The sequence below is a fragment of the Colletotrichum graminicola genome (assembly GCF_000149035.1).
Source record: "Colletotrichum graminicola M1.001 genomic scaffold supercont1.2, whole genome shotgun sequence".
Lineage (NCBI taxonomy): Eukaryota > Fungi > Ascomycota > Sordariomycetes > Glomerellales > Glomerellaceae > Colletotrichum > Colletotrichum graminicola.
The window spans coordinates 159,573-270,186 of NW_007361006.1; the positions used below are offsets into that span (position 1 = coordinate 159,573).

Below are 110,614 nucleotides of genomic sequence, written 5' to 3' on the forward strand. Positions count from 1 at the left end.
AGGTAAACCGCGTCTGCGCAAGCGGAATCGGCAACCCCGGTTAGCTCGCGGCCTTTATTCCCGGGTTTCCCAACTCCAAGGGATGTTGTGTATCGCCCAGGCGTTCAACAGATGTCGGTCAGCATACACGGATCTGGTGAACATTTACGTGGCAGAAACCGTCCAAATAGTATTTTGTAAGTTTTCTTCAATAGCAGCTGTGGTCCGAAGAGCTCACCTGCAGCGTGAACTTACGCTACTTGGACTCGAACGATTGGCTGTGCTTAAGAGGTAAACTCAACCGGACAGTTAGCCCCCCTGTCCTCCCGAGGATTACCTGGGCAGCCAGGCAGGCAGCCAGTTCAGCCGGTCAGCGGACTCTAAGGGTCCAAAAGGGGACTTGTCCACCGTTACTTCGGGACAAGCCCCGTATCAATACGTACTAGGTATGGCAATGCCAGAACGAGTACTCCGTATTAATAAGAGTCAAAAAGCCTCTAGTGATTGATTGTATCTGTTAACGGACCCCGCGGTTTGCATGCTGCGACGGCGTCTTGACGTATAACTGCCCTCATTAAGGGCTCTTGGCCGCAGAGAGGATGAAGACGGTCCTGTACGCGCTGTCAGCGGGGCACATGCGCGGCTCCGAGCTGTCCCGTTGAACGGCTGGCGGGCTCTACTCAGCCGCTATCTTGGTCTGCCAGTCTTGTTACGATACGTCACCGCCAACAACTGGGCTGAGCACCACCGCAACCTTGCAACTCGTCCCGTCCCTCCCTGGATACTTGACAACTTGGCGGTGCTCTCGCCCCCAGGCTTGTCTTGCCCGCAAGCATGGCTCCCCTCGCATGGCATTTGTTGTTCCTCCTTGCTGGACCGCACTAAGCACTCTGTTCGCAATTGCCCAGACGTAGCCGAGATCCCGATCAAAAAGAGGATCTGAGTGGCGCCCCATGACCACAACCGCAGTATATTATCGACCGACTGTTTCCTCCTATCGGTGCCAGTTCCTGAGTCTCACTCAGCCTCTTTTATTCTTCTTTCTATTCCTCTTGGAAAAATATATCCAGAACTTGCCATCATCCCCGGAGACGTGGTAAACCATATGTGCTTACTTACTCCCACACTATATTTTATGGCTCTTTCCCTTCACATGCCCATGTCGTTTGACTCCATCCAGTCATCCACCACACTACTACTCTCATCATCTGGACGAACCCAACACCGCTACCGCTGATAATAAGCACGCCGTCGACACGTCCAAACTGAGGAAACAACAACAACTGGACCCGGCAACGACGGCAACCGGCACGGCGGCTCTATCACATGGTTGTTTGAAACATTCAAACGAAACCCTGGGAAAAGAGTATAAAACAAAAGATACAAAAAAAAAAAAACCGTGCCCAATGCCTGCGTCCATCAGCTCCCGGGCCAGGTCCCTGTCCCTACTCTTTCATCATAACCAGGTGGACCCCGCAATAACACCGGCAGCCATGACGAAACCCAACCGCCACGAGCTCGACAACCTGCCAGTTCCTGCTGAGCAACCTTACACTGGCGGCGCCGCAGTCTCCTCTGCTACTGCTACTGCTGCTGCTGCTCATGCGCCTGGACCCCAAAAGTCCCCTCTTCTTCACTACCACGTTCCCTGCGCCGCCAACGTTATTACCCCGCCGGCCAGTCCCCCCGTGCCGCCAAGTTCGCTCCAAGAGGACGATTCCCACTCCAACTTTTCCGCGACCGCCGTGACTGGCACAGCTGCAGCAACCCGCCCCTCCAGTGACGACACATGCTCGCTGGCGCAGTCGCAAACCAGCACCGCGTACAGTTCGCGCAGGGAATACATGGACAGCCTGGTGCCGCCGTCGCACGACGAGTTTGAAAAGATTGCTGAAGTGCAGCGCGCCCGCGAAGAGGAATTCAAGAAGAACAAGTCCAAACTGCGTTCCATGCAGACCCAACACCTCCACGACCACTTCCACACTCCCCGGCACTCCCAGGACGGCCATAAAGACGCCGCCGCCGCCGCCGCCGCCGCCGCCGCCGCCGTCGGGGACGAGGCACAATCCCAACCACAGTCGCAGTCACAGCCGGGGGCTGGAGGGCGCGAGAGGAGTGACAGCGACGCCATTAGTAGGGCTGCGGCGCTGATCCAACGGAACTACCGCGGGTACCGCGTGCGGCGAGAGATGCAGGGCCTGAGCCTCGACCCCTCGACGAGATGGGTATCGGCCATCGACGAGCTGCAGTTCCGCGAGCTCAACCGCCCGCGCGCAAAGAGCTCCGCCAGCGCGGCAGGGTTGGCCGCCGGCAACAGCGACCAGCACAGCGTGCTCTCGAGGGACTCGGAGGGGGGCATGAGCCGCCCGGCGACGGCGCGGGAGAACTGGAAGAAGGCGGCGACCATCGCGCGGCGCGCGGGCCACGACGACCTCGAGTCCGACTCGGACTCGTCCGCATCGTCGTCGGACCCCGAGGAGACGCCCGAGCACCGGGATGAGAAGAGGAGGCGCCGCGACGAGGCCGTCGCGCGGCGGAAGAAGGACTCCAAGATGATGGGGCTGCAGTACTTCCTCGAGATGGTCGACCTCAAGCACCGGTACGGCAGCAACCTGCGCGTGTACCACGAGGAGTGGAAGAAGACGGACACGAACGAGAACTTCTTCTACTGGCTCGACCACGGCGGCGGACGCAACGTCGAGATGGAGGCGTGCCCGCGCGACCGCCTTGAGAGGGAGCAGGTGCGGTACCTGTCGCGCGAGGAGAGACAGTACTACCTGGTACAGGTGGACGACGAGGGGCGGCTGTGCTGGGCCAAGAACGGCGCGCGCATCGACACGACCGAGGCGTACAAGGACAGCATCCACGGCATTGTGCCCGCCGACGACCCGACGCCCGCCTGGTCGCAGAACAAGCTGCCACCGCCTCCCGACTCGGGCAACCACAACGACGACGGCAACGACGATGAAGACGACGACAGCCGGTCCGAGTCCTCGGTGGAGTCGGCGCTGGAGGCGGACCGCGCGGCCAAGTACGCGACGCCGGAGCTCGACGGCGCGACGGGGGTGCGCAAGGTGTCGCACATCTCGGCGGCGACCGTCTTCAACAAGCTGCTGCGCAAGTCGGTCAAGAAGAACACGTGGATCTTCGTGGCGGACACTAGCTTCCGGCTGTACGTGGGGATCAAGTCGTCGGGGGCGTTCCAGCACTCGAGCTTCCTGCAGGGCAGCCGCATCTCGTCGGCCGGGCTCATCAAGATCAAGGACGGGCGGCTGTCGAGCCTGTCGCCGCTGAGCGGGCACTACCGGCCGCCGGCGTCCAACTTCCGCGCCTTCGTGCGGAACCTCAAGGACGCCGGCGTCGACACGTCGCACGTGAGCATCTCCAAGTCGTACGCCGTGCTGGTCGGGCTCGAGGTGTACGTCAAGACGCGCCAGAAGGGCAAGCGGACGCTGGAGAGGGCCACACGCAAGAAGGACAAGATCGTGTCGCCCGAGGCGGCCCGCCGCCGCGAGGAGGCCGAGCGGGACAAGTCCGAGAGCGCGGCGCGGGAGCGCGAGGTGCTCGAGAGGGAGGCCGAGGAGCGCGAGGAGATCGAGCGGCGGCCCGGCTCATGCGGAAACTGAACCTCGCGCCGCAGGTGCCGGCGGGCCAGAGGGGGTCCGAGGGGGGGCCGGCGTTGGAGCCGCTGGCGGAGGAGAGGACGCCGGAGACGGCGGCCACCAGCGGGGGACCCGGGGCTTAGACAATCCCAAGGTGTTGCCGATGAGTGGTGGTTTTTTTTTTTTTTTTGGTTTTTTTTTTTACTGCGACAGTTTGTTATACCCCCTTCTTCCTTTCCACCTTTCCCCCGCTTTGGACGTTTTTATTTTACTTATTAACACTGCACTCGCTGGGCCGGCTGGCTGGCAGGGTTTCATCACTTTTTATTCTTATTATTTGTAAACAGAAGCCTTCGTCCCGAGCGTGTAGAAACGGGGGGGATAAAAGGTAAATTGCAATGTCTAATGAAATGCTCAAGAGAAGACGGTGGCGATATGAACCACCCCCTTTCCCCCTTCCCCAAGCAAGTCTCGTGCCCCCCCTGGCGGTCCTATTTGTCGGGCCCTGTCGTGTCCTGCCCGCGTTGCTGCTGTCTACGAAAGGTCAGTTCGCGCTCTCGGGCCTGCGTCTTGTAGAGCATGGCACCTCCCGGGAAAAGAAAGTCAGCTAGGAGGGGGTTCCTAGGACGTTTGTGATGTCGTAGCTGGCATCGCGAGAAGCGCCACCATTCGGCACCGCAAGGACAGAACCGGAGGTGGCTTCCTGTCCGATATCGGGCCCTCCACGGCGGTGACAGAAACGGCTTGCCTCCGTCGGGAGGACGAGGATAGACGCACATGGACGCAATCAGGACGGGTGATGCCCTCCCCTAAAGGTAGGGGGCTATGAACTATATATGCCATGGGTGCTGATATTCCATTGAGAGATAGCAACGTGATTCACTGTTTACCTTGGTGCCTGGGCGCCTTTCAGCGCGAGTTCTTCATCTTAGGCCACCAGACTATGCAGGTCCCATCGGGAACAACCTTCGTTACCTCAAGGGACCCGGGCTCATCGCAGGTACACCATGAGAAGACGGTACCATTGAACTGCGCGCCAGTCTACTCCAAAAAGGGGAAGAAAAGGAGACGCCCGAGTATCTGCAGCTCCGAGTTCGAGATGCATACACACAATTCCAGGTTTGCATGCCGCATTTCTCCCGACTTCAGCAAGGAAAGGATAGCAAGCCGACGAGGACGGGTTTTGGGGTGCGTGAACTAGTACATCGAGACGTCGACGGGACAGCAGGCAACCTGGATGACAACGCGGCCGGGATAGTATTCGGAAGCTCCTGGTGGCGACGAAGCAGTGGCCGTTGTCATGGTTTCGTATGGAGACGGCGTGGTCGAAGGGGTTGTCGAGGCCCTGGCGGCGCTTGTTGAAGACGCGCTGAGAGAGGGTGCGAGGTTGAAGAAGTGGCGTCTCGAAGCGTGCTGGTCCAAGGTACGGTGGGACGTGGGTCAAGGACGCAGGGGTCGAGGAGGATGTCGAGGTTGCCCGATCGGCAGGTACCAAGACAGAGCCGGAGACTTGGGTTGCCGACATCTCAAGCGAAGAAGCCCGGGTCGTCGCCTCCGGCAGCAACATTTCCCGTGACAGTCATGGTGTTCTCTCACTGGTGCGCAGCTTCAAGCAATGCAGAACGCGCTGCCGAGCATCGCTCCCATGTTGTAGTTGGGGCTTTAGTCTCGTGGGCTTGGCTGGTCCGAGACTCACCACTTTGACCAACTTGACGTTGGAGTAAAGTTGACTCAGGGTCGTCTGGCATGCCGTCTGCAATCCTTGGACTATCTGACGATACGTTTTGACCGGGGGCCCTGTACCCAATCTGAACTTCTGACCGTCTCTATATTGTAGTTTGCTGGATGAATCCTCTGATCTTAGGACGACCGTTGCCACCGTGATTCTTCACCGTTACCGTAAATTCCACTCTTTGCTGCCCCTCTTCCAAGTCTCTCTTGTATGGCGCGAGCTCCCACTGAACGGCCTTGTGTGAATCGTCCCGGGGCGAGAGGCTGTGATTGCGCACTCGTGTAATGTCTGTACGAAGGCGACGGCAACCCACGGGTGTGATGTGTGATCCAATATGCTAACCCAGCCAGTGGCCCCGGAATTGTAAGCCTCCATACAAGGGTCTAGTAGGTGTTACGAGAGTTCACAGTCGCACACTCGTCAGGATCGAACCGCCGGCTACGAAGATACGAGAGGATTCGGCTCTCCTGGCGAATCATCCCAGTACAGCTGGGATCGTTGCCTACCAGGAGCGCTCTCGTCATCCCGTTTTGCTCCAATATTCGTCACTCATGTCCCAAACAACTTCCCTTTCCGAGGAGTCTCTGCAGCTGACAGCACTGCGAGAGAACACCCACGGACGTACACTGAGAAGTCAATGAAGAAGTTGGGGGGAAAAAAACCCCCCAGGCTCCGGATTCGTCACCGTAGGTGGCAATAGAGATGCCCATGTCGAGAAACCAAAGCCAGCTGCCGGCCAAGAATTGTCTGGCAAATCTCAATCTTCTTTTTGGCTTGTAGTCAGTCGCATCGGGTTTAGGTGCTGTTCGGGGGACCCGACAGATATCAACCGTGTCAATGTCCGCCTCAAGTTGTGTGATTAGCAAGGATCGAAACCAAGCAGTCAGTCGACTTGCTTGGGCTGTCGTCTCGCCGCCAGGCACCGGCTGATCAAACCGCAAGCCCGACGGTTGCGGATGTGCGATGTGTACCAGGGTGGCAGTGGTCAAGTTGGTTTCGAGCGTCAGAATACTCAACGTACCAATCCGGTTCAAGAAAGGGACAGAAGAAACGCGGCGGGAGGACGGTGATAGACGGCGAGTTGCGCCCCAGAGTCATCAACTTCATGTCGTTGAGCCCGCCGGCTTTCTGGTCGCGCCCCTGGCGGGGAAAAGGTACACTCGGGACGCGACGCTTCAAGGGACGACATGACTCCCAAAGGGGATTAACCCCCTATACAGATTCCATGCCAGCTTGGCGGTGTGCTATAATAGTCGAGGCTAGCTGTTGTTGAGTTCCGCTCCGTTAATGCGTTGACATGGACGGCACTGGATTCAGGGGGCGGCAGCGTCGGCAGCTGGCCATGTAGGACGACGCCTCCTGCTTCGTTTGTCTTGGGAGGGAAGAAAGGGAGGAAAGACGAGGTACATGATATCCCACCAACGTTAGCCGAAACTGGATGTACCACGGCGCGCACATACCCATTCCCCCCGGCAGGCAGCGCAACTAAGTCACTGCCCACCTCGCAGCAGCCACTGTTTTCAGCAAAGGCAGGCATTCCCCGTGGGCGGATGCAAACACTGGTCAGGCACCTTGCTGACCAGGAGAGTGAAAGACGCGACCAGTAAGGCACAGTGCATCTGGTCCTTCAGTGGCCTGGACAGAGAGAACACGAGCTGACGGTGGCGCCTTCCCCCCCCCCAAAATGCCGCCAGAAGGCCACTTCCCGCATCGCATCAACGACGACGACACCGTGACAGACACTGCGACCGAGAACAAGACGGCGGAGACTGCGAGGGGGGCAAAAAAAAATAAAAAATCCTCAATCGACACCATCAATCGCCCTCGCTACGATCCGACGGGACAACAATGAATGGCTATTCAATCTTCGCCAATGGCCTCCGTCACGCGCTCCACCAGGAGGGCGACGAACACTGAAGGCCTCGTCCAGCAGCAGCTTCACCCGGTGCCCATCCCACGCCCCCATCACCATCCCGTCCAGGCCTTCGCTACCAACACGAACACGGCGACGCGCGCCGCCAATAGCCCCCAAAACGTCAACACCTACCATCATTCCATACCCGGTCGCACCAAGCGCCAGCTCGACTCGCCCGACAACCTCGTCGATTTCAATCACCAGAAACCCAAGCGACCGAGGACCAGCATCGAGATCCTCATTAGGCCTGCCCCGTCGCCCGCGAGACCTGCCGACGCCAACGCGACCACCCCCAACGTCACCGCGACTCCGCAACCGACCACCACGACAACGCCTCGACCGCCCGGCCCCCTAACAAAGACTACGCCCAAATCAGCACCCCAACACGTCGCGACAGTGCATCCCCCCAATCCCACCCCGCTTCCCGCCAGCAACGATGCTTCTCACTTGACCAAACACCAAGAAAAGGTCATCAACGGTATTAAACACGAGCTGGACCGCCTGCAGCCCCGCCAGGTAGATACCCACACAAAGGAGGGGGGTCGCAAACTACGATCCCAGGAGGCCACTCGCTTCAAGAGCGAACTGTCGGCCTACTTCTCCGAGTACGATGAGGTCATTGGGAATGAGCCCAAGGAACAGCGTATGTGCTGCCCTCTCCTTCTCCTTCTCCTTTTTTTCTTTTCTTTTTTCTTTTGCTTTCTTGCTGGTCTCGCCCGCAACCTCGCCTCGTTCGCTTGCTGACACCTTTCCTTTCAGAACTCTTCACTATAGATACCCCGATAGTCATTTTTGACTCGAACCCCATACGCCACCAGTCAGTCGCCTGGCATCGACATCTGGGCACCTCCGCAGAATCCAAAGCCATACATGATGGCCCAGCAAGTTTGCCAGAGGGGCACCAGGTGCCAGTGCGTGGCTACGGCGATGCTTTGTTTGACGAGCTCGTCGATGCCCAGCGCATAGATTTTGATTTCCTGGGCATCTCCCATAAAAGAGAACCCGTCGAGGATCCTCTCCCCGATGCAACCTTTGTTTCAGCCCACAAGAGGGCGGAAAGACTGGAAAAGTCCATCCGCAACACGGAAAGGGGCCGGGCCCAGCATGAAAAGGACCAGATTGCCCGCCTGCTCGACGGCCTTCAAGGCCACGACTGGTTGCGAGTCATGGGTGTCAGTGGTGTGACGGAGACGAGGAAGAAGCAGTTCGAGCCGGCGCGGCAGCATTTTGTCAAAGGCTGTCAGGCGATTCTCGACAAGTTCCGTCAGTGGAGCCTGGAAGAAAAACGTCGCAAGGCCGAGAAAGACCGCGCTGTGGCCGAGAAGGCAGAGGCGGAAGACTCATCCGAGGACCGGTCACCTATGGAGTCCGCAAGCGGCGAGGAAGCTGCTCAGGAAGATGGGCGTAGTGGCGATATCAGTGACGGGGACCCTCCGGGCTCTGATGATGATGACGACGACGACGACGACGACGGTGACAGTGACGACGATGGCGACTCAGTGACCCAACAGCTTCGCGAAGAAGCCAAAGCAAAGTCGGGCGCGTCGAGGAACAGCAGGAAGCGCCTGCGAGTCACACCACAACCTCGGCCCCCGCCAAAGCCTGAACCCCCAAGGGAGTTCAAGTCGTTCTTCAAGAAGAGGTACGAAAGGGACGCCGCCTTGCATCGGCACAGGCGTACCGGCCGCAAGGTGGTGGCGTGGGGACACCCTGTACCAGAGATGCCCGAGGCGGATTTCAATCTTCCTGAAGAGTTTCGCGACGAGGAGACGCTGAGAGTGCATGCGAGGAAGAAGCGTCGTGATCGCCGAGGTCGGCACTGAGGAGTTTTGCTCAACTACCGGCTATGTGTTTGAGATACCTGGATTGTCCTGCGGCGGCATCTTGCACTGCATCGGCTTGGCGTGATGCTGTTATTTGTACCATTATCATATGTAGACTGCTGGGTGGCATGGCTAAAGAACAAGCGTTTGATTTTGTTCCAACTAAGAAAACGAAACTCATCAACGGCATGAGGCTGGCTGATGTAGTCCTGGAAGTTGTGCCAATCAGTGTAGGTGGGACGGGCTTTGCCGAGAAACGTCAATCTGGAGTCGTCGTCAGTCCTTCAAAGTGCGGTTCGGTGCATGATAACGGTTAGCTTGGGCATGGGAAGGAGCTTTGTGAGCTCAACCAAGAGTCGCGCCTTCCTTGCTGGTGAATTCCGTTGGCTTACGTAACATGGGTCCAACCAGACCCGCCCAACAGGCAGGCGCCGCAAGAGCCAAGGTGGGCTCGGGCAGCTCCATCTCCAGTCGCGGGCGAACGAGCCGTGGGACGCGCTGACCTTGGGAGGCCTGAACCGTACCAGCTGCTGTCGACCCTCAGTTTTTGTGTTTGGTCGCAGCAGAAACTTCGCTCGGCTTCGCACCACTCACCTCGTCGCCAGTCGGAGAAAAGACATATTTTTAATATTTTGAGAAGCTGCCTATCGGTCTTTTCCCCCGAGCACAAACAATCCCGACCGGCGCCTTCCACGACCGAATCCCAGCCTCGCGACCATCGACTACGACAGGATGGTTGAGACCCTTGACGAATCCCGCACCTGAGAAACTCGCGCCGGCGCACCTTCCTCGATCGTACCCGCCGACCTCACACTCGCCGAAAAGGCCTTGAAAGACTCGAGCGACTCTGTCTTGTCGCTTGACGTCGGTCCGCGACGCAACCCTCCCGAGCGCAAACTAAGCAAACATGAGCGCCATCGAGGCCGCTGCGGCGGCGGCCGCCGCTGTCGACGAAGTCATCGCCAGTGATTCCGAGGATGACCTACCTCCTCTGAAAGATGAGCCGCCCTACCCTTACTTTGTCCTCAAGCAAGATGTCGAGATCGAGGTGAACTTCCGATCGAAGCGGATCCAAGGGAAGTCCCATATCACGTTTGGCTTGGTGTCCGGCGCCCTCTCCCAGCTCGACGAGCTCGCCATTGATGCGCGGCAATCCGAAATCGATGTCAACAACATCACCATCATCGCCCTAAAAGATCAGATACCCGTCGGCCCGACGAAACAAGTTTCAGCCACGTACACGGATCCGTATAAGCTACTGGATTACCCCGAATACTACAACTGGAACGCTTCACATCACGACCTACGAAAGATCCGGATGCGCCCTCTCATGCACACCCGACGGAACGACGTGCCCGCCGAGAATAGAGAACTCGTTGGCTGTACGCCCGTCGACGGCGCTTTACGGGTCAATCTCCGAGAAGCGAAGAAGAGCAAGGACACCAAGGAAGTCAAGGAAGAACCGGCGGCATCAGGAGCAGGTGTGGCCAAACGACCGCTGCTCAAGATACGTGTCTCGAGCGTTCTGCCGAATGAAGCCGTAGAAAGCGAGCTGGCGGGCTCACGAGAGTTCCGAGTCACAATACCCTTCAAGACTAAACTTGTTAGGGATGGTTTCCAGTTCGTTGGTGTCGATCCTGGCGACCTCAGATATCCACACGCCTTTACCCGGCATTCGATCGAACCGGGGACGGCGTCGTGCATCTTCCCGTGCATCGACGACCCTGGCCAACTCCCGACCTGGACGATGGCTGTCAAGGTTCCTCGAACGCTAGGCGATGCGCTCTGGCAGCCTTTGGCCACGCAAAGAGCAAACGGCAACGCAAACAATCAGCGGGACCGCGGGCTCGCAAATCAGTCCAGGGCCGACAGAGACTTCGCCCTGACCGAGGAAGACAAGCTCCTGGAGATGACGGTGGTGTGCTCTGGGAGCCTCTCGGACGAGATTGTGGACCCGGAAGACGAACGGAAGAAAATTATGACCTTTGACCTCGACAAGCGGGTCGCAGTCCAGAAGATCGGCTTCGCAGTCGGTCCTTTTGAGCATGTTGACCTCTTCTCGGACTTCCGCACGGAAGAGAACGACGAGAAACTAGGCGGAAGCGCTCTCAAGATTCATGGTTACTGCCTCCCGGGAAGAGCCGCCGAGGTCCAGAACACCTGCGCGGCGCTAGCTGCCGCCGCCGACTTCTTCACACTCACGTTTGCCCGGTTCCCCTTTGAAAGCTACAAGCTGTGCTTCCTCGACGACATGGCCGAAGATACCGTGGCTTTGCAATCGCTCTCCTTCGTCAGCACTCGTCTGTTGTTCCCCGAGGACGTGATTGACCCGGAAGTCGACGTCACAAGGCAGCTGGTGTACAGCTTGGCGTCGCAATGGAGCGGAATCAACCTTTTCCCCAACACTAGGAGAGATCTCTGGGTCGTTATCGGCATTGCTTACTACATGACTGATCTCTTCTTGAAAAAGCTGTGTGGCAACAACGACTACAGGTTCCGCATGAAGACAATGTCCGATAAGCTGGTGACGGTGGATATCAAGCGGCCTTCACTGCACGAACTCGGTCACATCCTGCACCTCGGAGATTTCGAAATGGAATTCATGGCACTCAAGGCGCCTCTGGTGCTCTTCATTTTGGATAAGCGCCTGATGAAGGCACCTGCCCAGACCAATCTCACCCGCATCATCTCGCGAATCCTTTATAAGGCAAACATTGGGGAGAAACAGAGCGAGTGGATCATCAACACAGAGTCCTTCCAGAGGGTCTGTGAAAAGAACGCTAGAAATAAGCTTGAGGCGTTCTGGGCTCAGTGGGTATATGGTTCTGGGTGCCCGAGGTTCGATGTTTTCCAGCGGTTTAATAAGAAGCGACTGTGCGTTGAGATGACGATTCGGCAAGTCCAGGACAAGGCTCTGAGCGAGGCGGAAGTTCTGAAAAAGACCGAATTCCTCCGCGCGATCAAAGAGAAGGCCAACGGCGTCCATGTCGATGCAGCGATGGGTCTCTTTACAGGGCCCATGACGATCAGAATCCACGAAGCCGACGGCACGCCCTACGAACACATAGTAGAAATTCGCGAGGACGCTGCCAAGGCGGCCAAGTTCGAGATTCCGTATAACACCAAGTACAAGCGACTCAAGCGGAAGAGGAGGGCAACGGAGAAGCTAAGCGCGCAGTCTGCTGCGGACCCTGACAACAACGAAGAGGCGCTCTTGTACTGTCTGGGAGACGTTCTGACGAGCCCGGAAGACATGAGAAAATGGGAGTTCTCCGAGTGGGAGCCTGACATCGAAAAGGCCATGGACCAAGAGTCTTACGAGTGGATCCGGATGGATGCCGATTTCGAGTGGGCCTGCGAAATGAAGACGAACCTCCAGAGCTACATGTACGTGTCCCAGCTCCAGCAAGATAGGGACGTCGTGGCACAGCAGGACTCGATGCTGTATCTGAAGAAGAGTCCTCCCCATCCGCTCGTTTCGACCTTCCTCACGAGAACCCTCGTCGATCGCCGGTACTTCCACGGTGTCAGAACCATGGCCGCCGATATGCTGTATCATCACGCCACGGAAAAGGTCGCCATGGCAGGCATGACCCATCTTATGAGGGCTTTCACGGAGCTCTTCTGCTACCCGGACTCTGCGACGCCTCGGCCGAACGACTTCTCGGACAAGAAGCAGTATCTTGTGCAAAGCGCACTCCCCATGGCCATCGCCAAGGTCCGGGACTCCAACGGCAAATGCCCCGAGCCGGCCCGGCGGCTGCTTCTGAACCAGGTCCAATTCAACAACAACGCTAACAACCCGTACTCGGACCACTTCTACGTCGCGAAGCTCCTGGAGGCCCTGGCCCACAGCCTGATCCCGGAGAAACGACGGGACGCAGGTGATTCCATGGATCTGGACACATCAGCTGAGGAGAGCAGCTTCCTAGAAGAGGCCATTGTCGAGATCGACCGCTTCCGGAGGATGGATGAGTGGGCCAACTCCTACCAAAACATCTGGACCACTACTGCCCTCGAATGTAGACGGAAGCTCATGAAGGCGGGCGTGATTCCCAAAAGCGCGTTGGACTTTATACAGTACCTACAGGACGATACATGCGATCTCGTGCGAGTCAAGGCGTTTGAGGCTCTCGTGGATCTCGGTTACATGATGGAATTGCCCATCTTCCGCCTGATCGTCTCTGTGATGAGCACCGACAGGTCCCCGTTTGTGCGAGACAAGCTCCTGAAGATTTTCTGCACGGGTTTGGCAAGCCTTGCCTTTGGCGAGCAATCCCGGGCGAAGCCTGCCCCTGTGGCCGCCAATAGCGGGGAGCTCACCATTGTTAATAACACCGAGGGTGAGACGCAAGAGCGGCGCAAGCAATTCGCCAGGAAGCAAGACATTAATGTTGCGCTTGCGGCCCTGCGAGCGGAGATGGAGGAGCAATACGCAGAGCAAGAGCGGCTTATGATGAAGGCAATCTGGAAGGCTCTTGATTCCAGGGTGATTGGCCGGGCTGAGAAGATCATGCTTATTGAGCTGTGCGGCGCCATGTTCGATGCTGCTGACCGGTGGACGGTTACGATGAAATATCCCAAACGGTGGAGAGTCAGCCGTCCCGTTCAGCGTCACCCAGGCAGGGCAAGTATACCGCCGTCCGATTTGTCCTACTTTTGCTAACGCTTCTGCCAGAACATGATCCACTTCAAGTCTTTTTACAAGACGGCAATCGAACCCCCTCAGAAGGTCAAGGAGAAGGAGCCCGAACCGCCAGTTCGACCGCCCGAACCCAAGCGTCTGATTGTGAACATGAAGAGTGGCGCCGCCAAACCCATCAAACAAGCACCCCCCGCCCCACGGCCTGTCTCTGCTGCCCCTCGCCCTTCCCCGGCCCCGGCTGTGCAATCCCCAGCCCCTTCTGCGGCACCGTCGCCGGTTCCGCGAGAGGCAGACTCCATCGTGGCCCACTCGGTCGCCAAGTCGTCCACACCAAAGCCATCCACTGGAAAGCCTTTCTCATCCGCACCCAAGCCGCTGACCACGAAGCCTACCGTCACCAAGCCAAGCGTTTCGAAGCCCGGAGTGGTAAAGCCTGGAGTATCGAAGCCTGTTATGTCCTCGGTGTCTTCGTCGCTACATCAAAGCGCACGCTCGACCCCTCAGGCGACTCCCGAGCCAAGCAGCAGCAGCAGTAGCACCAACAAGTTGCAGAAGAGACCTCGACCTGACAAGGTCCCGGGAGTGGACGACGCGTCGCCTGTTCTCAAGAAACCGAAGTTGAGTATTCGACCCGACGGCACAGTTGTGAAGAAACGGAGGATGTTCAGGTTTAAGCACCCCAATCTCCGGCAGATTCTCAAGAAGGCCGGCGTCAAGAACATGGGCCCCGTCCGAGACCCGTCCCTGCTGAAGAACCGCAAGCCCGGGTATCCGCTGAGCGCTCGCGCGTCTCCGGCCGGATCACCAGCTCCTACGCCGTCCGAGAGCATCAATGCGAAGCCCGCTCGGAAGCCTCTGCCCGGTGGTCCCTCGGCGGCTAGCCCTTCGCCGGGTCCGGCATCACTGCCACCCAAGCCTCCGCCGCAGGCATCTCCGCCGTCCGCCGAGGGTCAAGCCCCCAAGAAGGTCAAGCTCGTCATCAAAAAGCCGTCTTCTTCGCAGCCAAAATGAGCAGAACTCGCGATGCCCTCCGTGAAGACGTAGTGGGAGACCACGGATTGAAGACAGGGCGGTGTTCAAGTCACAAAGCCATTTTATTAAGGGGTCTCACAGATTGGTCTTTTTTTCTTTTCTTCTTTTCGTTCGATGCTTACCATCTTGTCTCCGAGACATGGCGGCATCAACCATCCACCAGGCGTTTTTATTGGTTTGAGAGATCACGAGAGGAGGCATCCGTTGGCAGCGGATATAAATCACTATCAACAGCAGGCTTCTTCTGGCATTCAAGGAGGGTAGAGAAACAAAATCAATAGGGGAAAAAAAGGGAAAGGGGCGGGTTGCGAGAGCGAGCGGAAGAAGCGCGACAAGGAGTCTAGAAAAGACGGCCGTCAAAGAGCGACTTCTGTGCAGGATTGTAAGAGAGAAAAGCCAGCCAGCCATTTTTTAGCCCAAGCAAGAGAAACCCCCAATCGTAATGATACCTTGGACCCGAGCGGGCCCAGTGCGGTGCATCATCATCGCCTTGCTCGAGCCTCGTATATTAATATCCCGCCGGTTTTTATCAGAAGCCACCTGTCCCCCCTTGTCTTGTCTGCTCACTGGGACCTGGGTACGTACCCAAGACGGGTCCCTCGTGGGGGAAGGGGGGTTTCTCACTGGTAACACGATAATGCCAGAATAGACATGAAACAAGACATCACGGCGGGAGAAACACGGTACAGATGCTATGATGCCCTCATACTTGACACGATACACGATGAATCAAATGTCTTTCTGAATGAGACTGACAGTTAGTTGCCCATCTGGGGGGGCTGCTGTGTGGAGAAAAGAAACAGGCCGGTCTCCCATACTTACACACCACTTTTCCGACCTTTCCATTAGTATAAACCATGTTGTATTGCTACAATATACCTGAAAAAAGCATACATTACGCCAAATATACTCTATTAAGTTGTTGAACCGGGGGGTGGGGCGCAAGGTTGTCCTCGAAAAAGCGCCGGTCGGCGAAACGTCCGGATGGGGGGGACAAGTGTCCGTGGCTCTCGGCTCCGCGCCAACTGCCGAGCCGGGAGGGAGTTTGTCCGTGACATGGCCCTGGCCAGCAGTTTGTTCGACAGTGTTGGGCGGTTGATTCATGTAAGCAAAACGTGGTAAAAACAAGGGACTTAATGATGTAATTTTGTTTTCATTGCTTCCTCTCTGTTTCGTATGGTTGTACATGCTCTACGCTTTAGCAAACCTCCTCACCCGTCTCTATGGTAAAGTTGCCTTGACGATGTTCTACAAAAAAAAAGAAAAAAAGAAAGAAAAAAAGAGAGAGAGCCGCATCAATGAGAAACAAAGAGGCAAGGGAAGAAAAAGAAAAAAAGAAAGAGATCAAAGTGGAACAAGTCAACTGACGGCCCGAATTGTGTGGTAATGATGTCTCCCAGATTTCCGTGGTGAAACCCGTTTCCTGGACCCGAACCGGAAACCCAAAACCCGCTCCCTGGATTCAAGAATGTGGACAGCGGTTTATCCACTCCACTCCGTCTTTACCCAGTCCATAACGCCAAGTCTTTTGGTGATTGCAAAGCAGTCGCGACAAATAAGGAGAAAACCTCGCCTGTTTGGTTGATGGCAATGAAGAAAAGCCCGATCCTAATCAAGATGTACGCGTGCTCCTGGAAAATGAGACATTAAAGGAGGAGCCGCTCGCCAAAGTTGGCATTAGTGCGAGTGCGAGTGACCGTTGCCATGATCATGGCTGTGGTCATGGTCGTGGCCGTGGCCGTCGTGGCTGTGGACGGACTGGCTGCCAAGGCTACCGGCAACCGTCGACTCGGAGCAGCAGCCGCCGGCCGCGCAGTTGTCGACGCACTCCAGCAGGCAGGTCTGCTTCGGTGAGCCGACAGAGCCGTTGCCGTCGTATTGGACCATCTGCTCCTCCTCGTGGTGGTGCTCGTCGTCTCCGCAGAACTCGGGCTGGATGGTGGCCGCGTGAATGCCGTAAGCGTGGAGGCACTTGCGGGCGCGCTTGGCGAGCTCCATGTACTTCTCGCCGCCCTCGGCGGAGATTGGGAAATTGACGTGAACGTGCAGGGAGGCGACGATTTTGGTGTCGGACAACTGCCAGATGTGGACGTGGTGGCAGCTGAGGACGCCGGGCAGGTTCTGGATATCCTCGCGGACCTCCTGGAGGTCGATGTTGTCGGGGGTGGCCTGGAGGAGAACCTTGGAGGTCGCCTTGGTAAGGGGGATGGCGGACTTGAGAATGATGAGTGTGATGAACAGCGAGACGGCAGGGTCGGCGTAGAAGCGGCCGGGCCAGTTGGTCAGCCAGATGATGAGGGCAGTAACAATGACACCAACGTTGCCGAGAGCGTCACCGATGACGTGGAGGACCATGGCGTTCATGCCCATATCGGCGTGGTTGTGGCCGTGGCCGCCAGACACCTTCTTGCGCTCCTTGTTGTGGTTGTGCTCGTGGTGAAGGCTGGACTCGCGTCTCGGGCGCTTGGCGGCGGCGCGACCGCGGTGGCCGCCATCGATCATGTAGGTTTGCTTGTTATCATTGGACTTGAGCAGAGGGGACTCCTCGTTAGGCTCGCCATCCTCGACAACAGTCTCGTCGACCTCGCTCTCGCTGGCCGACTCCAGATTGTCGGGCTGGGACCGGCTGGCGTCGATGATCTCCTGTCGGAAGCTCGAAGGGTGGATGCTGATATCCTCAATGCTAGTGAGGCGCGAGTGGTGGCGGGAGCTGGTTCTGCGGCGGTCATGACTCTTGGAGGTGGAGGAGGCATGGCTTGGGGCGCGACCGGAAGGATCAGAGTCTCGCTCAAACCTTATGCGACGAGACGTGTCGGGACCGGCGGTGGCTCTAGCGACGATGGCCTCGGGGTAGAGGTCGCCAACGTTGCCGCTGTCGTTGTTGGCGGCGGCGCCCGCCAAGTTGGCGCGGCCTTCCTCGGCAGCGTGTTCGTCGGAGTGGGCGTGGGCATGTTCGCCGTGGTCGTGGGAGTGATCGTCACCGTGGGAGTGGCCGTGACCGCCGAGGACGAAGAAGCCGACGAGGTTCGAGGCGAGACCGAAGGAACCAACGATAAGAATCAGCTGGGGGTTGTCGATCTGGGGAGGGTCGAAGAATCGGCTAATGGCCTCGAGGATGATGGAAACGCAGAGGGCAATCAGGAAGACGGCGTTGAAGAAGGCGCCGAGGATCTCGGCTCGCAGCCACTGGACGAGGAAGTCAGCCCGCGTCAAATTTGGCCAAGGGGGCAGGGAGGGAAGGTGTGACGTACTCCGTACGAATACTTGTCGGTGGTTGCCTTACTGGCCACAGAGACGGCCCAGAGTCCGACACACAGGGAAATGATGTCGTTGAGCTACGTCGGTTAGCAATGCGTCGTCGCACACCACAACGACGACAGAGCAGGACGTACCATGTGGAAGGCGTCCGCAGTAAGGGCTAGCGACTTGACAAGCAAACCGACAATCAGCTCGACGAGGAAGAAGACGACATCGATGGCCAGCATGATGCTGATACGCGTCGACTTTGACCACGCCATGACGGGCGATTGCCGACGTTGGTCGCGGGACGACGGATAAGAAAAGAAAAAAGAAAGAAAAAAAAAGTGAATCCTGTGTATGAATGAGGTCGAGCCAGTGAGCAATTGTGGTGAAAGTCAGAGTCGCTGTCACCCTGTGAGGTGAGGATGCGCAGGTCGGGGTGGGAATGGGCGGAGGGAAGAAGGGAGGGGGGGGCGGAAGAGGAGAGAGAGAGAGAGAGATGCGCGGAGGGGCGTTGTCGGAATGACGATTATTTTTGTATGTATCCGTATCCGTACCGTTGCATGGCAAAGACTAAGTTTTTTTTGGCCAAAGGTCAGCGGGTCGAGGGGACGGAGAAGGACTGATTGATTGTGGCGCTATGCTCCTGGGACGGAGGAGGAAGGGGCGATGATTAATTGCCGATCATCGGTTGTCAAGCAAACGAACGGCAGCGCGTCTTTTCTTTCCAGCTTTACAGAGAGAGCCAGACCTAGGTACTTTATCTATAGTACTGATACTTGTGCTTGTTGTTTGACGATGCCGAGTGCCACTATAAGTATCCGTACCGGAGGTTTTTTTTCTTCTTCTTCTTTTCTTTTCTTTTTCTTATTCGGCAGAGCTGGAACAACAACAGTCGCACACTTTTGGAGGCCGACGGGGAAGGAAAAACAAGAGATGAAAAGATGAAAACAAAAAGATGGGAACACGGCCGGACGCAAAGACCGCACGATGCGCAGTGACAGCAACGGCAGTTTTGCAACATGTTGCCGCATGTTGCAGGGTTGCAGAGTTGCAATGTTGCAGTGTTGAAGTGTCAGTACAGGTTGGCCACTGTATCATGTAGTACTAAACATGGTCTTCTTTTTCCTTTTCTCTCTCCCTCTTCTCGTTCCGCTTCCCTTGCTTGCCACTCACTAGGTAGATGCTACCTACTGTTCGTCAACGTTGGTTGGATCATATCCCTATCCCTATGCATGTCTTGCTGGCGGAGAATAGTGTTGCATGTGCTAGCTGCTCCCAGCACGCAAAAAAAAAGTAAGAAAGAACTAGGTAGGGGGAGGCGAACAGGAACAGCAACAGGGAGTTGACAGGCCAAAGAGCTTTTGGATGGCGTGGTCTTTCCTCGACGATGCGCAGGGAGTCCTTTTTTCCCCCCTGTGGCAGCAACGCGCGTTGAGAGAGAACAAAGTGCACCTACCTCCTCTGCAGCTTTTACTTTCCCTGACAAACGCAAGGCACCCGAGGATCCATCCCTTTGGGACAAAAGCATCGCTGCCTTGAGTATGTACCTGATGTAGTTCCGTACGTAGATAGGTACCTACCTACCTAGGTTCAAGCATGCATATGATTGAGGCAAAGCAAGGTACCTCCTAGCTAAGTACGTAAATAGTGGTGTAGCACCTGCTGTCCCGGGCGGTCGTATAAGTAAGGTAGGTAGGTATGAACGCCATCGGTCCTCCGCTCCAGCCAACCTACCTATCTAACCGTGTAGGTACCTCTAAGTCATCATCTTCGGCAGGTGGTAGGTATTAGTACTCCGTACATGTCCCGTAATAGGTACCAGGGCACTCCGCAGAGCTTGCGCCTTCCTCCCAAGTGCACGTTCATAGTAGTGTATCCGCACTGGTGTACTACATAGTACGCGCTAGACGGCTACGATGCAGCATTATTAAAGGCTTTTTTCCCGGCACCATCCAACGCACCCCTTCTGCACGTTTTGTGGTTCGGATGCGTCCAACTGATGCAGTCTGGCGGGGTGCGAGACAGTTTCCCCCTTGACACCATTGGTGAGATCTGCCAATTGACGCATCAGACGTGCGCGAAACTTTCCCCCACCGGCCAACCTGTCTCTTTAATTATTCCTTCGCCTGTGTACGGCTGGACCTGTGCGTTGGCCTGGCCTACCCCTGGGCCCTAGGCATGGAGCTAAGTAAGTGCAGCCGGTTCGGGTCCGAGTATCGTCGCAGTGAGAACACAGTAAGACCGGCTCGGACTATCAAAACTCGTCGGGGTGCCCTCGTGCCACTCTTTGGACATCTGTCGACACTCACCCTCTCGTCTATCCTACCCTAGCCCGGTTTCGCCCCCTTTTCATCCGACTTCGAGCCCGACTGGACATCCCCCCTTGTGCTCCATCCGCTCGGTTGCGATACCCGCTCATTCCGGCCGGCCTGACCGGGGGCCCGTTGTGGACCTTGCCCCTCTCGGGACCTGTTAACTAAACCTTTTCACGACATCTTCCTGGGGGGGACCGACGTCAAACCCTCATCTCCAGGCATGCTCGCTTGGACGAGGCAGTTACGGAATCCGGCAAATGCCTCGCCCACTTCGTCCACTACGTCTCTTCTCGGATGGCCCATTATTCTCGATAGCCGTGGAGGGCTTGTCAGCGCCGTTTTGGCCATCTGATTATGTTGTGAATCCCATCTTGCCGGGATTGCAGAGACTTCATTCCCTCTTGCCTCAAACGTTTTTATCGTCTTCCGCTGTTCTGGAGGAATGGCGTCCAAAGCTTGGGTTCTCGGCCGAGTGGCGTTCATCCCATCTGTGATCCGGAAGATTACGCCAAATCTCAGGGCTGAGGGCTATTGCTGATCTGCTGCTACTGCCCCGGCGTCGGGCAGGCAGCATTGATTTCCCGACAAGTTCCTGTTACTAACGAACACGACCAGGACGGCAGCATACCTGAACATCATCGTCAGCACTATTCGATCCCGTGTCGGGCGCGGCATCTTACGTCGCTGTCGCCGCAAATATCTCCGCTCACTTCGCGCTCGTCATCGTACCCACGCCTAACGAAAACACGGTGATAAAGGCGCATATTATTCCGAGCTTCGCGCCCTACGCCGTCACGTAGGAAAAGCCTATAATAGCTCTGATGAGCAAGATCGCCGCGAGTATTGTGCTGATGATACCTACCGCTATTGTAATTGACTATTCCTTGTACCGGCGTATGCCATAGCGCCTGTCGCCCGGCGAGTTGTGCCTCCCTAGCTAGTAATTACGGAGCGCTTCTGAGAGGTAGTCTCGCTCAACGAGCGCTTTCAGCGACGCCAGATCTTGTCCGTCGTCGAGATAGCCCTTCGCCTTGCCGGGCTGTAGCCCGTCATTTTCGACCTTGATGGTCGAGTGACATGGACTCATGATACTCCTCCAGCTTCTTCCTCACCTCAGTCGCCGACGGCAAACAGCAGTTGACTCAACGCCAACATGCGTTTGGATATTGGAGTAATGGCGCTGACACTATTCGCGCCACAGTTGACTAAAGTATGGGAAGAAACTAAATTGTAGGTAGTTCCGGGAGCGTATGGTGAAAGAGCGTCAAGTCATCAAGAGCAGTCGGTGTTCTAATTCGAACCACGACAGTGTGATTTAGATACTTACACCGCGTTTCTTTGCAGCCGAGATGACCAAAGACTTCCTCAAGACGAGACGAGAGGCCACTTGGACTCTGCGACTAACGAGGACGACCTGCTCATTGCCAAGAGGTTGGAAAGTCGTAGACGCAAACGTTGGGAGAACACCAGGAGCAGCTCCGGCAACGGCTAAGAGCACAGAGTCCGAGCCACGGTGTATCCAGCGAGGGTCCGTTTCCAGCCGGGCTGGCGTCCAGGGTGATAGGTTTCTCCTCTTATATACGACTAACTTTCTTGGTTTCAAGGACCACCTCAGGCAGTAGGGGATCTTGGGCTATGGGAATATCAATTTCACTGTAGCAGACAAAGTGTAGGTAATGCTATCAATGCACAGTATATTCTACCTTCTGTTAGAGACGGGTCCGTGGGAGTTGAGTGTCACGCACACAGCTGGCATCATGTCGGGACCTTTAATTATGTTCGTCTCTCTTCAGGCGAACATACGTCTGGCTTGGTCTGAAATAGAACTCACTCGCACCTGTGTCTGCCAAAAAAGATGACTCTCATAAATGTGCCCACCAAAGAGCCCCAACGATGCAAGAGCCGTCACCTTTCAATATCTGCAGACGGCCGGGACACCGAACACCCCCCTCTCCCCCAACACCCGAACACACGAGACCTCTCAACCACCTCGCCTCGCTCAAACTCTCTCCTCTAGAGAGGCGGCAAGCAGCTGGTCGAACGGCGCGGATCGCCCGGCGACGGCGCGTTTCGCGCCTATGGAGTGCCGCTTGCATGCCAACGCCGCGCCGCATCTGCGATCCTCGCCTAGCGAGACCCCGCACTGGTGCTCGATGTCGACGGGGCCTGGAAGAGAGGAGAGCGGATCAGGTCAGCTGGGCGGGGCACAGGTAGGGTATACGAGATTTCGTTGTGTGTGAGAGAGTGAGAGAGTGAGAGAGAGAGAGAGAGAGTTCGGACGTACGCACACGTGGCTGGCGCCTCCTCGAAGTTTGTACTGCCGGTGCAATATCTGCGTCCTCGCAGGAAGGGGGGACCTTGGGGTCGCCCGCTACACGCACGTCGTCCTCCTCCGGGCGGGAGGGAGCCATCTCAGGCAGGCAGGCAGGGGGAGAGGCGAGCGGTTGGAGCGAAAACCGAGATTGTAATCAATGCGAGACTGGAGATGCTGCAATTAGTCTCTGCTTTGGGCAAGGGTTGTTTTTTTGAAAGTTTTTGCATGCTTTTAAGTAATCAGGTACAGTCACATGACAGAAGTCTGGGCTCACTCCGCCAGTGGGAGGATAGTGGTTGAGCCCAGAGTTTTGTCAAGTGACTGTACTTCCCTCAAGGAGTATAGTCGAGAGGCGCAAAACGCAAGAGAACAAAAGTTCCAAGAGATATACGCACGTTTCGGATAGTAGGAGGGCAGTATGTGCAGTTCAGTTTCCGGATGGAGTGACGAAGGTGAAGGAAGAGACTAAGTTTTATTCCGCGCTGCAGTGGTGGCGACGAACGGCACGTGGGCTTCTGCCTGGAGTGCGGCAGCTCCGCCGCGTACAGACCAGTCACTACCCACTTTGGCCCGTCTCGTCCGAACCGGGCCCGGGAAGCCGGCGGCGGTTGCCCCGCCCTTGACTTCCGACGCTCCGTTGTACTGACAAACAAAGTCTAACTCGTGAATCTGTGGCGATAGGAGCAAGCTGCGCTCTGGACTTTTCGCAGACGGAGACCCATCCGGGGCAACAGGACAAGTAGAACATCAAACCCTGTCATCAACCAATGTCTCCAGGGCTGCCCGCAAGATCAACGGCGAAATGCGCCCAGGGTCGACATCGTAAAATCTGGAGGTTTTCCTTGTACCTCATATACCTTTCATTAGGAAAGCTGAAGGCCCTGTATGGTTGTGGATTGGTGGGATTACTCTTGACTATGGCGCAGAATGCCCGCCAAGACACGGCGCGGCACCGAAAAAGCAACTCGACCTGCTCGCTGTGACCCCCTGCCGTGCTCCGAACCAAGATTCAGAGGCTGTGTCGTCTAGACTAATTACGAAGCGAATGGATCTATTCTTATCGGCACGTGGCTGTTTTTAAGTCCCCTACCTATCTGAAATGCTGACTGGCGATAATCGTGGGCATCGCGGCCATGCGGCGAGCTTCTATGTGCTAGGTAGCTATATCCGGTTCAATTTGAGGACCATTGTAATTTCCGACTAGGAAAGCGCAGCAGTTGATATTCCAGCGTTGTAGGGGCGACTGGCTGATTGGCCACATCTTTCAGGGCCATGAGAAATGAGAAGGTCCTGGGTAGCGGGTATATCACCTGCCCGAAGATTACTTTACGATGTCAAGCGTAATGGAGAAGCCAATAAAGACAACACTAAGCTAGCGCATTTAGTCAGTCGTAGGACATCCCCTCACTTGCCGTAACCTAAAGTGTTCGGCCACCAACATACCATCAGGCAGCCTGCCGCGATTGTCATGATCTCGAATCTCCCGGACAACGTCTTCCCGAGAAGCAAGACGTGCTGGATCCTCCAGACCCGGAGGGCCCCAAGCAGCGCGACACACATGGCGAAGCAATAGCAAGCGGTGTCCAGCGGCTTCCCTATCGCCGCGTATCCAAATCCCGAGTCCGACGGCTGGATGGCGAAGAGCTGCACTACCACTGTCAGGGTGGCCAGCACAACACCCGTGCGAAGATATCCTAAAAAGGTCCGTTCTAGAGCTTGGGGAGGCGGAGCAGGGTATGTTAGCTGAAGACTTGGATCCGACGGTCGGAAATAAGGGAACAAGCGAAGGAGGGGGGCACTTGAGGGGGTAGGCGTCGCGGGAAGTTTCTCCGACCATGCTTGCTGCGGGTGGCACTCTGCTGTGAGGCATAAGATTATGAAGAGATCCAGGTGGTGTCCCGGTAAAGGTACAATCTAACCTTGAACGGCGGTAAGCGCAAGTATTAGAGCGCTTCTTCTACCCTTTCAGCGTCACCGAGTTCAATGTACCTGCAGGTTTGGGCGTGTAATGTAACATTATATGTGACTGCGCTAGTGGAACAGCATGCCCTTACATGAGGAAGACAGAAGAACACCAGACAGAAAAACACTCTTTCCCAGCGATCAGTGACCACAATTAAAAGCTTTACAACGACCTTTCGATAGTGCCGGATACCCGGGAAGCCATGAAGGGTCGTTGGATCCAGATTCCGGCCTTGTCGAGGGCCATCCCGCACCGCTGCATACCCACAGCAAGCACACCAACTTCCCGAGGACCCGGGGCGAGGACAGAAGGAAAGACAAAAGGGAGAGGGTGCGGAAACTTCCTCCGCACTTAATCTTTGGGCACTTTTATTTCATTCCACGTGAAACTTCACGAGCGGACAAGCGTGCGGGAAACGAACCACAGGCGCAAATCACGTACCTAGGTGGTCGCGGCAGGTATCAAAGTCGACCACCACGCTGGCATGCTCGCCCCAGAATTGTCGAATCGCCCTCAGCTTGGCAGTCGAGGCCGGACCATGGGCCGACGGTCCCGTGGCCGAGGTCTGAGTCTCCTCTTTCGTCGTTTCGTCGTGGCCTGACTGCGGCTGCGGCCGCGGCTGCCCGATTCGGGCGTCTTCTTGCTCTTTACGAGGTTGCATCGCTTCATGCGACGTCATCGAGACGGCTTCTCCTGGCAGTTGAGGCTCCTTGGCGTCATTGCTACTCGCCTAGCGTAGAGAAATCGCGGTTATACCTCAGACGGCGTCGGCGGGTTATGTAGAGTAATTGGGCCTGGACGTTGGTGGGTCACAACCTCTGGGAGTTTCCCGGCTTGCAGATAATAAGGCAAAGGGTGTGTTGGTCGACGTCCTTGGGAATATTTTACTTTGATTGAAAAAATGAGAATGTTTGGGCGCTATCTAGTTATTATCAATCAACACTATAGGAGGCTCGGCTAGGTTTCCTGATAGACGGCAGCCGGAAGCGGAGCGACGGTGAGTGGGCCCGTGCAGCCGATTGCCGGTGGCCGGGACCAGATAGCGGTATCGGTGGGAGGAAGGGTTTGAGGCTCAGTCGATGAAGACGCGCCGAAGATGTTTGTTGCTTGATATCGAGAAGCAGGGAAATTCTCGAGGGAGCTGGAGCAGCCTGGCAAACAAATTGACTCGATCTATTGTGGGTTATTGCCATCTCCTGGTTGCCGCAAGCATGAGAAAAGGGATTGTTGATGGGAAGAAGATGCCAAGTCTGTACGTACGTGTATAACCCCTGTACACCGGCATTCTCCCTGGACTATCCCCAATTCACTTAGTTTATGACGCCTCCCACGGAAGACAGAAAGTTTTTCAGGAGTGTGTCTAACCGGAATGGTGGAAGGTCGCGCGGCGGTATGGTTCCATCAGAGCGGCTTTGACAGCTTGTGTGTGGAGAGAAAACGTGGGTATCTTGTTCTTGCGGGAGCAAACATGTATTTGTATGTTTCAGGTAGAAACAGGATAATAACCCCCCCCCCCCCTTTTGTCAGGTGCACGTAGTTAGGTACTTGCCGTTTATGATTGACAGCATTCTCGGAGGTTTCTCCGAAGGCAGGCAAGATCAAGGAAAGGGGGGGGGGGAGGGGTTCCTTCCATCGCGCTTGTCGGTGTTGTAGGAGCCTCTACCAACACGACATTCCTTCCGAATTGCTGCACCTTCAGCCAAGACCAAGGATTACAATGAATCATAGACCTCAGTCTGGTCGCTCGTCGTAGGAACCTGGCATGTGAAGCTCCAGTGGAAATGGAGCGACATGCTGCGTCTTGCATAATCCGTTGTTGCGTCCGGTATCGCATTGCATGAGATGAACAACGATTTCAAGCTGGACAGCCATAACAGTTGCTAGGTCATTTTCCCCCTCTCTTCAGATCGATACATTCTGAGCGAATTCCACTGATAGTGTTTCGGTTTATAGAGACGACAATAGGCCCTACGGCAACGGCATTGGCTCTCTGCACACCGGCGATGCAACTTGGCTATGCACAGCACGCAGATTGTGCCCGAAAAAGCCTACCACTGTATCCTTTCCCGACACATCTACTTGGCCAACATACTATTAGAACAAAGGGACCGCTCTGTAGACGTCTTGCCGGTACGACCCACCCCCATCAAGTCCGGGACAACCTTGGGCAGGCCAGGCACAATCACTACGATGCCAACATTGGTGCACCCTCCTTCTCACCGACACAATCTATGGGCGGGAAGCACCAAATATCTCGTATCCAGTCAACACCTTCCTGTGCCTTGTTCCACGATTCATGGAAAGACTATTCGCCTCCTAATCGTCTTTCACCCCAGCAGCAAGCAGACCTGTGCTGTTCGCGGCGTTGCGACCGTAGTCCGGCTCGCAACGTTTCACAAGGGCCACTTTCCTTTTTCAGGCAAGGTGTGAGAGGCGTAACCAACCAACTGCATAGAATCGACGATGCGTTGATATCAGCAGCAGCAGTCTGGGCTGGGGAGGTTCGTAAGTTATCACCTGCTTGCTGGCTGAACGCACGACTCGGAACCAATAGGAAAGCTTGCCAGCAATGGCCGTATGCAAACAGCACGACAGACGTCTGTACGTGTAAGTGGTAAGCCGGCCCATTCGCAGACAGGGCAGGCCCTAGAAGCCGCTCTTCTGGAACCCGGGAACCTCGGACTCCACTTCCTCCAGTGATATCCTGGCAGGTTCTGACCGGGCCAGCCAATCCGACCAGATCTTGGGGGCGAGACGGGCCGCCGTGCCGCAATTTTGGTATCCTTTCACAAGATTCTCTAGGTTCACGCAGAATCCAGGAAGTCCACCAATATCTTTCTGTTGGCCGTGCAGTTCCACGTCCGTCTTATCCTACCATCCGGGATACTGTGTCTCCAGCTAGCATCGCTACCAACAAGACGGCATTCTAGGTGGCCGACTGCAGTCTTTTATACCTCTCGTCAATTGACGACCAGGGACGCCGGCCGCTGGTGGACGCGAGTGAGGTGAAACCTGTCTGCGTGATCAACGTCGATTGGGTGCGTACTACGAAGCCGAGCTACAGATTCAGCAACGCAGGGCCGCCAGAACGCATTTCCTGAGAATGCACATAACCGATAGACGAATCAGTGCCCGCGTCACTGAAGAGTGTATGCTGCTTCTTAGAATCAACGCATTGAGCGTTGCATTTTCGACGACACTGCCAGTCAGTATTTGGTAAGAGCAAATAGCTAAATGCAAGCCACGAGTCTGTTTTTCGACCCTGGGACAGACATCTGCGACCAAGGCCAGCCTGTCCGACATCCCTGGATTCCTTGACCATGCGGCGAAGGCTGCCGGCCTCCCGGGGTTATCTTGCTCACGCCAGTGGGAAGCCCAGGTTGTGGAAACCATGCTAAGATCTTGGTCCCTTAGCGTTGTACCACCTGCCCTCCTCGAAATTTCGCTAGGTCGTATCTTTCAGTGAGACCGACAGGCATATTCAGCTAAGCAAGGAGGGTGCTTTGGCGAAGAAGATGCACCGGGCATCCATATAGACAGGAACGGTGTCGTCAAAAGATTCGCGGAGAGGCAACGCCAGGCTTCACTCGGCTCAATCCAATGACGGCGGTCTGATGCTACATAGATGGCAACCAGCCTATTGGAAGAGGCACAAGAAGCTGTAGCGTCAAGGTCCAATGATGCACAAGAAAGGTTCCTAATCTCACGCCCCCTGAACGGCTGACGCGAGACTGAACAGCGCAACCCCAACTCCCCCACTCATGCCAGTCTCTTCGTGGTCAGTTGTCCACAAACCCATGTATTCTCTCCCCAACAACCCCAATTGCTTGCCTATCAACCTGCTTGTCTTTGACCGCTCGAACGGACCGCTCCTACCGATGTGTTTATATCACTCAGGAGTAAGCCTCCAGTGAGCCAGCGCCAACAAGACAGTACAAGCATGGATTTGGGGGGGCAGCACCACTGGACAGGGCAAGGCCTGATGGAGAAAGTCAAGTGACTCGAGTCGAAGCAAGTCCGTAAACCCAGTCCCATCGCTTTCGGTGGATTAACCGTAGGTAGCTATTCCTGGCCTGCATATGACTCAATGCCCTTGTCCTGGTGGACGACCTTCCCATCCCAGCTGGTAATGTCGCCATGCACCACTAGCCGTTACGTTTCCTATCGTCGCTAGCCGGGGAATTGCCCTCGAGCAGCCGACAGGTCATAGATGAAGCCTCCGTTTGGTAGCCATCCCGGGTGAAAGTTACACTCCGTTCGATGTATGCTAGTCCTTTTACGTCCGACCCGACGGTATCTTTGGTCCCCGTGTGGTTCCATTCTTACCCCCCTCCGTATCTTGTGTTGGCCTCCTCCTTTGTGTATGGCTAACTTATGTTTCTATCATATTAGTGATCGACTTCATTTATTGCGGATAAACATCAGACACGTGTAGGCAGATATGGACGTGTAACCTGCCCACGCACCTGTTCTCATATAAGTCTTACATGGTTCCGTGCCGTCCCTGGACTTTGTCTATACCCTATTCCGCCTATCCAAGATCAAAGATATTGAAACTTGACGACTTAGTGAAGGACCGACTTTCGATTGCATAGCATATGAGTCTCCCGGCCTTTTCTTAGCAGCATCTTTGCTTTCTACGGTTGCCAGTACCGAACCACAATCCATCACATCTGCTTTATCACGAGCCCCGGCATCCACTGACGGAGGCCCCATCACACTATTGGGATACTTTGTAGCGAGGGATTTAAGAAGCGAGTTCCGACATCAGTCCCAAGATGGATGTTCTTTCTAGCAGCCACGAGGGCCGCGAAATTGAGCCGCCTGCTTCTCCCCAAGAGACCGAGACGACCAACTCAACGCCGAATACGGTGTTTTCGCCGCCACATAGCCCCAAGCAGAAAACTCAGCAACTTATGAAAGACACCAGAGTTGCGGCAAGGAAGAAGCTGAACCAGTTAACGCTGGAGGAGAAGGTGCGATAAGCCTGTGCGAGCTCCATTTGGTGTTAACCTCCATGCTGACTATCGCATAGGTCTCTCTGCTTACTGCCTCAGACTTCTGGAGAACCAAGTCCATCCCTTCCAAGAATATTCCTGCCGTAAAAACGTCAGACGGTCCAAATGGTGCTCGCGGAGGCATCTTCGTTGGAGGAACCAAGGTTTGTCCCATGGCCGTCTGGAGGAGCTGGGCATGCTAACTCCAGTAGGCTGCTCTGTTCCCGTGTGGTGTTTCCCTCGCCGCGACATGGAACAAGGAGCTGTTATACGAGGTTGGGCAGCACTTGGCCGACGAGGCCAAGGCAAGGTCTGCCAACATTCTCCTTGCGCCCACCGTCTGTATGCACCGCCATCCCTTGGGAGGGCGCAACTTCGAGTCTTTCTCCGAAGACCCTCTTCTGACGGGGAAGCTGGCTGCTCAATACATTCGTGGGCTGCAAGAAAAAGGAGTCGCGGCAACCATCAAGCGTTCGTGTCCTCATTATATAAAGCGGCGGTCTCCTCTGACAGACTACAGATTTCGTTGGCAACGAGCAGGAGACACACAGACTGACGATAGACTCGCTTATTGAAGAACGTCCGTTGCGCGAGATCTACCTGCGTCCGTTCGAAATCGCCGTCCGAGAAGCAAACCCCTGGGCACTGATGTCGTCCTACAACCTCGTCAACGGTGTCCACGCGGACATGCACAACTTGACGCTGAGAGAAATCCTTCGTGGTGAATGGGGATACGATGGGTGAGTCGAGCCTGGCAGAGGGCTGGACATCATGCTGACTTGCGCAGAACCGTTATCTCTGACTGGGGCGGCACGAATTCCACAACCGAGTCAATCATCGCCGGGTGTGATGTTGAGTTCCCGTACTCCTCAAAGTGGCGCTTCGACAAGGTGATCAAGGCTTTGGAGGAGGGCGGGATTACCCGGAAGGAAATCGATCGCGCCGCCGAGAACGTCCTCACACTGGTCGAGCGCTTGAAAGGAGATGACATGTCGGAAGAGCGACCGGAGAGGGAAGACAACCGTGAATCAACTCGAGAGCTGATCCGCACTGCTGGCGCCGAGGGCCTAACTCTTCTCAAAAACGATGGCGCAGTCCTGCCGCTGAACCCGAAGACGACAAAGGTCGCTGTTATTGGACCCAACGCCAATCGCGCCATCGCCGGCGGGGGCGGCAGTGCCAGCTTGAACCCCTACTACAAGACGATCCCCCTTGAGAGCATCCGTGCCGCGGCCGAGCAGGAGGTGACATTTGCACAAGGGTGCCACATCTACAAGTGGCTCCCGGTGGCCTCCCCTTATTGCACTGAAAAGTCAGGCAAACCAGGCGTCAACATCGACTGGTACTCCGGAGATAAGTTCGAAGGCGAGGTGGTCGTGGTGCAGAGACGAACAAACAGCGATCTCTTCCTCTGGGACTCTGCTCCTCTGAATGAGACGGGCCCTGAGTGGTCAGCGATCGCCACGACCTACCTGATGCCAAAGACCACTGGCAAGCACACTGTCAGCTTCATGAGTGTCGGCCCTGGTAAGCTGTACGTCAACGGAACGCTCGCGCTGGACCTGTGGGACTGGACCGAAGAGGGCGAGGCCATGTTCGATGGCTCCGTCGACTACCTGGTCGAGGTTGACATGGAGGCCGGCAAGCCGGTGGAGCTCAAGGTCGAGATGACCAACGAACTGAGGCCGTTGGCCAAGCAGAAGCAGTTCGGTATCACGCACAAGTACGGAGGCTGTCGAATCGGGTTCAAGGAGGAGGATCAGGTCGACTTCCTCCAGGAGGCGGTCGAGGCTGCCAAGGCGGCTGATGTGGCCGTTGTCATTGTCGGTCTCGACGCGGAGTGGGAGTCCGAGGGGTACGATAGACAGACGATGGACCTGCCGTCTGACGGTAGCCAGGATCGACTCATCGAGGCTGTTGTCAAGGCAAACCCCCGCACCGTCGTTGTCAACCAATCGGGAACCCCTGTCACGATGCCGTGGGTTGAGCAAGTTCCGGCCATCATCCAGGGATGGTACCAGGGACAAGAGGCCGGAAACGCGCTCGCCGACGTCTTGTTCGGGTTTAAGAACCCCAGCGGAAAACTTCCAGTACGTCCTGGTTCCGTAGTTGTGCTGTTGCCGAAGGCGTTTTGCTAACAATCACCAGTCGACCTTCCCCAAGCGTATCCAGGACACGCCGGCCTACAACAACTGGCCCGGCGAGAACCTGAAGGTGAACTACGGCGAGGGCCTGTACATCGGCTACCGCCACTACGAGAGGGCCGACATCCAGCCGTTGTTCCCCTTCGGTCATGGCCTCTCCTACACCACCTTCGAGTACGGGCGCCCCTCGATCAGCACCAAAACCCTTGCGCCTCAGGGCACAATCGAGGTGGTCTTCGCCGTCAGCAACATCGGTCCGGTGGCTGGATCCGAAGCCGTGCAGATCTACGTACGCGACGACAAGTCGAGGCTGCCCCGCCCGGAGAAGGAGCTCGTCGCCTTCGAGAAGGTGTTCCTGGAGGCCGGAGAGACGAGGCACCTCCACATTTCCATCGACAAGTACGCCGTGGGCTACTACGACACAGCGGTGCCGGGATGGATCGCCGAGGAGGGCACCTTCAGGGTCCTCATTGGCGCGTCCTCTGCCGACATCAAGTGAGTTCTTATCTATCACGTTTGGAGGGGCACGGGACTAACTTATTGCAGGCACTCTGTCGCGTTCGACGTCAAGGAATCGTTCAGCTGGATCTTTTAGTTTTCATCCCCTTGCACATTATACCACGTCATATTCTGCACCCTTAATTTCGTTCTTGATTCACCCGATGCTACGTCTGGCCATATAGAAAGGCGCATGGTTAGTGGGCATATTACCATGGTACCAGATGATGCAACCGCTCCGGCTGTATTCGACCTCCGCTGCGATCCCCCTCATTTGGCATCACAAGCCAATAGCCCCCCCCCCCCCCCCCCCCAGTAACCAGAGCAGAGCGGAGCAGACGAGGGCTGGAATGAGCCTTTCATATCGCTCAGTGGGATCCGGGTGGTATCCTTGAGTAGTACAGCCGGTAAATGATGGGGACAATGAAGTAGTTCTGGCACCGTTAGAATGCATGTATTTACACCTTCGGCCGAGCTGTTCTACTAGGGTTGCACGGGGGACGCACGCATACAGGTCTCGTACAATCATGTTTGATGCTATTTTCGTCAAGAATGCTTCCGGCCGCAGTTTTCGTGGTCGAGAATGTGAACCGGCTAGTCCGAGCCAGACGCGTCCCCGTTTGCATCATGTCGGCGGCGGAGCGTTTCCCACTGCTGAGACACGCGCCCGGCACCATTCATAATGCGTGCGTTCGAAATGGCGGGGTCACAAACCTCGGGGGACATGCTCCATGGTCCCAGAGGGGGTTAGAGCACGGGAGCTCCGAGTCTGCCCCTATCTCGCATCGTGAGAGGGGCAAGCTCGCATCCATCTCCCCTACCCATCCATCGCTTCACAGTAGCTGTGCCCAACCGGCCGGAGGGCTGAACCGTTTCCACCAATGTAGCCCGAGCTGGTGTTGGAGGTGTCCTGATGAAGGGTGTAGGCGTAGCTGCGAGCGTGTAGGGTGTGCCTTTTGAGAGAGTGGGGGAGGGTTGCGGGCAAGACGGTGATGTCGTCAGGGCCATCGTATTTGGGGCGGGTGATGCCATGTGAAGGGCATCAAATAGATGAAGGTCCGGCTTTCGTGGGGGCGGGACTACCTCGTGATGAACTCTCGCTCCGCGGTGGAGGGGATGGCGGTGTAGGTACTCCGGACGACCGTTGGCGTGGTGTGTGATGCGTCGCTTCCATGGATCTAGTTGGGAAGGTCATGGAAATAGAAATAGGGGGGTGTTGTATCCAGGAACCTTTGACGCGGAGGCAGAGATCACCATTCATGGAGAAGAGAGAGGGGGGGGGGGGTGTTTCCATCTGCCACGTCTCAGTCGTCGTTTCCGTCCCGGTAGAACTGGGTGAATGGCGATGGCGGTGTTTCTGGAATGTCACGAGAGCAAGCGCTTTGCTGCCTTGCCCGGAAGGAGATGGGAGGAGGGTTCCGCTAGCGGCAGGATTCGTGCCTCGGCCTGGTCGAGAGTTGGTGTCGAGTTTACGGATTGAGAGGAGGTAGGGGCTTTTGTGAGGATGTTCTTTTTGCGTGCTCGTCCTTTGACTGGTCGATGGTGGGTGTCTAGGTTGGGTGATTCGGCCAGAGGCGAGACCGGGAGGGGGGAGGAGGAGGAGGTGGTGATTGCTTCACTCGGCCGTCGGGCTGTGATGTAAGTGATACCTCCAGCACCCTCTCACAAGCTACCTTGTGCAACCATACGGGGGGGACCGCCTTAGATACGTATATCATTTACAACCGTCTTCCTCATAGTCTATAGCCCGTCCTAGGTCACCCCGCTCGTACCGGAGAGGCCAGGGTTCCGTGCCGGACTTCCGGTAGGCGCAGGCGGCCCGGCCTCAGCCGCGGGGGAGGCGGACCCCGAAGAGATCGCCGTCGGCGAGGTAGATCTCCTCGATGTAGGGTGGAGTCGGCGTTGGGGAGCATCTCGTCGATGCCGGACCTCGAAGAGGGGGGGGGGGGGGTCCAAGTACAGGCTGTGGAAGGACCCGAGGAGGAGGAGGGTGCTGAAGCTGCGGGGTGGAATTCAAACTGTTCCACTCTTCAGCGCGTGTTTCGTCATGGAGGACTGTGGGCTGCGAGATATCCCTCGACTGCATATCCCGCGAGGTGTTTCGTCCGCCTGGCATCCCATTTCTATTTGAAACCCAAGGAGACGCTAGAGGTCAGGCCACGGTAATAGATGCTTTTATATCTGAAAGGCTGTGTTGTCAGCACACGGATGGACACGCACGGCATTGCGTCGTTGAGTTACTGATCGTCTTGTCCTTATCCCAAATCCTCAAATGAGTTCCATACTCGTCCAATAAGTTTGCCAACTTCGGACCAAAGTTCTCCCCCCCACTTCCTATGCCCTTTTGCCGTCTCGGGGAACTCATCGGCGCAGCAGTCAGCAAAAAAGGGGCCGAGCTGCCCAGACTGGAGCTTCCACTTCCAGCACAATGTTAGAGCCCCACTAGGAGGGGCTTCCTTCCCGGCCGAGCTGTCATTGCTACCTATTGTCAAAAAGTGGACCACCCGCTTTCAGGCAATGTTTCCAGCGTGTGTCGTCGCCCCCTTTGTTCATTAGTGGAGGGCATTGCACTGACTGTTGAACTTCGGCACTGGACCCGGGGCTGCCCCAGTGATGCGCTGCTTGGCTGCTGTCCAGGCACCCCCCCCGTGCGCATCGTGATTCGTGAATTGATTGCATCTGGGCGCAACCTCTCTCTCTCTTCTCGTGCCGCCACGCGTCATCTCCTTTCCTCTCCTTCTCTTTGATCGCTCCAAGTACGACCAAGGCTTGGAGATTCTCGAAGCTCTCTGACGCAGGCGCCCAACAGCCGAATTGTACCGCCAGACGAATGCCTGCATTGTCCGTTTTCCACCAAGACAAAAGACCCCACGTCGTTTGAACCGCATTCTACCTACCTATATCGCCGCCACCTGATTCAAACAACTCCCCGACGGCGTTACAGGCGACGATCGCGCGAGCTCTTGTACCCGCACCCACATACACCAAACACCCAGCGCACGCAAACCCGCCCATCTCACACCTTTAGTCCGGATACGCGGCGCCAATCCATTCCAGGGCCGCTCAGTGGACGAGAACGGAAAAAAAGAAAAGAAAAGAAAAGGGGAACGCACCGCTGCAGGGGAATGGCAGGCGGGCGCACAGCATGGCTCCGCCTTATAGCAACGGCAACGGCTACCCTCACAAGGGGTCCAAGTCTGCCTCTTTGTCTTTCCAACTCCATGATGATGCTGCCAGCTTCCGCGTCCGCCTCCGACTCGTACTTGCTGCCGTAGTGCGACTGGCGAGAACAATCTGGGCCTTTTGGCAGACCCGCGGACGACGACTGGCCGCCAACATCATGCGGCAGAGTGGTTGGCAGGTGAGGCAGAACTTGACTGCGCGCCGCCTCCTGAGCTTCCCACATCTGCTGGTGTGTCTATGGTTTCTCGTTCTACTTTGTGGCGAGCGATGGGTTTTCGGGAGCCGAGTCGCCCACTGCAAATGGAGCAACTGGGAAGATTGGGTATGCCACGTCCGCCTCACACGCGCCTAACAGTACAGAGATGCTGATGCTTCACAGCCCGCCGGAGCGAGCCCGCACCACCTCGTCTTTGTTGCCGACCCCCAAATCATCGACCCCAAATCCTACCCCGGCCGGCCCTGGCCCTTGTCCGACCTGACGGTGTTGATAACCGACAACTACATGCGGAGAGGTTACCGGCAGCTCCAGTCGCAATTGCGGCCCGACTCGCTGTTCTTCGTGGGCGACCTCTTCGACGGCGGACGGGAGTGGAAGACGGCGCGCGGCGATTTCAAGGATCCTGAGTGGGCCGTCAGCCGGCGACCCAAGAACGAGAAGGACCATGTGAAGAATTGGAACGATAAGTACGGCCAGGACTTCTGGCTCGACGAGTATGAGCGCTTCGGCAACATGTTCTTCAAGGACTGGACGACCCTTGGCGGAACCAAGGCCGGCAACTGGCAACGAGGGCGCAAGCTGGTGGCCAGCTTGCCCGGAAACCACGACCTGGGTTTTGGCGACCAAGTCAAGGGAGCTGTCCGCGAGCGCTTCAGCACCTACTTTGGGGACGGGAACCGTGTGGACGTCATTGGCAACCACTCCATCGTCTCCGTCGACACCGTTTCCCTGAGCGCGAGCGCCTCGCAACAGGCCGGCGTTGACTTGAAGGCGATTCACACACCGGCGGATATCTTCTTAAAGGATGTCCGATTTACCAAGCGGAAGGCCGTCGAGAAAGAGCTGCGGTTCTGGAGGGGGGACGTGGAAGGAATCGTCCACGAACACAAGGTCGAAGAGTTGGAGACGGCGGATGTGAAAGTGCCGACCATTGCGCCGGGTGAAGATGGGCCCGATTTTCCCACGATTCTCCTCACACATGTCCCTCTGTACCGGGACCCGGGAACGCCTTGCGGACCGCTACGGGAGCATTGGCCACCGGCCAAACCACCCAAAGGACAGCAGGGTCCTGTCGTCCCGGACCATCGCAACGCCCTCCCGGTTTCGGGTGGTTACCAGTACCAGACCGTGCTGAGCGAGGACGACTCGGTCAAACTCATCAAGAGCGTCGGCAACGTCGTCCACGTGTTCTCCGGTGACGACCACGACTACTGCGAGACCGTCCATTCTCCTGCAAAGGATAACGTCCGCGAAATCACCATCAAGAGCATCAGCATGGCCATGGGCGTCCCCACACCTGGTTTCCTCATGGTCAGCTTGTACAATCCTGTAGACGCCAACGGCAAGCCACTCCCCGGGGCTCCCGAGAAGATTTATCTTTTTATAGCTGCCTGCTGCCGAACCAGCTTGCAACATACGCCAAGTACGCCGGGCTCGTCTTTGTCACCATCGTAGCGATAAGTATCCGCTCGTTCCTGGTGCCTGTGCTCAACTTGACGCCGTTTGCGCTGCAAACCGAGCAGCCGCAAGGCCCGATTCTGCCTACGATCAAGGACAAGCTTGAGGACGACGGGACCTACAACATGAATTCGACGTCGGCGAGCTCCGGAACCCGGTTCCTGACATCTTCGTCATCGCGGACCAGAAGCGGATCCATCCGCTCCAACGGCTCGGGCCCAGTGCCGCCGGCAAAGACCAAGCTCAAGAAGCAAGGATGGAGCCACCGTGCCCCGAGAATCGAAATCTTTCAAGACGATTTTTACGGCACCACCAAGCCGCGACTGACGTGGAAGGCGGCATCCCAACGGTCTCGGACGACTCTCGGAAGGGTTGCTCGAGAGATAGGTGCCTCCACGTGGAGAGTGGTCTGGATGGTCGTTCTATTCTGGGCGTATCTTGCATATAAAGGATAGAAGAGCGACTGCTTCCGAGCGTGCATAATTATAGAAGGCATCGAAGAACTTCATTGTCATTCAGCGGGTTGGTTGCATCGTCTGGTTGGTTGGATGCTGTGTGGTTGCTGTGTGGTTTCTCATTTAAAACGTAAAAGGCCTGTTGGCGGCGTTCATTTGTAACATGTAGTAGCTCCTAGGCGATGGCTCAGAGGGCAGTAATGAAAGTTGTATTCTTGTCAGGCATCTTCCTTTTGATGCATCCATCACAACCATTTATCGGATGCTCCTTTGATCGACAACAAGGTGGAAGACACTGTTCAAAGGCAGGCAAGAGCCGCTGATGCCTCTTCGTGAGTGCCTACCTTACCGAGGTATGGACCCAGAAGCGGAAAGCCCACGATGGCATGGGAAGGAGGACGTACATGCACAAATTCAACCTCCGTACCTTCCTCTTTCTTAGTCGCATCCCCCCGACTCTTTTTCTATTTGAAGCTATGCCCATCACCCGCCACCTCTACCTACAAAACACTCTATCAGACCATCGCCCAGCATCTCCCTTCTATCAACAACCGTCCTTCGACTGTCGAAGCCCAACCGCCAAAACTCCATCTCCCCCTTGGCCTCACGTAGCATATTCCTCCACACTCTCGGCCCGCTTCGAACACACCGGCCGAGTCAGGAACCATGGCAGAAGGCTGCAGCCTTCCAGTTCCTGCCCGAGGAGACATCTACACCCACGATGGCGGGCTCAAAATCACCAATGCGGCAGCCAATATTTTCGTCGTCTATGATCGCCAGCACCAGGACGGCTCTCGTTCGCCTTCGAGTCTCTCCGTCGACTTTGTCATGGGCAATGTCTATCTTATCGATTCTACCTATTTTACTCCTTTCAAGTGGGGCAATACCCGTCTCTTCGGCAACTTGATCAAGGGTCTTGGCCTTGATATCGAAGGCTGCCGTCGGGGCGATACGTACGTCAAGACGGTCTACGACGATGTTGTATGCGTTGTAGGCAACGAGCGTGGCGCTGCCTGCTCGATTGGAGCAGTCGCGGGCAATCTCGTGACCGTCTTGGACTTGTCTCAGGTTCTCGGCCATCCGAAGCCGCAGAACGTAACCATCTCCTACATTCATGGTCTGAAACTTTACGAATCTTACCTTGCCTACGGTGGTGGCCTCCATAGGGCCTATTCCACATGGGCCTCGATGACGTTCTCCGCAACCTCAAGAACCTCGCCCATCCAATTATCGGAATCCCGTGTCATCGACAGTGGGCGACTCTCGAGCAGTGCTGACAATTCGGCCATGGCCGAACAGCATTTGACGTCGGACCAGCATAATCAGACCCATCCCCCTGACCGGCTCAACGATGTCACCACCAGTCAAGGGGAGACTTCGCAGGAGATTAAAAACGCAAAAAGACAGATCGATGCTATTGCCCAGGTCATCGATTTGCGAAAGTCTGTTCTACATTTACTAGACAAGGACTTTGATCTCGCTGACCATTCCAACAGTCGCCACTTCTCCGCTGGCACGCCAATCAGCTGTGCCAACTGTAAAAGAACAGGACACGAAGTCCAAGACTGCATTGGTCCGGTAGACGCCGATGGATTCATCGCCGCCTGCTCACTTTGCAACAAAAATGACCATATCTATGATCAGTGTTGTCTAAGAATGAACCTCAAGGCCTCGCAGAAGAACGCAATGAACTTCGAATACTTGGTCTTGAGGCGACAGAACAAGGCCCCCATCAAATCCAACATTTGTTGGATTGTCGCCTGGGCTAGGTGCGAATGTCCGCGGATCATCTTGCCACATACCAGAGCGTTCGCTCTTGAGTTGTCCAACTGCAAGACTGCCACGGCTCCCTATCCAGATTGGAGAACTTATAGCTACCCTGCATCTGCAGATGAAGTCAGGGCGGAACGCGGCTTGTTGCTTCGCGACCCAGCCACTGTCTACGAAGGCGGAGAAGGGTGCTATCTCAGCCCGGGATCCCAATGCTCCCGATTCATTTCTGACTTTTGTGCAGTCAAAAAGAGAATGGAGCAACTGGGTGTCAAGTTTCACCCAGAGCTTAGTAAAGACGCCAATAATAAGCCCAAGAAGAGGAAGAAAAAGAAAATTGCCAATAACAAGACGGACGAGAACCCTTTTGCCACCGGTGCCAACTGCACCGTTCTTCAACGCCCTCTTCCACCGGCGCCGCCTGCGCGCAGCGTGGCTTCAGTTAAGATCAAACAAGAGCATGAGGACTGAGGTTCCATCGGCCAAGATTGTTTCTTTTCTTGGCATGACTGCTGCTTCCAGGCTGCACTGCCATACCGTGTTAGGTGCTCTCGTCGTGTTCTGATGCTGATAGCACTATCTCTAATGTGTGGCAATGAGGACTTTGGGGTCCCAGAAGACTGGCGGACAATGCTGCGTTAAGAATGACGAGAAGACGATTTCAATGCTAGAAATAATGAAGGTTCAATACTGTGATAGATGATTTACAGTGCTTTCACCAGTCTGTTTGTTTGCAATGGCCAGAAGTCTGGCATGGGGAGTATCAAGTAATACTGTTAGACGTTTTCGTTTTCGTCCGCTATCGCACCCGATTCGTCCATCGCATCGCGGATAGGGTTAACCTGTTTGTAGGACATAGTTATCGGGCGTATGTTAGTCTCTTGATTCCATCCATGGAACGAATGAACGAACGACAGGGAAGACCGTCGTCCCAGTATCGATTCAAAGTTGACGCAAGCTTATCTCAAGACTGCGGACGGGAGCTTCGTGCGTTTCACATCCATTGCTTTGGTACCGGCTGAATTATTAGGTTCATTTGTCCACCCCTCAGAAACGTACCTGGAGTCATCACTTTTGGATTCTCAACAAGGCCCGTGTTCGTATTCGCCATGATGAGACGATGACAATCCGGTTGATTGGCATCAATGCAGCGCCAATTGGCATATAATATTGTCATTCCCATATTGAAAGCTGCAGGGTTTTGTCGGATAGCTAGACAAGATCGATAGTCATCTGCTTTTACCGAGATTACAACCTACAAGATGGCGATAACTATGAGTTTCGGTCAGGCATTGTGCCTTTTTATGGTCTTGGTAAGTTCATTCCTACAATAAGCTGTCTCCATGAGCGATGTTGCTTTGAATCTTATAAGACGGCATCTAATCATGTTTCCTCGACGAGTGTCATAGACCACTATCTATATCGCCTCCTACATCATCTACAACCTCTTCCTCCACCCCCTCCGCCGCTTCCCAGGACCGCTCGCCATGCGCGCCACCCGAGCGACATACTGTTACCGTCTCTGGCGCGGAAAGCTGTCCTTTGACATGCTCGAGCTGCACCGACGGTACGGTGACGTGGTGCGCATCGCACCCGACGAGCTCGCGTTCGCGAACCCGTCGGCGTGGAAGGATATTATGGGTCACAGAACCGCCGGCGGCGTGAGCGGGGGCAAGGCGCTGCCCGAGTTTGAAAAGGCGGACTCTTTTTACCGGCCGCTTACGGAGCTGCCGAGAGACATCATCTCGGCGGAGGGGTCAGAGCACGCGATGCTGCGGAAGCAGTTGAGCCCTGGGTTCAGTGAACGTAGCTTGAGGGAGCAGGAGCCGGTCATTATGAAGTACGTCGACCTGTTCATCCAAAAGATGCGGGAAGCCGCCAAAGGCTGTCAAGGCCGCGGACACGGCGATGGCGATGAGACTGTGGCAGGGAAAACCGGCAACCAGTCGGAGCTGAAGCAGGAACACCCGGTCGATCTGACGCTCTGGTACAACTATGTCACCTTTGACATCATCGGAGACCTCGCCTTCAGCGAGTCGTTTGGGTGCCTCGAGGGCGAGAGGCTGCACCCCTGGGTGAAGACACTTTTCCTGATGGTCAGGACTGGCGTGGCGTTGCAGACGGCCGCCCACTTCCCGATGCTGCGGAGGCTGCTCACGGTGGCGCTGTCGACGCGGGTGATGAGGGAGCGAATGCAGAATCACATGAATATGACGATGCAGAAGCTTGTCCGAAGGGTTGAGTTGGGGGAAAGAGAGGGACCGCAGAATGATCTAATTGAGGCGTTGTTGAAAAAGAGGAAGGAATGGGTGAGTTTGTTTTCTTCCATGAGCATGCCTCCTGGCCTTTCCCGCTCTTTTCTTGTTCCCTTTGGTGGGCGAGGAAGAGTAGAGCCCTTGTATGTTGAACGAGGACTGATTCGGGGACTTTCTCGCATTTGAACAGGGCTTCTCGCTCAGGCAAGTCGACTCAAACGGGAGCATCATCATCATCGCGGGATCCGAGACGACGGCGACGCTGCTGTCAGGCGTGACGTACCTGCTCCTGAAGAACCCCGAGAAGATGCGGAAGCTGGTCCGCGAAGTGCGGGCGGCGTTCGAGAGGGAGGAGGAGATCAATCTCAAGTCCGTCAACTCGCTGACGTACATGCTGGCCTGCATCGACGAAGCGATGAGGATCTACCCGCCCGTCCCCACGGGGCTCCCGAGGACGGTGCCGGAGGGCGGGGCGACGATCTTGGGGCAGTTCATCCCCGAGGAGGTAAGCTTTTGTCGGCCGCCGACGCGGGATCGGTTTCCCGGGGCTGCTTGTTCGGGAGGAAGGGTGTTTGCTGATACGTGCCGTCGTCCCTCCCGCAGATGACGGTTTCCATCCACCAGTGGGCCATGTACCACAACGAGAAGAACTTCAAGGACCCCTTTGTCTTCCATCCAGAGAGGTTTCTAGGGGACCCCGAGTACGCGTCGGACCGGAGAGAGGCGTTCCAGCCTTTCCACATTGGGTCGCGGAACTGTCTTGGAAGAAGGTGAGTCCGGCCCCTTTTTGAGGCTCCTCGTGGTTTGTCCCGTATCATGAGGCCTCGGGCCCTGTTCTGACTAACATGCGGCCATGAAAGTCTGGCCTACTTCGAGATGAGGATCGTCATGGCGAAGTTGCTCTGGAACTTTGACCTGGAGCTCGCGGAGGACAGCGAGGAGTGGATGGAGACGCAGAAGATTTACACGATATGGGAAAAGGGGCCTCTCAATGTTTACTTGCAGCCAGTTGCGAGAGGTTGATGTGATATTGTCGGATCACCGTGAGGTGTCTATGGCTGCATTATGTAGCTTCCCAGTTTGCCTCATAAAAAAACAATACACCCCAACAGAAGCCATTTCGCAGAACGGATTACAAGCGACGCTTGCTCTGGGCAAAAGTATGATTATTTGTCTATCATATGCCCCTTGAGTCCTCCCAAGTCAGATGCGCTCCGACCCCCCGGAATTTGTTGTCGGTGGGACCATGGTTACTAAGTGCAGTCTTCATCCTATTTGCACATTTCTCATTTACCAACAAAGCCATCGATGCGGTTTCACTATATCACTAGGATACGGATACTAGGCCCCCCGCAGACGGCCCTGTCCGTTCCAGAAACGAGCGCCACGTGGTATTCGGCAGCTAGCCCCTAGCTCAATTGCGGGTGCATTGCTATGCATGGTGGCTGTTCAACGGGGCTCAACGGAGCTCGAGTCATGAGTGGGAATGGTGGGAGCTTCTGAGCTAGCTTACTTATTAAACGTCCCACGATCCCTATCCATAAACACCGACGCCTGCCGATTCAACAGCACTCACCAGGTCATCTTCGTCTCCCTACAAGGAATCCCTCCTCGGAACGTAACAAACAACACGATGGCATCTCCGACGGTGGAAAACATGCAGCCCGAGAAGAAATATATCCTTCGCATCGTCAGGTCAGCCTGTCCAAGCTCTTCCCGCTGATCATATCACGTTCCTGGGGCACCACTGACGGGAGGGGGGCCGCGCACAGTGACGAGAGCAGCCTCAGCAACGCGACGCTCTTCCTCGGCGGCGATGGGAGCCTGGTCTTGAAGACGGCCGGCGCCGGCGCCGGCGAGCAGCCCGTCGTGGTGAAGAGCGGCCGCAACCCGTCCACCATCGCCGTCGACGGCCCCGCGGAGGAGGCTCTGATCCTCCAGGGCCCACCCGGCAAGGGCGAGCACCGGCTCAGGGCCTCCGCGAGGGTGACCCCCTTCGGCGTCGGCAGCGCCATCTGCCACGACGCCTGGGAGGTCGCGCCGGACGCGTCCGGCCAGCGGCTGCTGCTGCGCTACAGGAACGAGAACTTTGGGGACCGGAGCTGGGTGGCTGTCCCGCCCCGGACGCCGGAGGAAGGAGGCGTATGGACGGTCTGGTGGTACGAGCCGTTGCCGTTCAATGCGCAGGACTTGCCGGGCTACGTCGGGGTGGATGTGGAGGTTGTCCCTGTTTGATGACAAGGTGGGGGGCTGACTATTTGGTATCACTGGAGTGGCGATGGGAATCTCATCTCGATTGCCTCGGAACGCCTCGTTAAGATCTTTTTGCTTCAAACACCCTTTGCGTTTTGCCCCCCACTGTAGTGAGGATTTCAGGAACATGCCCACAACAGTACCGTGCAACGGGGTAAGTCTACACGCATCTTCCAAGGCCCCTGTTGACCGCAATGACCGAACGCAACGGTGGCTCTCTGCTGAATCTGAGAAAAGGATGTTCTATTCATTCATGTGTTTTCATCTGATGGCATCAATCGTCTGTCGACTACAGTGCTGCTTCACGGCATCTACTCGGATCGCGCAGCCATCGTCACTCCACACCTCGTCCCCCAGATCCCGCTCGACGTTTTCCCCTCTGGCCTAGAGTCATTTGAAGTAGCCGCCGTTAGCGAACAGGCCTTTAGACTGTTTCGGAGTCTTCTCCGCCGCAACAGGCTTTGTTCTGATGGGCTCCAAGCCCACGCCCCTGTAAGCCTCCCAGAGGTGCCTCGACACGGACAAGGAATCGCCCTCGTCGTCCGTCGTGCCGGCCCACTCGCGGAACTGAGCCTCTAGCAGCTTCGAGAGCGAGGTCACCATGTCGGTCTCGCGCATCTCCTTGACCCACTGGAGCATGGCCGTGTAGTACCGCTTCGCCAGGCTGAAGAGCCGGTCGCTCATCAGGTCGGTGTCGGGGAGCGTCAGCGTGGCGAAAGTGACGCCGCGGTCGCTTTCCCCGTTGATGGACGCCACGGAGATGCTGAACCGGACGGGTCTGGGCCGAGAGTGTGCGGGACCCGGCCCGCTGGCGAGGACGGGGGCGTCCGGCCACGCGATCTGGTCCAGGTCCTCGCTCGCGCCCGGCAGGGGCAGGGGTACGCTCCAGGGCTGGATGCCGTGTGCTCTCTGGAACTCGACCAGAAAGGGGTTGTGCAGTGTCCATTCTGTCCACTGGTGCAGCGGGCCGTAGATCTCGGTGACGAGGTGGGCGAGGAAGCGATCGATCGTGCTGTTGGCGTACGTGAAAAGCAGATGGGTCTGGGTCTCGAGGCGCACCCAGTCGACGAACGGGGCCTTCGTGTGACTCGGACCCGCGGTATCGCTAAGCCAATTGTAGCTAAACGTGGTGGTTTCCGGCGCGGTGTGGAATCCTGCCGCACGTCAGTTGGACTCCAGCGGCTCTGCTAATTATGTTGGTACCGTGTTGAGCCCGGAGAGCTCTCATGAGACGGTAGAGGGTCCAGTTCCAGTTCATATCTGGACCCTCATAAGCCATGGTCGGCTTGGTTTGCTGGAAGAACTCGACAATCAGCCGGTCCGCAATGTAGCCCTCCTTGGTGCGGTTCGCTCGGAGCTTCTTGAGGTCCCAGTAGAAGAAGAGGAATGCCTCCTTCCAGTCGACGAGGTCCGAATCCATGCTGGCTTTCTGGGTCATGTTTGAGGGATCTGCGGCGAAATAGTCGGGAGAAGTGAGCAAGACACGGAACGCAGCGGGAAAAAGAAGAACAGCTTCTCTTTTTCCCCGTTTCTGGTTCTTTCTAATGACTTATATAATCCACCCCCTTCCCCCCGAAGCGTCGGAGCACCCGACTATGTCAGGCTTAAACGGCAAACACATGCAGGCAAACAGTCCTCGCGTTCGCTAGCAAACACCGCGAATGTGGCGGCCTTGACAAACATGCAAACACTTGGCCATCACCAAAAAAAAACCACCACAAGCGGGCTGGATGGCCGGGGCTCTGTAATTCTACCGACGCCCACACAAGGGTTGACAACTGCATTCATTCAAGGATTCCTCCCCTCCTGTCAGGGAACAGCCCCCCCACCCCGACAGTGTTCGTAGCTTTACCACCTTCTAGACCTTCTTTTTCACCATGAGAAGAACCCCGGCGGCGCTAGTGATGATGGCGGCCTTGCTCCTCTCCACGCCTGCTTCGGAAAGCAGAGTCTCGATTGCCTCCCGCAGCATCTTGACCACGTCCCGCTCTGTCCCGATGGCTTCGGGGTGCGCCTCGCGCCACCGCATGACGGGGCTCACCGTCTCCAGGAACTTCTCGATGTCGTCCATGCCAAACACCTGCTGCGCCAGGAAATGCTCGTCCCCGGGCGTCAGCACGCCGTCCTTGTTCCAATCCCTCCGGAAGAAGGCGCTCTCGTCGAACTCAGTCACCGGCTGCTCCAGCGTCCACGGCAGCGGCAGCGTCGCGTACATGGCGTCGACCATGTGGTTCCCGGGGGCCAGGTACGGCAGCAGGTGCTCGTGGCGGAAGGCGAGCAGCGTCTCCTGCAGGCGCTGGAGGTTCGGTGTCGCGGGGTGCACGTACTTGGCGGTCCCCGTCCAGATGGCGACGGACCCGCCCGGCTTCAGCACGCGGGCGGCGGCGGCCCAGAAGGCGGGCATGTCGAACCAGTGCGCCGCCGTGGCCGCCGTGATGAGGTCCACGCTGGCGTCGGGGATGGCGGGGGAAAGTGCCGACCCCAGCTCCTCGGCGGGGGAGACCTCGAAGCGGATGGGATCCGAGGTCGCCGAGACCCCGCCCAGGGACCGGGCGGCGGCGATCATGCCCTCGGCAGGGTCCAGGCCGATGGCCCGTGAGAATCGCGGACCGAGCTCCCGGGTGACGGTGCCGGGCCCGCAGCCGACGTCCAGGAGGGTGTCGAGTTTCCCGCCCGTCGAGGTGTGATGGTCGCAGATCTGGTCGTAGAGAGAGCGGTGGTAGCCCGGCCGGCCTCGGGCGTAGGACGCAGCCTGCGCCTCGGTGAAGGCGCGGAAGGTTTTCTCCGTCAGAGGCGGAGATGGGACGGCGGTGCAGTCGGACATTATCACGGGGGGTCTGCCAAGACTCTTCGGTGCGACTCCTAACGATGGAAGCAGGGTGTGAAACTAGTTTACATGCACAGAGGCGATCGTTTTTCCAAGGTCGGGAAGTTGCTAGACCCATCTTTATGTTTGCCACGTGCTCTTGCAACTCTCAAATAACAACTATGTATAGGACCAAAAGTCTCATTCCTGATTGGCGCAGAGGGCCGATAGCGACCAACTAGCACTAGGTAGCACCAGGAATCAGGCTGTGCAAGACCAATCAGACCTGTTGGAAGACACGCACTATACTCGATATAGATGACAGCTGGCTGCAAGATGACGCGCTGCCCATACGCTAAAGGTCTAGCCGTTGTTGGCTGTTAGTGCATCACAGCATTCAACCCCGTCCCCGTCCTTCTGGCTGATGATGGCATGTCGGATCAAAGAAGCCCCCGTATGTTTCAATTCAGAATTATACGTATCTATTCTTCAATGGGTCGCACTTTGCTGCTATACTGGCAATACTTTGATGGAATAGAAACTGCATTCATATCCAATACCGGCGGGCTATGAACGGCCCATCAGCTCACGACATGCTTGTTGAAGAACAACGACTGAACGTTGCAGAAACTCTTGAGGCCATGCGCACCCCATTCCACCCCGATGCCGCTCTCCTTGTGGCCAGAGAAAGGCGCCAAGGGACTTAGTTCAAAGTGGGTGTTGATCCACACATTGCCTGCATGGATCTGCTTGGCGACTCTAGCTGCCGTCTCCAGGTCGTTCGTCCAGACCGACGCACCCAATCCCAGGTCGGAGTCATTCGCCCGGTCAATCACTTCGTCCTCGTCTTTCCACGAAAGAAGAGGAACGATAGGGCCTGAAAAGGAATCGCCGGTTGTGAGCATGCATTCATCGTATGCCAAGGAGAAGAAGTACTGCGGATCGGAAAAGATGGGACATACCAAATGGCTCCTCGACCACGATGCGAGACTTCTCGGGGGGGCGGTCAATGATGGTCGGGGTGATGAAATATCCCTGCGAGGTCTCAATCTCGCCTCCTACCGCTACTTCCCAGCCTTGGGACTTGATGTCGCTGAAGAAAGTCTTGACTCGCTCGTATTGCATTGAATTTTGGAGCGGGCCATGCGTGACGCCCTCCTGAGAGCCATCTCCAAGGTTGTAGCCTTTGACATGCTTAACCAAAGCCTCTTTGAACTTCTCAAAGATCGTTTCATGGACATAGATTCGCTTCAAATTAAGACAGATCTAGGACACGTAAACAGGGTTATTAGTCGATGCGATGTTCGAGATTGATATGGTACTCGAGACTACCCACCTGACCAGAGTTCAAAAAAGCGAAGAAGGCGACCTGTGTTTGGTCAGTATCAGTACCATCAACCGTGATATGTGTGCCATACCTTCTCGGCAACTTTATCTATATCAACGTCGGGAAACACGATTGCCGGATCGTTCCCTCCGCTATGTCCGGGTTGGCATCAACTCAAATCTCAGCTGTAGGTTGGGCAATTAGAGCTCACAGCTCTAGAGTCACTCTCTTCAGAGTCTTGCTCGCACTCTGCATGACCAGCTTTCCAGTCGCCGTCGAGCCAGTGAAACTGATCTTGTCGATCCCCGGATGGCTTGTAAGCCACGGTCCAAGATCGTCATCGCCGCTGAGGGATTGGACGACACCCGGTGGGAAGAACTGCTGAGCCAATTCTACAAGCTTGAGGCCGCAGTAGGGTGTGAAGGGACTGGTATGTCAGCCATTTGACGTTATCGCGGCATTTTGGGAGAATCTCAGGCTCACGATGGCTTAATAATGATGACATTCCCTGTAAGCATGGCTGGCGCAAGCTTTCCGACAAGTAAGAGGACCGGGAAGTTCCAAGGGACGATTGCCCCGACCACACCGAGAGGGGTGTATCTCGTGACGACGGTGCGGGTCTCGCTGTCCTCAATCACATCCTCTGGAATCGGAATGTCGGCCAGGCCTCTTATCCAACTGATTGCTAAGTGGGTTTCCACGTCCGCCTGAGGGATCTGGTTTGCAGCCAGTGAGCGTTGGCGAAATCATCAATAAAACAGACTGTTCAACGACATACCGGCTTGCCTTGCTCCGATATCAGGAGGTCTCGGAACTGGATCCTCAGGCCCTCGAGGGCATCTCCAAATGCCAGCACGGCTTTGCGTCGTTCATCGTACGGAACCTCGGACCAAAGTTTGAACGCAGCTTGAGCGGCGGCGACGGCGCGATCAACATCGCCACGGGAGGCCACGGGAACCTCTTCCTTGGGCTCGAGATTCGCAGGGTTCACACCATGCCGTGTCGTCTCCGTAGTAGCCGGTTGCCCATTGATAATCTGAACGAACCCGCCTTCAATAGTAAATTTGGCTGTAGGGTTAGCGATGTCATCCATGGCGAGTATTAACGAGAATTTAGTTTGTGCGTTTTTAAGCGTGACGAATGGGAAACAATGAAAGAAGGACGTGGAAGGTGAGACCTACACTGTTTATGTACTGGTCTCCCTTTACTGCTTACGTCTTACCATGAGCTGCATGCTTGGCATCGTGGTACAACCCCGCTGCTGATCCCACTCTGACCTCGGTCCGCCGATTGTGGCTATCAGGTTCAGTTGGAAATGTATGTGTCGGGATATTCAACTGTTCAATGGTGGAGCCGATCTATGGTCACGTGATTTACTATCACGTGACTCACCCTGGCGGCTCACTTATACTACCATAAATACCTATAGCAGTAACCTCTTCTTTTTCCTTTATTAATATCTTTACCTAGCTACTAATAGTTAATTAATACTATTATAGCTACCTTAATTATAATCCCTATAATACTAACACTAATTAGTAGTTAACTTTATAGTTACTACTACTATAGATTAGTAAGGATTATTAAAAAAGACTATAGTACTTTACTTACTATAGTAGCTTAGATTAAAGTATTAAAGTGCTACCTAGCCTAAAGATTATTAGTACCTAGGATCTTATAATACTTAGTAAATAACCCTTTAAGCCTTACGTTTACTATATAATAACTACTATTACTACTATTAACTTTATTACTTTTAGAGAAGTTTTTTTTTTATATACTACTTACTTACTAATAACCTTTATAGTATTTAGTATAATTATTTTTTTTTATACCTAAGTTTTTTTAAGTTCTTTTTTTTTATTTTTTAACCTTTTTTTCCTCTAATTATTAAGATTTTTATTTTACTAAGTTTTTATTTTACTATAGTAGTAACAGCCTATATAAGATTATAAGTAAATAAACTTCTATAAGTTCTTATCTAAATAAGATCTTACTAGTAAGACTAGCTATAAAGTAGTTAAGTAAGAACTACTTAAGTAATTTACTTTTAATATAGTATTTATAAGTAAATAGCTTTTACTAATCTTACCTCTATATACTTCTAATATTATATTATTAGCTAGGTGTAGCCTATAGTAATTATAACTTCTTCCCTTAACTAAATAATTAGTAGCTAAGTGTTACTTTTAGTAAGTATACCTCTTTTTATTCTTTAAGTAAAGTAAAAAAAGTAAAGGTTACTTATATTACCTTAATTTATTTACTTTTTTTTATTTTTTAAATACTTATTAATAACTATACTATTTTTTTTACTTTTTTTTTTTTAAGTAAGGTATAGTTATTAGTAACTAATATAACTTTTACTTAACTTTACTATCTTAATTAATTTAGAAAAACTACTTATTATTTACTCTTAAGTAAGGTATATTACCTTAACTTTTTACTTTTTTTTTTTAAAAAATCTTTAACTATAGTATCTTACTTACTAAAAAGTAAGGTTTATATATATCTCCTTTTAGAGATAGTATATATCTCCTCTTATTCTTTAAGTAAGATCTAGTGTAAGGCCTCCCTAAAGCTATCTCTTTATATTACTAAAGTATAAGGCCTTCCTAAAGCTATTTACTATTATCTATTTATTTATTATTTTATTTTTTTATTTACTTTATTTTACTTATACCTCTTTATATTATATTATTTATTTACTTATTTTATTATTATTTATATTAATAGTAGTAATTTCTTTAATATATAAATTTACTTTTAACCTTATAAGTAAAAAGTAAGTGCTTATATTTAAGAGGTTAGTAAGGCTAATAGAGGGTAATAATAGTAAAAAAAAGACTAAGTAAGAGGTAAAGTAAACTATAGGCACTAGCTAAAGTAAAAAAGTATATCTATTTATAAAATATTAAGGATCTATATCCTATTTTAGAGTATAGCTAGCCCTTTATTATTATATAACTATAAGGTATAACTAATTTAGCTAATATTCCTAACAGCCTTACCTAAGTTAAGTAATATAACGCCTTAAACACTATTATTATACTTTAAATAATATAATATAGCTTTATATAGCTATATAGTTAATAGCTATAGAGATATACTACTAAAGACTTTAAAGAATAGTTACTTAATACCTTTAAGGGTACTACCTATAAAACTATTATTAAATTTAAAGACTACCTAATATATAGGGGCGTATAGGTATTAATAGTAAAGTTACTAACTATTACTAAATAAATCTACTATACCCTTAAGGCTAATAATCTAAAGGTGTAGACACTTAAGGATATTAAAAAAAAAAAGAAAAAAAGTAAAGATTTTTACTTAAAGATTAATAAACCTAACTTTATAAAAAATATTATAGACTTACTACTAGAAATAATATTAATATAAGATTAACTAGGCCCCTTTTATATTATTACCCCCTTAGTATAAGTTACTTAAGTCTAAGAAGGTTAATAAAGGCTTATTAATCTAGCCTTATTATATAATAACCTAAATTTTATTTTTTTACTATTTAAGTAGGTAAGTAATATTTACTTTTACTTATTAGTTATACTAGTTACTACTACCTTACTAGTAACTTACTAGCTTACTAACCTTATTAAATTATATCTTAATAAGATAAAGTATAGTAAAAAGGTATATAAGTTACTTAAATTAAAGCTTATAATCTTTTATAACTACTATATAAAGGCTAAGATCTAGTAAGAGCACTTTATAAGCGCCTTTTTTATTATACTTAAAGGTAAGGCTATAAAGTACTATACTAACTATCTTTATAACTAGACTAACTTTATTACTATAGTTATATAGATAAGAGGTAATTTTAAAAATAAAAAGACCTTTTAGGCCTACCTTACTAAGCTATAAAGGACTAATTTAATAAGGACTATTTTAGATAATTTAGATAAAAGTAAGGCTAAATACCTAAAGTTACTTATTAAGAGAGTAACTACTTTTATAAAAATAGTTATAAGGATTAGTACTTTATCTAACGTAGCCCTCTATAACTAATTACTTAACTCCTGCTATAAGATAAAAAAGTGCTTTTTTACCTTTTTTAATTTATCTTTAATATTTACTAGCGTATATAGCTAGCTTTAATTAGTAATTAGTAATATAATATAATTTAAATAACTTATATATTAATACCTAACTAAAGAAGTAAATAATTAATACTAAACTAACTATACTTATAATAGCTAGTAAAGTTACTAGTAATTTAGCTAATATAACTATAGCTATAGTAACTTTATACTATAGCGCCTTTTTAATAGTAATTTATAGTAATAAGCACCCCTTTTACCTTTATTATTATTTATAAAGAAGTACTATATATAGTAAGCCTAACTATTAGTTAATAAGGCACTTAAAAAATAAAAAGTAATAAGCTTACTATAAGTATAAAAAGTAGTATCTAATAGACTTTTTACCTAAAGCCTTTAACTACTTTATAACTAACTTTAAGGGATATAAGCTATTTACTTTAAATAAGAAAAGTAACTATATAAAAAGTAATAAAGATAAAGAATTAGGCACTATATTTTATATATTAATAATATTTCTTAACTTATTTACTATTAATAGGCTTACTTTTTTTTTATTACTATATAACTAATTTATAACTTATTTTCTTATAAAGGATAACTTCTTATATAAGAATCTATATAATAATAAGCTACCTAATATAGACGTCTTTACTCTTAATAAGTAATATTTATTTATCTTATTTTATAGTATTATACCTAACTTTAGTGTAGCTAAATATTTAATAGCTAGATATAAATAGTATTTTACTTTTTACTATTAAATAAAAAGAAATCTAGCTATAGATAAGTTATAGGTAAGTAAAGTAAAAATCTATTTTAGTAGTAGTAACTACTTTAAATTATAAGGGGTAATTAATATATAAACCCCTTTTAGTATATTAACTTTTTATATAATACTATTAAATACCTTATTTTTACTTTACCTTATAAATATAGATTAGTATAATATTAAATTTAATAACCTTACTAATAAGCTAATTTAAGGTAATACTATTATACTTACTATTTAGAAATAAGGCTATATATAAATACTACTTAATTAATATAAGTAAAGTATTACTTACTACTATCTTATAGATAATAAGTTATAGTAAATTTATTATTACTTTAGCTACCTATTAGTCTAAAGGCTTTATTATATCCTCTAATAATTTAGTAATAAAGTTAAGATTATAGCCTTAAAGAAATTAACTAAGGTCTACTACTACTACTAAATAAATATAAAGACGCCTAGTTACTTTAAATTTACTTTATATAATAATAAATATAACTTTAACTATAAGATTATTATTAATATTATCTACCTTAATAGTAACTACTTAGCCTTATATATAGTTAATACTATAATATCTTTTTAAGTAGCCTATTTACTTAAAAACGTTACTATAAAGTATATATAAAAAGCACTTTAGATATACTAAATTAATATCTACTTTAGCCTACCTAACTAGATTATTACTAATACTAGCCTAAACTTTTATACTAGTAAATTTAAGTAGTTAGTAAGGTTACTTTATATTAATATTAAAGAAATACTAATTAAAGCCTATAATAGTATTAGTAAGGTTAAAAGATACTATATACCCCTTTAATATATATATAATATTCTTTATAGTAAGGGCTATACACCTAAAGTTACTTTTTAGCTAGCTATTAAAGTAATTAATAATATAGCTAGCCTAAATAGCCTAGTACTTACGCTACTAGTCTTTAGCGCTTACTTATAAATCTCTAACTTATTACTACTTTTACTAACCTTACTTAAAAAGGCTAAAGTAGTAAGAAAAGTAATAGAGGCTATTTACTAAATCTATATAAAAAAGTAAGTTAATAAGGTAGTAACTATATATAATAGCCTAAATACTACTATAATAGTAGCCTTTTTACTTTAATTTATAGTCTATATTTAGTATAAGAAAAAAGGCTAGTAAGGCCTTTTTTACCTTATTACTAGTAATAGGACTACTTATACTATTAACCTCTCTTAAGGCTTATAAACTTTTTATTTAACTATTATTAAACTATACTTTAAAGATACCTATAATAAGTAATAATAGCTACTTTTTAAGATAAGTAAGTAAGGTAATAAGGAGAATAATAATAATAGTATAATAGCCTTATTACCTACTAACGTCCTTATACTTACTAAAGAAATATATAATAGTATTACTATTACTATATACCTATAGCTAAAGTAAAAAGCTAGCTACTTATAAAAGTATATTAATTTCTTTAATAAAACTAGCTTTACTATTAGGCCTACTACTTTTTTTACTACTATAAGTATAGTGTATATCTTAATAAAAAAAAAAGCTAACTAACTATTATTAATTAAGCTATAAAAAAAGGTATTATTACTACCTTAGGGAAACTTTTTAAGTAAGTAACTACTACTAAGATTAAAAGGCTTATTACCTATAGGGTATTTTACTTTATTTAATATAATAAAAATAAATATACTAAAATATAAATATTTAAATTATAAATTATTAATAAGGTAAAAGGCTAAAATAAAAAACTATATAAAAAATCCTACTTTATTATCTAAAGATATACTAATAATAGTAAAAAAGTAATTCTTATTTAGTTACTTATAATCTAGTAAGCTAGCTAGCGCCTTATTTTTACTTTTACTTTATTCCTTATCTATAATAATAATAATTTCTTACTTTAGTTATATAATATTACCTAGGTGTATATATAGTTAACTACCTTATTAAATTATATAATTCTTATATACTTTTTATTATAGATATAAGACCTTTATTTAAAAGGTACTATTATATAAGTAGTAAAGCTATTATATAGTATTATAAAGGTAAGCACTTACTAGTAAGTAATATATAGTTACTACTATAAAGAAAAGCTTTAGATAAAGACTTTAACTTTTAATTTATACCTACTAATTACTAATATAAAAAGCCTAGACTTTAGGATTATTAGTATATAAACTAATAATACTATTACCTTTTTAAATAAATCTTTTTTTACCTATAAGGCTAATAAGCTTACTAAGGCTATATTTACTACTAAAGAAAAGTAAATCCTTACTGTTAATAACTTACTTACCTTTAATAGTAGTGTAGTATCTCTAACTACTAAAGGGAAGCTTTTTTTTTAATAAAAGGGCTAAGGTAAGAGACTTTAACTTATTAATAAAGAATCTTTATAAGCACTTAAGTAGTATATTAAGTAATAGGCCTATAGTATATATATTATATTAGTTTACTAGCCTAAAGCGTGCTTTAACTACTTTATTATAATATAACACTAATTACCTAATATAAATAAGATTAAGGCACTTAACTATTATATTATATAGTAAATAAATAACCTTAACTATAGTCTGTTATTTTACTTACTTAACTTTAAATCTATAAAGCTTTTTATTTTTATAAATAGATTATTTATAAATAATAAGGATTTTACTTTATAGCTAAGATTTATTATTATTTTTACTAATAAGGTACTTATAAGTACTACTATAAGTAATAAATTTACTATAACTAGTAATATTATTTACTTTAGCTTAATAAAGTATAAGTAAGTTACTTAAAGTATACTAGCCTTTAAGATCTATAGTATAGTTACTAGTACTAATATTACTTATACACTTAGTATAACTATTATAATAATTACTAACTACCTTAAGTTACTATATATACTAATAATCCTTTATACTAACTTATACTTACTTTATAAGTACCTTATTAAGCTTAAGACTATAAAAAAAAAAGCTTATAATTAATATTATAGCCCTTTAGTAGTTATATAAGTAATATAAAGTCTATAAGGTATAATAAATATAAAGTAATAATAATCTTACTAATAGATTTACTAAATTATTACTTAATAAGGCACTAAAATAACTAGTTAGAAATAAAATAGTTTAAATTAATATAAAAAGATAAGTTTTTTAAGCTATATAATAGATTATATAGATAAAAAGTATTAAATACTTTTAGGCTTTTAATTTTTATTACGTTTTTAAGCTTTTTAGCTGCTAGGCAGTATTTAGGCTATTTATAATAATTTTCTTTTACTTTAGAAAGTTACTAGTGTTAGGATATTTAACTGTTTAATAGTAGAGCTAATCTATAGTCACGTGATTTACTATCACGTGACTCACCCTGGCGGCTCACTTATACCACCACGAATACCTACAGCAGCAACCTCTTCTCTTTCCCTCATTAACATCTTCACCTAGCTACTAATAGTCAATTAATACTATTGTGGCTACCTTGATTGCGATCCCTGTGATACCAACAGTATGCTATAAAGATCATGATTTGGCCTGCTCTTGGAGTCAAGGACATTTGGGAACACTGCTTGCGTTGTAGGGGTGACTGTTTTATCACAGGGGTATCCGTACGGGTGGGTTAGACAGTAGTCAACCTGGATGGCTACGGGTTGATGAATAAGAAGAGAAGTTATCGTTTCCAGCTCTGTTAGAGTCGAGAGGTAATATAAATCGTTGATTGCTGCCTGCAATTAACAATATTCTTTTTATATAACAGTTACAAGCCCAGCTTGCTCTGTATTATATTACAATAATTAGGTGTGGAGTTAGCGTGCAAGTATTATAGACTATATCGGTTTGAGTCCCAGCTGAAAAATACTATAGATATCCTATAGGCCTCCTGAAGCTTAGTTATCTGGACTGAAAGTGCTGTAGACCCGCAACACTTAGCTGACACAGCCTTCCTAGCAGCCGTTACGGATCTAACAGGAGTAGCTAGGCTGCGATAGTGTGATGTGAATACACTATAATATCGTTAAGTGACACAGGGCAAGATAGGTGACTAAGAAGTAGTAGTATTCATGGTCAGCCCTCTATCTGAATGGAGGGTCTCACGGCGGTGATCTATATACTGTGTAGGCACGTGAATACTCACGTGCTCACTGGGTATGTGATCACTGCCCATGACTATTTACTGTTTCGGGACACTTGTCCTGTGACATTAATAGATAGTACAAATCTAGGGGGAAATAAGCCCCCTATAAGCTTAATCCAATTGAATCTTGACTATATGAACAGGATTTCTACGATCTAGTGGGATGCATCACGTGGTGATATAAGGCGTTAATCGCTGGTGTATCTAACGGCGTCGTTTTTGTGTGACAGTTAGTATAGGGGCAGAGCTGCTGAGGCATGTCACGTGGCCTCCGGCTGGCCTATTTCTCTGTGGGATGCCTGGCATCACGACAGTAAGCCTCATATGGGTTTCAGAAAAACTCCTTAAATAATGTACTGGCCGTCTTTTCTACTCTCTCTTCTCAGTACATGGATGAGTTGTTACTTAATAATTAAGCATGGTACCCGAGGTCTCTTATCGTGGTTTTGTAGCTTCTGCCAGTACGCCAGCGAACAGGACTTCCGAACCATTATCATACGTCAAGCCACAACCTAGCAACGACCTGTAGTGGCTGACGTCGCCGCCGGCCACAGTTGAAGCGAAGTTCGACTCAGCAGCTGCTCTACCTTATTGGGTGTTTTGTACCGTATTGAGATATCGAAATGTGGCAGGGGTCAGAGGTGCGACGTATCAGTTATATTCCTGTACTGAGTGAACTGGGCTATTTGTAGACCGCTTATGAAGGTATAGAAGGGTTAAAAAAACGATATATGGTTGTCACCGCAATCTCAGATTGCTAAACCAATCCCGTTGGTGCTCAGTATAGCATGGATGGATGTAGTCGCTTTACGGAGTACACCCCTATAAGCGGTCTAGTGTAGTTTGCCCGGAGCATATAATATTGCGGCACGTAAAAACCTGGTACTGATACGCAGTACGGATATTATATGAAACACGCTTGTTGGTCAAATAGTACAGTATGATGAGTGATCTGACAAATTGTCAGTGACCTGACCCCCGCCCCCCTCGATTAACCTGGGAGTTCAGTAAGATTCGAAGTCTCAAGCCTTACTTTCTATGGCTAGGAAGAATATGTGAAGTGAGTAGTCGTGCGAGATGTGAGTCAACTATTCACAAACATGCAAAAACCGTTGGACCAACCGTTGGACCAACAGTTACTAATGACAAGTCAAAACTTGGCGGCAACCCCGTGTATCAATAATCAGCTGGCCATGCAGCACCCATGAACGGAAAGACTAGGCCCGGCCTGTTAAGCGAGACAACGGACCCGAAATGAGCAAAAGGCGCGAAATGACCCCCAATACCGAAACCGTACGTCATTGCCTAGTTGGGGTTCGCTAGATACCGACTAGCCAGGCTCCTCTAAGGGTCACCACTCAAACCGGCATTCGCGTTCCGAATAAGTTGTGCTCCAACGCTTCTGAGCACACGACACGGGAGATGAGCCTCCGCGGCGATCTCTACCAACGCCAATACATGGGTTCCAACGGCCATTGGAGGCTCAACTTTCATCCGGACCCCCACAGACCTGTTCTAGCCTCTTTTGTGCGGATATCTCCATTAACAAAGGTGGAGCCCCCCCCTAGTACGTACGCTGTGCATCGTACGCATGAAGTTTGCGGCCTTGATAAGCATCGTGCCTCCATCTCAATAAACACACAATGCGAGAGATGATACGTAGCTCCAGCACTGGGGCTCCAGCTCATCGAAACCCAGGAAGTCGGAGCGACCTGCCAAAACTTTCGCCAATGCTACACTCCGCCGACCATCCATGACTACCTACTATTACTATGTGCGGAGTAGTCAACTCGTCTCGAGCTGCCGTCTTAATGTGCCGTCTTGATCCTTGCTCCCTCCACCTCCCGGCGTAATCCGTGCGAATAGAATTTGGCCGACTCCACTGGATCATCCCTGTAACGTTATCTCGCGTCTGGCGCCGAAACACTGGGCATCAATACAAGCGAGTACGAAGTCAGCTCGCGCTAGCCCATTTCTCTTTTCGAAGAAGAAGCGACCTAAACGCCCCCCCCCGTTCTCCCCCTTGTACGTAGCTGTCTTGGCCAGATAGATCATCGACCATTCGCTTCTCAGGTCGTGCGAACATGAACAGACATTGCGGGGTATTGCATCGAGGTCGTGCACAGACAGTGGCCGTTGGGCGCCACCGGCTCCTACCTTTCACTACCGCATCCCCGGTAGTGGTGGCGTTTACACTAATGCTCTTGGGACCCCCCCCCCCCCCCCCAACCGTCCAATGGGTGCCATCGCTCGCACGATGCCTTTGACGGTAGGTAGTATTTCCAGAGCCGGCAGAGACCCCGGGTGGATGGCCGCAAGGTCATTGGCGTCATCCTTCCCGGGATTAGGTGTGCACAAGCAATATCAGATTCACGCAAGGAAGCTGGCGATCGTTCCGTCGATTGTAGTTTCTATGTAAGTTCAATGAGTCGTGAATTTGCGTTACGTAGCATCGATGAGTATATGTTTTTTTTGTTTTTGTTTTTGTTTTTTTAACTGGCCATCCATTGTCCTCCGTTGGCACTGACCAGGCATCCGGTCATCCACCCGCTCTCGGGCGAGCAGATCATGCCGACAATTCCAGCGATTTCCTCGGCGTATCCCGCACGGCCGCCGTACTTGGAAGCCATCTCCTTCTGCTCCTCCGTGTCCCACTCGCGGATGCCGCACAGCGGTGTCAGAGGGTACCAGCTCGAGATGGCCTGCTTGGCCTCCTCGGGGGCGGCGCGGAGCATGTCCGTCATGGTGGAGCTGGGGTTGCAGGCGTTGACGGTGCAGTTCTCCTTGAGCTCGCGGGCCCAAGTGCGAGTCATGGCCTCGAGCGCGCCCTTGCTGCCGCCGTAAAGCGTCAGGTACTCAAGGCCGACCTTGGAGCCGACGCTCGAGATGTTGACGATGCGGCCGGAGCGGTCGGTGGGCAGAAGCGGCTTGACAGCCTGGGTGATGAGAATAGGACCAAGGACGTTGGTGGAGTAGACCTTGTGGAAGTCCTCAACGTTGACGGCCTCGAGGGGCATGGCGTGGAAGAGAGCCGCGCAGTTGACGAGGATATCGACCTGAGGCTTCCCCGTCTTGGCGTTGGGCGGCATGTCGTTCTTCACCGCCGAGACAACCTTGGCGCAGCCCTCGGGGGTGGTGAAGTCGGCACGCAGGGGAACTGCCTTGACATTGTGTGCCTTGGACAGCTCGGCGGCAAGAGCGGCGGCGGGCGCGTCAGAGGCCTCGGTCAGGTAGATGAGGACAACGTTGGCGCCCTTGGAGGCGAGGTTCTGGGCAATAGAAGCTCCGATGCCTGGATGGTTTTGTCAGCATGCTGCTCGTGCTGCGACCAGGATTAGTTGAAAGCAACCGTACTTCTAGCGCCGCCTGTGACGACGGCTGTCTTGCCCTCGTGAACCCTGTACGGGGGGGCTTGCGTGATGGGAACGGTAATAGCAGTCATGATGTGTGATTTGACGATACAACGTAACGCAAAAAAGGGTGTATATGGTGTGGAAAATGCCGCTTAGTCTTTGAAGCAACACTAGATCAGATCAGCATTGCAAAGATTAACTTCGACGTTATCCCATGGGGTCCGGGGCACGCTGTTATTAAGGAAAAGAAAGGGCTTGATAACCCAGGCCCTGTTGTCTCCATTTCTAGGTTTCCGACGAGGGGGCCAAGCCAATCATGAGGGTGCTTCCGGGATGTGAAGCCAGGCCAGCCCCCATGTCGAGTACTTCCCAAGGGGGAATCAATCGTCTTTTCTCTCTGTTGGAACAAAAACTTTTCCCACCCTGGCGTCGACTGAACCGTTCACACACTGGATCTGGGTAGGATCTGTATCGCCGGCAGGCGCCCCCCACCCCCCGGTCGCCCCACCGAATCTGGGCCCACGTCTGAGCTTGGCCGTAAATATAAAAAAAAAAGAAACACACGAGAATGAGGAAAGATGATGCTCTTTTTCTCATTACTCATACGTGGAATTCCAGGGGAAATGGGTCAAACCTACCTCGCGTTGGTTGGTATTCCACAAATTGCCTCAACTCCTCCAATACCCACTTATGGGTCCCAGAACACTACACTGTACCCGCCAAACAATGACCCCCTGGCGACTGAGAGTGGATTGTTCAATGAATCTTCCACGACCCCTCAGGGATTCTCTAGTCCTGGAGGAACTTGCCGCGTCTACTTTGGTGTCTCTGCGGGCCTGTCTGCCCACTACGAGTCATACGTCAGTTACTTGGCAGTTGGCTGCCACCTCGTTGACGCAAAATGCCTAGGTTCAAGCGAGGAGCTCGCTAGTGAAGGAGGAAAAATCTAGTCACTCTTTAAATATATTAGTAGTGTAGGGGCAGGCCATGTAACGGAATGTATCCGTAGACTGATGTTGATCTGTTTCTACATGGTTGTTAGACCACTGTCGCCCTCTCCTTATTTGTAACTTTTTCTTCTCGACGGTCATTTATGAAATTTGCACTACCCCTTATTTAGCTGGTATCTTTTATATATTCCAGCGGAGCCCGGCGAGCCCATCTAGAAATCCATCCATACGGAGCAATTCATGCAACTGGCACAAGCAACATGTCGACCATAGACCCCAACCAACGCTTTCTCACAACGCTCGAGGGCACAGGCCTGAGCTTGTTTGTCGTATCCATCGTCGGTGGCATAATGTCGCTGATTGTTGTGAGCTTGAGAACACATCAACGGCTCAAGTCGGGGAACTTCAAACAGGATGATGCCCTGATGCTTTTTGGTCTGGTAAGAGATATCCAAGACGGGAGACGCATGCACTTTTGCATTTCATTAGTCATGCACCGGGCTTGAGCAGAGCACTGATATCTATCCTTAGGTCGTCTACATCGTGGATGTCGTCTTCGCCTGCCTGGGCGCCAAGAGCGGCCTTGGCACGCGCAATGCAAACCTCAACCCGACGATGATGGTTGAATCCGTCAAGTACTTGATGATCTGGATGCTTCTGTATATCACGGCGTTATGCGCTGTCAAGGCATCCATTTGTTACACTACGCTACGGATCGCCACCACCATGCCCAGGCTGCGCATTGCTGTCTACGCCCTGCTGGGGCTCACGGTTGCCTCGTTCCTGACAGCTTTCATCGGCGTTCTACTGCTGTGCCGCCCAGTCGAGGCCAACTGGAACCAGAGACTCATCGCGGAAGGCCGTGGCAAGTGCTCTTCAGTCACCTCTATGCTAGCGTTGTCGTACACGTCGACCGCAGCCACCATCGTCACGGACCTCGCGTGTGCCGTTCTCCCAGCCATCATTCTCTGGCAAACGCAGATGAAGCTCTCGACCAAGATCGTCGTGTCCACCATTCTTTCCTTCGGCTCCTTGTAAGTCACGATACCCCGTGTTGTCTGTCTTACGACACTGTCTCGACACCCTCCGCTTGATGGATATATCGGCTGACTGTCATGGCTATAAAGTGCTTCCATCTGCACCATGATCCGCACTCCCTATATCGACAACTACAACCGCCCATTGGACGACTTTGCCTGTACGTTCAGACCCCCCGCTCCCAAGCATTCGTTTCGTTGATTCCTCTACTGACCCAACTCGGCGCACGCAGACCACATCGGCAACATCCCTCTTTGGTCCAATGTCGAGACCGCCGTTGGCATTGTTGCCGGATCGCTTCCCGCCCTGCGCCAACTCGTCACGCGTCACGTCGCGAGCCAAAGTGCAACCAAAGGCACGAGTGGCTCCAGCGGACTCGCCCCGTCGTCCGCCGCGCTCGTCACCATCGGCGGCTCGGGAGGAACGAACAAGAGCAAGGCCCGCAAGGGCATGAAGTCGAACTTTGAGGTGGACGACGCAGAACATGGCGATTGGACCCGCCTCGACGAGGATACTGCTTCGGACAAGGAGAGCACCGTGCCCATTCGTGGCATCCGCAAGGAGACATCCTATGCGGTCGAGATGTCTCCGTTCGACGAGCACAAGTAAAAAAGAAAAAGAAGAGGAAGAAAAAAAAAGGAAAAAAAGAAAAAAGGAAAACCAGGACACAACACAAGGAGGAGGAAGAGCCGGTCAGGCATGGGTTGGTCTCAAGGTGTCATCTTTTGATCGGCTGTGGACCGTCGATCACGCCCATTTATTGCGGCGAGGCTAGGCCCACTGGCACTCAATGGAATACAGCACTCAAGTGCCAGATCGACCGGTCACTCGTGCTCGTTGTTGTTCTGGATTCAAATGCGCAGGCCACGTGGATTCAATGCCGGGACTCTCATGTACTCCATATATTGTGAATCCTATGTTGTGAATGGAAATCTGAATGACGCAGCAAAACAGCGGCACTGACTGAACATACTTGAGTGACTTCACAACGGTCGATGCTGATGACAGCTTTTGGTGCGTGTATGGCGCTCTCGTCCGCCACCCCCCCCGACTCCAGTCCGGCTTCTTTGCGGTTGGCCTCGCCTACTCAGTACTGTACAGTCATTTAGCCTTTTAGCAGCCTATACATCTTTGTTTTATTCCGAATTTTTCTTTATCAAGTCTACCTACCAGATTGGTCGATCCGATTAACGCATGTCAGTTGGAACAGGGAAACACCGATCGGATACGACAGTTGCTTACAGGCCGGTTCCTCGTAGAGTCGCACAGATAATAAACACTCTTAACACAGTCAGATAAACACAGTGTAAGGATCATGCTAGATACTTGGCAAAATAAATACTCATCGGATACAAACGTATAACGAACCGTAAATATATCAGAGAAGCGTCTAGATTCCGCCAGGCTTCTGAATGTTACCCTGCCACAAGGTTTCCACGTACACATATAGCATTGACAGGCACGCTCGACTGCTGTTAAACATCTACCTAGTACAAGCAAGTAATTTAACATCTTAAGAACGTTAATCCGGAGATGTGCGTGTACCTTGTAGGTCAAGTAACTCTGCTAGAGGTATCCTTCCTCAGCGATCTGTGGTTTACCCCAGTGGGTCGCGAGTGTTTTTTTATTAATTATTTTGGTTTTTTTGACACGTTTAGTCATTCCCCTGATTGGCCCGCATCAACGACATTTGCAACAACCCGCAGGGACAGGGCCTGGACATAAGTCATTCCGATTTCCTGGTCCCCCCCCTTCGTCCTCTTGCCAGATACAAGGGCGGGGAGACGAAGCGGGTAACATATGATACCTAGTCACGATGCGAACCTGGATTCCGGACCTGTTACATCCATCTCAAGCCCCGCCGCCGATGCTACTCCGGCAGGGCACCGCATCTGGTTCCGGAGGCGGCATGTAACTAACGGGGGGGGGGGGGGGGAAATCCCTTGTCGGAATCGAGAGCACCGCCTCAGTGACTCGGTAGTCAACAACCAACAACGTGGGTGGGACGGCTTTTCACAACGAGCGCTGCGAGTCAAATAATCTATCTGCACATTGATTGCGAGGCGCACGCTTTCAGCAAGCGGACTCTCAGCATTGCCGCCGGAAGTCTGGACGAGGACGACGCCGTATGAGCGTTCACTGAGAAGAATGTTCGCACTATGACTGTATTATGACTACGGACGTCTAGACAAAGTCGACTGTGTGTAGGGTATCATGGATGATGAAAACAAAACCGTGACAGAGCGGCTCCCAATCCAGGAGCTTGGTCTGGACCAGCACTAGACATTACTTGGCCGCCGTGCGCCTCGTGCCAACGAAGCTGTTGGCCCTGCTCGCAGATGGAGTACCTCTGGGGGTACCGCGAGGCGTGACGCGGTTCTCGCCGAAGAAGCGGTTTTGCTGGCTGTACGAACGCTGGTAACCGGGGCGAGCGGGCTGGTCAGCGCCAGAAGCAGCACCTAAGAGGACATGGTCAGCATATCGGTCAGTCAAGGCGGCGTTCGGGTTCGACGTACTGGCCGGTCTCTCTCCAGGAGCGTAGCTCACGCGGCGACCTCCAACATCGTCTCTCGCGCCCGCAAGCTTCTGCGCGAACGGCGAGCGAGCGCGCAGGGCGGGGCCCTTCCAATAGATGACGTAAACCGCAACAACGAGAACGAAGGATATGCAGAAGAGGATCGTGCAGGCGTACTCTAGGTTCTTGCCGCTGGCGGCGCCGATGTTGGTGAAGAAGGGCGTGGCGGGCACGGTGAGGACGCCTGCGAGAAAGTCGCGCGCCCAGCCGTTGCCACCAGTCGCCGAAGCAGAGTAAGGGCCGTATGCACACAGCATGTAGTCGATTGTAGCCATGTAGATGGCGTAGTTGGCGATGCCGACGATGGCGGCAAAGACCATGGAGCCGATCCAGTGGATGGGCGGGCCCTGGATGGTCCAGGCGAAGCCGATCAGACCGATCGGGAGGCAGGGCGCCGTGTAGAGGAGGATCCAGAGACGAGACTCGTACTGGGCCCTGTCGTCGTTCGGCTTGGCCTCGCGCTCCTTGATGTTACGCCTGATGGCGGGGATGAAGAGAAGCCAGGCGAGGACGTAGCCGATGCCGATGGGGATGAAGGCGAGGCCAACCTGAACGGTATCGAAGTTCCACTGCTGGTAGACGAGGACGAAGGATTGAATGAACATAAAGATGAGGGCGTCAGAGAAGCCAGAGAGCAGCGACAGCACGAGCACGATGGGCTCCGTGAGGAACATCTTGAAGGGGCGTACCCAAGTGGACAGGATCTCCTTGACGGAGAAGCGATCCTTGAAGGGAACGAGTTCGTCGGGGCCCCAGATGTTGGGGTTGCCCTCCTTTCTGCGGCGCTTGGCGATCCGGTTCATCATGATTGTGGTACGCGTCTCGGGGACGGTGAAGAAGTGGAGGGCCTGGACCGCGACTCCGAAGATGAGCTGGACCCAGATGGACCATCTACACTCACGTTAGCTTGGTTCTTGTTGAGGCGGATGGTATTCACATACCTCCAGTTCAAGTAAGCCTCGGTGAATCCGCCAACTATGGGGCCGAGTACGGATCCGCCAACCGAGGAGAAAACGACGTAGGCGACGGCGTACTGCTGATCGTCGGACTCGAACAAGTCGGCTATCATACCGAGGGTGACGGAACCGCCGGCGGACGACAGACCGCCCAGAGCGCGGCCGACCATGATTGTGGCGAAGTTGGGAGCCAGGGCGACGGGTAGCTGCCAGACGTTGACGAGGGCCAGCGAGAGCTGGAGCACCGGCCAGCGGCCGAACTCCTCGGACCAGGGGGCCCACAACTCGCAGCCGAAGGCGTAGAGGACCAGGAAGATCATGGCGCCGCAGCGGCCGGCCTGGGCGCTGACGTTAAACTCCTCCGAGATGCCGGGGATGGCGTTGGAGTAGAGCGAGGTGTTGAAGTTCATTGACACCTGGACCCAGAAAATGACGGTGAGGATATACCACTTCTTCCACTTTGGGAAGCCGAATCCCAGCTCGTTGTAGCAGTCGTCCTCGGTGATCTCGTACTTGTCGTAGGTGCCCAGCTTCTCGAGCTTGGCACCGTTGCCGTTGGCGTTGCCGGCAATTCTGTTGGCTTCGTGCTCCGAGTGATCGGTGCCGTGCCCGAGTTCTTTGGAAGAGGCATGCTCGCTGTTGCTTACATCAGCATCCGCCGCGGGCTCGTCGCGGGATTCGAGCTTCTCGTTGGCGAGTTCGAGATCGGCCTGGTTGATGACCTGAGGCGGCTCCTCGGCGAAACGAGTATTAGGCATAATGGGCGAATACCATAAATGTCTGTCTATGAGTGTGATGAAGGAATGGTGAAAGAGAGACGGAAAAGAGAACAGATCTGTCGCTGTCCTTCCCGTTTATAAGAGGACCGAAAGGAGACGGAGAAAGGGTAGAGGCATGGATAGGCGTGTAGACCACCTCGGACGACCAAAACTCTGTATGGTTCAGGAAACAAGGGATCGGCCAAGATTGAACAGTGGTTGGGAGAGATTCAGAGTATATCAATGCCTAACGGGACTTGGGACGGAGAAGCCGAGGGGCGTTGCTCTCGGCCTCCATGACGATTGACCGAACCAAGTTGTCTGCTGCTGTTGTCTGGTCTCTGACCCCAAACGTGCGGTAGCCCACCGTGACATCACTGACTACGGCCGGTGACGCGGAACCAGGCAACGTCTAGCGCAGTCAACGCCCCACATTTCGAGATGCATCCTTTGGCGGACAATGAGGGAGAGAGAGGAGAAGTGATGAAAAAAATCCACCCTGGTAGCGTTGGTCGTGCCAACGTCAGTTGTGCGACCAAGCGACCGTACCTTAGTGTCAACGTCAGACCGCGGTTACACTGTCACAGGTCGGTGAGGCGATCCACAGTGGGTGAATTCGACGGAGAGAGTCCGGAGGAGGAGGAGGAGGAGGAGGTCAAAATCAGGGGATGGCATGGGATGGGGTGGGATGGGATGGGGATAATGCTCACGTGCACGGTCAGTGACTTGGGTTGATGCCGATCAAAGTAAAAGTCGGGATGCCGCCAGATAGATGCTAGATGTCGCCGACCCACGACTGGTCGCATTGAACCGCCCGAGACTTGCGAGCAGTGACGGAACGGGATCGATCACGACAAGGCGGTTCGCGGCCCATTTCGCTGTCAGTGGCCGGCGGAGAGTTGAAGTTTGTGCCAAGTGGCGGTACAGCGGCAGCGAACTTGGCAAAGGCGGCATCCCAAAGCTTGTTTCCCACGAGTCCAGCTGTGCCTGGCTGGCAATTGCCAAGGCACGACGCCATGATTAGGTCAGCGAGAGCAGCAAAAAGACCGCCCACCCTCTTAGTAATCGTAGCGAGGTTATGTTATTTTTCATTGCTAGGATTTCCCTTTTTTGAATCATTTTCTCCCTCCGTCTTGGTATCGTATTCCCGTTGTCCTACCTAGATCAACAAAGGCCGACGGAAGAGGAAAAGCTTCCCCATTTGGCTGCCTACGAGGACTTGCAGTCACCCCGCGGCACCAGGCGATTCGGATTGCCAAACAGGGCAAAGCGAAATGCAGGAGCGCGAACGGTGGCTCAAGCGATGACGTCTTCGGTCTGGGGGTCCGAGGGAGCAACAGTCCATCATCCGGGGCAGTCCCAATCTCCAGTAATTATTCCCGCTCTGATCAGTTCCCGGGTTTTGCATCTCTCCATGAGTCCATCCTATCTCCATCGATCTAGCCTTTATCCCCCGCAACATTATCTGTCTGATCGCAATTGTTATTTGACTACGGGATGAAAATCCCAGGCGTTGGGTCAGGTGTACCTGGTCACTCGCAAAATCTTGTCCAATCCGCCCTCTATGCATCCACGAACTCAGCTTCTCGATGATCGACCGCTCCCGCAGCCTCAGCCGTCCCGGAAGCTGCCCGCGCGGCCCGAATGGCGATGAAACGCGTGGACCGAAGCATTCCGAGCCAATCCACCCGCCGCGGTCAGTCGCTTTACAGGGTCAGCGGAAGTGGAGGCCCCCCGGACGACATCACCCGTTGTGCTTGCGCCAACGTCGTGGCGCCCGGATCAATTCTTTTTTGACACCAGCCAACGAAGCAATTCAGGACCTAGTAGCTTAGCGTGCCCTGCCCTATCCGTACTTCCGACTGAGTTTCGACGCTGATTATGGAAGAGACCATTAGCGCCTTGGCTGTCAGCCAGGCCAGGCACATCTTCAAGACTCTACGTGATTGAAGTGAAGGCAGACGGACTCTTCATCGCATCCTTGGATTCCTTCCCAATCCGTCGCAAAGGGCTATCTGCCGAAAAACAATCAGCCCTTGAGAACTGAAACAGCCCACTTGGGGACCGAAGGACGAGCATGACTCGGCCGCCATGTAGTAACACTGTTGTCACCAGAGCACGTCGTCCGATTCGACAAGCTCCGACACTTGTGCCTGTTTTCGGACTCTGGAGGCTTAGCCTGGTCACATGTGGTGCCGTTGCTGGCAAAAGGGAGTTTGACGGAGCTGAAGACCCTGATCACCCAGTGGCATGACAGAGGCCTCTGCAAATCTGATTGATACCGCGGCCCCGTCGCTACGACCAGTAACCGTCACTTTCAACGGCCTTGGTACAACTCCCAAAACCCGGCTAACAACTTTTTGATTTTGGCAAGCATCAAAATTTACCTGAGCAAGGCGCGGTCCCTGAGCAACCTCGCCACCAGGCTTGCCCTGCATTCCGGTAACGAGCAAGTCTTGGTTGGCTTCGTCGGCACCGTCTCGTCGGCACCACCGAGCGTCAATGACCGATTTATCACCCTCGACCCGGCAACCATCGAGGCAGAGAAAGAGCAGGACAGCGCGCTCGCGCAATGGGCGGCCCTTGACGCGCTGCTCGCATGGCTGTCGCGGCTCCACCCTATCATCGCCATGGTCGTCTTCGAATCATGCATCGGCATGTTCATGGGTCCACACGGCAGCTATGCCAAGGCCATATTGACGGTGTGCGACTTCATGTTTGGACTATGGAGATGATAAGCTTGACACTAAAGAGCTGCAGCAACCGCGTATAGTACAACAATCTAGTATTCTATTCTCTGCATCCAACCCACGGAAAGTCGGTATTGCTTGTTTTTTCTCTTAGCTGGCTACTTCCATGCCTTGCGTTCTTGACAATAATTACAGTTCTGGAGCAACCGATGAATGCATGTTCACAAATAGACCAGTATGTGTACCTCATAGGTTGTGAGGCCCATCGAAAGTAGTCAAATGTCAGAGCATGATTGTTGGTATCACAGGGATCGCGATCGTAAAGCAGTAATAGTTCGATTGACTACTAGTTGCTTGTTGAGATGGATGATAGGAAAAAGAAGAAGAAGTTGTTGCCGCGGATATTTGTGGTGGTGTAAGTGAGCCGCCAGGGTAAGTCACGTGATAGTAAATTACGTAACCATAGATCAGCTCCACTATTAAACAGTTAAATATCCTAACACTAGTAACTTTCTAAAGTAAAAGAAAATCGCCACAAATAGCCTAGATACTGCCTAGCAGCTAAAAAGCTTAAAAACGTAATAAAAATTAAAAGTATAAAAGTATTTAATACTTTTTGTTTATATAATCTATTATATAGCTTAAAAAACTTATCCTTTTATACTAATCTAAACTATCTTATTTCTAACTAGTTATATAAGCGCCTTATTAGGTAATAATTTAGTAAATTTATTAGTAAGATTATTATTACCTTATATTTATTATACCTTATAAACCTTATGTTACTTATATAACTACTAAAAAGCTATAATATTAATTATAAGCCTTTTTTTTTTATAGTCCTAAGCTTAATAAGGCACTTATAAAATAAGTATAAGTTAGTATAAAGGATTATTAGTATATATAGTAGCTTAAGGTAGTTAGTAATTATTATAATAGTTATACTAAGTGTATAAGTAACGTTAGCGCTAGTAACTATACTATAGATCTTAAAGGCTAGTATACTTTAGGTAACTTACTTACACTTTATTAAGCTAAAGTAAATAATATTACTAGTTATAGTAAATTTATTACCTATAGTAGTACTTATAGGTGCCTTATTAGTAAGAATAATAATAAATCTTAGCTATAAAGTAAAATCCTTATTATTTATAAATAATCTATTTATAAAAATAAAAAGCTTTATAAATTTAAAGTTAAGTAAGTAAAATAACAGACTATAGTTAAGGTTATTTATTTACTATATAATATAATAGTTAAGTGCCTTAATCTTATTTATATTAGGTAATTAGTGTTATATTATAATAAAGTAGTTAAAGTATGCTTTAGGCTAATAGACTAACGTAATATATATACTATAGGCCTATTATTTAATATACTACTTAAGTGCTTATAAAGATTCTTTATTAATAGGTTAAAGTCTTTTACTTTAGCTTTTTTATTAAAAAAAAATCTTCCCTTTAGTAGTTAGAGATACTATACTACTATTAAAAGTAAGTAGGTTATTAATAGTAAGGATTTACTTCTCCTTAGTAGTAAATATAGCCTTAATAAGCTTATTAGCCTTATAGGTAGAAAAGGATTTATCTAAAAAGGTAATAGTATTATTAGTCTATATACTAATAATCCTAAAGTCTAAGCTTTTTATATTAGTAATTAGTAGGTATAAATTAAAGGTTAAAGTCTTTATCTAAAGCTTTTCTTTATAGTAGTAACTATATATTACTTACTAGTAAGTGCTTACCTTTATAATACTATATAACAGCTTTACTACTTATATAATAGTGCCTTTTAGATAGAGGTCTTATATTTATAATAAAAGGTATATAAGAATTATATAATTTAATAAGGTAGTTAACTATATATATACTTAGGTAATATTATATAACTAAAGTAAGAAATTATTATTATTATAAATAAAAAATAAAGTAAAAGTAAGAATAAGGCACTAGCTAGCTTACTAGATTATAAGTAACTAAGTAAAAATTACTTTTTTACTATTATTAGTGTATCCTTAGATAATAAAGTAGAATTTCTTATATAGTTTTTTATTCTAGCCTTTTACCTTATTAATAATCTATAATTTAAATATTTATATTTTAGTATACTTATTCTTATTATATTAAATAAAGTAAAATACCTTATAAATAATAAGCCCTTTAATCTTAGTAGTAGTTACTTACTTAAAGGGTTTCCTTAGGGTAGTAATAATACCTTTTTTTTATAGCTTAATTAATAATAGTTAGTTAGCTTCTTCTTTTATTAAGATATATACTATACTTATAGTAGTAAAGAAGGTAGTAGGCCTAATAGTAAAGCTAGTTTTATTAAAGAAATTAATATACCTCTATAAGTAGCTAGCTTTTTGCTTTAGCTATAGGTATATAGTAATAGTAATACTATTATATATTTCTTTAGTAGGCGTAAGGATATTAGTAAGTAATAAGGCTACTACGCTATTATTATTATTCTCCTTATTACCTTACCTACCTACCTTAAAAAGTAGCTATTATTACTTATTATAAGTATCTTTAAGGTATAGTTTAATAATAGTTAAATAAAAAGTTTATAGGCCTTAAGGGAGGTTAATAGTATAAGTAGTCTTATTATTAGTAATAAGGTAAAAAAGGCCTTACTAGCCTTTTTTCTTACGCTAGATATAGACTATAGATTAAAGTAAAAAAGCTACTATTATAGTAGTATTTAGGCTGTTATATATAGTTACTACCTTATTAACTTACTTTTTTATATAGATCTAGTAAATAGCCTTTATTACTTTTCTTACTACTTTAGCTTTTTTAAGTAAGGTTAGTAAAAATAGTAATAAGTTAGAGATTTATAAGTAGGCGCTAAAGACTAATAGCGTAAGTACTAGGCTATTTAGGCTAGCTATATTATTAATTACTTTAACAGCTAGCTAAAAAGTAACCTTAGGTATATAGCCTTTACTATAAAAGATATTATATATATATTAGAGGGGCGTATAGTATCTTTTAACCTTACTAATACTATTATAGGCTTTAATTAGTATTTCTTTAACGTTAATATAAAGTAACCTTACTAACTACTTAAATTTACTAGTATAAAAGTTTAGGCTAGTATTAGTAATAATCTAGTTAGGTAGGCTAAAGTAGATATTAATTTAGTATATCTAAAGTGCCTCCTATATATACTTTATAGTAACGTTTTTAAGTAAATAGGCTACTTAAAAGGATATTATAGTATTAACTATATATAAGGCTAGGCAGTTACTATTAAGGTAGATAATATTAATAATAATCTTATAGTTAAAGTTATATTTATTATTATATAAAGTAAATTTAAAGTAACTAGGCGCCTTTATATTTATCTAGTAGTAGTAGCAGACCTTAGTTAATTTCTTTAAGGCTATAATCTTAACTTTATTACTAGATTATTAGAGGACGTAATAAAGCCTTTAGACTAATAAGTAGCTAAAGTAATAATAAATTTACTATAACTTATTATCTATAAGATAATAGTAAGTAATACTTTACTTATATTAATTAAGTAGTATCTATATATAGCCTTATTTCTAAATAATAGGTATAATAGTGTTACCTTAAATTAGCTTATTAGTAAGGTTATTAAATTTAATACTATACTAATCTATATCTATAAGGTAAAGTAGAAATAAGGTATTTAATAGTATTATATAAAAGGTTAATATACTAAAGGGGGTTAGTATATTAATTACCTCTTATAATTTAAAGTAGTTACTACTACTAAAGTAGATTTTTACTTTACCTACTTATAACTTATTTATAGCTAGATTTCCTTTTATTTAGTAGTAAAAAGTAAAATACTACTTATATCTAGCTATTAAATATTTAGCTACACTAGAGTTAGGTATAATACTATAGAATAAGATAAATAAATATTACTTATTAAGGGTAAAGACGTCTACGTTAGGTAGCTTATTATTATATAGATTCTTATATAAGGAGTTATCCTTTATAAGAAAATAGGTTATAAATTAGTTATATAGTAATAAAAAAAAAGCAGGCCTATTAATAGTAAATAAGTTAAAGAATATTATTAATATATAAAACGTAGTACCTAATTCTTTATCTTTATTACTTTTTATATAGTTACTTTCCTTATCTAAAGTAAATAGCTTATATCCCTTAAAGTTAGTTATAAAGTAGTTAAAGGCTTTAGGTAAAAAGTCTATTAGATACTACTTTTTATACTTATAGTAGGCTTATTACCTTTTATCTTTTAAGTGCCTTATTAACTAATAGTTAGGCTTACTATATATATAGTACTTCTTTATAAATAATAATAAGGGTAAAAGGGGTGCTTATTACTATAAATTACTATTTAAAGGGCGCTATAGTATAAAGTTACTATAGCTATAGTTATGTTAGCTAAATTACTAGTAACTTTACTAGCTATTATAAGTATAGTTAGTCTAGTATTAATTATCTACTTCTTTAGTTAGGTATTAATATATAGGTTATTTAAATTATATTATATTACTAATTACTAATTAGAGCTAGCTATATACGCTAGTAAACGTTAAAGATAGATTAAAAAGGGTAAGGAAGCACTTTTTTATCTTATAGCAGGAGTTAAGTAATTAGTTATAGAGGGCTACGTTAGATAAAGTACTAATCCTTATAACTATTCTTATAAAAGTAGTTACTTTCTTAATAAGTAACTCTAGGTATTTAGCCTTACTTTTATCTAGATTATTTAAGATAGTCCTTATTAAATTAGTCCTTTATAGCTTAGTAAGGTAGGCCTAAAAAGTCTCTTTATTCTTAAAATTACCCTTTATCTATATAACTATAGTAATAAAGTTAGTCTAGTTATAAAGATAGTTAGTATAGTACTTTATAGCCTTACCTTTAAGTATAATAAAGAAGGCGCTTATAAAATACTTTTACTAAATCCTAGCCTTTATATAGTAGTTATAAAAGATTATAAGCTTTAATTTAAGTAACTTATATACCCCTTTACTATACTTTATCTTATTAAGGTATAATTTAATAAGGTTAGTAAGCTAGTAAGTTATAAGTAAAGTAGTAGTAACTAGTATAACTAATAGGTAAGGGTAAGTATTACTTACCTACTTAAATAGTAAAGAAATAAAATTTAGGTTATTATATAATAAGGCTAGATTAATAGGCCTCTATTAACCTTTTTAGACTTAAGTAACTTATACTAAAGGGGTAATAATATAAGAGGGGCCTAGTTAATCTTATGTTAATATTATTTCTAGTAGTAGGTCTATAATATCTTATATAAAGTTAGGTTTATTAATCTTTAAGTAAAAATCCTTACTTTTTTTTTTTCTTTAATATCCTTAAGCGTTTACGCCTTTAGATTATTAGCCTTAAGGGTATAGTAAATTTATTTAGTAATAGTTAGTAACTTTACTATTAATACCTATACGCCCTTATATATTAGGTAGTCTCTAAATTTAATAATAGTTTTATAAGTAGTACCTTTAAAGGTATTAAGTAACTATTCTTTAAAGTCTTTAGTAGTATATCTCTATAGCTATTAACTATATAACTATATAAAGCTATATTATATTATTTAAAGTATAATAATAGTGCTTAAGGCGTTACGTTACTTAACTTAGGTAAGGCTGTTAGGAATATTAGCTAAATTAGTTATACCTTATAGTTATATAATAATAAAGGGCTAGCTACGCTTTAGGATAAGATATAGATCCTTAATATCCTATAGATAGATATACTTTTTTACTCTAGCTAGCGCCTATAGTTTACTTTACCTTTTACTTAGTCCTTCCTTTACTATTATTACCTTTTATTAGCCTTACTAACCTCTTAAATATAGGCACTTACTTCTTACCTATAGGGTTAGAAGTAAATCTATATATTAGAGGAATTACTACTATTAGTATAAATAATAATAAGATAAGTAAATAAATAATATAATATAAAGAGGTATAAGTAAGAGATAAGGTAAATAAAAAAATAAAATAATAGATAAATAGATAGTAGTAAATAGCTTTAAGGAGGCCTTACGCTTTAGTAACATAAAAAGATAGCTCTAGAGAGGCCTTACGCTTTAGTAACATAAAGAGATAGCTTTAGGGAGGCCTTATATTAGATCTTACTTAAAGAATAAGAAGAGACATATACTATTTTTAAAAAAAGATATACATAGACCTTACTTTTTAGTAAGTAGGATACTATAGTTAAAGATTTTTAAAAAAAAAAAAGTAAAAAGTTAAGGTTATATACCTTACTTAAAAGTAAATAATAAGTAGTCTTCTTAAATTAATTAGGATAGTAAAGTTAAGTAAAAGTTATATTAGTTACTAATAACTATACCTTACTTAAAGAAAAAAAGAAAATAAAAAAAATAGTATAGTTATTAATAGGTATTTAAAAGATAAAAAAAAGTAAGTAAATTAAGATAATATAAATAACTTCTACTTTTTTTATCTTACTTAAAGAATAAAAGGAGGTATACTTACTAAAAGTAACACTTAGCTACTAATTATTTAGTTAAAAAAAGAAGTTATAATTACTATAGGCTACACCTAGCTAATAATATAATATTAGAAGTATATAAAGGTAAAATTAGTAAAAGCTATTTACTTATAAATACTATATTAAAAGTAAATTACTTAAGTAGTTCTTACTTAACTACTTTATAGCTAGTCTTACTAGTAAGATCTTATTTAGATAAGAACTTATAGAAGTCTATTTACTTATAATCTTATATAGGCTGTTACTACTATAGTAAAATAAAAACTTAGTAAAATAAAAATCTTAATAATTAAAAAAAAAAGGTTAAAAAATAAAAAGAAAAAAAACTTAAAGAAACTTAGGTATAAAAAAAAAATAATTATACTAAATACTATAAAGGTTATTAGTAAGTAAGTAGTATATAAAGAAAAAGACTTCTCTAAAAGTAATAAAGTTAATAGTAGTAATAGTAGTTATTATATAATAGACATAAGGCTTAAAAGGTTATTTACTAGGTATTATAAGATCTTAGGTACTAATAATCTTTAGGCTAGATAGCACTTTAATACTTTAATCTAAGCTACTATAGTAAGTAAAGTATTATAAGCCTTTTCTAATAATCCTTATTAATCTATAGTAGTAGTAACTATAAAGTTAACTACTAATTAGTGTTAGTATTATAGGGATTATAATTATAAAGCAGTAATAGTTTAATTAACTACTAGTTACTTATTAAGATAGATAATAGGAAAAAAAAGAAGAAGTTATTACTATAGATATTTATAGTAGTGTAAGTAAGCCGCTAGGGTAAGTCACGTGATAGTAAATCATATGACCATAGATCGGCTCCACCATTGAACAGTTGAATTTACTTTAAATATAAGTCAAACTACCCACTTTCCGCCCACCCCTGCATTCCGCCCACCCAGAAAATGCCGCCCAGCCACCCACTTTCTAGATAGCCTCAATTTTCAAAGTGCCACAACATTTTCCATTTTTCTCCAAATCACTTTATTTTTTCAGAATACCTTCCTTATTACCTAATAACTAAATATACTAAAATTAAGATTAATTAGGCACTTACTACTATTACAAAGGGTATATCTCTTTATAATACCTCTAAGCGATAGGGTATACCATAATTAACACTTTAAGACTAGAAGAACAGCACCTAAAAGAGGGCTGCTGCCTTTAAAGACCTCTAGTAACTATCTTATGCCTAAGAGGCCAGCCTGGCCAGTTAGGTGCAAAATCAGGCCGATCTTAGGCTTCCTCTAACCTATTAATAACTAAGGGATTTCACCTAGCGCATCCTCTAAGCTATAGGAGATACCTAACCTTTAGGAAGGTAATAGGTAAATACCTTCTTATAAAGGTATCTATCTATTAAGGTCTAAAGAAGTCGCTCTATTAATTCTAGGCATATTAATAGGGTATCTACTAAGGTTATTAGAAATTAGTTTAAATATCTTACTATACCTTATATTACTACTATTAACCTAGCTAATAGATATAATATAAATAAGACTAGTATCCTTAAGGGTAAGAGGGATAATAGCCTAGTGCTAGGTAGGGCTACTATAAGGGTAGTAAGGAAAAAGCAGCTTAGATTATAAGCCTAAGTATTTATTATTAAGTGTATATCTACTAAAGGTAATACTATTTATCCTTTAGTTATATATAAAGGTAAAAGGGTCTAGTAGTAGTAGTTCCTTTTAGATCTTAATTTATATAAGGGATAAAAATTTATAGTAATAAAAAATAAGTAGACTACTAATAATACTACTATTAAGTAGCTATAGAGGGTTTTTCTCTTTTAGACTAAGCCTTCTTAACTTTATAAGGCTAGACTACTTATCCTAAATAGGTATAAAAGCTATATAATAATAAAGTTTATATAGTTATACTATACTAATAATATCTATTTCTTATTCTTATTACTATATACCTTTTATATCCTCTAGCCTCTTAATTAAGTAGTCTTTAGTCTTATAAAAGTAGCCTATTATAAGAAGCTTAAATACCTTATATAGTAAAATAATTTAACTATTATTAGTAAGAGGTTATTTATATCTTACTACTATAAGGCTTACTAGGCTAGGCTAACTACTAGTAATATTAAAAGTAGCTAGAAATACACTAGGTTATAGCTAGTTACTATTACTAAGCCTCTAATAAGCTCCTATTTATTACTAGATATATTAACACTATTAATACTATTAATACTAATTAATAAGAGGGTAAAAGGGGCTTATAATACCTATACTAGCTAGGACTTTAAGGAATATTTATTTACTATTAAGTAGTCTATGCTAAAGAAGGTTAAAGACCTTAAGGATTAATTACACCTATTTAGCTAACTAAAGTAAAACATTACTACATAACGCTAGCTCTTTAGAAAGGTTAAAAAAGGCTTCTAGTAGTAGTCCTTTTAATTAGCTACTACCTATTATTAAATAAAGCTTCTATAGGCTAAAATTAATAACAGTATAGTAAGGAAAAAGAAGGCTATTTATCTAGATCTAAATATTAAATTTGTAATAATTAGAGATATATAGAAGGCGTAAATTAAGGTTAGTAAGGCTAAAAGTAATATAGCTAAATCCAGCGTATTAGAATTACCTAGTAAGGCTAAAAGCTGTATTATTATAGCTTTAAGAGGTAGTTAATAGTTATTTGAATAAAGTGGTGTTGGTTGTGATGGCTTTGATTTTGGGTGGGCGGAATGCAGGGGTGGGCGGAAAGTGGGTAGTTTGACTTACTAGAGGGAAGCCACATTCGATCAATACTATGAATCAGATGAATAAATTTTTGTGTCTGGGAAACCCATTAGACATCATCACACACGTCTGGGTGCTAGGAGTTGCATTTGAGTCTAGATTTACCAAACGGATCATGAATCGCCATCCAGTGCAGTGTATCAACCTGGAACAGTATACATGTTGGTTCGGTCACCTGTCGTGCATTGTCAGCAGCTGTTGCACAAAGCCAAGATAGGCGGTGAGGTGAATAGACTAATAGATCCATGATTCGTCTAAACCTTACCTACCCTTCAGGCCGAAAGAGTTCTTTTCTAGCTACAAGTGGATCCGCCGGCGACCCTTGTAGAGCTAATAACCCCACAGATTCAAGACAGTGTTCGTGGCAGCTGGGGTTCAACGTAACTAAACCCACATCGTGCAGTTGAAGCAACGTCAAGGCATGTAAGCTGCAGTGCAATGTATCACCTGCAGAACCTATCCAGAGGTCTTGTATTACATTTAGGCATTAGGCAGTAGCAGGTGATCTTTGTTATTATCTTGCCCGTTGAGTTTGTTCCACATATTTACAACGCAAGAGGACGGGTGGATATAGTCTATAGACTGACACACTCATATACATAGATTGGGATTTCCAGTCAGAGAAAAGGCCCTATACGAGCAGGATCAGATCTGCCAATCCGCATAAGTCACCCCTTACATGCGCCTGAGAATGTATAAGCCGGCAAACCGTTGCTTACACATAGCCTGGGTTGTCTCTTGTATGTTTCTGTCGCCTCATTTTGAAACACACCGGCCTCTCCCGAACAGCTCTGTGTCTCTGGCGTACGCACTAACTCGTGAAGGACTGACATCGGCGACGCTCGTACGACAGCTCGACTATCAGCAGGCTCACAGTCTGTCTGGGGCGACTGAGTTGTTGGCCTAGGCATGAGAGACAGGGTTACTATTACAACCGGCGGCGCGTCTAGTTAGCCCCTCATTTCAGGCTAAGCAACATGCATGGGTCTTAAGCACGGGCAGGCTATCAAAATACCTCGTGATGCTAGCTAGGCAGCAGTTAAATGCTCAAGATGGAAACTTGCGAATCTCACTGTTGTACAGATCTGCGGGTCTAACCGCATTAGGCAAAGCACTCAATAGAAATAATACGTCTCTTTCCGTTAGCCCCAAAGGTTACAATGTTAGACCTGTTTTCAAGTAACTAGTTCATCGCAACAATTAAAGGGGAAAGGGCCGGGCCCTAGTTGCAACCAGTCTGGCCACTCACGTTTTTCGACCACTATATGATGGACACATGTTGTCGAAAATCAGTTTCTTGGCCCAATGACAACTTCTGGTTCTGTTGTGTTGCATTCGAAACTAAAGTTGTCAGTGCGGCTGACATGTGGGATGTGTCAGCAACACTAAGTTCATTAGCTGATATGTGAGCAACGAATGAAGTTCGACTACACAGGCGACCAGTAGTTGTTGCTAACTATACACTATTATCGCAGGGACCATATGTTGGAAAAGGACTACCCCGCGAGAGAGGCAAATTCGACACCGTCCTCCGGTAGACGAGGGTGTATTACTTCTCGCCTCTATAATTATACAGCCGCTTGGTCATCAAGGCTAAGGGCAACAGGTTCTTTTGCAAGACATGCAGAATACGACGAATCAAACAAGCACGGTGACGATATTCTATCAGCAGTACATCGCAACTGCACGCACCCTACATGTGATAAAGCGGGAGAATTGACTTCAAGAATTGCGGGGACGCATCTCAACAAACAAGATGGTTTCGGACGTCGCCAATGGTGGGCAGATAGGTGGAAGCAGGTTTGTAGTTATGCTAACAACGAAGGGAACCTATGGGTGTGAGCATCTCACCGAGTTAAGACTAAGAAGCGAGAAGAAGAAGGGGGGGTGGGAAGAAGAGGTATCAAAACCTGGCGTATAAAGACCATGGCTGTCGCCCGTCTGCTCCCAGTATCTCATATCAGCTTCGACATCTCATCATCAGCCATCTCCCCAATAAACCATCCATTCTGCATACCCAACTTACCTTCGCGGAACCCATTGCAAAAAGATGCTTCTCAAGAACTTCGTTCTCCTCCTCTCGGCTGAGCTCGCTGCTGCCGCTGCATTCGGTCCTCCCAGGGACTACTCTCCCGAGGTGATTAACCTTGAAGCTACCGAGCTCCAGCGCCGCGCCGCCTGCGCCGCCGCCGGCGTCGTCAACGGCCAGTGCGGCCGTTTCTACCGCGGCACGGGCTGCAACGACCAGATCGGTGCCAACGGCCCTGGTGTAAGTTTTTCCCACGCTGGTCTCCAGATCAGGCTGTCATGTCCTGCTTCATGTGTCGTTTGCTGATTCAGAACTGGGCTGCAGAGATGCAGCGGAACGTGCTGGAGTTCCTCCGACGCCATCGCCAGCATCAGGGCTGTTGGCGACGGGACCTACGGCACCAACTGTCACTTGTACTACGACTCCAACTGTCAGAGCCAGATTGGAGAGACGGGCAACGCCATCACTGGAGGAGGAAAGTGTTACACGCCTTCGGATGGCAGGACTGGACACAGCTACTTGTGCTGGTACAGGTGCTAATTTTCTGGTTGATTGTGCTGGGGGGAAGTTGCTTCATGCCTTTCCACCAATGTCTATCAGATATTTCATTCATCTCTGCTTCTGCCTTTGTTACAAATGGCTCTAAGATTCATCTAAATGTTCCGGATGCTAGCGCAATCCTTGCAGAAATTGGGGTCTTGAACTTGTCAAACTCCAGCAGGATTCTTAGCTTTTGTTACAAAGCAATGTAAGGCGTTAATTGCTGCCCGCACTTGAAAGCTTCATTTGCCGTTATGCAACAATACACAAGAATCATCGCATTCGATAATCCTTCCCTCATTCATGACAGCAACACGATCAAATCCCACAATCGTATCCAAGCAATGGCGATAATGGTGCGGCCCCTGAACACACTCCATAGGAGGTCTTCAGTTTCAAGGTCCAAGTTATACAAACATGCTGGGTTAGCAAAATAAATCCAATCCACTAATTTCATCACGAAAGTGATGTATACTGTCTCCAAGTAGTTGCATACCTGCTGGTGACCTCGGCATGTATAACGATCCTAGAAGGCCGTATTATAGCTCTAGCAAGTGAGAACAGTTGCTTCTGTCCTTGGCTGAGCGACTCTGGCTTCATGTTCCCACCTGAGCCTCATTGCTACTGAACGTGATTGAAGAGCTGCATTTTCTGCAAGGCTTCTTCAATTGCCAAGTCTGATGATGTTTTGTGAGGATCAAGATTCTCGCGAAATGTACTGGTAATAAAGAACGGGTCTTGTGGAATCGCATTAATGCTCGGACGGAGTGTAGATAAGCAGTAATCGTTAATGTCCGTCGAATCGATGAGAATCCTCCCTCCGTGAGTATCTATCATGAGAAAAAAGAGAAGCGATAAAAGACGATTTCCCACTGTACTATCGTTAATGCATGTCGACCAGGTTGACAAGGTACACCCGTATTCACTCTATTCACCTTCCACTGCGACCACAGATACCGACTACATTCCCTGCTTCAATTACTAACGCCTCTAAGTGCGACTTTCCTATCATCTAGTCTAACACAGTACGTTAGTAGTCATAAATAGAGTTGATATATAACTTCGACTTACCCGTATGAGGCTGTCAAGTTTTCATACTCGACCCGACCTAACACTGGCTCTTCCATATGACTTAATCCAGAATCTGTGTCTTGTTCGTGGGGAGTTCTTTTGTTCAAAGTCAACAATTCTTGCCACCGCATTGATGATATCTCCATCAAAGTAGCCATAGGCTTCGCAACTGGAAAACATCAAAGAGAAACGATGATGCAAAGTACATGAGAAGGACTGTAGACGGTTTTCGGGATCGGATATGCTCAAGCCAGGAGAGTGGAAAGAATAAGCATGCGTTGAAGGCCACCACCGCTGCAGCAGAAATTGCAAGATTATCCTTATCGAAGCGAACCCAGAGAATGAAAGCGGTTATCTGGAGGAGTACGTAAGTCTCGATGAAACTCTTGACAGTTTAACGTCAGCTTAAATCCATACTGGTTACGATGGGTTGAACTGCAGTGCTTACCAGCTTAGAGTTTTGCAAAAGCCGCGCCTTGACTCTATGTGGCTTTGTGTGCGACGAATACAGTCGAAGGAGTGAAAGAACCAGCACGACTGATGACGGAAGAATTGACAGAATTGCTCTTTTAAATTGATCGCTAATATTCGTATTCAAGAAGGCAGGCTGAACACAGCGAAGGCAACATCGAGCTGTTCCACAACTGTCTTAACATATAGCCCTAATTAGGCCCTAAGATGAAAGAGAACTTATCCGTATTTATTGGCTATAGTCCCAGTTTCAAGTGAATGCCGTGGAATTCTCCGTATCCGTCAAGGCGTTTTGTACGTGTACGTGGTGTAGCTAATATTCGGTGAAATATAAGAGGCTGGTGGCCCCAGAAAGAACACAAGGTATCCTCATTGATTAGTGTAGTAGCTGTGTTGGGTGTTCAATTGTGTTTGCAGTTCTTTCTTTGTCGCCCAACTATACCCACCTCGCCATTTCCTGCGACTTCCTTGGCATTATCGAGGCACCCTTCTACCCGGGCGCTGTCTCCATACTCTCAATTTTCTACACCCGCAAGACGATTGCTACCTAGTCCGTCGTCTTCTACCTAGGTAGAATCGTCGCTACCTCCTTTTCTAGCCTCATCGCCACTGCCACTTTTACATTATCAACAGTTGCTGCAGACTATACTGGCAGTTGCTCTTGGCACATAGATAAAAGGACGTATCATACGGTAAGCCTAATATATGTATACAACCAACGAGATCCATATACATGTTTCTATGAAAGAGATGGCCATATTGCTCCGGCTCAAAAGAGCCTGAATTGAACCCTGGTGTGCGTGTCTGTTAATAAGGCTCCCCTGAGGCCTTGACATAACAATTCAAACTTTAAAAAGACAAAAACATTTTGGTTCGTTTCTAATACCTAAGATCTGGCTGTAAATCAGTAAGTTTTTTTTTCTAAATACGGGGTGAGAAATGTGAAAAGGCGTCGCTCAAAAGATGCTGCCGGATCGATGTGTGGCTTGGCGGGCCCAAGATGCCCTTCAGTTACTTGGATATCGTCTATGTTGGAGTTTAGCATAGGAAAGCGCAAGAAACTAACAACACTATCGACTGATAGCATGGACGGGGAAATGGTCAAATGGACGGATGGATAGATTAATTGGCACATACAATTGCATCGCAAACGGATGCCGTTATCACTTAGCCACTAGTACCTTATCCGTTGACAGCTGCCAGTTGACAGATACTAACACCTTCTTGGCGTCCGCCTCTCACGCATTGCTGTCTAGACATCCCCGGAGTTTTCAAGCGTTTTATCTATCTGGTCAAGAAGCATGAGACAACATGCATTTATCATCACGACATCCCAGTTCTTCTTTCCCCCCAATGATTTGGCACCAAATTATAGTATGTACATTTTCTCGGGGTTAAAACGTTAATCTCCGCCACCGGCGGGCCTTCCGAGATGTGCAACACACTATATAACGAGCCTCAGTCTCGCTGGCAGCCTTAGCGTTAGTTGGGAACCCACCCGCCCGATGGAGTCCGATGGAGATGCTGGTTGGCGTCCCCTGACCCCGGCCCCGGATTTCACCGGTCCTCTCGGTCTACCTGTCTCATAGCTATCAATCAGCAGAAGGGATTGCGAGCCACAAAAACTCAGCAGTCGCTCAATCATTTTGACTGTATGTGGGCTACGACACGGCGAGGTCGCCGCAATAGAGGCAAAGATTTTGAGATGAGCGGCCTGAAATCTTGGTCAAAGTTCACACGTCAAAGAGTTCTCTTGGCAATGAGAGTTCAGATGAACCACCAGCCTCGGCTGAAACCTTGAAAATAATGATATAAACTGTCTGATGAAGGTTGTGCTGGAAGATTGTATTGATGCGATGGAACTCATAACAAACTGCCTGCGAAGGCGGAATGTGCAGGTGACGCAAGAGGTCCGATAAAGATAAGCCCGGTCGGCACGTGATGTTCTCTTCAACTTTTGTGCTACATGTACCAGTTGTTAGAGTGACCAATCACTGTCGCGTTTGACACAGTGTTCTGACCAGACAACGTTCATGAACGGCAGTCATGTCTCGCTCAGGCAAAGACTTGGCTTGGCCACCATGGGATTTGCCAACTATAGATAAAAGAAACAAAAGCTTCGATTGAAAGCTGATTACTCGTATTCTATTTATGAGTTGGTGATTCGCACGCAGGTCAGGCAGCTACCGCTGCCTAAGCTCGAGACGGGGTAGAGCAGTCAGATCTGGGCGACGAATGGGCTTCTGCCAGGGGCATGGATCCATTAACTGATGCCTGCTGGGATGCCCTCCCTTGTTTTTTTCCGATGAGCAAATTCTCCCGGTACAGCCTCGGTGGGAGTCGCAACTAATGACTTGGCTTTCTCCTTTTCGGCTCAATTGCTGCGGATCAGGAATCCGACTATCCGTACAGTCTTATACAGGAACAGGAACCTTGTGCGACTGACTCGCGCAGAGATGACATTGGGGATGGCTAGAGTTCGGGTGGACTCATAGTCCACTAAGCTCATCTTACTATAGGTAGCTAGCTGTGATGAAGAAAAGATGAAATCCCAAATGTAACGCTCTGGCATTGCCAAGTCTGAGAAGGGTTGATTGGGTGACGGCCATTCCGTCGTCAGGCTCGTACGGGCAGTCGTCGCATCTGGGTGTCGTGCTGATAATCGGCGATGCCACCACTCTCGGGGGCATCGGCCCCACTTTCTCGTGTGGGATTTAAGCTTTGCCCCTAAAACACCAGACAAGCATCAGCGGAGTCGAACGTGACGCAAACCCAATCCAACTTACCAAGATAGTCGTTAGTGTTTAATCACGTGCGCATTTCTCCCCTATACACTACACCCACGGGCTGCTGACTGTACGTACAGTGTGCTGCGGATAATCCCCAGCGCGCGCGTGTCGCTTGTCACCGTCCACTTGCCTCACGTCGAAAGTTTCGGCAAGAGAGATGAAGTTGAATTGAATAGAGCGCCTAGGATAGAGCAGAGCAGAGCGGATTTTGAACAGCGATAAAATAGATGGCGGCATATGAGGATAAGAAAGACGGCGGCTGACTCCCAATGGCGGGCAGACAGGCGGGCAACCGATAAGGGGATGGATGGGGGACAAGGAAGGCTGAAAGACGACGAAGACTACTACACCGTACGGTTGACTGTTTGACACTGACACGAGACACGTAAAAAAAGCCGGGCTGAAAAGGATGGAGAGCTACTTACTCACACTCCCACTCTGAGTCTTGTCTCACTCTCCCTCTCCCTCTCACCTCACGTCCCTTTCCGCCCTAAATTCGGCCATTCCGCCTTTCCGCCCTCCTGAGGATCGCCGTCGGCGATGGTCCCCGAAGCAGACAGCGCACCGTGCTTCAACCAATTCCTTTTCCTTGGGGCTTCCTCTCTCTACACCAATCACCACCTCGCCAATCCACGAGTGTCCAACCGGGTTCTGCAGTCCATCTCCCCATAGTTTCCCGTAAACGCCATCGCGCTTCGCTTGGAATACTCTGCTGCATCTGCGGTTGCAGCGGCGCCCGATTGTTGTGGCACATAAAAAAAAAAAGGAAAAAGGTGAAAAAAAGCTCCGTATCTTTCCCACCTCCCCCCCGAAAAAAGTATGGAGCAGAGCCCCGAAGCGCACCAGCACTCACCACCAGACGGACAAACGGCCAACCACGGGTCCGACACACTTCCGAGGCCGCGCCCCTTGGCCTGCACTCCATGCCGGCGCCGTAAGGTAAGAGGCTGATCTTCCTCCCCCCCTGGCATGATGTCGGTAGCATGCTCTGGATTCCCAATATTCAGAACAAAGAGAGAAAGAGAGACAGGATGAGGGGACATGGCCCGACAAACTGGCGGGATAGATGAGCAGCTAACTGATGAGATGACTCGTCACCGAAACGACAGATTAGATGTGATCACAAGACACCAGTCTGTTCCAACTGCGTCAGATACGGCTTGGAATGCGCCTGGCCCGAAGGCCGTCGCTCTTCAGGACGCCGCCAGAGACCGTAAGTCGCCAGTCACCATCCTTCCTTCACCTTCAATCTCACATACCATGGAGCGAGAGTGAGAGGATAAGAGAGAGGGGGAGGGGTTTGGTTCATGTGGCCCTTATCCCCAACCATGCTTGGCTTACCTGCTGACACACACTCGCCATGTCGTTGGGTCCAACAGACTTTACGAAGATGTAGTCTCGAGACTGGCTCAGATGGAGAAGCTGGTGGAGGAGCTCCAAACCTCAAAGCCAGAGCAGGAGGCATCAGCAACCGTGTCGCCCCGACCGTCGGCAACGCCGTCGTCGGTACAGCAGTCTCCCTTGCCGAGGCGAAAGGCCAGCAGTACGAGCCCTTCGTCAGGTAACCCGGACTCTTGTCCCTCGCCGCCGTCGGCCACATCGTCGATAAAGTCAAGGCCGTACTATATCGGCGCCGCTGATGACACATCGGTTATCGCAGCAGGTACTGAACATGACCTTGCGTCCTCTCAAGTATCCATCCTATGCACAATCATCTCAGCTGACAGTCGTTTTTCACCAGGCGCCTCCTCTCTGCTTTCAACGCAAGGCCTGGCCCAGATTGAGCTTCTCATTGGAGACGCTAGATTCACCAATGCTCTGCTTAGTCTACGGACAAAGGTTGTAGATCTACACCGAAAACCATTCTTGAGCCTTGCCGATCTGAACCACCCCTTACCTCCTGACCATGTCATCATAGACTACGTGAACGGTAAGCCACTGCACCAATGCTATATGCCCCATCCGTGACAGGCGGTGCCGTCGTAAATGCAGAAAATGTCGCTGAACTCAGATACCAGAGTTTCTCGCGACGTGGAACGTCAGCATCCGGCTCTTCCAGGACCACGAGTTGCGAGACGCGCTACGGTCCCACACTCAAGGTCAGCCTCCTGACGACCCAGGTTGGCTGATGGCCCTCAATGCCATCATCGCACATGTTATCCGCAACAGGAATTGTATGCGGAACAAGGAGGAGTACCAAAAATACATCCACAATGCCCTCGGGATGGTTCCCAACATCATCCTACGCACGCCGACGCCCATGACAATAGGGGCACTTTTGTTGACCGTGAGCCCAAGCGACTTTCAAGAGAATCGCCTCTTGGCCAACTTGTTAAATGCGACTGACCATCCCCGCAGGTCAAGTACTTCAACTTCACGTCCGAGAATCACATCTCCATGAGTCTCATGGGCCTCACTGTACAGCTCCTTATGATGGCGGGCTATCACCGCCTCGAGAACTACCCATCCCACCCAGACCTGCAGATCGACCCTGTGAACCGCCTCCACCGTCGCCGCCTCTTCTGGCGAGCGTATATCATCGACCACGACCTCATGCTACGGATGGGCAAGCCCCCGCTCATCGGCGACGACTTCCTCCTCGACCTGCCCGAGGAGCACCCGGCAGACGGCTACGGCATGTACTACTACCCTGACGGTGTGACGCTCAACTTTTTCCGCCAGCAGGTCCGCCTCGCCCAGATCCAGGGTCACATTGCAGCTGCGCTGTACCACCGCATCGACGCGCCGCCCGCCGAGCTCGAGGCCGAGATCCGCCGCCTGGATGCCGAGCTGCAGGAGTGGCGCGAGAGTATCCCCCCCATGATCCGCGCCGAAAATGCCGAAGCGCTGCTAGACGGCGACTATTACAGGATGCTGGGCCTGACAGTGCTCCACTTCACATACTTCCAGCTCATCGTGGCCATCCACTCGGCCGCTTTCAGGTTGCCTTCGCTGGGGGATCAGGAGGGCACAGAAACCATCGACATAGGCCCGAGTCTTGCTCTGTGCGTGAGCGCGTCGCGCGCCTCCATCTCGCTCTTGAATTACCATCAGATTGAACATGTGTTCACACCGTAAGTAAACGGGTTCACATGACAGGCCCGCGTCGCAACTCGCTGACACCGTCGTCCAGGTATCTACTGTATCAAGTCGCTTGGAGCGTAGACATCCTCTTTGTCAACATCATCCAGAACAGGACGAACCCCCGCGCGCATCGCGATCTTGAGCTCATTCGCAACGTGATCGGCTTCTTCGAGAAGTACGACCCGCTGCACCAGTCGGTGATAGCGTACCACACCATCAAAGTCATAGCCGACGTCGCCGCTTCCGTCCTGGCGAATACCCCAACGCTGCCGCCGCACATGCTCCCCGCCCCCCTCGGGCCCTCGCCCATTCCCGAACAGCCCCAACAAGCCGCTCCGTTAACGGCGGGGATACCCGTGGATGCCTTCTCATCCCCTATGGGAGGAGCTGGACTGGTCGGTAGTGGCGGTATCAATAGTGGCACTACCGACATGTTGCGTTCCATGACGACCCTTTCCATGTCTGGCACGCCGCCGCCGCCGCCGCCGCCGCCGCAGCAGCAGCAGCAGCAGGGCTTTATGGGCATCGTAGGGGGGCCGACGCAACCTGACGAGACCCAATTCTTCCCAGGTTTTGTAAACATGGCTGCCGACTGGCGGCTGCCCATGGATTTCCAGCCGGAGCTGTGGCAGTACGACAGTGTTTTGAATAACCAGTTTCCCAACCAAAGTTTAGAATAACCCGCAGTTGGACCGGAGCTAGAGAGGCAGGCTTCGCGTCATCGTGTCATTGTTGATCAGGAAAGTCGCCGAAAGATGTTTTGTGTCGCCGGCGTCGATAAGGGGTGGGGAGCGAAGTCGACATGCCGCTCACAGACACAGCAACACGTGTGGAGACAGATGTCTCGCTCACTGAGACGGCCCCCTCCCTGTTGAGAACCAAAACACTCCCCTTCGTTGCAGAAAGAGAGAGAGGGGGGGACAAATCAGATGGCATCCTCTTTATTTTCTTTTTTCCCCTTTTCTTTTTCAATCTCTTTACGAAATTGTAAGGTTTCCTCTGCCCCTTAGAACAATCCGCACCTCCGTGGAAATACACCCCCTGTGGATAGTGGGAGAAATGAAGTCCGGGGTAAAAGGCAATCGTGACGTCAGTCCTTTCTTGCTGGGCTTGCCGGTTTCACGTTTTCTCTTCTTTCTGATACTTCAGACCCTGACCTCGTGCACACGCCCCTCCTCGATTCCGATTTCTCCCTTCAGCACATTCCTGCGTTGCCGCCATGGCCCCTGGTGCGACATCTATATTCAGCTCCATTCTGTGTCCCCTCGTCCGACTACCCCCTCCCTATCGACGACATCAACACCAGGGCTTTCATTGCGATCACGAAGATTTCCCCACTGCGTCGTCTTCTGAACTGGCTTCGGGGCCACAGCAACATCGCCCTACCTCACGATGGTATCAGAGGAGAAGGCCTCAGCCGAGGACGGGAAAAAACGGTCGGCGACGCACCCGCCCAAGACGTTCAGGGAACGCTTCCTCCACTCGCTACCCTACTACACAGGGCCTTACGGTGTGGGTTTTATCGAGATCGAGGTGCCAGTCCGCCATCCACGTGTCTTTTCCGAGCTCAGGCGCGACAATGTGCCGTTGCTCAGGCTCGACACCGTCCTATTCGCCGTCTACTACCCGTGCGCTCTCAAGACCAAGCCGGACGACCACATCGCCCCTGAGCACGGCCACGGGGGAAAGGAAAAGAAGAAGAAGAAGAAGACCGGAGAAAAGGGACCGAAGCTCTCACGGGTCGGTTGGCTTCCGCGCCCACGAGTCCTCACCTGCAAGGGCTATGCAAAGTTCTTTAGCGTTCCCAACCTGCCGGTAACTGCCTACATCGCCTCCACGTCCATGTTCACCAAGCTCCCGGCGTTGCGCAATGCAAGGCTTGCGGAACACTGGCCGGAGGATATGCTGGGCGACGAAGGGCCGGCCGGGCGAGCGGCGCGTAATGAGGAGTCGAGTTCCAGCACCAAGCCGACATTCCCTGTTATCATCTTCAGCCACGGCCTCGGGGGTTCCCGGATGAGTTACAGTTCCATCTGTGGAGAGCTGGCAAGCTATGGATTCATCGTCGTTGCCGTTGAGCATCGGGATGGGAGCGGTGCCAGGACCTATGTGAACCTCACCGAGAGTCGAGAGGTGTCCGACAGCGACTCCTCAGTGGCCCAGGCATACATCAAGAGCGTGAGCACCAAGAAGATTAAGAACAAGAAGAACAAGGGCGCGCAGAGCGATCAGCACTACTGCGTCGACTACCTCTTCCCCAAGGACAACGCCCAAGACACGGCGCCGCACAACGCTCGCGGAGTCGACACCGAACTGAGGACTGCTCAGATCGAGATGAGGATGAAGGAAATGGAGGAGGCGTACCTCATTCTTGAGTACATCAACAGCGGCCGAGGACACGAGGTCGAAGCCATGAATCTGAGAAGAAAGGGCAACGTCGCCTCTAGTTCCAAAGGCTTGACGGGGGTCATGTGGGAGGACTGGAAGGACAGGATGTTCCTTGACAACGTGACCATCATGGGCCACTCATTCGGCGGGGCAACCACTGTTGAAACCTTGAGGACGGAGTCGCTCACCTGGGTCGGGCAGGGCATCATCCTCGATGCATGGGGGCCGGCCACGCCCCAGGCGGGAGACGACGCTCGACATCGCATCAAAAAGCCGCTCCTGTCAATAGGATCTGAGGCCTTTATGCACTGGCAGGAAAACTTCGATAGGCTCGTCGAAATCTGCAAGGAGGCGCGGGCAGAGGATGCACTCACATGGATGATGACGATCCGTGGATCGACCCATCTCTCCCAGACCGACTTCGCCATTCTGTATTCGACCTGGATGGACTTGCTGATGAAGACTCTGGTCAACCCCCTGAGAGCCATTTATCTCACGATATCGCCGTCACTCGAGTTCCTCAAGATCACCCTACCGCCGGAGCAGACAAAGTACAGCACGTGGGTTGACGAGAAGATTCTCAAAACGACCGAGTCGCCCTCTGAACCACTTAGTGTGGCGACGCATGACCACCGCCCCGACGATCGATGGATCGCCGTCCGCCTCAAGGTGAACAATGAAGCGACGCTGCGGCTAAAGAGCTGGGTGCGGCACAAGAGGCGGGTGCTGCTCAGGGAGGGCCAAGGATCGGGGATGCCTTCGGGGCTGATCAACTGGGGTGAGGGCAACGAGGTCTGGATGCACGTGAGTCCGAGACGTGAGTCCGTGGAGGAGCATATGCGGCGAAATGAGCAGAGGACGAGCGAAAACCAGTCCTAGCTGTCTTTATGCGTAAATTGGTTAATGTGCTCTGTAAAGGTGCATCTTGTGGGCTGGTTAGACTGGACGGCGATTTCCGATGTTGGCGTTAAAGAGGGTCCAGGACAGGCTTACCACATGCACGAGTTTGGGATACTTCCTGGCATGGTTCTGTGCTTTCATAGGTTGAGTATGCTCTGTATGACGGACAAACATGAATTCCGGTCCACTAAACCAATTGGAGACGCCTATGCTGCGCAGATGCGCTGGGTTGATGCCCAAAGCCATGGGCCCTGGAAAACCGACGATTGGTCAACCATTTCTCCGAGCTATCAGATGACTGGACGGACGGGCGACGGCGAATGCAAGAGATGAGTGAGTAATAATTGCCATGTATCTCTGGGAGAGCGTTCTTACGCTGGCCCCGAGCAGAGGCTTGCTTGTGCGCGGTACGCTTTGTCGTGAAAAGACGATAGCTTTGGTCTGAAGTATGGCGCGAAAGGGGGGCTCGGACTCACGGCCCAGAGAAAACCTGGCCCCAATGACGCTAACTGGGTGTCTTGGCGCAGACATTTCGATCGATTGAGCCAGGAGTTTTCTTGTTTGCCCGTTCCTCGGCTTGTGGCGGCGGTCAACGAGGTGGCTTGTTCCACCTGCAGGCCAAACGGCTTGAATGTGCTATTCCTGGCGCATCCAAGTCTCGCTTGCTTGCACCGTCTTTTTCGGATGGAGATCTGGTGTGTGCGCAGCGGTGGCGCCAAGACAGAGAGGGGTTGACAGACAGGGAGGTCGTCGATGGTGGGTGGTATGCAGGTCAGTGAGGTGGTGGTGGTGGGGTAAGGAATGCGAGTGGACGGTATGCAGCTGTCAGTTGATGGGACGATGAGAACACGATCTGTGTTTGCCTAGGACGAAGGTTTGATACCTCCCGTTATGTCGGTATGCTGGAGATCTCTGGGAGGGGAAAACGAGAAGCATAACCTTGATTGGAGAGGGAGTAGTCGACAGCTACGATGCAGGCCTGTCACGTCGTCGTGTCGCCAAGTCTTCCCATGCCGTCCACAGCTTCAACTTCAGGTGAAGCGAAGAAGCGATCTGGTTCAGACATTGGCCAGGAATAAGAAGAAGCTAGAGAAAAGAACGGCACTTCCTTACCAAACACTACCTAACTTCTCCGTACCGACCTACCACATACCCATTTCCGGTCTACCTAAGTACCTAAAGCTAGAGTACCTACCAAGGTAGCGTAGGTACTTGGAACATCCCTAGGCCAACGACCGGAAACACGTGTTGGATCCCTTCGTGGCAGAGGGAAGGGGGAAACGAGCTGTGCTTGGTGTGGTGCATGCTTTCTTTCCTGCTGGCAAGCAAAACCGTCCCGGTATCCGTACTGAGAGAAAGGAAAGCGTGCCTGGATAATCCCTACTCCCATGCGAGGCAAACTACCTAGATGGGTAGTAGCCAATCGGCCAAGGGAGGGAAGGGGGGGGCTTCCCGTGCTTCGCTAAAGGCGCGGGTCAGGGGGAGAGGGGGGGTGGCGCCTGCAGCGATCCCTTGCCAAGCTGGAGCTCTTCCCAGCGCACCTCCAAGCTCGTATTGCATCAGTGCTTGAGAACTCACCCGGCTTCATATGGCAAGCGGCATCAGCCATCCGCCCACACATTCACTGCCGACACAACAATCGCTCCATTCATTGAGCAGCTCCATCCTGTGTCGCACCCCGCATCTTCCTTCGCTGCTCTTTGCGTCTAGGTAACACCGCCACCCATGACGGAGCGGGACGGACGACAGGCAACGCGCCGATGGCCCGCCCTTCTTCGTATCAGCCGATTTAGTCTACTTCGTCCCCATCATGACATGGCGCGGCAAGGAACATTATTCATCTTCGCTGCTGTAGCTATCCGTTCCGAATTCGACAGGTCGCGCTGGAAAGACCACACGCTCAGACGCGTCCTGCCCAGCGGTTTTCCTTGCTTCTAATACTAGCGGATACTGCACCACCTGGACCTCCGGCCTGCTGTACCTGTTCTTGGAAACGGTCCTCACCTCAGACATGCTCGGAGACGGTGGATCCCATCTCACCATAGCCCAGACCTCCATAGGACAAGCTGCCCGTCTGGTCGTCAGCAAAGGGGACGGGCCTTTCCTGCAATAGCCAGCCTATTCGTCCGCACAGTCTTATGTCCCGCCCAACTCTAAGCCGTGGCCATAGTCGTGGCCCTTCCCTGTACCCGGTGATCGTATAGAACGATGCATGGTGGCATTGACCGTAAGGTAACTCGACTGTCCCCCCAATGCTGACCTGAGTTGGTTGCCATCCAGTTGACCGTGTTGTCGTGGAGAACGTTAGGTAGTCTCTCGCCTTGCCATGTAAACAAGCTCTGCACTCTGCATAAGCTCGATGCATTCGGGAGGGCCGGGGTCGGTGGCAGTAGCAGCAGCACCTGTTCTCCGGTCCGTAGCTCCTTCCTCTCGACCCCCCTCTTCTAGTATCCTGCCTTCTCGCGAAGTCTTGTTATTATTAGTCTCACTGGACCCCCCCCCCCCCGGTCTCTTCCCAGCCGGCGACCTACTTGCTCTTTCTCTTCGAAGTTTCCTTTCCATCACCAAGACCGTCCCTCGTTGAACACCTCATTCTGTTTTACGGCAACGTGACTTTGTCGTACTTTCCTTCCTTGTCCCTTGCCTCGGCAGTAGTTTATTCGATCGTCCCGTCTCTTCGCCTCTCGTCCCTTCTTGACCGCTTATTCACCATTTTCTTCGGCCGCTCCTTCAGCATCACCACCAGCCTCATAACATCCACTAATTCACCACCGCGATTCGTATTCCTACTTTTCCGCCACGTCACAGACAGTTTATCCAGCCGTTTCTTCGCCGGTCTGTTTTAGTAAACGCCCCACGAAACTCCACGAAAATCATGACAAGCTAGGAACGCCTCCCTCGCCATCGCCTCATCCTCTTCGCGCCAACCCTCAGCCACTATCTATTCCCCATTTTTTTGACGCCACAACTCCGTCCATCAAAGTCTACCCGCCACGAGGTCACGATACCCGACAATGACTGCGAATGCCACCGCACACGGGTCGACCGCACCTCGACGCAGCAGACCCAAGCCTGACAGCCTCCAGCAGATGCTGGATTTGGAACATGCCCGAAAGGTACGCCGATTCAACCCTGGCCTGAAGCCTCCACCCCCGTGGCACCCACCTCAATTTGGCTATCTTAGCTCCCACCCACTAACATGCCTCATCTTGTAGCTCGAGCGTCTTAAGGGGCACCAGTCCATGCCTCCCTACTTCCATCCTTCTCACCTAGCGTTTCAGCAAGTTCTACGGCAGCATGTGAACGAAGCTCGCCCTCCACAGTCTCCGCCGAGACTGAGTCCCTTTCCCGTCATCAATGCTCAGCCGCCGGCGAAGCCTCTCGTCCCATTGCAGTCTCGTCGGAGGGAGTCGTCTGTGCAGCTTCCTGCCCCCAAGACAGACTTACTGCCCTCGGCTATGAAAGCTTCCCGCCGAATCACCACCCTGCCTCCTTTATCCATCTCGGTGCCGCTTCCCCCCTCAAACACCAAGACGCAAATCGATCGCGAAGCAAATCCCAAGGAGTCTGTCGAGCACAAGCACAAGACAGTCACCTTCTTGGACATTGTCGCTCCCGAGGAGCCCACCGCTGACGACGCATCCTCCATCTGCCACTCCCCAAGCTGGGAGTCCTTTGGTCAGAACAAGAAGAAGGAGAAGAAGAACGAGGCCAAGATGCGCAGGAAGGAGAAAGAACAGATCGAGAGACAGATCGAAAAGGAGGCCAAGTCCGTCAAGAAGATGCTAGCCGCCAAGCTAAGCAAGGCTCCTCCGTCGCGGCCTCCCAATGCCTCGAGGTCCATCTCAAGCCCGATCACGTCTGCCGACGACCAGCTTCGCTCAGCGAGCGCTCATGCATTCTACGACCCGCCTCCACCAAATCGTCTTCTGCATACCAGGCAACGGTCCGACTCGGTGGCGATGCAAATTAAGGCTGCGTTGACTGGTCACAAGTCACCAATCCAGTCTCAGCCTCACGAGAACGACGGTTTCATCGGCGGCTTGAAGCTTGATCAGAAGCTACAGGCGATTGAAACTGGCATGCCTCTTAGAAAACCTGTTCCGTTGGCTTCTCTGACGCACCAGAGAGCCAATTCGTTTGGCCCCGAGGTAAAGGTAACGCCGCCGGCCTTCTCTGCCCCTAGTCTCCCACGGTCTTCCTCATACGGACCTCAGACTGAGACAAACAAACATCGTGAGGATGACGACTTCTCTTCAAAATCAGCACGAGTTTCCTCAATGCATATTCCATCTTGGAGCCAGCCTCTAGTATCTCCTTCGGCACCGCCTGTACCGGATCTGGGCAACCTCCAGCAGTGGAAACCCCAGGAGGCACAAGCAAAACTTCAAGATCTTGTCGTCGACAATGACGACGCCGAGCTGGAGCCTCCCAGCGCACTGGGTGAATTTGTGCTCGAACAAGAACGAGGTCGAAGGAGGGAGAGCTATGTCCACCAGTCCCGCCAGCAAAGCCGGGAACCATCCGTCACTGGCTCCAAGGATGAGGTTCGTGTCTCATCTGCCAAATCTCAGTATCCTCCTCCGGCCAATCGACAACATCAACCTCGTACGCACCCGTCGTCTTCCGGAAGCAGTCCCCTGGCCGGCAATTTCACGCCGCGTAATGGCTCTGTGACCAATCTCAACGTTCGCAGTGATCAATCGCCCCAAGCCGAAGACTTCACGCGCACTTTCCGTCTCCCCTACACCCCCCCAGTCCAGGCCAGCCCCAATCAAGGGTCGTTCGATCGTTCAACCTCGCAAGGGCCCTCCCTTTCCAGGACGATGCCGAGGGAGAGGCTTCAGCCCACAAAAGGGGGCACAGTCAGGAGCTTCAGGGATGCGGCCAGAGCAGCTTTACAAAAAGTCTCTAGTCCATCATCTTCCAAGCCCGCTGTGTCCAGTTACTTCACGCGTGCCGCAAAGGATACGACTGTGATACCCGACTCTCCATCAAGCTCCAGGTACTCGACTGATGAGCCTTCGCCAATCCAAGCTGCACCCGCTCGGCTGTTTGCTCAAACTGCTGGATTAACCATGCCATCGAGGGATTCATCGGCTCGCCCGACCGATAGGTCATCCATATCCTCGTGTGACGAAGGCATGCCTTCTTCATCGCCAGCCACGACCCCGGATTCTTCGAGGCCCCAGTCGGAGAAGGGGCTGCCGCAGGCGGATGAAGAAGTAGGAACAGTGTACACCGAGGCTGTGTTGGTTTCCAACGACACGAGATCGCACAGAATCTCTCAGGCAGCCATCCTGACGTCTTCGCCGACGGTCTCGAACCCAAGGATCAGTCTCCCTCCTCAGATTCCAGTCCAAACTCACGGGGCTCATATGGACGAGCTGGAGGCTCTTGTGGCGGAGACGTTTCGCAGGAATGCCAGTGTGGTCGATGCCGATGACAGCGACTCATCCCAGGAATATCCGACCCCCACGCATACAGAGAGCTCAAAGTCTTCAAATTTGGCCACACCGGTGACTTCTGCACCCCTCATGAGTCCTCAGGAGTACAGGCAAGAGGAGCAGAGGCAGGCCGAGGATGTCGCTCCGCTGATGCAGAATGAGCCAACATGTTCGGTTCAACGTCACCCAAGCTTGACCAAGAGCCGCTCGAGCCCTGATCTTGTCCTAGATACAAGTTTCCTTCCCAAGCTCAAGCATCAGCCTCTGGTTCCTCGGGCACTTGCTCCGCATCCGCCACCGCGATCACCCAAGCGCGCATCTGTTAGTATGCCGGGCATCAATACAACGGCTCAAGCTTCTCCGTTATCGGACGCGGTATGGAGGAAATCGATTGTGCCTCTCAAGACGTCTGCTAACCCATCGGGTTACCTCGAGGAGGCGCGCATGTCCATGCAAGGCCCGCCTCCCCCGGCTGGGACCCCGCGGTCCAACCGTGCATCTCGGGCATCCATTTTACCTCCCAGTGGCAATCCGGAACCGGTCGCCAAGATGCTGGTGGAATGCTGCAGCTGCAAGTTCTTGCACGACTTGCCCAGCAAAGTCTACGAGTGCATGGCGAATCCTGAGGGTAAGGTCGAAGACCGAAAACTCGGGGTCAGCGGCGTCATTACGACAACGGTAAAGTGCCCATGGTGCTCTCACGGAATGACGACTCAATGCTGCGCAGGATATGCGGCAGTCATCTACCTCAAGGAGAAGCTACACTAGGCAAGAGAGGAAAAGAAACACGGAACAATGCAGAGGTTCATATGGGTGGTTACTATCACAGGTTATTACGTTGACTCCGTACTTTACGTTTTGGCTTTGGGCTTCTGTTGAGCTCAGTGGAATAATAGAAACGAAGGAAATGGTACGATAGGAAAGGGTGATAGTAATTCTTGCACGGCAGGACTGTGTACAAATATGTGTCAATAGGGTGATTCCATACCAGTCAGCTCCCCGGATGAAGACTGGCCTGAGAAACAATACATCCATTAGTGATTTTACTGCCGTTGTTTGCAACAAATTGTCGTAGCTAACATGATGAGAGAATGACCATGACTTGAGTCAATACAGGTAGCCGCTTTACTCGGACCCACGAATCAATCACATTAGCCCTTGTACAGGGTCAAGTTACCGATCGGGGGACGTCGTGCCCATCGTAGGCCGGGGATCTCTCGCGGTGCGTTCTTTGCATGGCGGCAAAAGGCTCGGAGATACAGCACAGAGAGAGAGAGAGAGAGAGAGAGAGAGAGAGAGAGGCCATCGACATCACAGACGTAGCAGCGCATCATCACAACAACCCTCCACCTCTCCACCCAGTCATGACGTTCGACGTCGAAACATACATGATGCTCGACAGGGGCCAACATCCACTACGCCCCATCGCCAAGCTCGTAAGCGTCCCCCATCCGCTCCCGGCCATTCACAAGCGGGAGAACGAGGGGTGGCGGAGCATGTTTGTACTCGCTCGTTTGACACTTGACGACCACGAGATTCCCCGTGAGAAGATAAAGAATAGTCATATTTGGGCATGTTGCTTGCCACTGGGGGGGGGGAAAGAAATATGAAGAAGAAGAAAAAAGCAAAACCCAAGAGAAAAAGAAAAAAATGGTATCTCGGATGTGCCATCTATCATCCCCCTCGGTCTTCTTTGTTTATATCACTGAAAAGAGCTCGACTGTCCCGACCTACCGCTCAGCTTCAGGCTCTCCTCCATCGCCCTCTTGAGGTCTTCGTCGTCGTCTTCATCGTCCGCGACCTTGCGCGCCTTTCCCTTCAACGCGTTCCTCCGATACTCCTCCTCGGCCAGGCTCTGCTTCTTCACATACTCCATCACAACCTCTTCCTCCGACTTCGCCGCCGCAGCCTTGCTCAGCTGCTCCCGGTGCTCGGCTTCGGAGGCCTCGATCGCCCTTCTCAGTTCCTCTTCGTCATCTGCCGTTCCCTCGGTCTCGTGACGCTTCGATTCTTCCAGGATGCGCTTTAGCTCCTCATCTTCCTCGTGTCCCGAATGTTGAGCGATCCTGGACTGCTCGAGGGCGCGTCGGAACTCTTTGTCGTCCCCGTGCGAGCCTTGTTCCGGGTGCACGCCGGCAGCTTGCAAAGACATGCTTTGCTGGATCGCCTGCTCGACGAGTCGTTGGTACTCTTCGTCCGTGATTTGCAGCTCGGCGCTTGAAAACGGGTCCTGGTCCCAGTGCTTCGCGTCTCTGTCGAACGACATGGGCTTCTCGGGTACCACGTCCGGGATCCCAGTGCCGCTGCTGCGGAAGTGGTTGATGCTTGCTCTGATCGCTTGCTCAACAGCCGCGTCTTCTTGCGAGTTGCCACGAGAGGTCTCTGCGACAGATGCGCGAATAGCCCGCTCAAACTCTTCATCTTCGACAACACTGGCTGTGCTGCTCTCGGCGAACGAGGAATCAGATCTTGATGGAGGTACAATGGCCTCGACATGTCCCTTTTTCCACGCCTCTTTGCGGGCGTGCAGCTGTTTTCTCTCCTCGAATGTCAATTTCCGAGTATGCGACCAGCCTGTGACCGGAGGCGTGAGGCTTTTCTCGGGCTGGCTTTGTATATAGGGGCCTCCGTCGGTTCTTTGCTTCTCGCGCTGTTCCTTGATCTTCATGGCTTGGAAATTCTTCAAGTCAAATTTGACGCTGTTCCAACGGGCAATGACATCTTCGCGCTCCGCAATACCAGCAGCCTCCATGTCCATCTGCCCCTGTTTCATGCGGGATGCAATGATGTAATTCTGGACGCTGGTGGAGAATGCATTGCGAAGTGTTGCATGAACACCTTGCATGGTATATGCCGGAACCGACCATACAGCTGTAAAAGTTAGAGACCGTGCCAGTCACCCGTCAAGAGTTGCAGCACTCACCAGAGGCGGGCTTGAAGATCAAGCCGCCAATACCCTTGCCGAAGCCTTTGATAAGGCCAGGAACACCTTCCTTCTCGGCGCCCTTCAGGGGCTGCGTCACCAATCCGCCGATACCGTCAAACATGCCGTAGCCGAATTCCTTTGCCGCAACCTTGACGCCGCTAGAAAAGTCTGTCACCTTCTCGGGAGGGCGGACAGTGTCGTCGTTATACAAGCGGGGGGCGTTTCGGAAACCTCTGGCGAGGCCGAGACAGACATTCATTGGCGTTTTCACACCGGTGGTGACAATGCGACTGACGCTGGTGCCAGCTGCCACAGCTGCGTCAACAGCCACGGGCGAGGACTCACTGAAAGACCGCTTTCCGGGGCTATTGGGTGGCCTCCCGGGCTGCGCCGTCGACAGGTTTTCCGACGGTGCTGTCTCGCTCGGAGCAATCGAAGCCGTCTCTACTGGGCTAAACACCATAGACGGTGCCGCCGACGTTTTATACGATTGTGCCAAGGACTCTGTATCGGGCTGCGGAGAGAGCGGAAGCGTCGGCGTAGAGCCGCCCGCTTCTATAAGGCCTAGTTGTGTAGACGATTCTGAAGCGCGCGTGCTCGGCGCAAGAGACCCGCTATCACTTCCTTGGAAGGGTTTCTTTCCAGGTGCGCCCCCCGGAAGAGACGGGGTCGTGGGGGGGTCCGGGGTCTTGTCTCCTTTGCTTCTGGCTTTGAACAACTCTCGGGGGAAGTCGGCAACAGCCATGCCGATGTTGCTAAGGTCCGCCACGAGCGAGGTTGCCACCGCGGACACAGGATCCCACGGTTGACCTTCTGTTATGTACTCCTTGGGTCGGTAGCTGCGAATTGTCAGTCATCGGCACACGACTCATCGGCAGAAGAACTTACAGCTTGAGGTCAGAGTACTTGATGAGTCCGTTATCGACAAGAACGGCAGCAGCCATGGGACTCAGTTTGACCTTTGTCCGCCTTACACGCCAAGCGGCCGCTCGGCTGGGCTCAATGGAACATCTGAGCTCATCAGTATTCAAATGGTCGTGGAAGCTCTTCCCGCCCAAATCAGTTCCCTTCTCCTCGCGGATCTTCTGTCCAAGCTCTTGTGCCCTGGCTTGAGTCTCGGGCCTGATCGCGAAGTTGATGGCTTCGGCGAGCTTGTCTCCGCTAAGCTCCTTGTAAGGAATCGGATCCGGCCCAGCGCCGGCCTTCGAAACCATGGCTCCCCAGAACGGCTGATCACCAAAAAACGGTACGATGATGGTAGGCTTGCCAGCTTGAATACCAGCAGCAGTTGTACCAGCGCCGCCGTGATGGCAAACAGCCGACACATGCTTGAACAGCCAGTCGTGCGGTACGTTACCCAGCATGAAGACGCTTGGAGGAAGTCCTACATCCTCGGCACCGAGACCGCCCCAGCCCTTGGACACCAGCGCCCGAACGCCGGTCCGATGAACGGCATCGAAGATCGTTCTGGTTAGGGCATTGGGGTCGTCAACCACAATGGAGCCGAAACCAATGTAAACGGGAGGAGGTCCAGCGGCTAGAAAGGCAGCCAGTTCAGGTTCGGGGGTAAATGCCGATGCCAAATTCAGGAAGTAGAACCCGGAGATATCAATCTCACGGCCCCAGTCGTTCGGCTTCGGAATCAGCGCCGGCGACCAGCAGTACGTGTAAGGAATCCGAAGCCTCGTCAACACACCAGGAGCCCATATCAGCGACATGGGCTCCAAGTCAAGCGCCTTCTCTCTGAATCGATTAATGACGTCGCCTAGACCCTGCCAGGTCATCATCTCGACCAACGCGTACGAAACGTAGTTGGTCATGACGGCATCGGTATTTGTCGACTGGATGTTGGCCAAAGGGTGTGGGAAAGCCCGGGTTGGCGTCCACGGCATAGTAAACATCAGATGCAGCGGAATGCCCATCTTCTCGGCAATGTGGATGTGCGCAAAACTCGGAGGGTTCGCAATAATCGCATCCGCCACGAACGGCTTATGGTTCGGGTCTCCGGGTATCCCATAATTCTCATCCAAAGGCTGATTCCTGGCATGAGGCTTGGGCGGTGGCCCCAGCCCGTCGCCAGCCTCGATACACGACCGCCAGCACCCGAGAAGGATCTCTTGAATGCCCCTCCGGCGCTTGCTGACCTCGCCACTCTTGAGGGTGTCAAAGCCGGGCATCAGCCCGGGGTTTTTGACCATGAAAGCCATGAGCTCGGCGGGGTCGCCGCCGATGCAGAAGAATTCGAGACCATTCTCCTCGACAAACTTTTGGAACGTTGCATGCGTGGCTATGCGCACGCGATGACCGTACGTGTCCTTGAGAACCTTACCGAGGGCGACAAAGGGCTGAACGTCGCCGCGGGAGCCAACGATTTGTATGACGAGGTTGAGTTGCGGCGGGGGGGTCTGGCCCGGTTGACCTCCGAGGCTCGGGGGGGTGTAGGCGGGCGGGAGGGGGCCCTGGGGGCGCTTGTCAGCGAGGAGCTGGCTTCGTAACGTCGGGGCGAGGATCTCTGCAAGGCGGTTGCCGCTCTGGTTGATGTTGATGTTTACTCGACCGTCCCCTGGTATCAAGTGTTAGCGAGCCTCGAGGTCTAAGTGAGGGCAGATGGGAGGTTCTGTACCAGTGACATTTGCGCCGGCTTCGAAGCCCGCCTGGCTGAACTGCAGCTGGTTGGGAAGGTCGCCATAAGCGGGAGGAGCTTGGTTGTCTGTCTCCAGGGAGGGCAAACTGAAGCCATCAGAGACGAGGGCATCGGGGACTTCCTGGCTGTCGGTTACGTCGAGGTTCATATCGCTATGTCGCGAGGGCGGGGGAGGGGCAGAGGAGCTTGCGCCCGCTTCTATCTTGTGGACGCCCGTCATTGCGGGGAACGTCGGCTTGTCAACCAGTCAACAAGAGGTGGAAGGACCGGCGACGATATCAGCAAGTTTTCTGGTATGCGCGGAAAGATCAGATCATCACGATAGGCCGCGGTAGGTGGTGAAGGTGCCGCAGGCTTGTAGTTGTAGTAGCGAGAGGAAGCTGGTGGACAGCAAGGGCACCGTCCAAGTCCAATAGAATCCACAGCTGAGTGACGCGGCAAGCAAACCAGAATGGCGAAGCAAAGTGTGCGTTTCTTCAGTGACGTGGCTTGGGCGTGTAGCTCGAAGAGAAAAAATAATTGGCAGCAAGGATTAGAGATACGAGCGAGAACACTCATCCTAAGTGTTCAGTCCCGTTTCATCATCGGGAGATGGTCAAGTTTACCGCGAGACCCCGGAGCTTCAGTGGAGGGCGGGAATGGGCAGTGGTGGGGTGTTACCGCCGGGGAGGGAGCCACAAGCGAGTTCCCCTCTAGGTTTCCAAGGCCAGCGTAGGGGGGAAATCCCCCCCGAATTCAATGCACCGCCTCGCGCAGCAGCAGTGAGCAACTACACTAGGGAGTAAAAAAGGATGGCGACGCGCAGGCAGGGCATTCACAGGGCGCCTCTGCTTACCTCCCCGGGAGAGCGACAGCTATGACGTCTGCCTCCGTCCAATGGGACTTGGGGGGACTCCAAGGCCCTACTGGGCCAATAAGGGGATCTTGGGACGATTCAAGCAAGGATCGTCTCATGGAACCCCCGCACAGCCACAGCCACAGAGGAAGAGACGGGAGGGGAGAATAGGGCCCCTATCAGTACTGGGTACATCGATACGCGTCTCGGGCTCTTAACGATGCGGATTTTGAGAACATGCTTCTAGGCAGCGACAAACTGCGCCTTGATGCTCGTATTGTCGGTCCTCTTTTTACGCATAGGGACGCGTGGAGCCCGTATTTACTCCTTAATGGGCACTGTCATTGGTTTACCACATCGCGGCAAGCGGTAAAGGAAAGGATGACTGCGAGCCAACGGAGTTTTGCAGTAATGGCCGAAACACGCCGCTGAGCTATAGCCTATATCAACATGTGAGCTGCTAAAACATGGTTACAGCTACGACCTTCAACAGCGGCGTACACGGATAAAACATCACGACGAGCCACTAGTCGCTTCGGGTATCGGAGCCCTCTTGCGGAATAAGAAAAGAGGCGGTGAGGTGATGGAAATGCCAACGAGGAGGCTAAATACAGCTGTCGAATCTTCTCTAGGAACAAAATGCACCAGCAGAGAGATGAGCCCAAAATAAAAACAAACGACAACAGGGAGAGAGCCAATGTAGAGCATTTACAAGGTTTTAGCACATATACATACAAGAGGCAAAAGACGAGGTTCTCCCCTTCCAGAATCGAACTAGAGACCTTTCGATGACAATGTAACCATTACAGTCGAACGTGATGAACCAACTACACCAAGGGGAGGAGACAGCTAAGCTGCTCTTGGTGGACCGTTACAATACCCCACAGACATTGTATTTATCAAGGATAGACTATTTGGACTGGCGTACTGGAGTGGGTCTGATCAGGTCCTCCGTTCTTTGGACAATGATTGGTCAAGGATGGCGGAAGCGTGGAGAAGAGCTGAGTTGATGGCAGCCATAGTTCCGCCAATGGAGTTTGGCCGTGAAGAAATAGGGACTTGGCAGCTATGGGTTATTGTCTTTTCGTATGGGTCACCCAACCTAACTCAATCAGGTGCCCATGGAGTACCGTAAACAATGTTACCAACAGGTTCATGTCTTCTCGTTTCGCTCAAGATGGCCCGACTCATTGAGTCTCTGCTCGGAGCTTTGAACGGTAGTGGGCTGTCTATGAACTCCACACTGTTAGATGATGCGACCACTGTGGGACGCTGGTCCAGTTTTCCTCGAGCCGGGCAGCCACCTTCCCAAGAAGATCGAGGTCGCTACAGGGATGATAGGCTGTCGCGGAGTCCAGGCTGAGATGCGAGCAGCTCTACACACTCTTCTCCCAGGGACTTCAAGAGTCGCAGGTGTTTTACGATGGTTGCGCTGTCCCCATCCCTGGGTTCTGTCCTCCATTTCAGAACCTAACATGTTATTTGTCGGCTTTGTCGAATCACCAAAGACAAAGCAGACAGCATCTTGGGTTCCAGAAGTCGCATTCGACGGCCTAGACTAGAGATGTAATAGAAAAAAAAAAGAGGTATAATACAGCGGCGCGCATCAGTCATGCTCTTCTCCCTGCCACCCGCTCCTCGAACCGAATGCCCTTATCCCTTGAGCTTAAGCACGCACCCACTGTACATTATCGTCAAAAGTTGCTTTTATGTTGTCTTCAACGTCAGATGTCACTCCTCATGCGTCCTAGGGCGAACCGGTGCCCGTCGACACGCATTGTCTCTGTCACGACGTCGCCGGAGTACGGTCATATTTCGCGTGTCCCTGTCTCTCTCAAGGCTCGCGAGCTTTCAGCCCCAAAGCTGGGTTCCGTAGCCACCTCTCTCGGCCCTCTCGATTCACTCTCTAAGAGGAGAATTTGCGGGTAATCTTGGCAATGACTGGAGAGAATACATCAGCTGGCTAGGCTCCATTTGAGAGCGCAAAGTGCCGAGGCAAAAAAGTGGCAGCTTACTGTGAAGAGCAACAACGCTGAAAATGAAAACAAGGGAGAGAACCAGGACAACGACGGGGTCGACCTTGAGGCCGGGAGACTCGTCAGTGTAGAGTCCTGTATTGCTAACACGTTAGCATCCGCTTCAACGATACCAGTAATCTCCACGAGCATTCCGTTCTCCTCATCTTGGCTTCCACATCGTGGAGCATTACGGGGAGACATACTCAGCATGGTGCTGCTGCTGCCACCGGCACCGGCAGCCCTCGTGCTGTTCGGCCGCGCATTGGCAATTTTCTCCTTCTGATCGGCAGCCGCACGGCGACGGATGGCAGTGCGAGGGCCACCTGGGGGGGTAGGGGACGAAGGGCGCGCGACACTTGCGCCGGAGGCGACGGCGCCAGGCGCGTTAACGGGCGAGGAAGAGCGAGGGGAAGACTGTCATTAGATACTATCGTCAGCCATTGCTCCCGTCTGTTGTCCGATGCTTCAAAGTGGCAACGCGAGCAGCGCTGCCTGGCAGACGACGGGCAAAAGCCGCATCATTTGACAAGCGCGTGCGACATGAATTGATTGACGACCGGAGCTCAAGCTATCCCAGGGGAGTACAAGAGTATTTACTAACCATTATGAAGGAGCGTGACGAGAAACAGATCCAAGAATAGCTGCAGGATTACTTTGGGAATGGCGGTATAAACGGAAAGAAAGACGACGTGAAGGGAAGAATCGGCTTTCGGGAGGTGGATGTCGGAGGGCGTGATGATGGGAAATTCAAGCTCCTAGGGGCGGTGCACATGCGCTCAAAAGTGGCAGAGTTGAGGCCACAGTTTTGGAAAGGGGACCACGCCGCGGAGCCGCGGTGGCCAGTGGGATTTTCCGACCCGACGTTCCAGACCCCAGGGTACGTAGATTGACTAACTACATCGTACCTACCTAGCTAGGGGGCGGCGAACCTGCCTGAATGGGGTTTGTCACCCTCTTCCCTCCTCTAAAAAAAGACTCCACAAGGCCTTCCACCCCCGTCCTAACGCGACCATTCAGGTTTACTGCATGGCAGACATGGTCATCCCGTCATGTAGTCATGCAACACATGCATTTTGACCATCGGTTGAACAGCAACCTTTTTCTTGTGTTTTTTCTTTTGAACGATTTGAATTGAATTTGAGGGTACTGTATGTCTAGGAAGCAGCTGCTCTTCGCAGCAGAACCCCCTTGCAACTGGTCGCGCCAGCTTCTGCAGCACTTTGTGAAATACAACACACGACGCAAAGCTATCCCACAACTACTATGTTCTTTCCCGCTCTCTCTCTCTCTCTCTCTCTGTCTCTCTGTCTCGCTCTCTCTTCCGCTTGACTGGTGCCGACTATACTGGCAGTGAAATAAAACGTCTGCTTGCAGACTCCAGGGAATGGGTGATGGTGGTGGTGTACGATTCAAACAACATAGAGAATGGAACAAAGAGAAAATCAACAGCCTGCCACGTAGAGGGCGACCCCTTCCAATTCCAACACATGGACCCCCCAATGGTATCCCTAGCCGCCTTTTTTTTTTCGTGATGACTGGTCTTTGACAGACTGGTATCTTTCGTTGTGAATTCCTTGAGCGCATGCATGTCCGAAGCACTGCCGTCAAAGAATCACCGGAATGACGGACGAGCGCCAACTGCTCCCCGTCCGGGCCATACCGAGCTCCAAAGTACCATACTTTTGTCCCCCTTCCCGGTCCCAGGTGCCTCGATGGAGTTGTCATCCTTGTGGCCCGTTGAGTGTGGCCCTGGAGCTTGATGCGTAAAAGCCGCTGTGAGCTGGCTCGGTGGTCTGCTACCTCCACTAGTGCTCATTATAAGGTATGATTAGACAGTGATACATTTACACCTGCTGGAAACCAATCATCGCAACCCAAACGCCTTCCGCTATGATGGGACCGCGGTCCTGCAAATTTCTTCGGAGGTGATGAACGAAGAAAAGAAATTGGTATCTTTAGCTTCAAAGTGTAACGTCGAGGACCAGGCTGACGTCCTGGACGTCTGACTTTGCGAGGTCTTCTAGAACGGGAATCAAGTCCAGCAACTCGTTGTCGTGCGCGTCCGAGAACCAACTGCTGATGGGAACGGCATGTTGGGGGTGGAAGATGTACGAGGTGGGAGAGTTATCGATAATGATGGTGTCCTTCAGGTCTCTTCCCACCTGGGAAAGATCCTTGACGTAGTTCCCTTGGTGGTTGTAGCAGCTCTCGCGGAAGAGTCTGTGGTGAACGACCTTGTGGATGTCCAGCTGATCCAAAAGGGGGTCGCCATACTATGCATGGTCAGCCATTGTTCGGAATGAATTGCGTCGGATAATATACCTTGGAGACAGACGCAGTGAAGACTACCACTTCATAAAGCTCTCCTACGCGCTTCATGAATTGATCGACGCCTGGTCGCTTGATAACGTAAACATTATGATAGTTGCCCTCAATTTCTACGGGAATAGTGAAATCGGCTTGGTGAAGAATCTGCGGGCCAGTCAGCAACATTGTACGTGATATCTCGTGGGGAAGCATGAATTACCTTGAAGGAGCTGTGTACGAGCGTCTCGTCCAGATCGAGAACAAGGCATTTTCTGCCCTTGAACTCGGGCGCAATGGGGGGCAGCAGAAACTTCTGCTCGGATTCCAAAGCGGCATCGTCGAGTGCTGATGCATTCGGAGCTGGTCCAGGTGGAGGCGGCGGCAATTGCTGGCTCGTCGGCGCATCTTCTACCGGGGGCGGGATTTGATGCCTCACTTCGGCCACGGGCGTCGCATCCGGCATCGCCTCATCTTCCTCGGCATCCTTCTTGTACGTCTCCTCCTCCACCCGCTGGCCAGTGGTGGACTCGACTGTGATGGCCGGCGCAGCAACACTGCTGGTGGCAGCAGTGGTTTGTTTAGAATCTCCGACATCGCCGCCGACGGTAGTATCATCGGTCGTGGTCGCGCCGGAGACGCGCTTGCCCTTTGCCTCGTTTATCGACATCGGTTGCTCGGGCTGAGGTTGCTTTTCCTGGATTTGGGGTCGGATGGATGATGACGGCTGCTGTTGCTCCTGTGGGGTCGGCTGCCTGGACTTGGCGGTTGTCGGTCTTGCGGGCAGCTTGTCGAGCTTGTGGACGGCGTCGTCACCGTTCTCGATCGCGTTTGCATTGTCGGGGACTCCGCAGCATCCAAAAAGGGCAAACAGTCCGCCCTTCTTCTTCTTCTGCGGGGGGTTCACGGGAGAGTTCGGTAGGGTATTGCCGGGGGTGTTGGTCGGTTCGGTTTCGACGCCAGATCGGTGGCTTCCAACACTGCCATTTCGACGCCGTCCCAAAATGCTGCTCTTAGACTCCTTGGAGCGTCCGCCGATGCTATTTCTCGAGTCGCTGACTGTTGCTCCACTCAGCCCCGTCGACGTGGGAGAGGATTGATTGCGCTGCGAGGAAGACCGAGACGGTACATGCAGCAAGCTCCTACCCTTCTTTGAATTTCCACCCTCCTCCGGTGCCAGGAGCACCTTTTCTTTGGACATGTCTTGGCTTGACTGGCCGTTCTGTCGAATTTCTGGTGTGATGTCGTCGGCTGGGTTGTGTGATTGTGGCTTCTCGGGCATAATGTTATCGAACTAGGTCGGACCCGTTAGCAAAGACGCCCTGGCGAAGCAGATGAAGGCAGACATTGAACGACGATTCTCACGAGGGGCTGGCACAAGCCCCGGTGGGCACCTCTAGATCATCCATGACACCATCCTCTCTCGCTCTCATTCCAAGGTCTGAGACAAGGCCGAGGTCGTGCTGGCGGTCCTGTGGGTGCTCGACGCGAATACAAACGATGCGCGTGCAAATGAGGCGGCCCGGCGGTCAAGCATAAGCATGCCTCTCCTCCAGCATGGCAGCATTGCGCAAAGACAGTGGTGGGTGGGCGTTGCATGTGCCGCGTCGTCGAATGCAAAGTACGGGATAGAAGAAACTGTCATCACTCACCTCCTTTCTTCTTGTGTCCGGCGAGCCTTCCCAGAGTCCTCGACCCCTGAGCTCAGCAGCTGATGTCGGCCGCAAAAGGCCGATTCGCAATGCTCGCGGCGCGGTCCAGAGTGAAAGTAATTGTCAGGAACTGAACGATCGACGGGGTGGACGATGAATGGAATGGGAGGGGAGGAAGGGAAAAGGCGACGACAATCCGTTGAGGCAGTCGGTCGAAGGCGGAGAACGGAAGATGGTTTGGGCTCTCGGTCGCGCAGGAAGAGGCGCCAATGGAATGACTAGGTGGGCGAGGCGAAAGTGGCTGGGCCTTTTTTAGGGGGGAGGGATGGATGGTTACGGCGGCCAATGTCAGTTAGAGTCAGTCAAGTCAGTTCCCCCCAGGTCAGTTGTGCTTGGTAGTAGTGGCGGTCGAATCAGATGGGAAGAAAAGTGGGTAGTAAAAGGGCGAGCGGTTGCAGGGAATAACAACTATAAGCGTCGACGAGGATAGAAATAAGGGTTCGCAACAGCGACAAGTGAATAGACTGGTTTGGTTTAATTTTTCAACAGTTATCGAATATCGCTCGAGGGTTCTGGTCGAGGCCGCGGCTGAGGCGGGAGACGTCGAAGTCGAGACTTCTGGGGAGCGCGTTGATGATGCGAGAAAGGAAGAAATGATGGAGCAACGACGGGCGTGCAACAAGACTGGAAATTGGGGGAGCGGAGGACGAGGAGGGGGGGGGGGGGGGGGGGGGGGGGGGGGGTATGGTTCTAAACGGGACAAGCCCTACTCAGACCGTACATGATTGGCGTCGCGTGGAACCATCCAAACCAATCAGTGAGCCAGAAAGAATCCTGGTGTAATCTACGATGGATGGTGGCGTCTAAGGTACAACCACGGCCATCTGTTACATACGACATCCACCCGCTATACTAGTGCGGGGCTAATCAGGCTTTACATCAAGTAAGGCAAATGTTGGAGCTAAGTAATACTAATAACGGGGGCACAGTACATCAGACGTCTTCTGCATTGCCAGGCGAATCCGGCAGGGGTGCACTCCGATAGTGAACACAGGGATTTGCCC

General features: G+C 50.5%; 25 protein-coding genes and 1 non-coding gene across 26 annotated transcripts; 14 read left to right on the forward strand and 12 right to left on the reverse strand.

The window, feature by feature from the left end:
* Window positions 1-1,472: 1,472 nt before the first annotated feature.
* GLRG_00519 (IQ calmodulin-binding domain-containing protein) lies at window positions 1,473-3,605 on the forward strand (the record flags this gene model as incomplete). Its single annotated transcript, XM_008091204.1, has 1 exon — window positions 1,473-3,605. One exon carries the CDS (start codon window positions 1,473-1,475, stop codon window positions 3,603-3,605), a length of 2,133 nt encoding a protein of 710 aa, XP_008089395.1.
* Window positions 3,606-7,186: 3,581 nt separating this feature from the next.
* Window positions 7,187-9,051, forward strand: GLRG_00520 (uncharacterized protein; the record flags this gene model as incomplete). Its single annotated transcript, XM_008091205.1, has 2 exons — window positions 7,187-7,871; window positions 7,988-9,051. The coding sequence occupies 2 exons, from the start codon at window positions 7,187-7,189 to the stop codon at window positions 9,049-9,051; spliced, it is 1,749 nt and encodes a 582-aa protein (XP_008089396.1).
* Window positions 9,052-9,958: 907 nt separating this feature from the next.
* On the forward strand, window positions 9,959-14,707 carry GLRG_00521 (uncharacterized protein; the record flags this gene model as incomplete). The annotated part of the gene is made up of 2 exons (XM_008091206.1): window positions 9,959-13,645; window positions 13,730-14,707. The coding sequence occupies 2 exons, from the start codon at window positions 9,959-9,961 to the stop codon at window positions 14,705-14,707; spliced, it is 4,665 nt and encodes a 1,554-aa protein (XP_008089397.1).
* Window positions 14,708-16,405: 1,698 nt separating this feature from the next.
* Window positions 16,406-18,246, reverse strand: GLRG_00522 (cation diffusion facilitator family transporter; the record flags this gene model as incomplete). Its single annotated transcript, XM_008091207.1, has 3 exons — window positions 16,406-17,914; window positions 17,980-18,063; window positions 18,121-18,246. The coding sequence occupies 3 exons, from the start codon at window positions 18,244-18,246 to the stop codon at window positions 16,406-16,408; spliced, it is 1,719 nt and encodes a 572-aa protein (XP_008089398.1).
* A 4,039-nt stretch (window positions 18,247-22,285) lies between these two features.
* On the reverse strand, window positions 22,286-22,697 carry GLRG_00523 (uncharacterized protein; the record flags this gene model as incomplete). Its single annotated transcript, XM_008091208.1, has 2 exons — window positions 22,286-22,452; window positions 22,571-22,697. 2 exons carry the CDS (start codon window positions 22,695-22,697, stop codon window positions 22,286-22,288), a joined length of 294 nt encoding a protein of 97 aa, XP_008089399.1.
* A 1,224-nt stretch (window positions 22,698-23,921) lies between these two features.
* GLRG_00524 (uncharacterized protein) lies at window positions 23,922-25,224 on the reverse strand (the record flags this gene model as incomplete). Its single annotated transcript, XM_008091209.1, has 3 exons — window positions 23,922-23,972; window positions 24,044-24,249; window positions 25,005-25,224. The coding sequence occupies 3 exons, from the start codon at window positions 25,222-25,224 to the stop codon at window positions 23,922-23,924; spliced, it is 477 nt and encodes a 158-aa protein (XP_008089400.1).
* Window positions 25,225-29,341: 4,117 nt separating this feature from the next.
* On the forward strand, window positions 29,342-32,299 carry GLRG_00525 (glycosyl hydrolase family 3 N terminal domain-containing protein; the record flags this gene model as incomplete). Its single annotated transcript, XM_008091210.1, has 7 exons — window positions 29,342-29,539; window positions 29,599-29,724; window positions 29,773-30,031; window positions 30,081-30,300; window positions 30,348-31,650; window positions 31,709-32,199; window positions 32,251-32,299. 7 exons carry the CDS (start codon window positions 29,342-29,344, stop codon window positions 32,297-32,299), a joined length of 2,646 nt encoding a protein of 881 aa, XP_008089401.1.
* A 3,048-nt stretch (window positions 32,300-35,347) lies between these two features.
* GLRG_00526 (calcineurin-like phosphoesterase) lies at window positions 35,348-37,515 on the forward strand (the record flags this gene model as incomplete). The annotated part of the gene is made up of 3 exons (XM_008091211.1): window positions 35,348-35,707; window positions 35,765-36,921; window positions 36,990-37,515. 3 exons carry the CDS (start codon window positions 35,348-35,350, stop codon window positions 37,513-37,515), a joined length of 2,043 nt encoding a protein of 680 aa, XP_008089402.1.
* Window positions 37,516-38,181: 666 nt separating this feature from the next.
* GLRG_00527 (uncharacterized protein) lies at window positions 38,182-39,756 on the forward strand (the record flags this gene model as incomplete). The annotated part of the gene is made up of 1 exon (XM_008091212.1): window positions 38,182-39,756. The coding sequence occupies one exon, from the start codon at window positions 38,182-38,184 to the stop codon at window positions 39,754-39,756; it is 1,575 nt and encodes a 524-aa protein (XP_008089403.1).
* Window positions 39,757-40,547: 791 nt separating this feature from the next.
* GLRG_00528 (cytochrome P450) lies at window positions 40,548-42,563 on the forward strand (the record flags this gene model as incomplete). Its single annotated transcript, XM_008091213.1, has 5 exons — window positions 40,548-40,598; window positions 40,695-41,594; window positions 41,731-42,045; window positions 42,144-42,310; window positions 42,401-42,563. 5 exons carry the CDS (start codon window positions 40,548-40,550, stop codon window positions 42,561-42,563), a joined length of 1,596 nt encoding a protein of 531 aa, XP_008089404.1.
* A 610-nt stretch (window positions 42,564-43,173) lies between these two features.
* Window positions 43,174-43,775, forward strand: GLRG_00529 (uncharacterized protein; the record flags this gene model as incomplete). Its single annotated transcript, XM_008091214.1, has 2 exons — window positions 43,174-43,235; window positions 43,313-43,775. 2 exons carry the CDS (start codon window positions 43,174-43,176, stop codon window positions 43,773-43,775), a joined length of 525 nt encoding a protein of 174 aa, XP_008089405.1.
* A 408-nt stretch (window positions 43,776-44,183) lies between these two features.
* Window positions 44,184-45,231, reverse strand: GLRG_00530 (uncharacterized protein; the record flags this gene model as incomplete). The annotated part of the gene is made up of 2 exons (XM_008091215.1): window positions 44,184-44,947; window positions 44,997-45,231. 2 exons carry the CDS (start codon window positions 45,229-45,231, stop codon window positions 44,184-44,186), a joined length of 999 nt encoding a protein of 332 aa, XP_008089406.1.
* Window positions 45,232-45,651: 420 nt separating this feature from the next.
* On the reverse strand, window positions 45,652-46,617 carry GLRG_00531 (methyltransferase domain-containing protein; the record flags this gene model as incomplete). The annotated part of the gene is made up of 1 exon (XM_008091216.1): window positions 45,652-46,617. The coding sequence occupies one exon, from the start codon at window positions 46,615-46,617 to the stop codon at window positions 45,652-45,654; it is 966 nt and encodes a 321-aa protein (XP_008089407.1).
* Window positions 46,618-47,180: 563 nt separating this feature from the next.
* GLRG_00532 (aldehyde dehydrogenase) lies at window positions 47,181-49,019 on the reverse strand (the record flags this gene model as incomplete). The annotated part of the gene is made up of 7 exons (XM_008091217.1): window positions 47,181-47,476; window positions 47,562-47,865; window positions 47,936-47,968; window positions 48,018-48,078; window positions 48,138-48,353; window positions 48,410-48,642; window positions 48,705-49,019. The coding sequence occupies 7 exons, from the start codon at window positions 49,017-49,019 to the stop codon at window positions 47,181-47,183; spliced, it is 1,458 nt and encodes a 485-aa protein (XP_008089408.1).
* A 10,355-nt stretch (window positions 49,020-59,374) lies between these two features.
* Window positions 59,375-60,324, reverse strand: GLRG_00533 (short chain dehydrogenase; the record flags this gene model as incomplete). The annotated part of the gene is made up of 2 exons (XM_008091218.1): window positions 59,375-60,174; window positions 60,237-60,324. 2 exons carry the CDS (start codon window positions 60,322-60,324, stop codon window positions 59,375-59,377), a joined length of 888 nt encoding a protein of 295 aa, XP_008089409.1.
* A 1,121-nt stretch (window positions 60,325-61,445) lies between these two features.
* GLRG_00534 (uncharacterized protein) lies at window positions 61,446-62,832 on the forward strand (the record flags this gene model as incomplete). The annotated part of the gene is made up of 4 exons (XM_008091219.1): window positions 61,446-61,625; window positions 61,717-62,219; window positions 62,313-62,383; window positions 62,456-62,832. The coding sequence occupies 4 exons, from the start codon at window positions 61,446-61,448 to the stop codon at window positions 62,830-62,832; spliced, it is 1,131 nt and encodes a 376-aa protein (XP_008089410.1).
* A 1,677-nt stretch (window positions 62,833-64,509) lies between these two features.
* GLRG_00535 (major facilitator superfamily transporter) lies at window positions 64,510-66,512 on the reverse strand (the record flags this gene model as incomplete). Its single annotated transcript, XM_008091220.1, has 3 exons — window positions 64,510-64,682; window positions 64,740-65,689; window positions 65,740-66,512. 3 exons carry the CDS (start codon window positions 66,510-66,512, stop codon window positions 64,510-64,512), a joined length of 1,896 nt encoding a protein of 631 aa, XP_008089411.1.
* A 2,250-nt stretch (window positions 66,513-68,762) lies between these two features.
* Window positions 68,763-69,247, forward strand: GLRG_00536 (uncharacterized protein; the record flags this gene model as incomplete). The annotated part of the gene is made up of 2 exons (XM_008091221.1): window positions 68,763-68,816; window positions 68,909-69,247. 2 exons carry the CDS (start codon window positions 68,763-68,765, stop codon window positions 69,245-69,247), a joined length of 393 nt encoding a protein of 130 aa, XP_008089412.1.
* An 11,255-nt stretch (window positions 69,248-80,502) lies between these two features.
* GLRG_00537 (uncharacterized protein) lies at window positions 80,503-81,021 on the forward strand (the record flags this gene model as incomplete). Its single annotated transcript, XM_008091222.1, has 2 exons — window positions 80,503-80,721; window positions 80,806-81,021. The coding sequence occupies 2 exons, from the start codon at window positions 80,503-80,505 to the stop codon at window positions 81,019-81,021; spliced, it is 435 nt and encodes a 144-aa protein (XP_008089413.1).
* A 5,591-nt stretch (window positions 81,022-86,612) lies between these two features.
* On the forward strand, window positions 86,613-89,116 carry GLRG_00538 (fungal specific transcription factor domain-containing protein; the record flags this gene model as incomplete). Its single annotated transcript, XM_008091223.1, has 6 exons — window positions 86,613-86,623; window positions 86,732-87,015; window positions 87,094-87,282; window positions 87,371-87,639; window positions 87,711-88,426; window positions 88,486-89,116. 6 exons carry the CDS (start codon window positions 86,613-86,615, stop codon window positions 89,114-89,116), a joined length of 2,100 nt encoding a protein of 699 aa, XP_008089414.1.
* Window positions 89,117-89,828: 712 nt separating this feature from the next.
* Window positions 89,829-91,703, forward strand: GLRG_00539 (platelet-activating factor acetylhydrolase; the record flags this gene model as incomplete). Its single annotated transcript, XM_008091224.1, has 1 exon — window positions 89,829-91,703. One exon carries the CDS (start codon window positions 89,829-89,831, stop codon window positions 91,701-91,703), a length of 1,875 nt encoding a protein of 624 aa, XP_008089415.1.
* A 3,035-nt stretch (window positions 91,704-94,738) lies between these two features.
* Window positions 94,739-97,939, forward strand: GLRG_00540 (uncharacterized protein; the record flags this gene model as incomplete). The annotated part of the gene is made up of 2 exons (XM_008091225.1): window positions 94,739-94,840; window positions 94,940-97,939. The coding sequence occupies 2 exons, from the start codon at window positions 94,739-94,741 to the stop codon at window positions 97,937-97,939; spliced, it is 3,102 nt and encodes a 1,033-aa protein (XP_008089416.1).
* A 934-nt stretch (window positions 97,940-98,873) lies between these two features.
* On the reverse strand, window positions 98,874-102,961 carry GLRG_00541 (glycosyltransferase family 28 domain-containing protein; the record flags this gene model as incomplete). The annotated part of the gene is made up of 4 exons (XM_008091226.1): window positions 98,874-100,042; window positions 100,095-100,936; window positions 100,986-102,660; window positions 102,721-102,961. The coding sequence occupies 4 exons, from the start codon at window positions 102,959-102,961 to the stop codon at window positions 98,874-98,876; spliced, it is 3,927 nt and encodes a 1,308-aa protein (XP_008089417.1).
* Window positions 102,962-104,330: 1,369 nt separating this feature from the next.
* Window positions 104,331-104,418, reverse strand: GLRG_13017. Its single transcript has one exon. It is a non-coding gene; the product is annotated as a tRNA-Tyr (tRNA).
* Window positions 104,419-105,482: 1,064 nt separating this feature from the next.
* GLRG_00542 (Sec61beta family protein) lies at window positions 105,483-106,198 on the reverse strand (the record flags this gene model as incomplete). The annotated part of the gene is made up of 4 exons (XM_008091227.1): window positions 105,483-105,517; window positions 105,592-105,687; window positions 105,798-106,008; window positions 106,196-106,198. The coding sequence occupies 4 exons, from the start codon at window positions 106,196-106,198 to the stop codon at window positions 105,483-105,485; spliced, it is 345 nt and encodes a 114-aa protein (XP_008089418.1).
* A 1,357-nt stretch (window positions 106,199-107,555) lies between these two features.
* On the reverse strand, window positions 107,556-109,180 carry GLRG_00543 (NLI interacting factor-like phosphatase; the record flags this gene model as incomplete). Its single annotated transcript, XM_008091228.1, has 3 exons — window positions 107,556-107,867; window positions 107,917-108,066; window positions 108,122-109,180. 3 exons carry the CDS (start codon window positions 109,178-109,180, stop codon window positions 107,556-107,558), a joined length of 1,521 nt encoding a protein of 506 aa, XP_008089419.1.
* Between the last annotated feature and the right edge of the window lie 1,434 nt (window positions 109,181-110,614).